The 144179-nt window shown below is 39.5% G+C and overlaps 2 protein-coding genes and 1 long non-coding RNA gene across 4 annotated transcripts; 2 read left to right on the top strand and 1 right to left on the bottom strand.

Annotated features, from left to right (window-relative positions):
• Positions 1 to 286: 286 nt before the first annotated feature.
• Positions 287 to 71565, bottom strand: HFM1 (helicase for meiosis 1). The gene is made up of 38 exons (XM_078391754.1): positions 71504 to 71565; positions 70791 to 70903; positions 69965 to 70064; positions 62464 to 62711; positions 60835 to 60882; positions 59592 to 59662; positions 57924 to 58056; positions 55460 to 55611; positions 54731 to 54808; positions 54491 to 54652; positions 48944 to 49144; positions 48763 to 48851; positions 44252 to 44295; positions 44061 to 44162; positions 41581 to 41726; positions 39002 to 39096; positions 37261 to 37394; positions 34741 to 34788; positions 33781 to 33861; positions 31903 to 31994; positions 30299 to 30405; positions 29238 to 29285; positions 28913 to 29010; positions 28684 to 28815; positions 27082 to 27167; positions 25187 to 25270; positions 24546 to 24703; positions 24361 to 24464; positions 21517 to 21675; positions 12926 to 13021; positions 10524 to 10642; positions 9539 to 9621; positions 9233 to 9336; positions 8200 to 8442; positions 7593 to 7719; positions 5991 to 6090; positions 2368 to 2519; positions 287 to 2126 (listed from the first exon to the last, which is right to left on the bottom strand). Exons 1-38 carry the CDS (start codon positions 71563 to 71565, stop codon positions 2066 to 2068), a joined length of 4260 nt encoding a protein of 1419 aa, XP_078247880.1. The 3' UTR covers positions 287 to 2065.
• LOC140706688 (uncharacterized) lies at positions 49108 to 54787 on the top strand. Its single transcript, XR_012086496.2, has 3 exons — positions 49108 to 49259; positions 52263 to 52375; positions 54517 to 54787. It is a non-coding gene; the product is annotated as an uncharacterized LOC140706688 (long non-coding RNA).
• Positions 71566 to 112826: 41261 nt separating the features above from the next.
• Positions 112827 to 137329, top strand: CDC7 (cell division cycle 7). 2 transcript variants are annotated; one of them, XM_072997925.2, is made up of 12 exons: positions 112827 to 112935; positions 114506 to 114598; positions 118964 to 119047; positions 121841 to 121976; positions 123064 to 123157; positions 123245 to 123387; positions 124961 to 125210; positions 126045 to 126140; positions 128176 to 128348; positions 131994 to 132076; positions 134345 to 134494; positions 135950 to 137329. In XM_072997925.2, the coding sequence occupies exons 2-12, from the start codon at positions 114517 to 114519 to the stop codon at positions 136318 to 136320; spliced, it is 1662 nt and encodes a 553-aa protein (XP_072854026.2). In that variant the 5' UTR covers positions 112827 to 112935; positions 114506 to 114516; the 3' UTR covers positions 136321 to 137329. The 2 variants fall into 2 exon arrangements, with proteins under 2 accessions (XP_072854026.2, XP_072854027.2); XM_072997926.2 differs by lacking the exon at positions 112827 to 112935 and adding an exon at positions 113115 to 113241.
• The last annotated feature ends 6850 nt before the right edge of the window (positions 137330 to 144179 follow it).

A 144179-nucleotide genomic window follows, 5' to 3' on the forward strand; every position in this document is an offset into this window, starting at 1 on the left:
TTTGCTGCAAGTGACATCTTGGACACGATTCAGCAGATATGTTTTCTCTTCAGGGTGGGGAATGAACTTTCTGGTGGATTGTGCCCTTTGTTCATGGCTGACAATGGAAATTAAAGCCTCTTAAAAATCAAAAGAAAAGTAGAAGACATATTGCAAAAAGTACTGAAGCTATTCCCTAAAGTATGCAAGACAGATTATTGGTGAGGAGCATATGAAAAATGAAGGCAATATTGCACAAGGAGGAAATGTTATAAGAAACTTTGAATTTATCTTTTGAAAATTAATCTCTTTTAAGACTGAAATAAAAACATTAATAACTACTAATCCCCCTCCTTGGGCAGGATTTAATTTAAGAGTGAAAAGAAAGTAACTTGGAGAATAACTTATTTTCCATGATGTTATTGGCAATAAAACTACCCAAAGTACAGAGTATGGAAACTATAGCCTCCTGGTTTTATTTTGGAGCCCAAGCAGGTGTTATTGACAGTTGCAAAACCACACAATATAAGTAACAGGCCAGATCACTAGGTTGCTACCAATAGTCGCCTGAATCTGTTTTAACTTGGTTGATGGATCCTACAGTGGTCAGAGAAGCGCTAGTGTGCTGCAAACCATTTCAAGAGCCCCTCCCCAAAGACAAAGGCCACTGGCACCTTAAATAACTATAGAAGGAAAGAATCAGTGGCTGAAATTCTGTTGCTTAGTGTAGTAGGTTGCATCAGAGAAGACTCACTAGATCAGTGGCAATTTGATAAGTCAACCCCTCTGTACATTCCATTTATTCAAACGGGCAGACTTTAGGAGTGACTTATATTAGCATAGTAAGTCACAACTAGAGTAGCTAATTTGAATCAATGGAACTTGCAGAGGAGTTGATTCATCAAACTGCCACTGATTCAATGGGCCTGCTCTAATGTGAGCAACAGGATCGCAGCCCGGAAGTTATAACTCCCATCCATTAGGGATAAGGAATGAGCACTTACATTTAATATATATATTGTTAAACAGACAAATACGAAAGAAAATATTGTTGCTGTTCCATGGCTATACAGTCATTTGAGATATTTTAATGGGAACTTTACAATTTCAGAATTTTATTTTCATTCTTTATTTTTCAAACAGATCTGTTTGTAGTCTTCAGGATCTTGTAAGTCTGAAGAACTGACTATGGAATATTTATTAATATCACTTTAGTCATGTCAGGACACAAATGGAAGTTTTCACCAACCGTTTAAATTAGTCCACTTTTAAAACTAGCTCTGAATAGTTTCTACAGCTTTATGCAATATTTTAGAAATAAATGCTGTTGATTGTGATAGATGTTTATGGGTTAAGGTTGTATTTAGTCAAGACAAAAATGTATTAGACTGGATTCAAATGTTTTGTTTCATTCATCGAATGAGAGTTTAGAAGAAGAGTTTGAAGACTTTTGCTGCATTCGGAAGAGTGCTTCCCATTTACAAAACAGAGCCGACTATGGATGGGGTTGAATAATACAGATTTTGATTACAGCACTTTAAAAACTGCAAGCTAACTTTATTCCTTTTTATTCTAAAATCTCATTGTTTCCCAAAATGTATAGGCATCATAAAACCAATTTAATGCAAATAACCGACAAATATGAAAATCTCACAAAGAAGATATTTTTTCCAGGGATAACTTAAGTGTTGTTCCCAAATGTGGTTACTGAGGAGATGCATACTGCTAAGATATTCTTATTTCCTGGAATAAAGATTGTATAATTTGAAACAAAACAGTTTGCGCTGAAAAGAATTTACTGTAATAGAAGGTTTCCAAACAGTCTTATCTTCTCCAGCATTACAAGCAACGATCTCATACAGAAAAATAACTTTAAATAACTATTAAACATATGCTGTATATTCAATAATACTACAAAGTAAACCACATAGCATTTGGATTATTCCCACATAACCCATGTAGCAAAAGTGACTATGGATGAATTGATATAAAACAAAAAGTAGAAAATCCAGGCTTGATAACTGAAGATATCATCCTATAATGAGGACATTTTCCCCCCACTGGTGATGTGCCTTATTTATTGGTCTTAGAAAATACCATCAAATATTCCAAGAAAAGGTTTAATATCATCATCAGAAAGCTGATACCTAAGAAAAAGAAAGCACAAGAGAAACATTGTTTGCTACATTAGACCTTATAAAATTAGATTATTTTATCCAGAGCACAATATATGGTTCCATTAAATCAAACTAGAGTACACTTACTAACATTGAAACCTAAAGACAGACGGCTGTGAGATTATAACCTTCCTGAAATACCTGTTGTAGATCCAATTATGCAAACAGAAGACCAAATTCTGGCAGTACCTCACAAATCTTTTTCATTTACCTGAGATCACCCTCTTTCATTATTCTTTTGTTACAGATAAAAAAGTCTTCCTTTCCAGTGATTTGGGAAGACTGCAAGATGGTTTCTGAGCATGCAGCTATCTGTGTACTTTTTAGCTCTTGTGAGGGACTATTTTTTCCTTGAAAGCCAATCTGTAACACAGAAGTCATAAGGGAAGCAAATTTCAAGCAACTGAAAACATCATCTCCCTCCTGTTTGTATTTTGCTTGATATAATAAAATACTTGTACAATTCATATCAAATTACACATCTTATGCAAAATACTGTACTAATTATACTAGAGACATTATGGCTGCCAAATCACTATTATGAGTTCTTCTGCATTTGAACTGCAACTGAATATACATTGTTTGAAATGTGATGTTGTCCTACCTCTGCAAAGGTCCATTCTGGTCTGTGATGAGGAAGACTTCTGGTAAAAAGTTAATCCCACCACAATCTAAGTACAACAAAGGACTGATGATGAAAAGAAGCCCCTGCATGCATGCCCCCTAGGCTCCTTCCAGTTTTTTACATAATAAATTACAGAAAAAAGTCAAGGAGGAGCAAGAGAAGGTAGAAGGAAAGAAGTGTGTCAAAACCGTAACATTTGTCAAGAAGTTACAAGAAAAGCTAATTAAGATAAAAGAATGAGTCAGCCATTACTCAGCTGAGTCTAGATGACCAGAATAGATCTTCATGGGGATAAGCCAACATTACACGCTCTGTCTGTGCGAAGGAGCCATCCAATAATGGGACCTACCCGGCACAGCTATAATAGACTTCTGACTGGGAAGAGGTGTCTATCTTCATAAGCTCAGAACACTTGCTGCAGTACCCTTCTGCTGAATGAGGCTGCAGATGAGGCATACTTGTCAAAGTGGAAATAAATGTGGTCTTACAACTGCATCACCACCTTAGAGACCGCCCTTAAAAGAGCATCTACAGAGAAGCAACTGATGCAGAAGCAGCCCTCATGGAAAAGGTATGTCTGTTTTAGTAAGATGCATGCCTTGAACCACTTAGCAATGACAGAGGACGAGACTTGCCTTGTGACATTGGTAGAAGGGAACAAAGAAGAACTGTTGTTGGAAGCGACAGCTCAATTAAATCTTCATGGCCCTTCTGACATCTAATGGTTTTGACCAGAAATGTGGTCAGATAGAGCTGGTAAGGTAAAGGTAAAGGTTCCCCTTGACAATTTGTCCGGTCATGTCCGACTCTAGGGCGCGGTGCTCATCTCCGTTTGCAACCCATAGAGCTAGCGTTTGTCCGAAGACAATCTTCCGTGGCCACGTGGCCAGCGCGACTAGACACGTAATGCTGTTACCTTCCCACCGTGGTGGTACCTATATCTACTCGCATTTTGCATGCTTTCGAACTGCTAGGTTGGCAGGAGCTGGGACAAGTGACGGGGGGCTCACTCCATCACGTGGATTTGATCTTAATGACTGCAGGTCTTCTGTCCTTGCAGCACAGAGGCTTCTGTGGTTTAACCGAGAGTGCCACCACGTCCCTTATCTGAAGCACCCATCATTTTTCCAAATGTGAGGCAGGAAGAATGTGAACATTGGTAATTTTTCCAAGATGCTGTAGGGGCGGAGGCCTGATTCTGCTTTTGGAACTGGAAGGTGGACTAGAATCTGAATTTTGACCAGCGTGGTCAAAAATTATGAAAATCTCAGGTCTGGAGATTTTCACCCATGCATTTTGCTCCTTTCCACAAAAGAAGCAAAATGCACGAGTGCTTTTCATTTATTATCTTTCTTGTATGCAATGGCCACAGTATCCCTTGAAGAGGGAGAAGAGAATGGTAGCCGGTCACATTAGATCTAGATTTGCATTCTAGTGTTTAAGCCACATATTTCCTGTCACCACTCCTGCAACAGAAGTCTTCCCAGCAGTAAAGGTAAGGGAATCCTGAATGACAGCAAGTATGTACTCACAGAGTGTGATAAGTGAACTTAGAAGTTTTCACAGCACTGATGGCCTGGCAATGAACCAGGCACTGGAAAAGGTACGAATAATTTGAGCTTAGAACTCGTAATTGTTGTGACTGCCAAATCAGAGCACTTTTATTTAGGGTCTTTGGGAGGAGTGTCTCCATCATTGAGAGCTGGGGTCCCCAATGAAGTAGTGTCATTGGTATACTGACTACAGGGACCTGGAGCTCCTTCACAGCCTTAGTGCAAAGGACATTTGGTTCCTCAGTGATTGTAGAATTTTTCTTACCCTGAAGCGGTGTATCCAATTCTACCTTCAGATTTAAAGGTAAGAAAATAATCAAAATTAAATAATCTCTCCCATGTAAAGTCTTTTTCTTGACCAATCAGATCATTTACTCTCCTCCTGGTCTGGCCAGTCAGCATGATGGGTAGCATGAGTGGAAGGCAGCTCAAGATCTATGTCTTTATTCCTTAGGACCCCAACAGAACAGTCAGCAGATGGTTCAAACGCTGGGGAGGGTCCTGTCTGTGATGCAGAGTGACTGGGAGGACCTGGGATTGATATTAGATGTGGCAGTTGAAAGCACAATATCACGTGTAGATTTGGCAGGTGGAGACTCTGAAATTAGTGTGTATGTGTGTGTGTGTGCATGCATGTGTGTGCGCATGTGCAGTGAGGTGAGGAAAAGGAAGTAAGTTTTGGAAATACAGAAAGTCAAAATGGTTGCTTTGGGAGTTAGTAATGACTCCATTGTCCAAAGAGATTTCAAAATCAGATGCCTTTTGCATTTCATCTGTCACGTAGGCAGGGCTCTTGCACAGGGATGAGAGTCTTCGCAGAGGAAGTAACGATAAGAGGAGAGGGAGCAGAATGCCACCTGCAATTGACTCCAAGTGGAGCCTGAAAGAAGGATGGATGAGTCATGGACCATACACATGTGGAGAGTCCTCAAAAGCTTTGCCATTTTAAGAGGCTTTCCCTACTGGAGCCATGCTGAGTTAAATAGAGAAAAAGCAGGAAAAAAGAGAAGGAAGAGAATTGCAGGCTTTCAAAAATGAAAAATAAGCAAAAGAGTATAGAGCTGACAAAAAGAAGGAAGAGTTATTGAGCCGAAGGAAAAGAAATGGAAACAATAAAAAACAAACAAACAATCTAAGGTAGAGGAATAATTATGAGGCAAATGTTGAGTGACATGAAAAAGAGCAAGTGAAAAGAGCCTGATCAGGGCAAGGCAGTGGAAAGAAACTGGGTTGAACTTAAGGGACAAATTGAGAGTTGTTGTCATCATCAGTCTCCTGCAGTGACAGAATTCAGCTTTTAGTGAATGACTTTTTCAACAGCATTGAAAACTGCCAAACATCAGGTCAGCATAATTCCACTGACATAAATCTAAGAGGGAAACTACCTCTCCTTTAGAAGTCGGGCTTTTGCCTTTGGTGTCATACACCACTCACATAACTTGCCACACAACAAATGCAAACACAAATTTCTTAATAAGCAGCAATTCACCTCTATACAGCTGGCTTCTAACCCTTGTCCCATAGATTGGATTCCCATGAAACAACTTTTCATAAGCAATTGGTAATAAAGGTATACAGTGATGTACATGCTTACATACACTGATACATGAGATTACTAGCCTCACATGATTATCAGATTAGTGTATTTTCACTTACTATACTTTTATGTCCATATTCTCCATTTGCTGGTGGAGTCAATGAAGGGGAGTTGGAGTTCCGCAGACAGACATCAGACTTCTCCTTAAATATGGGAAAGCTAGGAAGGAAGGAAGGAAAAAAATAACCAAATCAAAGCTAAATGCTTAGAAATAAGATAAGACAGTAAGGGTCGATATAGCTTGAAAGTGTAACAATTTCCAGCATAATTTCCATTCTAAGAATACAAAAAGCATATTTCATAATTGCAGGAAAGTTAAACATATCTGCAATGATCTGTCTCTACTTTTAGGACATTTTTGTAGAAATCTTATTTCCTAGCTGCATTAGTCACTGGGAACATTGTTTTCATGATCTGCAGCATGCATTGGTCTTTTGGCTTCTCTGTCTTGAGGTAACTCAAGTTTGGCGGTACTACATACCAATAAAACATTCATATCAGTGAACTCTATGCCCCAAATAGTTCTTTCGTCTCCAAACCCCTATGCTTAAATAACTAGATCTGATAGACCTTCCACCTGTTCAGATTTGGAAAAGCCGAGTTCCTAATGTGAGAGAAACATATATTTGAATGAGTATGTATGTGACACACAGCCAAAACACAACATCCCATAGCATGAATCTGGAAAATGTTCAGAAACATTTTTCTCAGCATTCAGGGCTTTCCTCTTTCCTGTCTTGTTAAATCTAATCTATAGCACGTTTACTAAGAGTTTATATATACAGTAGCAGGCATATATAAACCCTAACCCTAGTAGTTTCCATGGAGTTTAGAAAGTCCCACCCACTCTTTCCTTCTGCAGTAGCTTCAGAGAATATGCTGGACCTCAGGGTTTTGTTGCTGCAACTCCTTTAAAGACTTGGATTTTTCAGCTACAAGTGCCAGAATTCTAGCTGGGTGAACACCCAGTGAATTGTGGTAGTTGTAGTGAAAAACATCCCAACATCCCAATATCCCATGATCAATCATGACAAACATAGGATGCTACATGACATCCATTAGTTATCTATGCTTATCCAAGATCAATTTAATTTAAACTTTAAGGACAATGGCCTGAATACTTTAGAGTTGCCTCCCCAGTATGAATGTACAGTAGAACCCCTATGTCCACAGGATCGGCATCCATGGTTTCACTTATCGACAGTTTACCACAGCCCTATGTACAACATACAAGGGTGCCTCCTCGTGGCTTTTCTCCCACCCTCTTGTATGTTGTATATAGCATTTGCTATCATCCATATTGGTGCTTTAACTGAGAAATGTTTGTTTGTTTGTTTGTTTGTTTGTTCAACCCATTCACTCATTCATTCAATTTATATACTGCTCCCATTAGTGCCAAAGCACTACTTATGCGATCTGGATGTGTACGGTGGGATCTTATACAGGCTGTAAGCCATTTTGAATGTAAGTAATTACTGAAAGAAGGGATAAATATATAAAACTAAACTAAATAAGTAAATACATTTTAAGTGAATTAATTAAAAGTTCTAGTCATTGAAAAATTATTTAAGCAAGCTTGTTTAAATGGCAGACACATACTGATATACCGTAAATCTGAGAGTGTGTATCTATTACAATCATCACATTGCACCTATACTTACCTTTTAAATTTTGTACTAGCAGGTTTGCTTTCTATATTTTGGAAAACACATTTTGTTTTTCCTAAATCTAGAGGAACAGCTCCTGAGTTCTGGAGGCATGTGTTTAGAGATCCCAAGTGAGAAGATTCTAAAACATAAGAACAACCCAAAACACATTATAAGTGGAACGTAAACATATTTGAAACATGTTTTAACACAGCCATTAAGGTTCTAATACTCGAGGCAACAATAAATCAACAAGATGGTGATCCTGCTAGATGTACAAAGCTATTTCTATGGTGATTTATAAGAAATGAAACATGACCAAATTTTGTTTGTTTATATCCATATGCTCAAAATATTAAAAAGCATGGTATATCTACTAACCACAGTAGGCTTGATCATTACACTACAACCCGTGTTCTGATCTTCTGATAGCTTGGTAAATGGCAATGAGCAAACTATGTCACATTTTAGAACCTGTATTCTAAATGTAATGAAATATCTTCCGCAATCACTTCTTAATCTTTTCTGCATTATGATTCATTGGGGATTTCTGCAGATGCTGATTCTGCATGCACACTAAGAATAAATGACTTACATTAAATGTTCATGCTACATGCTTTACCTGAATGTTTAGTTTTCTCTGTATCAGCAATCAAAGTGCTTGCATATATTAAACTCCCATCATCAAAATCACCCCAAACTTCATTTCCTAACTCAAAGTTCACATTCAAAGGTTCTGAAAACAAAGCATTGCTTTTATCTGCATCTGTCAAGTTATTCATTAAAGATTCTTTGAGGTTGTTTGAAATCATTGTCCGATGGCTCTTTTCATTCAGAGCTGGAGGCTGCTTGCTAACAAAGAAACCTGTAATTGAGCATAATAAGAATGCAGGTGAAACAGCAACATAATTTCTTACACTGGTCTTAAAAATCATGAGGCTACTTGTTCACTTTCTAGAAGAATGCAAGAATACTTTTTAGCAAGGATAGACAAAGTGTAGCCATGGGACTGCACGTGGCTCCCAAAGCTATTTTTTAGCCTCCCCCCCCCCCCCCGGATCCCCTGACAGAAATTACTTCAATTGGAAAGGAAAGAAAGGTGAGTTGCTGGCCCTGAAAGCCTCAAGAAATAGTAAGCCAATTTTTAACTAGGACATGCCCCCTGCATTGTTTAACAAACCCAAATACCTATTTCCCCCCAAAAAAGATTCATTTGTTTGCTTTGATTATTTTTTCTCCCCCTCCCTTTACTTTCCCTTTTCTTCTTTGCATTTTTGATGGTCTGTGTAGGCCCTCAACGATTGGCCCTTGTACCTGCTGCTATGTTAACTGTTCAAGAGACTGAGCTGGAAGATAATTTTAGCATAGTCAACCTCTTATTTAGCTTGATGACAAAAATAGGCATGTTAGTACATCACAAACTAAACCAAACACCAATATTAGACAACATTTCTGGTATGTTGCCCCATGGCAAAGAAAAATCTACATGGAAATCTTGAACTATTTAAAGAAAAAACAGAGGTACATACTTTGATCTACTGATCAAGTCCCACTGATCTCAGCTGAAATTCTTTCTCCTCTTTTGAACCACAGTGCTTAAATTTCACAAAACTGAATCACTGGAGAATAAATCTCAGCCTTCATTAACAACTTACCACCCACTCTGCAGACTTCAGGTTCCTGTAGACAACTTTGAAAGACAGCAGTATCATTTGTCTCTTTAGGCTGAGTGACTCCTGAATGCTGCACACACCCCAGCCTTTATAAAAAGGAACAAAATCAAGAAAGCTGAAAATTAGAACTATATATATATATATATATATTCTGTATATATACTGTATATATACTGTATATATAGAGTATATATATAGTATATATAAAATAAAACTGTGATGATTGATCATTAAAAAAATAAGTAATCTGAATGGGAAGTGATTGTGATTATTATGATAGTAGAATACCCTGGCAATCCTGGAAGAGAAGATTTAGGAGCATAACAGAATTGTTTAAGATCCATCTTCTGAGATTTATTCAACATCTGCATCTAAAATAGATAGAGATTATTACAATGTTCATATATGATGGAATTGGTTTGGTTTATGCATGTACAAATAAAACAGGAAAATGAATATTTCTGGCACCTTGTCAGGAATGGAAAAATCACATACGAACAACATTATTTTTCCCCACTTCCTGAGAGGTGTTTCTCAATGGTTGAAAAGGTGTGTAACTTTTTAAAATATATATATAAATTAAATAAACAAATTTAGTTAGTGGCAGCTTGGAACGAGGAAAGCATTTCAGCAAGCCCAGGCTAGCTGTTATCTATGGTTTTTAACCACATTTCGTTCCCTGTTATCAGTTCTACAACCCATTCTCCACTGGAAAACAAATCTTGCTGGAAGACCATAGATTTAACTCTATGAAGAGGGAAGAAGGGATGATACCTTAACACTGTTAAATAAAATTAAGCAGACAACTGTTCAAAGGTTTAATTTCACTGAATTTTACTGAAAATACATAATGTAGATATATGATGTTCCCATCTTGATTTTGATGCAGTTATCAAATTTCTGTAATGAAATCACCCAGTATTAATAGAGGGAAAGTTATATATTGCCAACATCTGTGGCACCTGTATTGCAATACAACCTATTTCCTTGTGAATACTGATTTAAGCCTTATACCCTGATCCTGTATAAATTTATCTGAAAGTAAATTGTACTGGTGATAATAAAACTTCCCTCCCAGATACATTTGCTAAAATAATTACCACTGTCACCATGTCAGTTTCATCCCCTGACGACCCCCACCCCCATGATTGTATATAACTCTGCTTCTCTCCTCATTTTACAGGAAATGTTCAATTTGAATGGCTATATTTCACTCATGAAATGTGAAATACACAGACATTATGTTAGGAAGGCACAAGAACAAACAGTACACCTTTAGTCTTTTGACTGGGGGAACAGCAGACTCTGCATTCCGGTTTCTCAAATCAGTGAGATAGGAAGAAAACATTGAATCTTTTTTCGTGTTAGACTTCTCTGAAACTCCATTTTTACCTTTAAAAAAACACATACTTTTCATTTTTAGATCTTTATTCGGTTTTTTTAAAGCTAGGAACGTTAGGAATATACCATATTATATGACAGACATTTCAGAGAATCCTCTCTGTCTCGGAACAACCAAACCTAATACTTCCATTTCTAAAGCAAATATTACATGTAGCCATTATTTGTTTCATCCAGGATATGGCAGATGTAGTGGCTTATGCCACCAAGACTTGTCCTAATAAGCTTAGAATTGTGCTGTATATTATATATGAGGTAACCACTTGAACATCAGATTACTGTCATGTGCAGACTTCACACCCACTTTTACAATAATTATGTAAGCAAAATAATGAGGACCATTCATTTCTGCCTCAGTATTTTAAAAGATTCCATATACAGTATAAAATGTGAGATATTTTGTCAAGAAACCTTGTATTTAGTCATAAAGTATGATAAGAATGGATTTACAAATCACAGGAAGAGAAGCAATTAACACCACCACCTGTACACAACAGTCAGTTAAACTCCTATTAATGAGGGTGCCTTGTGGAACAGTAGTTAAACCGCAGTATTGCAGCCAAAACTCTGCTCACGACCCATGTTCAATCTCAGATAGCCAGCTGAAGGTTGACTCAGCCTTCCATCCCCTCGAGGTCTGTAAATTGAGTACCCAGCTTGCGGGGGGGGGGGAATTGAATAGTAAACCACTGAGAGAATGCTTTAAGCCCTATGGGGCAGTAATATAAGTAGCATGCTTTGCTCTTGCTTTAATAAGAAGCACGTAGGCTTCAGTTCCTCTTCCACCCTGATACCAGGCTTCAGCTCACCCATAAGCACTGCCTCTGTGACCTTTTACTTTTCAAGATTTGTTCAACTGGTAGCACAGAAAGCTTCATTGAAACTGCTTTTCCCACACGTTTCTTTCCCACATGAGGGGATCATGATCAAGCATGTGTTTTGCACTGCTAAATGTCAGCCAGATGTTCCATATATCTTATCAGCAGAGATCTTCCAATTTTATCAATATAAAAAAAATTACATTTCAAGCATTCAGTATTATATGTGGGCAAAATTAGAGGTGTTTGGGAGAGAATATGTGATTCTATATTGGCAGAACATCATTATTAATTATAGTTATTGCTATTTTTTCTAAAGCACCTGGAAGAAATATATAACATAAAATAATCAAGGGCAAAACACAGCATGCAGACTTACACTCTCAAAAGGCACGGTGAGGAAACAAGAGGATGAAAAAGACATACTAGAGCATGGTTCATATCACAGAAATCATGAATACTGGACTGTGCATGTAAGTAAGATGGGACTGTGACAAGTCTGGACCCAGCTCACTTACATTCACTGTCGTGTCCCTTCACATGAACAGTTGCTCTGTAAAGCATAACTGATATGCGTAAGGGGTCCTATGGACACAAGGACCATATAGGCAGCATAATTAATGTACCGTATTTTTTGCTCCATAAGACGCACCTTTCCATAAGACACACACATTTTTTAGAAGAAAACAGGAAAATATAATCTGTTTTCTTCGCTCCATAAGACGCACAGACTTTCCACCCCCCTGTCTTGTGGGAAAAAAGTGTGTCTTATGGTGCGAAAAATACGGTATGTAAGTAGATGACAGAAGGACTTGCTATTGTTAACTTTCATGTGCATTCTTTATATGCAGATTACATTGGCTACAACAGGACTGTACTTATGTTAAAATCTCAGGAAGTCAGAAAAGATCTGGGAAAATAATTATGTCTTGAGTAGCTTTTCAAATAGGTAAGAACCCAACTGCTCTTTAGTGCAGGAATTGGTGGTAGATGTTGATTTTGTGAATGTTTTTGCATGAATTTAATTACAGTGCTATAGCTGCAGTAACTAGAAACTTGATTAATCCCATTTATCAAGAAATCTTTAGTGTGTGGTGGTAATGAGGGGAATATGTAGTCTCCAAAGCATCTTAAAAAGACATTGAATTCTATATATTCATTTAATATATGCAATATACTTTTATATGTTTACCATATTGAATAACTGAGTCTTACACAATGCTATTCTCTGACTGTGGAAACTTAGAAGACAAGCCAGTCTCAAACTCCAACCTCCCCGCCTCCCCGTGTGTCCTGCTCCACATGTGAGAATCCCTTCAGCAGACTCATGCACACAAGCACATGCAATATGTGAACAGCTCCATACAAGCATTTTTATGTTCATAAACTTACGTTTTTCACTGCAAGCAAGCTATTTTTTAATGGTAAATGTGACAAAACCTTGAATGAAACTCACAGCAATCATGTCCACATATGTCTTTATTTTTGCAATGATGGTTGCACTTTCTATTCCCAAGCTTCCTAGTAAGATTATCTTGGCTACAAATGCTTCCTACAGATTAATGAAGATTTAAAGTTTGATTTTACTGATGCTAATTGTGAAAAGAACAGAACAAACAAACTTTTAGCATATTTCCGTACTTGACTCATTTGATACATGGAGCTCACTCCCAGATAAAAATACAGGATTGCAGTCTTTTTATTCCTTCCCCAAATTGTGAACTCACATGTTACCTTGCCCGTGTGATAATCATAGGCACAGTCTGAAACCCTGAATATGCAAAATCATCATTACATATTTATTGTAGGCAACTGGTTGTTAACTTGTTACTTAATTATCTAGCACAGGAGGCAAGCTGAGAGGTGTGAAACGTACTGCAGGTTTAACTTGATAGCTCACTTGATAACTCAGTGGTTTAGGTCTCTGGTTAGGACCCTGATTCCCCATTGTGCCTCATGCAAGTAGAGCCAGTCTGCACTTGGTCAAGTTGCACAGTCTCAGGATGCTCCCAGAAAAAGGGGATTATAAACCACTTTTTAGTACTCTCTACCTGGAAAACCCTGAAAAGGGTCACCACAGGTTAGAATTGACCTGATGGCACATAGGGGAAAAAGTGGTCTTTGCTCCTATATGCACTGAACAAAAGCTATAATGCTTAAATAGTCTAGTTTTTAAATATATACTGCCAAGGCAAGTCCTTTTGCAGTGAATAAAAGTATCCATGGAAAAATCATTTGAGCATACAGCATTTTCTTAAACCAAAGTGCTTGCAAGTGATTACCATTTAAACCAACAGGGTTCACTCCCAAATTGGCAACCCGCTTAAGTCTATTTTTTTAAAAAAAATATCCATTTCTTATCTATTTCTCTCTCTATATAAATATGAGGTAATCTTTAAATAATATAAGTATACAAGCTAGAATCGTACTGGAACATTACTCCTAAATAAGCAAAATTGTGTAAATTATGGCAGCAAATTGCAGCTAACTGCTGAGGTGCTATTTGTCTTCCCGTCATATGTTAATTAGAGATAATTTGCTGTCATGACCTGTAAGAGTCCATGTCATCTGGAATAAAATCCCAGTAAGATTCTTGCACAGCCCATCCAAAATATAAGGAGCAACAAACTACAACACAAAGCAAACTTGTGGGAGGTTCCCTGAAAGATCTAGAGTCAGACTGTCCCTTGAGCCTTTCACTCCATGCCTTGAAGGTGCTCTCTCCTGGATTAGCCTATCTCTGAAAGGTGACCACATTCCTTTCTGTGAAGAAAACCCACCAGAATCACCAATGGAGGTGATAAATGAGAAGACATTGGATGGGCCTGGCTCGGAAGAGTCTGAAAGCAGGGAACCACACAGAGAGGGAGAGAGTCAGGAAGAGCAGACAGTGTCCAAAGGTTCTAGAGAAAAAGAGGGAGGTATGAAAGATATACAATGGAGAGAGAGGAGAGAAAGGAGGAGCAGGGAAAAGAGGAAGAAGAACTGGAGGAACAAGAGGAAGGAGAAGAGACTGGGTAGACATGCCAGACTGGCTCCAACCAGGGCCATCCAAAGAAATGCAAAAGGTGTCTAGCTTCAACTGGCTCAGAGAAACTATCATACAGAGAAAACAACAGCCTCCGCCTATGAGGCTGGGACTAACAACCTCCCACTCCGAGCCACCCGAGGCATTGGAAAAGGCAAAGACAATTTAATTGCCATTGACAAGTAAAAATATGTGCCATATAAAAAGAGGTTGGTTACTTACTTACTTACTTACTTACTTACTTACTTACTTACTTATTTATTTATATCCCGCCTATCTGGTCGGGTCAGGACCACTCTGTAACCATAGTTCTTTGAGTGGTCCTCTGTGAATCCACACAATTGGGTTGTTCTGCGCTTGCGCTGAACGTCTCTGAGGTTTCTAGAGCTTTAAGACACACGATTTAGTGGGACGTCCCCCCATGAAGCGCATGCTCCGCCCATCCTGGATCCCCTCAGTTCCTGATAAGTATCTGCCGAGTAAAGGAGTTATTTAAGATAAAACATGATGGACAGATGGGAGGATGGGTGGGATCTGTGGATTCACAGAGGACCACTCAAAGAACTATGGTTACAGGCAGGTAGCCTCTTTTTCTTCTTAATGGCCTCTGTGAATGCACACAATTGGGTGACTAGCAAGTTCACTTACCAGATGGTGGGACGTCACAGTAGGAAAGATGCCAAGACAGCTCTGCCAAAACCAGCGTCACTCCGTGCTCTAACATTTAGACGATAATGTCTGACAAAGGTTGATGGGGTAGATATGTTGCTGCACGGCAGATGTGAGGTATTTCAATCCCACACTGGAAGGCAGTAGACGTTGACAGCACTCTAGTGGAGTGTGCTGTTAGATGATCAGGAGGTGATTTGCCTGATAACTCATAAGCCAGAGAGATGGTTTGGATGATCCATTTGGAGATAGATTGTGGGGAAGCTGGTGCTCCCTTGTGAGGACCATGAAAGCATGGAAAAGTCTATTTGTTTTCATAAAGGCCTTGGTCCTGTCAATATAGAAGGCAAGAGAGCGTCTTACGTCTAGTGAGTGGAGCATGTGCTCGAGAGGTGTCGATGGTGATGGAAACAGTTGGTAAGATGACTGGTTGATTGAAGTTGAAAACAGATACAATCTTGGGCAAGAAGGAGACATCAAAATACAATGTGACCTTATCCGGATGGAACTGGATGAAAGGTGGATCGGAGCGAAGGGAAGCAAGTTCACTAGCTCGTTTAGTGGATGTTATCGCCACTAGGAAGGAAGTCTCCAGAGATAATAATTTGAGATTAGAAGAAGCCATTGGTTCAAAGAGCTGATGCATATGAGCATTAAGGATAAGTTGCAAAGACCATTGAGGGATGATACGTTGGCGTGGTGGGTGAATATTATTAAGTCCCTTAAGAAACTTTTTTACAGTCAGGTGAGACAAAAGTTTAGCTGATTTGGAGTTAGCCGGCTGATGAGCAATGATGGGCAAAATACAGACCTTTAAGGTGGAATAGGATAGTCCAAAGTTAAACAAGTGAAGCAGAAAAGTGAGTAGAGTCTTCAAGGATACAGGTATTACAGGTAAGTTATTTGAGTCAGCAAAGGAGAGGAATGCTTTCCATTTATTTTTGTATAAGAGTTGCACTGAAGGCTTTCGAGCTCGATCGAGGACATGGTTTAAGGCGGGGATATCCTCCAGGCTGTCAGATTCAGTGATGGAATGTCCGGATGGTAGACCATCCCGCCTTCCTGTTAGAAGGTCAGGAATCAGTGGGAGTAGAAATAAGTCCGTTGACATCAACCTGAGGTGAGTGAGCCATGGCTGCCTCGGCCACCAGGGAGCTAGAAGAATCGCATTCGACTGGAAGTGTCGCATTCAAATGATTGTCCTTTCAATGAGTGGTATTGGTGGGAAAAGGTACAGATGCTCCTTGTCCCAATCTATCATGAGCGCGTCTCCAATGCAGTTCTCATTGGCTCCGGCTCGAGCGCAATAGATGCGTCACTTGGTGTTCGCTCTCGAAGCAAAGACATCGATGGTTGGTATGCCCCACCAACGGCAGAGACGATCGAAGATGGTATCGTTCAAAGACCATTCATGTGTTCTCAATGTCAGACAGCTGAGGTGATCTGCAATGTAGTTCTCGTCCATGGAGATATGTACTGCTGTCTCGTAGATGTGATGCTGATAACACCATTCCCATAGTTCGATGGTGAGGTATAGAAGGGGCAGAGAATGAGTGCCTCCTTGCTTGTTTATGTAGTATAGGGCAGTAGTATTGTCCGTGGTGAGCTGAACTACATGTTCTGAGATGAGTGGGAGGAAAGTGTGGAAAGCTCTGATAATCGCTAGAAGCTCGAGATGATTGATATGTCCATAGGCCATGAATCTTGTAATGAAGGCAGTGTGCTCCCCAGCTGGACGGGCTGGCATTGGTGGTAAATTGCACTGTTGGCTGGAAGAGCATAAAGGGTCATCCTACGAGTGGGTTCAGAAGAGATGTCCACCATGTGAGTTGTCAGGCTAATTCTGGTGTTACTATTAGTCTCATAGATGGATGGTCTGTCACAGGATTGAATAATGACAGGTACCACAACTGCAGCAATTTCATTTTGAGTCCAGCATGTTGAATAACCGAGATTGTTGATGCCATGAGCCCAAGAAGATTTTGGGTGTGATGGGCCGATATGGAAGCTAAAGGTTGGAAGGGCTGAATGGTATTTTTTAATTTGATGATTCTCTCTTTTGGAAGAAAGGCTCTGGCTTGTAGAGAGTCAAAAAGGGCTCCAATGCAGTCGCCTTTTGGGTAGGTTCGAAGTGTGATTTTGCAGAATTCACTTTGAGTCCAAGATCTCGAAGTGTGTTAGGTTGGTGGCTCTGACAGCATCATGATAGGATGTCGAGACTATCAGCCAGTCATCTATGTAGGGAAAAATGTTTATACTCTGAAGTCAAAGGTATGCAGCGACTGGTGCCATACACTTCGTGAAAGTCCTCGGCACTGTAGATAGACTGAATGGGACAGTGCAGAATTGGTATGTAATGCCGTCGAACCAGAACCAAAGAAATTTGGGGTGACATGGGTGAATTGAAATGTAGAAATAGGCGTCTTGGAGATCGATCACGACAAACCAGTCTCCCTGCAAAAGTAGAGTAATGATAGTGTCTGAAGTCAACATTCTGAACTGTCAAGGTTGAATAAATTTGTTGAGATGTCTGAGATCGAGGATGGGATGGAGTTTTCTGGGGTTTTGGGGGAACTGTAAAGTATCTTGAATAAAAACCGTTATGCAGATCAGATGAAGGGACTAAAGAAGCAGAGAGACTTCTTGAAGAACTGTAGAGTATGGGGTATTTTTAACTCTTCCATAAAGTAATCATATTAGATGATAAAGAGGACCTACTGGTTGTTAGTTATAGCTTGCCATGTAAAAAGAAATGGGTTTAGTCTAGTCTGGAATCAAGGTTTAAAATGGTAGAGCAGTAATTGGAGCTTATGTGTATTGCTTAACCCTTTTTCTGAGGCCGACAAAAGGGCTGGCGGCATTGTTGTTGTTGTGATTCTGAAAAGAGGATGATACTGGAGGTGAAGAGCCTTGAAATGTCTTGTCTGATTATTGTGGTTTATATTGTCATTAAGGTTGGAATCGTTGATATGACTGATGTTGAAAAGACTGTTGTCGGTACTGAGTACTTGAATGATTGCTGAGCAGAGTAAGATCGTGCCGTTTTTTGTATCTTGTGAAGATTTTCCATGACTTTGTCAGTTTTCTGATTAAACAGTCCGGTTCTGTCAAATGGGAGATCTATTCTTGATTTGGCATCATCAGAGAGGCCAGTGGACCTGAGCCATGCATGGCATCGTAGTGCAATGGAGATGACTAAGGATTTCGATGCCGCATCCACGATTCTTTGCTGCTTAGCCAATCAGGAGCTGATTCCAGTATAGGGAGTATCTTATTCCACAACTGTCGTTGATAAACTCCCATTGCCACTTGATAATTTGTGACTCTCAGCATGAATGACATGGGAGAGTAAATTTGTCTGCCTTGTATGTCAAGCTTTCAACCTTCCCTGTTGGTGGGAACAACGGAAGATTTGTTTTGACCTCTGGACTGATTGGATTCTACTATTATAGAGTTGGGTGTAGGGTGTTTTGTGAGAAAACCAGTGTCATCTCCATGTGTTTTGTAATGATTCTCCATCCATCTTGAGATTTGTAATGAAGATGGAGGCTTATCCCAAGATTCCTTAATCAGTTCCAGCATGGCTGAGATGAATGTGAGACTGAGTGGAGGCATTTATTCTTGACTGATATCAAAAATCAAGTCAGTTTTGGATGGTGGCAGTTCTTCAATGTCTAATTGAAGGGATTTGGCTATTCTCAAAATCAATTGAGAGTAGGAGGTAAAGTCTTCAGATGGAGATGGAGGGTTCATTAATGTCGGAGGTGGATGTTGGAAGACTAGATGGTGATTCTTGAGAGGAGTCCGATTCTAATTCTTGGATAGATGATAATGATGAAGATGGTGATCTTCATCATCGGTCTCAGTCTCGGTAGCGATGATCATGCAGGTGGAGGTTGAAGTTGAACGGGAGGATTTGTGAGGCATCTTTCTGTTTCAGCAGGAGGATGAGGACCTGTATATGTAGTGGTGACCTGTAGTGATGAGTGGTCTTTAGAGGAGTGTTTTGATCATTTGGAATGTGAACATTGGACAGTCGGCATTAAGCGTTTCAAGGTTGGTTTAACTGGAGTGGCAGGATAAGTGGGCATAGACTGTTGTGATCAGTGTTGATGCGGTGGTGGGGAGGGAGAGAGTGATGGTGAATACCGAGATTGGTATGGTAAAGTGTTCCTGACCCGTTTGGGTTTGTTGTAGTAAAGTTGTTCCTGAGGTTCTTCAAGTAAGCATGGGTCATAATGATGGTATCTCTCCATTCGTCAGAAGAATAATATCATGGAAACTGAGGGTAATAATAATATTCCCGGTATGGAGGCACGTACCGAGGAAGTGAGATATGTTTACGCTTCTCTCAGTGCTTCCTAGGTGAATAGTGAGATGACTCTGAGCCCGAGAGTTCTATTGCAATTGCCCGCCCTGATGAAGGGCTAGAATGGGCTAAGTCCTGGCTAGATTGCACATCAGCCAGAGAGAGGCTGGTATGAAGTGACAAGCTACCGGTCAAAACTGGAGCTTAGGCCGATGGTAAGGGGGCTCTTCCCTCTTGGATGTAGACTCTGGAGCATCTCTGGAAGACTCCTCCATGATAGGAGACGGCAAAGTTGGTTGTGGTGGGTCAATGTGAGTAGACTTGACCTTTTTTGCCTTTTTAGAAGTTGTCTTATCTTTCTTCTTTTTGGACGAATTGGAGATGCGAGCCGAGGTCTTCGACATTGATATCAACTTCAACCTCGATGCTGATTTTGTTTTGTCAGATTTCTCCTTGGAATGTGGAGAAGGAGACACAGAGCCAGGAGCAGCTGTGATGGAATTTGCTTCTCTACTGAAGGATCTGGGACCATGTGGTCTCCATCAAAGCTGAGGGAGGGTTGAGAGACTTATCCCAAAGGTAGAATCTAAATCTCTGGAGCCAAAGTTCGAGGGCCAGCTTCGTTAATCCCTTGCACACCACCCAGGCAAAACAGACAGCGGTCGTGTCCGTCTGTTAAAGGTGTTTGTTTGAACAAACGACGCACCGCTTAAACAGGCCTGGTGAGGCCATAAAGAGTGGGGAAAAAGAAAGGGAAAATGGCTAGAGAAAAAGGGGGGAAGGGAAGCAATAACACGGCTAGATAAAAAAGAATGAACTTACAGGGGAACATCAATTGAATGAATGGAAACAAATGGGGAAAATTTGAAATATGGATGATCTAGATTCTAGAATCTCAATGACAATTGCTCTATCACTCTATTCTTCTGAAGGACGTCTAAACGACACAGCGGAAAAAAGGAACTGAGGGGATATAGGATGGGCAGAGCATGCACTCCACAGGGGAATGTCCCACTAATTATGTGTCTTAAAGCTCTAGAAACTTCTGAGACATTCAGTGCAGGCACAGAACAACCCAATTGTGTGCATTCTGAGGCCACGAAGGACAGATTATTTTTCTTGAGGGAGAGATCAGGGACACAGGCAATTCAGAAGGCAACACACTAATGAGGAGAGGTTGAAATAACTATATCCCCACCCATTTTTTGACTGAAACACAGGTGGGGGTGGATTGTTTAACAGATTACATAGTTGTTGAAATCTGTGCTTATTTTATTCAGTAAAGCTGAAGTTGCAAAAGGATTCTGGAGCCTGACTCTTATGTCTGGCCTGGCAGACTCTTTTGGGACCTCCTCCCCATAAAGGATCTGGGGGTGACACACAAAACTAAACTAGGAATTTAGCAGAAGAACTTCATTTACAGCAAATTTGGACAAAAACAGAACAGTACCCAACAATGCACTGTTTGTTGAAAAAGTTGTATTTGCATGTCTATTCAAAGAGCATATTAATGCTTCTCACCTGCCAATGTATCCCAAAGACTCAAAGCTCAAATACCCTGTTCTTTTCTACCTGTTTAGACATCCTACAGTAAAAAAACCTTTTGGCAGAATCTGGACCATTAAGAGATTCATGCAGGAAGTGGTGCTCTCTGAGATTACTGTCCTCCATCATTTGTTTTTATTTCAATACCTCCAGATAAACCAGAGATTACCAGAAAAGAAAATGTCTTCCTGTCACACAGGAACTTTTCCACCTTCAGAAGCTGCAGATTAGATGATTTTGTTTCGTAATTGCTCACTGGAACTTGGGACTGGATTTTTTTGGTCTGATTTCTCAAATACCAAAACCACCTCAGGCACAGGTTTTCCAGCAGTAACACACTTTCAGCCCTAACTACAGGCTATTAATAATCTCTTTCTGCTTTCAGAGCCAATTTACACATTATGCAGCATCAAACCAGGACTTGCCTTGAAGTATATACTCAACTACAATCTATCCTGGTTCTCAAACTAATATTTAGTAGGGAACTACTACTTACCTTTATTGATTCTTGCTGCTGGTGATCTTGCTGAGGAAGTCTGACAGCTATCAGGAAAATGTTCACTTTCTAATTTTCTATGCTTGCTCAACTTTTGATTTCCAAATCCCTTTGGTCCTAAGTAGAAGACTTCAAATTTTTGCTGAATATCTAGTCCAACTGTTGCAAAGGGGGATGGAAGGTGTTAATTTAATTAACATTCAAATTAAGAATAAAAGAAGGTTTAGGATGAAAAAGAGCTGTGGCCCACAAATGCGGAGATACTTCCTAACTGAGAGGGTACCCAACTGAGAAATATGTCTAGCTGTCACTATGGCTGCTAAGACGACCACTTCAAGAGATAAGAGCCTTAGGGAAACAAACTGCAAATATTCAAAAGAGTATCTTTGTTGGGGCTTTGAGAACAGTATGCTGGACCTGAGATATGCTGGCTGCCTCTCTCTCTTTTTTTAATGTTTTAATTTTTTTATTATTATTTAAATGTTATTTTAAATTGCCTTGGGAACTTTGGTGGGCAAAAGGGGACAAGATTAATTCTACTATCATTTTGCCCCAAAGATGCTAGATCACGTACAGAACTACAGTGGTGCCTCGCTTAAAGTTTGCTTCGTATAACGAAAAATGCGGTTAACGGTTTTTTTCGGAGCGATCTTGCGCTTCGTTTAACGATTTTCCCTATGGGCGATTTTCGCTCAATGATTTCGGGATCATGCTTCGCTAACGTTTTTGGTTTTAGGTCCCCTTGTTTCGCTTAACTTTTTTTTGACAGCCCCGTTTTCGCTCTTTTTAAAATATTCTAAAATGTTTTAAAAATGTTTAAAATGCTTGGAATCGTTAGTGCACCTAATAAAACCTTTGTTAACTTAATTTGGCTTTGTTCTGAGTCTTTTTGAATTTTTTGTGAATTTTTTCCCCCCATTGAAATAGGCTTCAATGCATTTCAATGGAGGAACCGCGTTTCACTTAACGTTTTTTCCTATGGCGATTTTCGCTTAAGGACGGTAATCCGTTCCAATTGGAACGGATTATCTGGTTTTCAATGCATCTCTATGGGAAATGGTGTTTCGCTTAACGATGTTTTCACATAGTGATTTTTTTGGGAACCAATTAAAATCGTTAAGCGACACACCACTGTACCTCTTTTTTGGATGGAGGCTTTGATCTTGGAGATGAAATAAATCTTTCTTGGGAGAGTGACAGAGCTGTAGAGAGCTGCCCTCTTGCCTCACCTGAATGGCCCAACTGCCTGTCACAGATAATTCTCAGGCTGGGAAGAAATTACTTAATCCTCTTCCCATCAAGAGATCCATGAAATTAGAAGTGTTAGTTGCCAGGTGTGGCTTGACCACCAGAATATGATGAAGAGAAAGAGTCTGTCTCTTGCTTTGATCAGTAAATAAGAACGCAAACCATGCCAGTACAACAATTCTGAAATCCCTGGCTCATAGAAAACCAATGAAAGGATAATGGATATGTAGATCAGCAAAGAAACAGTGTGTGTAATGGATAAAGTGATAAACTTGGATTCTGGAGTCTGATCATCCTTAATAGATATAGAAAATGCAAGGATCAAGAGGCTGGTGAGGATTAAAAAAATGTTCTAAACCTTTAAGATAAAATTTGCTAGGTAGAAGAGAACCAAGAGAAATCTGTCTTGGATTAAAGCAGGGGCAAAAGGGGGGAAAGAACCAAGTGTGTGCATTAGATATGCAGATTTTCCCCTCCCCATAGTTAACCCCTGCTCAGAGCTTGGAAATTGAATTCATTACTTTTTTGCATCAACACAAGGGGAACAAAGCTCCCAAAAACTAACTTCCAGAGAACATCTAAATAGTAACACTAATGGGAGTTTCAGTCATTAAATAGATAGCTGGGGTATGTGTTCTCCAGAGAAGACAGTTGAATTCACAGTCACCCTTCTCAAAGGGAAAGAGAATACAGTACCTGCTTTGGCACTTTAAGTCCACTTGGGTTATAAATATATATATGTTAGCAAAAAAATAAGGAAGTGACAGAGAACTATTGCATACCAACTGGAAATTATAGATCCAAGAGAACCCTATCAAATGATGTCAAACATTCCTTCCTATCCTCTATTTAAAACTGTGATTAAATGCCAGCCTTGAAGAATCAATAACATACCAGTTTTCCCTCTCCCTTTCTGATTTGGTTAGTATGGTTCATCCTAATAAAAGAAGAGCCTGACTAGTTTCAAAATGTTGCATGCACCAACACAGATTCCTTTAATTATTTTTTAATTGACTTGAAAAGCTGTAATCCAAAATCAAAGTAGAATAGTACAGGTACTGGGTATGGACACAGCAATTGCTGACTCAATTTAGGAATCTGTTCAGAAGATCTGTGCTAAGACCAGATATTAAGATTTCAGAAATGTCTGGCAACAGATTTTCATTCTCTTCTATTATGATTAGATGTAATTATAAGGCTAGTGGAAATGCAAACTAACACTAATTATCATCATTATCTTAGAACTGCAGAGACGTACAGGTAACATGTAAGGAGGGAGGAGAAGAGAGACCAGTATGTAATTCTGGACAGATCTAGAATACTTCTACTGCAAAATGAATACTGTACATTTCACTCAACATTCCCTCTAATTTTCTGTCCCGCTGCATGGGAGCCTCACTCCGTGTGCATAGAGGTGGGTTGGGTCTAATTTGAAACAGGAAGTAAACGTACCAGCTGCCCCTGCGCATCCCCGATGGATCTCTGGGGGAGCACATGCATGCACAGTTTAGAGGGAACACTTATTTCACTTTAAATATAATATTTAATGTTTAATAATTAACAGAGTTGATTTTAAGATTAATGAGATTAACTCACCATATTCTGAACTAATTAGATTTATGCTAAGCTCATCAGATTTAACAGGTCTTCTCACTTCAACCTTTTTAATCCACTTCCCAACTTTCAGCAAAGCAGAATCCCTGCAAAGTATCAACACAGTGATCTTGAATAAACACGAACATACAATGATTAACATTTAAAAACCATCTGAGTATACTCACGTAATCTTTTGCTTTATAACCACCCGATTATCATTATCTCCTATTATTAAGGTGACATAGTGAGAATCTGGAGCAGTTCTCTTTGTCTGTAGCTGTTCAAAGTTGGTTAATATGACTGTCACTAGGATTTCAGCTACCGCTTCACTGTATTTTGCCAGCTAGAAAAGAAATAAAATTGAAAATAAAACTAGCCTTAAATATATTACATGGCATAGTGGTAAAAAAAATTCACTTTGTATATATTGGCCATGGTCTGATATAACACTGAACTACTGAGGACGATATTGAAACTTGGAGTCTACAATTACTGAACAGATTAATCTTAACTAAGGAAAATCTTGGTTTTTATCTTGGCTTGTTTTCTGGAAAAAGAATTAATACACCACTGCTTCATATTCAGCAAACAAGGTTAGTTGAACATGGACGTAAAATCTTGAGAAAGATCCTTGTTGGAAGAGAATAACGTGCTCTTGCTTAGATTCCTCTAGGCAAACTCAGAAATAGACCTGGATGATCTCTGCCTATTGAAGAGTTATTTGTATTTCACACTGACACCTACTTCATAAAATATTAGTAGATAACATTTATCACAAGAGAATGTGCTAAGCCCCAAAAATATCACAACTGGACCAAAGACTTACCTGTTCTATAGTAAGTTCATATTTTGGGAGGTACACTACTGATTCTTTAATCTGATTTCCGAAAGGAGGATGCCTATTCAAAATCTGAAAATTTGATTTCAGATAGTATTATTAATTTAAAACATCAATGCTTTGGCAAATACCTCAATATGATATTGGATCTGTTAGAAAAAGATAGAAGTCTTCCTGGTATTGTTATTGCTATTTCCCCTAAATCCATCCAAATAATAATTTGGGATAATTTAAATAACTGTCATCTTACTACCCCAATTACATGTCATAAAACACTCTGGCAGACATAACAGTTTCCACACCAACTATCCTGCATGAAAAGGGTGAAGTCCAATCAGTTCCAACTACAGTAAATCCAGTGAATCAATTAGACTTACAGTATTGTTGAATTTCCAACTCCCATTCATTCAGTGGGTTTACTCTACTTGGGTGTAACAACTGGAGTTTAGCCCCCCCCCCAAAAATTAAGCAATTGCCTGTCTTCTGTTCATGTAATCCTGTAAAACATATGTACACTGATGGTAAGAAGAATAATGTCTACTTCACTCTGTTTCTTCCAAGCTCATGTTAAGAGTGCTCATATTCAAACAGTTGCTTATCCTCCTTTCTCTCGTGTATTATTATTGCTTTCCTTTTCTGCAATCACTCTGCTTTCATCCACTGTTTCTATTTTACCATATAAAATAAGAACTGCAAAACAGTGTATACTGTACATTGAAAACATGCTATAGCTATCATGAGTAATCATGGTTTGTCCCAGTCCTTTTAATAGTTATAGATAGTCATTGTTTTCTCACAATCTAGGCAACCTCAGTACGTATGTATACCACTAAAGTATCTTCCATACAATATTATCATGGTCACAGAAGGGCATCCCTCATATCTTTCTTGTGGTATACCATGCTACTACATACATTTTATCTAGAAGTGTCACCCAGATGGGTGAATAAATCCAGCCACTCTAAATGATTCTGTATACAATTTTAAAGGCTATGATTTTTAATGTTTTAAAAGAAAAAAAGCAGGAGAAATCTATATATCTGACATTCCTTCAGCCATGCACGAACTAGAGATGAGAAGGCTTGTAGGGAGGGAACTCAGGAAGTGATTTTTTTTTCTGCGTTATTTCATAAAAGTTTCTATTTCTGAATGAATGAAATGCTTTTAAAAGGAAGATTTTATTCAAATGGCAGGAAATGCATAGTATGAAGTTTTATGTACGACAGCCTATAGAATTCAAGAAAAATTTCTGTGCACAGTGTGGGCATGAAAAAACACTAATCCAAGATGCATGCCTGCAGTTAGCAGATGCTTCCACCTTCATGAAAGAAGCATATGAGGCTGCTGGCTGCCATTAGTGTCTGTGGATTGTAACTTGCTTTCATCTGCTGACCTTCCAGTTTTGTGGAGATGATCACAGTAGAAGCAAGACTGTTCTTGTCCAAACAGTATAATCTGTTTTGTTATTAAAATTGTGGCTTCTGTTTTTATTTTCTTCCAGCTTCTCAGATGGTGAAAAAAAGATATAAGTGTTTAGGGATAGCATAGTGTGTAGCAGTTTCTGTGTAGGACAGCCAGAATCTCAGTCAAGCAAAACTGGTTTTTTTCTGTTTTCTAATTTCATAATTTTATATGTGAACTTATTTAAGTGAAAGATTTTTGTGGCTAAAGCAGAAAATAAATTTAGGTTTGATATTGAAAATAAGTACTGTATATATTTCGATTTCTCCCCTCATTTCCTTTTTTTATGTGAAACAACTTTTTTTCATGGTTTTAGAATTTTATGAAAATGTCTATCTCTAGCACAAAACAATGCATAAACAGATGTTGTAGATCACTATATTTGATACAACTGAAAATTATGTAAGTTAGAAAATAAATACCAGTTCAAGTTCCCTTGCATTTTTATTTTCTATCTTTTTAAAGGATGTCAGACCTGCATTTACCATTGCATTTGACAGTGTTAAACCTGCAGAAAATTGAAATGTGTTAATTGATTTTTTAACCAATTGCATTTCCCAATAAAGTGAATCTTTTTTCAGTAATAGCAAGTAAATATGAAAAGGAAGCATAGCGGGAACTACCCTAAAGCTCTTCACAAAACTTTGCCACAGTTCTCTATTAAATTACATTTTCTAAATGAACAGATAAACGTTCACAAGTGTCATTTAAAAACAAAGGCATATTATAGTTATATTTATCTGCTAAGTTATGGTCAACAAAGAATTTGACTGATTGAATACAAAGGCATTATCACAATGATATATATTATAGGTGAAAACCAGTGATTAGATTATGAAAACATTGAGATAGATTGGTGTGTTGTGGCTTGCACAACTTTAGTATGGATTTGTTGTTTAGGGCAGCAATCCCCAACCTTTGGGGGCGGGCGGGCGGACAGCTGTCTTCACAGCCCAGTTCCAGCAAGCCCACGGACTGGGCCGTGGACCGGGAGGTTGGGGACCCCTGGTTTAGGGCACAACTAAGGGGAAGGGGTAATTTGGAGTGATCTGGGTGATGTTCAATGTTTTTTTTTAACCTTCACTGCTATCTATTTTATGGCATCCTTAAGACAGCCTTCCATTCACAAAATAAATGATTCTTCTCCATGAGAAGGAGCCAGACAACACTTCAGATCACTCCAATTTCTCCCTCTTTTGATTACTGATGTTCCCTCCCCTTCTTCATTTGTCGCTGCTGTCATTCCACAAGGTGCAGCAACGTCTACCCTTTTTGTTTAATTTAATAAAGGGCATAGTGCTACAGAAATATATAGTGCTACAGCAATACGGATACAAGGGAGTATCCTAGCATGGATACTTCCTTATATCTAAAATAGTGCTGCATCACTTAGATTTTTTAAAAATAATGAGAAGAGGAAAATAGAGGAAGGGGTTTCTTCACTATTCTTTCTACTGTCACAACCCACTGCATGCATCACAGGGTTATCACCAAGGTGAATGCCACCCATAGCTCTATTTGGGAGGAATTAAGCAACCACACAGACTGCAGAACAGGATAATGAAGAGCACTCCCAATCACACCAACTTAAACTATGCCAAAAAGGAGCAGAACAGCTTGCAAAAGGGGTGGGATGGATCGCTTTTACTGTACTTAAAACACACACTGTTGCTTGAAAATCGGGCAAACCAAATCACACCAAAAGCAAACCATTAGAGAGCTATTTGCTCATTTGATTGATCCCTTAATTACTGGCATGCTGTTATTTTTTGCCAATTTGATGCTGCTCTCCTATTTTAAAATCTTGTGTGGCTGTGGGTCTCCCCCTAAGAAACTATTGCCCCATTTCTCTACTACATGTATTAATTAGAATAACTAACAAATTTGGGCGAGTCGGAGAGCTGTAGTGATATTACCCTGATGATGTCTGTTTTGCTGGATTTCATTGAATGTGTAGCAAAATATTCAGATTGAATTCAAGTACAAATATAACTTACACTTACAAGAGTGACTATGATACAAACCTATTTTTTCAAGTTGTTTTGCTACATATACTGAGTTTTCCCAAAGTCTACATTTAAAGCATTTTGCCAAAATCAATGAGTTTAGTAACACAAGAAAGTTGTCTTGACGGGAAGCCAGAAATTCAGACAACCCTGAAGAAGAAAAATAAAAAAGTATAAGAATAAACCCACACTTAGAATGCAAACTTTTATTAAGCAGTTTAAAAGCAAAATTTAGATTTTACCATACATTTTGTAACTCTTATGCCATTCCTGAATATCTTGCCTATATCTTGTGTCAAGGTGAAATCTTGTATGGGAATACATCCTAGCTGTGCCTGAATAAGACTGGAAGAAAACCCCAAATGCTGAATTCTTCAAAGTATTCAAAAAGCACCATATATACATAAACTCAGGAGCACTACTGAGAGCAAAATAAATAAATAAATCAACTTCAGAATCCAAACTAGTAAATATGGAATACTGAGAAAATATCTTGTAAGAAGTAATTTACTAGGAATCTTACTTTGATCCATATTTTAATTTTAAAAGAACATATAGTACAAAATGCTTACCAATTCACTTTCATTTCTCTCGTTTTTATCTTTCCTTCCATTGGGTATCTAAAATAAAATAAACTGCACTTGATTCTATTCATCTGAGCTGGAACTCTATAGCTACACATGCTCTGAAAGTCCCAATGAAAAACCAAGAAACTTATAGCACAACTATACATTGTTCTTTCTTGATCTCTACCTGACAATATGTGCTGTTAGACTATGAGTCTGTCTAGGAGGGAGAATCTGGAGTGGTCTGGTTTGCACTTAAAATGTTCTTATCTTCCGTGCAATCTAATCTCATTTGAGCAATCCTTCTGTTCACAGTGGAGACGTTTATTCTCCTATGAGAAGGGTCCACACAGATCTTTGGCTTGCTGCTTTACTCATGAGCAAGGTTTACCACATTTATTTGCATTTAGGTTTACTTGGTTGACTCATGAATAAGCAACAGCAGTCAAGGACAGTGGTGCAAGGGGAAAACATTAGGGTGAAGCCAGGGGAGACAGAAGGCAGATAACCTTCCCTTTTGCCTGCCTTTTTCACAGCTATGGCTTTGCTGGGGCTGTGTTGCCTTGTGAGAGCGGAGCCCATGGTGTCAACATAGCCCCCTTCCTCCTCTTTTCTTATGGACATCTTTCAGCAAGCCACAGTGACTCTCCTTCTCTCTCTTTTGGTTAAATAAAGTTAAGTGGTGTATCAAAACAGGGATGCATCTACCTAGCATGGCATTAGAACTGAGCTGTGTCAATTAAAGATATACTGTATTAAAAAAGAAGATGAAAAGCATATCAAACACCAATAATTTCTGTGGGGCTTCAAGAAAGTATTCTCACTCTGCTGCTGAACAAGAGTAAGAGAGATGGAATTGAGGTGATTATAGTAATTGTAGAAGAGAAAGTTGTTACAATCAGCCAAAGGTTTTTAAACACAGACTTTTTTAACATCTCTTGTGTGAATATACTACAGTTTATGCCAATAGCATTATATGGCCATGTAACTGCATGCAAGAGAACACAAATTCTCTTTTATTCAAATTACACATCCATTTGGAATAATCTGATAATTCATTTTTGTACCTTATGGTTATCTTATTCTTGTCCTTATTCAAAGTATTCAGTATTCTTTTCTCATTTGTTCTTAACTTGATGTCTGAAAATTCATTGCAGCTGGATATCAAAGTAACCTAGAACAGTTATACCTATTAATTTCAAAGTCTTATACTTCCTGTAATTTTTAAAATACTATTTTAAACACTTGTTTTAGAGTTATCTGCTCAGAAAGGGTCAAGCCAGACATTAAGATAAATGTATGGCTCCCTCATTGCTATTCCTACCTTACATTTTTCTCTAATACAAGTGCTTTGGCAATCAGGTCTACAAATTAAACCTGTTCATATTCAGAGAATAATCACAAGAAAACCACAACCCACACTGCAATACAAAACTAGGGGGTGAAAAGGTTTGTGCTAGGAGAAACAAGTGTCTTTTTCCACTTAAGAAATGAAAAATTCTACATACATCTACATTGTACTTCAATGTTTTGTCTCGAATATCTACAAGCTAAATATCTTCTAGTCAAACCCTTATATGCTCCTAAAAAATAATAGCTGGAATCCTATTAGTTACACCCACTTGCATAACACCAGCAGCATAACTATCAGCTGAGAATTGTAACAAGTGAAGAAGTCACCAGGGGCATTTCCTATAGAATACCAACTGTAGAACTCAGTACGTAATAGGGAGAGAGTGGGAGAAGGGGCGATTAGGTGGGCAAGGGGCGAGCAAGCAAGAGGGTGAGTAGATGGGCGAAGGGGTGAGTAGGTAGGCACCAGGATTTTCAGCAAGCCTGGTGCTTTTATTTATTTATTTTTAAATTTCTGCTATCTGGAACCAGGAATTTTTGAAAAGTGGATGGGGTATTCATATATGCAGAATCAATTCCAACGAATCAATTCCATGTCCACCCCAAAATAAACAGACCTCTGGCAGGGGAACAGGAAAACTCACTCTCCTGGCACAGTGTTCTGCACATGCATGCACCTTGTGCATATGCTAAAATTTAATTTTTTTTTTTTTAAAAAAGAAGAACTTAGTATAACAGCAGGGTTTTTTTTGTCAGAGGGATGAAGCCCAAATTGGTTCCATCGGTGCCAGCATCCCTCGGGGTAAGTTTGAATGGCTGAACAGGAATTTGAATCCAGGTTTCTTCAGTCCTAATCTGTCATTTTATCCTCTACACTTCACTTGCTACCACAACTTTACTATTTATAGTGTATACCAACGGGAAATGAATGATAAGTGTCTAGGTCAGAGCCATATACGGTAAATGCCTCAAGAAGGGAAGTGTGGGGAGAGAGAACCAGACAGATGAGAGATTACAGCCACAATCACAGAAAATTATAACTATAATTGGTATCTAATTGGTATCTAATTTTAGAAGTTATCGATTTTTTCAAGGCCTTTGCATGCTACACTAACGTTTAACTCAACTCCATGATAGAATAGCACCGTACTGCTCTTCCACTAGCATGCAAAACAATTCGCATAACAGTACAGTCGAACCCCCATTCCGCTGCAACAGTATCCACTGATTCATTCAACCGCGGTCAACTGAGTGAGATTTTTCATTCTGCTAAAACTTGTACATGTATATTAATTCCTCATTTGAATAATTAAATTACCAGTTCAGATAAAGTCTCAGTTCCATTAATCATGAAACACTTTTTCATGGTGTCAAAGGCAATATAATACCAAGCCATCAGTCGTCCAGTTTCTGTAGAATATACATATATATATTAGCAGTTAGCTGTATTTAATAAAGGAGGCACTGCATTCAATTTTCCCTACATAGTTTATCTACCATGTTTCCCTGAAAATAAGACAGGGTCCTATATTAAAAACATATTAGGGCTTATTTTCAGGGAATTTTTTTTTCATGTACAACAATCTACATTTATTCAAATACATTCATGTCATCTTCTTTTGGTTGCTGCACAATGGTAGAGGGCAGAGTTTCACTTAACTTGAGCTTATTTTTGGGGTAGGGCTTATATTACGAGCATCCTGAAAAATTATACTACGGCTTATTTTCAGGTAGGTCTTATTTTCAGGGAAACAGGGTATTATAATCCAAAGGTTAATGGAAACAACACAACATTAAGCAGATTGAACAATAAAACCACCAAGGTTTACTTTTTTAGCTGGAGTGCTAATAACATAATTAACAGTATTAATTTCAAAGGAAAATTCTCATTTGCTGTCAAGCATCAGGTGAAAGGGAAAGGGGAGATTAACAACAGCAGCAACAACAATAATGTGCCATCAAGTCAAATCCGACTTCTGGTGATCTCTTTCAGGATTTTCTACATATAGAGCACTCCATATAGAGTACTGAGTAATGGTTTTCCCTTCCTTTCTTCTCATAGTGCTCTGGAACTGTGTAGCTTGACCATGGCTATATTGGCTCACTCATGTCTTACAAAGCATAGAAGAGAACTGAATTCCTGAGGTGCTGTCTAGTTCCACCAGCGACAGAGGAGTGAGACCCAAGAAAATAACCAAAATATGGCAACTTGAATGGAATGGGATAAAAATGATCACTGTTTTATTAGGCACACTAGAAAAGCCTTAAGATTCAATGAGACAAGGACCCAGGCATCAGATAAACTGTCTGCTGCTCAGTTTGCCATGTTCAGGCTACTTGCTGGGCAAACCTCAATGATAACTACATGGGAAAACAGTCAGGGGGTGGATCGGTGCAACCTAAGGAGGTTATAATTGTGCAGCTGCCAAGCTGAGCTTCAAAGGAGTCTGGAACTATGTCTCAGCATTTGTGCAATTATCTTCTCTCAAGGCAGACCACTGGGAAAACCTCCTTCCTCCAATCCCTGCTACAAAGCCTGCTCCTGGCTTTTGCCAATCTGCCAATCCCTGGGAAGAGAGGGGCCAGGGGAACTTGTGCACATCCTGTGGCTCCTGGAACGCAACTGGCAGCCTGCATTGCTTACTCCCTCCCTCTTCTATCTGCAAACTTCAGACCTACAACTATATCTCTACATGTTCATGGATGCTGAATTTAGCATAATGTGGCAGATAGAATCTGTTTCAAACACTATATTTCTGATGTAACCTTATAATCATGTTTTTTCCTCAGATCCAGTATGGATACGACATGCCTTTCAAGAATTGTACACTTGTCCAGTGTCTGTGGCTGAACTCTATAATTGTCAGAATTGCTGTGACTATCAGTAAAACACTTCCAAAATGAATGAATTTGGCAATCTAGCTTTTAGGCATGTAGCTACTGGAACCAGTCTTAATGGCTCACATTGCTGATCTGACATTAAAGTACAGTATTTTTTACTCTTTCTAGTTCCTGTTTGCAATTTGGATATATTATGAAGAGATTGATTCTGACTTACTGAAATAAGATATGAGAAAGAAACCTCAAAGCTATTCAGAGCCACAGTTATTATGGTGACAGTGTCCTGTCCAGAAATCATTTAAAACATAAAAAATAAAAATAAAAACATCTAGCGTGCAAATGTAGTAAGCATTACCTGTTGGCTTGAAATAGAGTGTATCATCCATCCTGATCAAATCAAATGATGATAAATCATTCAGGTTCTTCAAACATAGTTCTACTCAGTTTCCAATGATAATTACAAGAAAAGAAAAGAAAAAAAGATTGATGACAGTGATAACAGGGAAAAAACAATTTACTAATGGCATGGTTGAAGGTGAAATAAGGCACTTTTAGTTCTACTGAATTTGACAAGAGAAATTCGAGCATATGCATTCATTTTTCTGAAATTTGTGGAAGTTTAAATGTAGCTGGTATTGGTTGGATGGGTGATGGCCTTAATTTACAGTTTATGCAGATGACAAATGAACTACAGCTCAGATAACACTGTAAAGTCTAGCAACATGGTAAACTTTTTTCTTGGTTACTGCTTCAGCCTCTTTAAAGCCTATGTTTCCATGTTATACATTTTGCTGTAAGGCAACTGATAGATCTGAAATGGAGCCTAGGTTAATGAATCCAGTATGTGCAAAATTATTTTTAATCTAATTCAAAGATGAAGCCTCTATCATGCAGAGGAGAAGCACTTTTGGATGTTATTGCAAACCAGTTCAACTATTGATATTGAACTGGATACCCACTGGATACCCAATGTGGTGTAATGGATAGAGTGATAGACTAGGACTCAGGAGACCTGTGTTCAAATCCCTGGTCAGCCACAGAAGCTCATAGGGGGAGTGGAACTGGTAGAGCCACTCCTTAAATATCTCACTTGCCTTGAAAGCCCAGTTAGGGTTGCTGTGAGTTAATTCCAACTTGATAGCATCTAACAGCATATTGAACTTAAGGCAAATGATACCCTTCTCATGTTAGAAAAGTACTGAGGGCTGAGGCAAAGCATGAAGCAGAATGAACACACAAATTTAACAGAGGAGTCTGAAGCCGATTTAAAACACAGTGATCTCTTTATTTTCAAGATAGGTAGAAAACACCGCACCTTGCAATTTTTCTTCAATTCCAGTTCTGTCCAATCCAGCTGAAAACCCTTCATTAAAAGGAAGAAAAAAACAAACAAACCTACATTTGGCCATAGGTTGAATGTGCACCAAAGCAGTCTGCAGGTCTTCCAAGCAAATTAAGACAAAAATGGCAATCATAAGATTGGTATAATAAAGATATATGGACAGCTATTTTTTAAAAGAAAATTTAAAAGTCAGTACTTAATTACACAATTTAATTTTTGATTTAATATAATCCTATATTCCTGGGAATCTCTTAACTAAAAATAATATGTTGTCCTTTTAATTCCTGTTGTGGGACCAAGGATATTGCTGCCCCCATGCCCTGCATTTTCTCCAATACTATTCTCCGTGAAGGTGCACCTCAACTGTGTGAAGTCTTGCTCCATAGACCTTCATATAATGTATTTGATCCTAATGCACAAGACGGATCTGTTCTGATGATTGGATTGATGGATATTTCCATCACAATAGGCCCAGCTCAGATAGATCAAAGAGATCCTGCAAGAGAGGTGAACCACTTATAATAGAATTAATGGGGAATAGAAATAATGTTCTCTCAATAGCAAAACTTTGTAATGTCATATTGCTAGGCAGCCAGTAGCCCAGATCTGCCTGAAGAGTGGCCAGCTACATCTATCATCCCCAGCCCTGAGCGCCAACATATTTGTTTCTTGCCCCTCACATCTGGTGTTACAACAGTCTCCCTTGGTGCCTAAAATTAGGGAGAACAAAGCTGGATGGGTCTCATCTCAGGAAAGAGAATGGCACATATAGCCCTTATTTCTAGTTTTTCTATTTTAGACTGTCTTTAGCATTTGCCATTTCCCCATATTTCCTACTTTCCAACAATTCCTTTTCTACTAAATGAATAAGCTAGAAGAAAGCAAGTTTAAACATTAATACTGACATCAATGTTTTCCTTGCTTATTCTACAGTATTACCTATAAGAAACACATACCTGCCTTTTGAGGGCTATGTTCGTATTTCCTTAAACTACTGTTGCTGTTTTCAGAACCAAGCTTCAAAAGAACTGAATACCAAACACTGGTTTTAAATTATTATGAGGTATGAAATGAAACCAAACACCACTGTCCCTTTATTTTATGCTCGGACATAAATGTTTTACCATGTAGTCTCTGTATTCTGATTCTTATGTCTGATGAAGTGGACATGTTCCATGAAAGCTTACATTAAAATATAGCAGTTAGTCTTTAACCGCCACATCTTTTTTCCTTGCTTTTATTTTGTTTTATGACTCTTGTTGATATGTTAATTTTGTAAATATTTCTCCATTTATTAATACAATGGCTTGAATGTACCTCAAAAGAATCAAAGTCACCCTGAAAATAGTTGTAGAGAAAGGTGTTAAATGTCCTAACTGTTATCATTTAAGGGCATTTCAAGAAAGCAACTATGACATTTACCACTTCTTTCCTCTTTCTTTCTTTCGCAGCTCTGAAAAGCAGCTGTTCCTTGTACAGAGAGATCCTACTGTGCCAAACACCCCAGAAAGTCTTATGTTGTAGTGTTGACAGCAAGCAGGATCAACTCTGCCTTCAGGGGAAAATAGATCTGTTTTCATTTGATATGAAATGCTTTTCTGAATGTTAATATCCTCTAGGAAAAAAAAGTCTATTTCTCAGAAACCTGTAGAAAATACCATGCAACATTCAATAGAAAAACATTTCCAACAAAACCAGCTGTACAACTTAATACTGAGAAGGCAAAATACTATGAGTACTCCCTCATAATGTGATTCTGAGGTTCCGTAATAGGGAGATACTATACACACAATAATGGTGCCAGTAATGAAGAAAAAGCAATACATCTCTAAAATAGGCACACTTATGTTTTAAATTAGTCCCTGCCAGGGTCATGTAATAATGAAGCAAGGCGAATAAGAGCTCCAGTATATTCCAAAGAGGGAGTTATTTTTATTACTAACTTCTTTTGTTATATGTCCATAAGCCTGGATAATTTTTAGCTATTCACATTCTCTGGTGTAATCTTGATTTTTAACTTGAAATACAACACACCAATCAAATACTGTGACCTTTCATGTGCTTGATATATATATCAAGCACATGAAAGGTCACAGTATTTGATCGGTGTGTTGTATTTCAAGTTAATATATATCAGGCACTTAGCAGGCTGCAACATAAAGATATCAAAGGGAAGTTTCAACTCCATGCACTGCTACAAAACAGGATCCGGTATTACAAGATAGTTTGTGTAACTTGGAGAAGGCACAGTCATAGTGATGTTCATGCACATGAGATAAAGCAAGGACAGTAAGAGTTTATCACATTCCATGTAGGAAGTTTTAAGTATTTTCATTGTCTAAACCTCTGTTTGAAAGAACCCACATACGGCAAATGAAAATGCCATTCACATTGTTTGTAACTGCTTAGTACTTCCAGATTATTTTCTAAAATCTGGCTACTTTATTGCAACAGACTTTATTAGAACCAAATTGGACTGAAAGATTAACCAACCATAGTGAGCTGGATTCTTCAAAGCTCTGACGTAAAGGAAGGTTGATCGTATCCATTCTAAAGCTATGTTCACATCAGTGATGGTGTGTAGCACTATTTCTGCATTTAAGTGTTCAATAAGATGCATGTGCAAACTATGAAAACCAAAAAGGACATGATTATACATAAACAAAATATGCTTAAGGTCTACAAGCAGCATCTTATTCTCAAAACAGATCAGCCACAGACAGTGAAGTTCTGGGAGAGGGCAAATTCACTCTCTCTCGCCTTCCACTTGGTCATGAGCACAACCCCTCCCAAGGCCCACACCCCACTGTTATGAGCAGCCATTGCAGAAGGGCTCTTTCAACTGCCCTCCCTGTTATAATGTGAACAACAGCAGAGCCTTTGCCTACCCTTATCCAATTCAGCTTTACGTGCTCATGACAAAGGAAGAAGAGCAGCTAAGGTGAATAATGGGATAACTCAGCACAAACACAACAGTATTAAAAGTAATTCAGAATTGGTCAATAGGTAGAGCAAATTTTGCTGGCATTGTAGCTCCTGTTAACTTTTACTGTGGCATATTTTAGAATTTTTTGGCAAAATTTTTGCAGCTTATAATAGGCAAACATAAGCATACAGTGGTGCCTCGCAAGACGAAAGTCATTTGTTCCACGAGTAGCATTGTATTGTGAAACTTTCATCTTGCAAAAGCACGGTTTCCCATAGGAATACATTGCAATGCATTCCTATGGGAAACCTCGCAAGACAAATGAATTATTTTCATCTTGCGAGGCATTGCTCTTGCGGGGGGGGGAAGCGTCTTGCGAAGCACGGCCACAGAAAAAGCCACCTTGCGAGTAACCACAACAATCACAAAACGTTTTCATCTTGCAAATTTTTCATCCGCCGAGGCATTCGTCTTGTGAGGCACCACTGTATTAGGAACCACTCTATCCACAATAGAAAGATTTATGACTAGATCTCCCAGTGCCTTCACTTTTACATTTCCTCCACCTGAGTCATGTTTTGTTACACAATCTGCACAGAACTAAATATACAATGTCAGCAAGATAGCCCTATTCACAGAGGTTAAACACTAAAATTCACAATTGTGGCCAAGAAATCCGAGATGTGTACATGAAATCCTAACCATAGTCCTATAGCTTACTCCCAGTGTACTGTGATTTTCACTGGAGTCAGAGAACGTAACACAACTAATTGAAAGCAATTTGTTATTGTTTTGTAGCCTAGAGCAGAAGAATTAATTTAAAACAACCATGGGAAACTCTGAATTGCATTAGAACATCAATGCTAGAGGAGGAAGAGGAGGAACTTAGTCTTTCTCCCTAATCTAAATTGTTCTGTCATCAGATCCTGTGAAGGCTCCCTGTTCCACTTGAGGAAAAAAATGCAGGGATTATTCTACATTCTTTTCCTTTTAATTCATTCTTTCAAATAATTCACTGTAGTACGGTACACACAGAACCTAGAGGCATGTAGCTATATGAAGGATTGCAAAGCAGACCTACTTGTGTTCTACTCAAATGGTTAGAGGAAACATTCCAGGGAAATACTGATCTGGGTTATTGCTTGTCTTCAAGATTACTCTTCTCCTACATGCGGAGATAATAAAAATTTCCAACCTTCTCTTTCCCCACAGACCCATCTCCATGAAACAGAAATAACTTTCTTCTCAATAAAAAGACATATTACAGGCAGTATTTCCAACAACATAAAGAAAAATGGCTTAGGTTACCTGCTTTCGATTGTATCAGAACCATTTAACATCTGAACATACTTATCTCTTGTACTTAGCCTTGTCATGATGACTGCTGTGGCTGTTGAATCAAACTAAACAAACAAACAAACAAATAAAAGGAAGTGGCTAAAGGGGGAGGGTGATTAGCTAAAGACTACTATCCCTACTTGCTTTTCCAATACTTTTTAATATAGCACAAAAAGCAGTAACCCTATGATCAAATATTACAATTAAGTGATTCAGATAAACAGCAAAGAGTATGGGCCAAACATATATTTAGATTATACTGGATGAAAGGAGCCTTGTGGTGCAGGTTAAACTGCTGTACTGCAGCCAAACTCTGCTCATGACCCAGGCTTCAATCCCAGGTACCTGGCTCAAGGTTGACTCAGCCTTCCATTCTTCCAAGGTCGGTAAACTGAGTACCCAGCTTGCTGGGGTAGTGGCGCAATGTGTAGCCCCACCACATTGCTCCACCACCCCAGAGTCCTTTTAGCGCTGAGGGGCAGTATATAGGCAGCACGCTGTGCTTTGTTTTTGAAGTTAGTGTGACCTTATAGACAACAAGGATGATTTCCTTGGACAGCAATAGAAACTTGATCTAAATCTAATCTAATTTAATCTAATCTAATCTATCCTATCTCGCCATGTCAAGTGCTGGCACTCCCTAGGGGGCTTTTTTGCCCTGGGGAAGCATTTGGGAGCCTTAGGACCGCAGGCAGGGCTGGAAGTTTTCATCGCCAAAAATCACTGCCACCAGTGATAGAGCAGCGATTTTCTGATATTAAAGCCCCCTGCCCCGATTCTGATTCTCCCAAAGACTTCCCAGGGCAAAATGGATTCCCAGGGAGCCTCAGAGCCTGAAAGGGGGGAGGGGATAGGAAATTTTAACTAACATAAATTAAATAAAGAATTCCATTGCCAGCTGATGACATCATTCTCACTTTGCAGCATAAAGTTACACAACAGAATTTCAGCTACAGTACCAGGCATTCACCAGTAAGCTTTCTGAAGGAAATTGTAAACTTTTTGTTTCCTGATTCTGGGTATAGTTAAATTTCAGACTGAATTTCATACTGACTTTCCTGCATCTCCCCAAACGTGTTTATTTCTAAGTGGAACTCTATAGTATTTTGTTTTAAGTATACATATTTTTATAGATAAAATATTTGATAAGGAACAATTTAAAAAAGAACGTGAGATGAATAATATAAATGTTGACCTGTTAGTGAAGAAAATCATAAGATGAATGCAAGTTTGGAACAGAGAGGGGAAAGAACAAGAGATTAAAAGCAAGAGATGCTCAGTATATTTTATCAGACTGCTATAGTTAAAATATCACTTTTACTGATGTTCATAGTAGTGGTTTATGTGGAACAGAATGGCTACAGAAGAAAGATTTATTCCAAAGTCCACTGAGGGAACTCCACAACCTGCTCTGCACATTTAGAAGGGACAACATTACCACCCATGAAAATAGTTAATGATATCAATGATTTCACTGGTTATCAGTGAACAATTTGAAAATGAAGATGCCTGTCTAGTTTACCATTAATTTTGTCTTATCAAGTAACATGACTTTCCTTGCTCATTCCATTTTCGTATTTGGCCAATCTTCTGGTAAAAGGGGGCACAGAACAGTATTTAGGTAGATATAAAATCTGTTTGCAACAGATGGACATTCAGTATACAAAAATAAGACAAGAATGCTTTACGGAAGATGCAAACTGGACTTATGGTTTCAAATATGGCAGATCTAGATAATTCAGCAGTACTGGGAATCAGATTAGGAACATTTACACGAGAACCTTCTTATTTTCCCCTCACAAATATTTCATAAACAGTGCTTTAAAAAAAAACAAGCTAACCCAGGCCGTGGTTACACCAATAAAATGTTTTCCAGTTCTCTCCCTTTGATTTTGTAATTTAAATTTGCAGTCACATGAAACATGGCCAATTGTTTACCTGGCAAGCATGCTAACTGTGGATTATTTTTTGCTCAGCTAGAGGCTTCGACTTGTTTTGTTGCTGATCTTTTTAAAAAAAAACAAAGTTGCATGTGTGAATGATATTTTTGCAACTTTTTGAATTACGGTTAACGTGCATGTCCTTTAAAAATATACAGTATATATTTTCAATTTTTCTGCAGCGTTTGTGTTGATGCATCAGTGAACGTCTGTTAAACGGTCTCAGCAAGAAGCTCTAGGTGCTTATTGAATTGGAAGGAAGTGACTCAGTAATCCAAACACACACTGGGATGCATACCTTGGAATAAATGCCCCATGACCTCAGAGCATGATGGGAATGCAATTAAAAGTTGCGTAACCACAGGGGGACATTTCGCTGGTATGATCACAGCCCGAGATTCAGATTAAAGACAATAGCATCAGCCCATAAGCTTTCTACTAAATAAGGCTTTATTAATTATTCAGAAATAAGTTTACTGTGCAAAATACAAACTTTATGGAAAAACAAGACTACAAAACTTTCACTGAATATTTTTGGATTATTGTCACTGTCTGTCATATACTTTGATTACTCCCATTTTAATGTATTTAAAAACAGTTTCTACTTACTTGAGGTCTTCCAGCTCTTCCAATCATTTGCAAAATATCAGTTTCACTATATTCTTGAAACATTCCTCCAACATAATGCATTGTTGATTTTATAATTACTAGATGTGCTGGTAAATTTACCCCCATAGCAAGGGTACTAGTAGTAACTGAAAGCATTTAAAAACAGACCAATCACAAGACATTTTTGCAAAGAAACATATCAAGTATACTAAACAATCTTTCCATATAATAAAAAGGATCCAATATCTGGCTATCATGTTTCCAACAGTTCCCATTATGTCATTATCATTTTAATTTAATTTTGTTTTTGGCAGATAATGTAATGTTTAGAGCACGCCCACACAATGAATGTTATGTATAGTTCTAACTAATGTTGCCACACCTCAAAATAAATACTGTAGAATTGAATGGTGTGCAGAAAAGGAAACCAAAATAATCAGGAGGCAGGTGTAACTTTTTATAAGAGAAGGTTACAATGATAGGGTATTTTATTTTACTAAGGGCCTGTCCAGACAGGGGAACTAGTGGTTTGGTTCACGCTTAAAAGGTTCTTATCTTCAGTGCAATCTATTTTATCTCTCACTTGTGTGATCCTTCCATTCACACTGGAGATATTTCTCTTCCCATGAGAAGGGTCCACACAGGTTTTGAATTGTCCCTTTACTCACAAGAAAGGTTTACCCAGTGTACTAGTATATAAATTGACCCAGTTTATTCACATGTAAGTTTACCTGGTTCATTCATAGGTATAAACAGCAGCAGCTGCTGAGGATAGCAAAAATGGAAAACACTGGGGTGAAGTTTGGGATATGAAAGGCAGGTAACCCCTCCTTCATTCCCTTGTCTTTCTCCTCATCTGGGGCTCTGCTGGGGCTGCACTGTCTTGTGGGGCTAGAGCCCATGAAATCAACATAGCCCCCTTCCCTGCATTGTCTTGAGACCATTATTCAGCAGGCCACAGTGACTTTTTTTCTTTGTTAAATAAAGTAAACATCAATGCATCAACCTAGCACTGTATTAGAATTGTGCTTTGCTAGTTAGGGAAATATTTTGAAAAAGAAGACAAAAATAGAGGAAGGGATTTCTCTGCCCTCCCTTTTAATGTTACTACCCACCTAATGTGTCGCAGGGAGATCAGCTCAAATAACACTGCTCCATTTAGGTGCAAAATAACCATCCACACAAGCTACACAATGGAATATTTATGACTGCATTGGATTGTACAAAAAAAAACAACAACAAACAAATCCAGAACCTCCTAGTGCCCTGCCAGAAAGGAGTGGGACAACTCTTAATAGGACAAGATGGATCAATCTAAGTAGAAACATGTGTAGATGCTGGAATTTGATTTGAACTGAACCAATAAACAGTGATCTATACATCTGTCTGGACAGGCTCTTGGAAGGTTCCATTAGAAATAATTAACAGAGGTTTATACAATTATGCATGGCATGGAGAAAATGGCTAAAGATAAGCTTTCTCCCCATCCAATAACAATGGGATCTATAGCCATCCAATGAAGCTTGATGGTCAGAGACAGGGGACAACAACAGAATTAGCTGTCACCAGATAGGATGGTGGCTGCTAGTTCAGCCTTTGAAAAAGATAGCTTCCCAGTAGATGAGGCTACCGTTCATGACTGCTGTGTGCTGCACCCCACCACCAGATCACAGGCAACCAGTTTCTGAATACTAAGTGCTGGGGCATATAAACTGGAAGCTAGTATTGCTCTCATGTTCTGCTTTCGGGTCTCCCACGATGGTAAGGAAGATGCTGGACTAGACAGACCTTTAGACAGTTAGACTGACCAGTTCTTTTTCTGTGTTCTCATATCAAGCAATATGCACAAACTCAAAATGACAATTGAGAACAATGTGACTCAAATTTAAATAATAGGAGAAGAACTAGCAGTAAAGTTTCAGATACACATCAAATCACTCTGACCATACAGAAATGCTGTCTGCAACAAATCTTCAGACTATAATTTGAAAACACAAGCATGCTTATAAACCAGGTATTTGTTCTAGGATAACTGATATGAACTTTTAAAAAAATATGTAACTTATTCATCAGATTTGTAGTTCCCTAAGGCAGCATACATGGGGGTATCCTATTTAATCCTAGGAACAATTTGGAGTGATAGATTAATACTGGCCAATGCCGGGGGTTATATACAGTAATTTGATTTACAACATGAAAAGGATAAGAGTGCAGGTCATCTTGTCCCTAGCTAATTTTTTTGTTAACCATTCCACATAGCTATGCATTCTGATTGTCTCTTGTAATGTTTGTAATTTTTAATTTAAACTAAAATATTAAATGAAACTATTCACTTTCGTCAGTTAACATTTTTCAAACTAGCATTACCATGGGGGGAGCACACGGGAATTGCTTCATGCTGTTTTTTTGTAAATCAAAACTACTTTTCAAAGAAACAATATGTCGTCAACATTTCTGAATGTGAAAAATGTTGTACTCACAAAGAACTGGGATGTCTCCCATGTTAAAAGCTGCTTCAATGATTTTTCTATCTGACAACTCTATTCCAGCATGATGATAAGCTACTCCATAGATCAAGATATCTATAAATGCAATTCAAATCCAAAGCATTTATTAAATTGTCTTATTAAACATTCAGGACCAAAATTTTCTTTAATTACATCCTACTTACCCCTCAGCCTGGTGTCTTTTACTAAACTTGCAGACTTTTGTAATCTTCCAAAGAAAGAGAGAGACTGCGTTGTTACAATGAATAAGACATCAAACATATTGCAAGAAGTCCAGTGAATGTCATGATTTGACTTCATTGTAACCATACACTTGTATTGGATGAGTAGTAAAAACACTAAAACTTTTGGCTACAGCTCCAAAAAGAAAGTTCGACTGCAACTTTCTGTCCCTCTTGTTTGGCAGAAACATACACCATAGAGTGCTCATAATTAATGAGCTATAAAATTAATAGCCGGAATCCTAATGGGATTTTATTCTGAAATAAGTGAAATAACATAAGTAATGGGGGGCAGAGGGAGGGAAAGAACTGAAGCTGATTTTTAACAAAGCTCTGGTCAGATGTCCCTGGTTCTGTGATCAGCAAGCAATCAGGCATACAACCAGCTATATTGTTAATTAGCTGTAATTTGCTGCCGTGACTTACATGATATTACACTAAAATAAAATCCCAATTGGATGCTGGCTAATAATTCTGTGCTAATGTTTTCACTATAAATATGATAATCTTAAGAATATGTGACTTCTCCCTAGGAAATTTCATATATTGAGGATGCTAACAACTGAGGGAACACAACTTTCATAGCCTAATTAACAGTATTATAGAGACTTCCATTCACATCACTTTCACAAACAGAAGTCATTTTCACAGCAAGAATGGGTTAGAAAAAGCTAGGATTATAATCTGTCTAATTTTTTTTTATAATGCCCTACATCTTTTCCTACCCAAATATACCTTTCTATATGTACCTTGGCACCAAGGCTCTCCCTTCAGTTATGTCAACCGCTGCATACAAGGAACAGGGTGTGTCAGAGGGGAGGCTGAGTCGGGATGTGTCAATCATAAAGGTCCACTCAAAGAACTACAATTACAGGTAGATAAACTGTTGTTCTTCTTCATAGCCTTTGTGAATCACACTCTGGGTGACTAGCAAGCTGTCTTACCCGGAGGAGGGTGTCACGCCAAGGTAGATGACAACACAGTGTACCCAAAAGCAGGATCAGATTTCTGCCAAATGTCCACTATGTAGTGGTTGATGAACATGGATGGCTGTGACCAGGTGGCAGAGGAGCAGACGTCCTGTAGGGAAATGCCTCTAAAAAACACCCTGGTAGAATGAGGGCGGATACTCTGTGGCACTAGGAACTCCAGAAAGCTGATAAGCCAGCTGAATGGTGGAGGTAATGCACTTGGATATCCTTTGTGAGGTAACCTGGAGGCCTTTAGCAGGAAGATGACAGCTAAAAAAGAGTCAAGCTGAGCGCCTGAAAGGTTGAGTAAGGGCTATATAAAAGGCAAGAGACCTTCAGCACATTAAAAGTGTGGAGGATCTTTTCTTGTGAAGTAAATAGAGATGGAAAAAAGAATGGAAGAACCAACAGTTGGGAGAGGTGGAACTGGAAGACAACTCTGGGTAGAAAGGAAGTATCTACAAATAGTCTGACCTTATCTGGGTAGAACTGGATATAAGAGTAGCCAGACCGCAAGGCTGCCAGTTCGCTAGCATGTCGTGATGAAGTAATAGCTACGGGGAACGCTGTTTTGAAAGTAAGGAGTCTGAAGGTCGGTCGATGTAAGGGGCTCAAACGGAGCCTTTGTAAAGTTGTTGCAGGACCAGCGTTAGCGACCACTGCAGTGGTGGTGGATACACATCTGGATATATATGTGACAGTCCTTTAAGGAAACGCTTTAGAGTAGGATGTCTGAAGAATCCAGGTGCAGGGGAAGCTGGTGGCTGATAAGCAACAATTGCGGAAAGATAAACCTTGAGAGATGAAAGAGAGAGACGTTTGATTTTCAGATGTAATAGAAAACAAAGGACTGTAGGAAGAGAAGGATTGATGGACGGAACCGAGGCTGTAGCAGTAAATGACTAAAACTTTTTCCGTTTATACAAATATGGCTATCTTGTTGAAGGTTTCTTTGCCTGCTGAATGACATTCATTATGGAGGCAGAATCCTCCACGCTGCCAGGTGAAGGGTTGGAAGATCTGGGTGAAGGATTTGATTGTTGTTTTTTGTTAACAGGTGTGGCAGACAGGACAAGTGATATATGTCAGACGACAGGTGATGAAAAACCGGGAACCATGGCTGCTGTGGACTATGAGGATAGTGTTGGGCTGGTCCTGCTGAAGACGGACCACCACTTTGTGTAGGAACAGGAACAATGGAAACAGGTAATTGAGTGACTTGGGCCAACAGCCTTCGAATGCATCTCCACAGAAGTTTTTTCCTACTCCTGCGCGGGAATGATAACGTTTGCACTTCCGGTTGTTCCTGAAAGCAAAGACGTCTATTCTGGGTGTGCCCCAACATTTGCACAGCGAGAGAAAGACTGATTGGTCAAATTCCCACTCATGGGCTTGGGCCTCCTTGCAACTGAGCAAGTCCGCGAGGTCGTTGTCCTGACCTGTTATATGTATTGCCATGAGGCACATATGGTGGGCTAGGCACCACTCCCAGAGGTCCACAGCCAGACAGGGGAGGCTTGGAGAATGGGTGCCTCTTTGTTTTAGAATATAGTACATTGTAGTTGTATTGTCCGTGGCTATCTGAACCATTTTGCCAGTAAGGTGATTTTTGAAGGCTTTGCAAGTTTTTATTACTGCTAGCAACTCCAGCTCATTGATGCGGAGCAACACTTCTCTTTGTGACCATTGTGCATGAATCTGTAAGGATTTGCAGTGAGCACCCCAGCCGGTGAGGATGACATCTGTGGTAACTTGGATTTGTGGCCGTGGCTGTTGAAAAGGCTGTCCCATCATTAAATTTTGGGCAGAGTGCCACTAAGTCAGCTGGGAAGCAAGTTCTGGAGTGATTCACAACAATGTATATGGTGTTGAATGAAGCCAGAAACCATGCTTGAAGTGACCTCATTTTGAGGCAAACATGTTGGACTACTGAGGTCATGGATGCCATAGTGTCCAAGACACATTGGACTATTAGTGCAGTTACAAGCGTGTGGGGAGTAAAATCACTAAGTTCAGTAAGTTGGTATGCTTGTCCACTGAAAGGAAAGCCCGAGCGTGTCTTGTATCCAGAACTGCTCCTATGTAGTGAGCTACAGTAGCCTTGTGGGTTGTAATTTGGATTTCTGCAGGTTTACATGATGAATGACAATGTGGTCATCCACTTCAGAAAGATTCTGCAGCGCAGGATGAAACAGACAAAACTGGACAGATTTTTCACCAGGATGGAGCTTGCAGCCAAGAAACAGCAACAGGGTACCCCTAGAGAAGATGACCCAGAGGAGGGGACCTCTACCTCACAGTAATGACCATTTCACCATACTCCAGCCAGAAGTCACCGTGATGTCCTCCAGAAGACACCAAAAGCTAAGTGACCTCTCTTTTGTTTTAAAAGGTGTTGGTGGGTGGGTTTAAAAGTTGCTTGTTTCATGTTAAAATGCGTTTTGTTTAAAAGTTGCTTGGTTTAAAAATGTTGTTGTTAAAATGTGTGGGTTAAAATGTGTTTTAGCCTCCAAACTCTCGCCCGCCACTGTCTTCTCTCTCTTTGTCTTCTGTGTGTGTAAAAACACAAACCTTTGTCTGAGGGGTCTGTGTGCCCCAGTGATTACCTTCTTTCTTTATTTCCTCTTTTCCCCATTGTTCCCTCCCCCCTCCCTCCTTTCCTGCCCTTTTTTTACTTAAAAGGTGCTTGGTTTGGCTTGGCTTGGCTTGGTTGAAAAGGTGTTCTGTTGTTTTAAAGGTTTTCTGTTTGGAAGGTGTTCCCTCCCTCCCTTTTTTAAACCGAAAAGGTGTTCGTTTTGGTTTCAAAGGTGTTCTGTTTAAAAGGTGTTGCCCCCTCCTTTCCTGCCCTTTTTTTTTTACCTAAATTCATCTGAGGTCAAAAAGAAGAAAGAAGAAAAAAAATCTCCCCCTAGTGGTAGAGTATGGATTAACTGGCTTTGCATTAGTTCTTATGGGAACTAATGACTCTACTTGCGAACAGCGCCTCTAGATAAGAACGAAAAAGAGCCAGAATGGATTAAATGGTTTTCAGTGCATTCCTATGGGAAATTTTGCTTCAACTTACAAACGCTTCGACTTACGAACACCGTTCCAATACGGATTAAGTTCATAAGTCGAGGTTCCACTGTAGTTAACATCTGGTCACTGTCCATATCCAAATCACAGAGGAAAGACTTAATTCTAAATACCCATGGGGCAAACATAGGTTAATCACATATTAAGGACAAGCACTAACATTGTTAATTCATTTTCCAAATAATCACATTAAAAACAAATATGAGAATCATCCTTGGCATAATCACTGTAATAAACATAATTACTATAGGGACATCATTGTCTATGCAGCCCAAGAGCTGATAAGCTACAAAAACTATTGATTTTATTACAAGCTCTTGAAAATTTATCAGAACCTATGATTTTTGCACCTGTGTCACTGGAAATAGATAACAAACATCAGGGGAAAGTTCACATTATAAAAGGTACCTTTTTTGCTGTTCTGCATTCATAATGAATCTAGCATCTTTTGCCAGTACAGAAGCCGCCTGCTGTACTCCTTTCCGGGTGGCACAGAACTATGAATAACAATAAAATAAGCTGTTTTACTAATAAAGCTAGGAGGTGTACAACGTCATTATATTCACAATAGGAAAGCCACAATATGTACCACAAGAGTTGGCCTTTGTTCAGAATATGTTTGAATAACACTAGCTACTTTGTAATTAAGTGTCAAGTCAAATTTGAATTCCGTTTGGTTGCTACTGCAGGGAAATCCAAGCACTACTTTGCGAAGCTTCACTGGTCGGTGTCTTTCATCTATTTTCAGACATACAGCAGGCCTCTTGCCATCTGAAAGCCATTCTGCAATCTTTAAAGAGAAAAGAAGGCATGTTAAAATTGAAGCTGGGAAGAGTGCCCTGGGCTGAAGTCCTTGCTCATATTGAGCTACAGTGATGTCACTGGAACTCCACAAATACTTTTAGGTATAATGTACAGTATCAGTTATCAGTATCAGTTATTTAACCTACTCATCTCCACTACAAATATAAAATGTGTAGCTGCTATTTTACTGTGGTTTATTTCAGATAATATAAGACAAAAGAGTGCCTATACAATAAATATTTCCCACTGCTATGATCTCAGGAGATATGTTATTTACACACAAAAAGGTGTACTTTCTCTTTAATATTCAGTTGTTACAATATAGTAAAATGACAGAAGAAATGATTACAAGCTAAGGGACATAAATTATAAATACTGTATAAGTAAATGTTAAAATATTCCTTATTAGAACTGAAGTGCAGCTTCAGTTCTCAGTAGCATCGAAACAGTCTGGCTTTCAGTGCAAACTCAGAAATTATCTATATGAACACATAAAGTCACCGCATGCTGAACTGGCACATATGACTTAGTATTTCCTGGTCCTCAACTGAAACAATAGAAGGAAATACATTTCATGAAGAATGTTCCCTTCCTTGTAAAACAGCTACACAAACTACTTTTCAGTCAACTTCTTATACATCTTTGCAAAAGATGGTAATATTATTCACAAGGTAGGTGGTATAAAAAGGAGAAGGTCACCAGATGAGGAAGCAGAATATCCTCTTACTTTTCTGGCCTGCTACAGCCTTCCTCTCACCTCAAACTCATAAAACCGCTAAGTAAAAATCTACTTAATGTTTTACACTGGAGAAAAAGTGAAAAATCCTGCATGTATCCACATCAAAGAACCAAATCTTAATACTTATGGAAAACAAAGATTTCCACCAGTGTATAAACACAAAAGAAACACAAGTGGGCCAAGAGTGAAAAGGCCTGTGGTACAGGTTTATAATTAAAAAGAAACATTTAATTTATGTAAGAAAATCTAAGTTTAAATCATAGTTTGAAATAAGAACTAGGAACGTCTCAGAAATATCCACAAAGCATGACATCATAAAACACAAGTTGTCATGCATTCCCTACTGATGGGTAGCCAGATTCAGTTCCATTTTACACTTCTCTTTAACTGATTTAATAGATAAAAAAAATCTCTAATGGAAAAACAATGGCCAAATCCATCCAAGTCTTTGGCCAGCCTGGGAAATCAACTGGATACAAAGGATGCAGCTACACTGGGAAATTAATTCTGTTTGATTCAGTGTTTTCTACAACACCTTTGTGCCGTCCTTCACTGTTGACACTGCTTTAATTGTTCACATGGAAAACAGTAATTATCCAGGGGAAGTGCATTGCAAGAGTGCAAACAGTAGCAGAGATCTTGTGGGCACCCACCCACCTCCGAACAGTACCAGCAGGATGTTGCAGCAATCCCACTGAGGCAGGATAAGTACATGAGTATAGGCATCCTTCAGTCTCGAGAGACTATGGTAACATGCTCTGAATCGAGGAGTGTCCTCTCCAGAGCATGAAGCCCGGGTAAGGTAAAATGGATGATAGGCTGTTACCCAAGCAGCAGATTCCCCCTCTCCACATTGCTGAAATGGTCCAATGGAAAGGCAAGAGCCAATACAACTGGTTCCAGCAATGTCGCAGGAGTTGGCAGAACGACACATGCTGCCTTCGGGACTCCAGCTCCGGATTTTGCCTCGAGGTTAACTCCTGAGACCTTTTCCATGAGTGGATATAGCCACAAGGCAGTGGAGGTTTGAAATCGGAGTTTTCCTTCTCCTAGATGGGCTGCCTTCCATGGCTGACGAGCCCCACCTACCCGGCCTGTACATGAGTAGCGCCCATTGAAGCAGGAGAAATACATGGGAGGGGGCACGCAGATGGCCTTTGACTGTCCTCTGTTTTAAGAGATGGGCCATAAATTCCAAACTGCTAGCTGTGGAGAAGCTTGAAATCAACATGCATGCTATTTCCATCTAAGAAGCTAAGATGGCCTCTATACAATCAGCCGTGGGAATTTGGGACATTAGTAACAGCACATGAGTTTGGAACTATCCATCAGAAGACTTGAAGAAGATGATTTATTATTGAAAGCTTGCTGTTGTTTTTATAGGTATATATTCTTAATGGTTGATTAAAAGTATCACCTGCTCCTGTTTTTCTACCCCATTTGTAACCTCTGTTCTTGGGGAGCAGCGGTGTGATCTCTTGCAAAGGGTAGAGCAAAATGACCACTTTACTCCTCTGCCACTTTCTCTGGTGGCTTTTTTCCTGTTGTTGGAGTAAGGGGAGAGGTTACATTCTCTATTTATTTTTTCCTGAGGTGAGATAGTGCTTATTGGAATTAGTGCAAACTTTGAAGACCATTTAAAAAAGAAAGAAACACTGCTTGGAGACAACAGATGTTCAGTCAGTTGAAGGAAACTGACACCTCTGCAGCTGCTCTTTGCATGGGTTCAGATGATCAGAGGGAAGAAAGCACAGAAAAGTGATGTCAGTTGAATGAGAGCAAAATAAAAACACCTCCACCAGCTAAACTAAGAAAGACAATTCCCCACCAAGCTTCTCCATGCTTAGCTTTATGTCACATAGTTACCAGTTTTTAATTTGATTTCATCTGTGCCAAATCTGACACAAATTGCAGAGTGAAGGGCCAATATAATTGTCCCTTCGTGACTGTTGGACAGTACACACTGAAATACTGGATTAACATCAATTTATGATGCAATACTTTGAGACTCAGAATGATTTCCTGACTACATTTCCCCCTTTGTGAAGGAATCATATCCACATTTTTTCTAAGAAAATAAAAAGAAGCTTGTGTTTGTTAGAGACATGCACTTGGAATAGGAAAGGTGATAAAAGGACTTCTAGCAAACTAAGGTGGAGATGTTAGCAACCATGGCTGCCAATTCCATCTCCGGAGAACAAAGACAAGATGTCTTCCCCTTGCAGGCATAAGAGAGAGGTGTGAGAAGGACATGATATCAGCAATCTCAGGAATAGGAATCTAAGGTCAAAGGAAGATTAGAGGAGCTAAAGGATAGTCTAAGAAACTTGAGGAAGTCTTCTCTCTCTCCTCTTTCCATGCAAAGGTATGTGCATCTTCTTGAATATCAACTGAGTTGCATCCAGCCACTTCCAACAGTGACAACCAGAAGGCAGAAAGGAAAGCATCCCTCTTGAAATAATTGCAAATAAGACTTGGGTAAGCCCAGTTCTTCTTACACCACCACTGTCCCCTTTGCTCTTATCTTGCTACAACACCAAAGCCTATAGGAAAGCAAAGATAGGGCCTAGGGATGTAAAAAATGGTTTGAGGATCTTTGGCCTGGGATTTTCTCAGCAAGGACTACGTTGATGTTCTACTGGGGATTTTGAGACTGACAGTCCTAGTCCTCATCCCAGCACTGGGGGGGGGGAGCACACCTTGGTTTTGGGACAGTGACTGTGAACAAATATGAAATCCTTTTCTCACAACAGTGATTTTCACACTTAGGCATATTCTGTCAAGAGAAGATTCAGTTATAGTGGAGAAGGTGGCAGCCTTTTTGAACCAGGCAGTGAGGATCTGCAGACTGAGACATAATAAATTTGCATTTGTTGTTTAATCATTAAGTCATGTCCGACTCTTCGTGACCCCATGGACCAGAGCACGCCAGGCCCTCCTGTCTTCCACTACCTCTCGGAGTTGGGTTAAATTCATGTTGGTAGCTTTGATGACACTGTTCCACCATCTCATCCTCTGTCGTCCCCTTCTTCTCTTGCCTTCACACTTCCCCAACATCAGGGTCTTTTCCAGGGAATCTTCTCTTCTCATGAGATGGCCAAAGTATTGGAGCCTCAGCTTCAGGATCTGTCCTTCCAGTGAGCACTCAGGGTTGATTTCCTTCAAAATGGATAGTTTTGTTCTCTTTGCAGTCCAGGGGACTCTCAAGAGTCTCCTCCAGCACCACAGTTCAAAAGCATCAATTTTTCAGCGGGCAGTCTTCTTTATGGTCCAGCTCTCATTTCCTTACATCATTACTGGAAAAACCATAGCTTTGACTATATGGACCTTTGTCGGCAAGGTGATGTCTCTGCTTTTTAAGATGCTGTCTAGGTTTGTCATCGCTTTCCTCCCAAGAAACAGGCATCTTTGAATTTCGTGGCTGGTGTCACCATCTGCAGTGATCATGGAGCCCAAAAAAGTAAAATCTGTCACTGTCTCCATATCTTCCCCTTCTATTTGCCAGAAGGTGATGGGACCAGTGACCATGATCTTAGTTTTTTGATGTTGAGCTTCAGACCGTTTTTTTGGACTCTCCTCTTTCACCCTCATTACAAGATCCCTTAATTCCTCCTCACTTTCTGCCATCAGAGTGGTATCATCTGCATATATGAGGTTACTGCTATTTCTTCTGGCAATCTTAATTCCAGCTTGGGATTCATCCAGTCCTGCCTTTCGCATGATGTATTCTGCATATAAGTTAAATAAGCATGGGGACAATATACAGCTTTGTTGTACTCCTTTCCCAATTTTGAACCAATCAGTTGTTCCGTATCCAGTTCTAATTGTTGCTTCCTGTCCCACATATAGACTTATCAGGAGATAGATAAGGTGGTCAGGCACTCCCATTTCTTTTAAGGAATTGCCATCGTTTGTTGTGGTCCACACAGTCAAAGGCTTTGGCGTAGTCAATGAAGCAGAAGTAGATGTTTTTCTGGAACTCACTGACTTTCTCCATAATCCAGCGCATGTTACAAATAAATTTGTAGATCCAGATAATTAATAGTCTGATATCTTGTATATGTGATTTTTTCTGTATGCCAATAAAAGCTCTGACTGACTGAAACTAAAAATCAAACCTTCACAAAACTTCAAGTAAATGCCAGTATTGATCTCTCTCTTAGTATTATTCTCTCTTTAAGGTTTCAGGAAGGTCTTTTCTAGCCCTAGGTTCCTAATTCCCTTTTCCTATGGTGCTAGAACTGTAAGTGGGGTCTGCAACAATCAAGGCATGTGCTCTAACACAGAGCTGTGTGACCCATCAATATATTCTAGAATAAACTAATTAAGTTGCCAGTGCTGCAGGTTCTATCTGTATTCATTAAGTGGAAATTAATAAAAAGGAGAGACCTATGTTTGCCTATCAAATATTGACTTTTTAATTCAAACTGTCACAACAAGGAAATCAATGGATAAATGTCAACATCTTTCTCATTTTGTCTATAACTCTGTGTGTGTGAAGGGAGGGAGGAAAAAATCAAAGGGGAAAATATTTTTTTTAAAGTACAAGTAAAATTCTATTATGTTAATTGTTAATTCTATTAACATTCTTACATCATCTGCATTTGGGATTGTTGCAGAAACGGCCACAAATCTCATGGGAAGGATTGAGTCAGGATCGTCAGAACTACATAAAAGAGATGACTGAACAGTCTTCATTCGGCTGACCACAACCTCAAGGGTAGCACCTCGGCTCTCATCTTTTACAACATGAACCTACAGAATAAAATGTATACACATGAAATAACTTGCCGTGTTTTCAATCATACTTTAAATAATTTATTATTACTTTACCTCATCAATGAGAATCAGTCTCACTAGTTGAACTATAGAGTTATCTCGCCACTTTCTAGTCATGCTATCCCACTTTTCCTTGGGAAAGACAAAAAATGCCATTATAGTGATACAATCCGTTACTACCATTTCTTCACTAATTTTAATAGATTTTTTTGAAAGTATTGTTTTGTGATTATGATTATCTATAACTATTATTAAAATACCTCTACTGATCAAGATAATTTAAACACATACAGCTGTGACGAGAAGACAGAGAGGGTCAATGAGCATATACAGAGTATAACTCAAGGGTGAAACATGGGCACAGCACCGTATTGACTAGAGCCGTGGTCCCCAACCTTGGGCCTCCAGATGTTCCTGGACTTCAACTCCCAGAAACCCTGGCCAGCAGAGGTGGTGGTGAAGGCTTCTGGGAGTTGAAGTCCAAGAACATCTGGAGGCCCAAGGTTGGGGACCACTGGACTAGAGCATACATGGTTAACTATGTAATGGGGAAAGGATTTAGCCACAGGTCAGTCTGTCTTTTGGTCAGAATGCAACCAAATCTTGCTGAAGCATAATAGGACATGTTGATATAGAAGGGCTCACCAAGAATGCCCTAACCACGTGGGCCACCCCGTCATCTGAATTTAACACAGATTTGACAGTACTATCCCAGCCAAGCTGACATTTGTTAGCACTTCATCTCCATGAAAGCAGAGATACCAGTTGTATTATGAAACCTACTGGTGTAGTCAAGATAATATGGGCATGCTGTATTTCAAATAAATCATCCATCGCTGTATCTCCTGTTAGTTCCTTACATATGAGTCCAACGGGTTCAAATTTTTCTTTCCAGTCATCAAAACGCTGGCTGCAGAGAGCTTTTATTGGAGCCACTAAAAACAATACAGAGTAGTAGGGGAAAACAAGTCATGTTTAAATAGGTTTCCAAACCTGTTGCTTAGAATGACTGGGTTTTTATGTAAAACTAACTCTAACTCCTTTCTTGCATGTGAAGATCTCCTTTCCTGTATTTATCTGAGACTTATCTTGGAAAAAGGTTCAACAACTATTTCAGTAGCTATCTGAATTATTGCCCCATGGAGGCCTTAATAGTGCACTCTACATAATTATGAACATCACTCTCAGCATTCGGCTTTTTTATATTAGGCAAAATCTTTATCTATGGCTCTTATTAATTTTGCAATTATTCAAAATTTAAGAGACAACCTTAAATTTCTTAGAAGGGTGGCTGATGTTGCCACCTTCTCTGATGCCACATCTTTTCCACCAGCAGGCCTAAGAGGTATCTTATTAGAGGTATAGGGTGGGTGGGAATTGGAGAAAGACTTATTGGATCCAAAGCCCTCCTGACAAAGAGCAAGAAATGATTTTAAAAAAGCCTTAGAGATGGCATATTTCTCCCCCCACACACACACTGAAACCAATGGAAGGGCAGGTTTTTAAAAGGAATGGCCAGCACCCTTTAATTGCAGACTGGGATTCTATTACCTAGGACAGGAAAAAATGCAAGAAAATGAAAGTGCTCTCCACATCCTTTGACCTAGTTAGCAGAAAGAGATGGCTAATCCACAACTAATAGAGCAATGCCTTAAATGTGATTGTGGCAATTCTCCCCTCCTGTAATTTGCAAATTAGCTTCCTTTGTTTTGTGACTGGCCTTTAGGCTATAAACTTGCTGCCTTTGTAAATCTGACTTCACTGAGATTAAAATACTGTCTCAATTGCATCTCATGAACACTGTCATAATTTCAGGTCTAATGACAGGTTATGTGTAATATAAAGTGTGTCTCTTATAGGTGGCTCATTAGTCTAAACAACTGGCACCAAGTGTAGCAGTAGTAGCAGATTTCTGGTGCCTTTCCTCACCTTACTTCAGCCCTTTGGTTCTCCACTGGATTCTGATTGTGGCTCTGCCTTTGACCTCACAGATTGTGATCTGCCTTCCTGATATATAGTCTGGTTGCATTAAGAAGCTGCCCCTTAAGACCCTGACTGCTCACTCCAGTCTGTCTGAATCACATCCCTATCTTTGACACCTAAACATAAGGAAACTGCAGCCAATCTTAGTAAGAGGGCACTGGAAAGTGATTAGCAGTTAAGAACTGATAGACAGGGCATACTCAATTTTTCTTGCGCTTCTTAGTCATTCACTGAAAAATTAAGCTGTTTTTCCCCATCCTTTTTGCTTATAATTCATGTTCTCTTTATCTAATTCCAACTGGGTTAAAAGTAAAAGTGAAGAATGCAGAAAAGGACATTAGAATTATGTATCTCCTTTGTGCATGCAAATGCTCTTCTTCAATAGATTTATGATGGCATGGGTGTGTGTGTTGGAAACCTTGCATTATCTTCTGACATGCAGCCCTGCCTGAGAGACATGGAGAAAAAGGGAGTTGTGCTGCAAAACACACACAAAACAAAAACAATGGCTGTATAGAACTAGAAATGGAAACTATATCCATAGAGCAAGACTACGATAATCTCAAGGAGATCTGAAACTGAGAGTACTGAAGAACTGAGTGACTCCACCTCCTCCTACAGGTGCTCACACAGCTGTAGCACCCTGGGCTTCACTGCCCCATCCTCTCCTCCTTCCCAGGGAAAGAGGTAGGGCAGGGAATCCAGGGCACCTATGCAACACCTATGGGCCCAATCCACCAAACCATGCTGAAATATCAAAGTGCAGATTGTGCCCATTTCTATTGAAGAATGATTGAGAACAACATCAGTGATGTAAAGCAAATTAAAAATGCAGAGCAAGTCATGAACATACATTTGCTGCTTACGATAAGTCGACACTGGCTGAAATCTTGTCGCTTAAAGTAGTAAGTTGCACTAGAGCAGGCCCATTGAATCAGTGGAAATTTGATGAGTCAACTGCTCTGTAAGTTCCACTGAATCAAATGGGCCTACTTCAGTTGTATCTTACTGCACTGAAGTAAGTCATAATTAGAATAGGCCCATTTGATTCAATGAAACCAACAGAGGAGTTGACTTACCAAATCCCAACTGATTCAATGGGCCTACTCTAGTGAAACTTACCATACTAAGCAAAGGATTTCAGCCACAAAAGTCTAACTCATGTACACCAAGAAGGAAATGAAGTTTTTTTTCTTGACTATGAATAATCATTTACCTTCTGAGCACAAATGACCACTAACCTTTTAACATATGGCATACTTACTATAAACAATTTTAATATTTAACCAAGGCATTGGCACCTTGATTAATAACCTGGTAATTGCAAGCTCAAATATTACTGTTTTCCCAGAACCAGTTGGTGCACAGATCACAAAATTTCTGTCTGTATAAAGGAGCTGGAAAAGAACAACAAATTGTAAATGTAGCTCAAGAGTCAGGTGTATCTATCTTGATTAATGTGCTTGCCAAAATGTAGCCACAGTAATTTATTGTTTATATACATCCACATACAGTACTACCAATTCATAGTTAACACAGTCCTGCTCATTTTTTAAAACTGCACTCCTATGGATCAATGTGAAAGTTTTACTTTGCACAAGGGCAAAAAAGGTAAAACTGAAGCATAACTTTTCCTTGCTATCTGCTACTAGGCAATTACATAGAACACATGGGACAGGTAACACCATTATGTAGCAAAGCTTGTAGACACATTGCTAATAAAAAAACAAAAAGTGAAAAATACACATAGAAGACGATAGCACTGTCAGTAGCCTACCACTAAAAATACATAGTGAGGTTTGTTGTCCTGTAACATTTTTAAATTAAATTCTAAATTTTATCCATATATTATAAGCTAAGTTTGGTAGCAATGTCTTAGGTTTCACACATTAACATTACTTTCATTACTTTCATGTTCCACAGAAGAAAAATCAAACTTGGGACTTGGTGACACAGCTAATTTACATGGATTCCAGTCCTGACTTTTTAAAATCGCTGTAAAGTTACATGGTATGTAATCTGGTAGGTACTTTCACACTGCTTAAATTGCTTCAACTCATTTTTGCTCTGTTTACAGAGCAATCTTTTGGTTTAATTTTTGTAAGTAAGCAAGTAAGACATCACTAAACTGAGTGTCTCCCAGTGATGCTTCTGGCACAATGCACTCGTTCTGTGGGTGCGGAGCATGCACAGAGTGTCTCCAGTGTCCTGGCATGTTAGTTTTCAGAGAATTAGATGCCACAGCTTGCTTCTACTCCTTTTTAACATGAAAATAATTCAGTGCTAACACATTAAATCTGATTTCCAACTCCTATCAGCATGGCTAATGATCTGGGATTTTGAAAGTTATAATCCAACAAGATCTGATAGGCCACAGGTACCGCAAACCTGGTTTAAAGTAATCCTATGCTAATTAATTATAGACTTGTTATATTAATTAGAAGACTACAGAAATTAGAAGACTACAGAAAATATTCCAGTGAGTTAATCTAGTCATAACACTTTGAACAAACAGCAGTTTATAATAGTTTTTGGTGCAATGTTTCACACACTTTCCTTATGCAAAATGATTCAGAAATGGCTCTCAATTGTGTTCAGCAAAGCTTATTCACAGGTAACTTTGGATAGCCTTGCAGTCATGAATTCATATTAATTTTTTCTAGAATATTTAGTGAAACAAACTCCTAATCCCATATTCCTTCATTCTGTAACCTCCAGCAAGCAGCAAGAACTGGAGATTTCTTCAGACTATAGCAGACGGCTATCTGGTGCTGAAGTCCATTTAGCATGGCTTTGTAGACTGATTTGTGGGAATGAGACATCAATGGGCTAATTTAATGAAAGTGGCAACAAAATACTACTGCTTTATATGTTACCTTAAATGTAAAAATAAAAATATAAAACCAGAATGCTGAAATCAAGCCATACTTACATCATTCAGAGCCTTGGACTGAATATAATTAAAATAAGGGAACTCCTTGAAAATACTTCTAAACTGGGTAGCTTAAAGTCATATTAAGGAGTTGAAATTTTTCTTTTGAAATGGCTTTAACTCTTATATTCAAACACCTATCTGGAATCTAGATTCTAGATTTAACCAATAATCCTCTTCTTTGATACATTTGTCTGAAAACTAACTGAATGAAGAGTTTGTAGCTTGTGGACATGTACAGGAATATATTCAAATATTGGAAGCTGTAAAAAAAAGCCAAAACACAAACAAACACACACAAAAATTTTTCTCTCTGTCATATAGATTGAGTTACTAGAGTATGGTTTTAGTGGCTACCTACAAAGGAGAAAACAGACATCTTGGGGAAACAGAAATAAAGCAATAAAACAAATAAAACTATATGCAAAAATACTGATTAATATATCAAATATTAATCAATATTTGGGCAGAGGAATCTAATAATTTTCCTTTGTTGATAGCCACTAAAGCCATACTTTAGTAATCCAATCTATATGGAAGAAATAGGGGGGAAATTGTGGATATAATTCTAATTTGGGAAGGGTGTCATGGCTGCTTTCTAGCAGCAACCAGGGTTAAGGAGATAGTGCAAAACCAAAGAAAGGTTGATAGACCCAGGTCTTACTAATCTGGACATTTTTTCCACCAGACATGGAAAGCCCACTTCAATTTTATGGATGCCTCCTGAGAAGTAAGCCCTAATCAATACACACAGTCAAATCAATACAGTACACAGCCTCCAAGGCTGCAAACCTCAGTAATGGCCTCATGCAACATCACCACAGAATGTGAAGCAGAGTTTCTGTTCCATGCAAAACATTTAAGTCTGTAAAATATTCTGTGCAAATCCTTCCATGTTGCAAACTCTGATCTCCCTGCAAAATCTTAACAGGTATTAGAAGTCATTTTAGCTCTTATCATCAGGACAGAAGAAACTTACAGGTCTGATAGAAAACTTCGATAATATGGCTACAGGCCAGAGGTTCCCCATCACTGCCATTACAGAATATGGATGTGCTCACCTTTCATCCTCTGGATCACAGATATATATAGAAATGCATTTGTTCCATTTGCTCTCCTATTATAGGAATTCTACAGCCACATGATTAATTTGTCAATTTTAAAAGCATATTGAAAAGCATTACAGCTTACAATTATATATTAGCAATATATATACAGTATATATAGGCACATGAAAGGATACGGATTTCAGTCACAGGCCTTAAAACCTTCAAGTCTTTTTCAGTTGTTCCTATCAAATGAATGAATGTTTGCTTTGTCTACCACTCATTAACAGTATTAATAAAAATACATATTCAAAGATAATGGTTTGGATTCATATTTAACCAAGCCTCCTTGAGTTCCATTATTTGGAAAAGGGTGGCATATAGAAATAAATCAATAAAATGCTTACACTGGACCTGCTAAAATCAACGAGACAAGTTAGTAGTGACTAAAATAAGCACCTTACATTTAATGACTTTAGACTGTAACATGGCTAACTATAGATGCAAGCCAGTATCTTTACAGCTATGAAAGAGGCAACAGATTTGGGTAACCAATACTGATTTCTGTAAAACTATCTTTTGCATTATAGATCTTGGGAGCCAACGGATATGCTAAGGACCGGATATAAAATTACCAGTCAAGATGTTATTCTCATACTGCAGGTAGATAAATCATTTCACATGAGAACTGGAGTGGAAGACTTATCTTAAGGTGCGATCTGATGGGGAAATAGCTCACATTTTAGACCACTTGTGGCACAGTCTTCTGCGAGCTACTTCCCAGAAGTCACATGATACATAGGTAATTACAGACCAGTCCAATCCTTGTCCATGCCCAAGCTGGGCTTTTTTGGGGGCCAGGCTGGAGCAATGCCTGCATGGCCAGAAGGATTGCTCCCAGCAAAGCAACACTTTATGGAGCATCAGATGCAGTCCCTTCTTGCTCTCTACTCATACCCTTAGTAGAAAAATGTCCTGAATCAATTTGAAGACTCTAAATTAAAATGTCTGCATGTTGTTTTTTACAATGGCCAGTCTATGCACCTTACAGTAAACATATCCACAAGATATGCAATGGAGGAAGGAAAGTCATGAACCACATTCATGCCAATACATAGGAAATCTGTGGCAGAGAACAGAATAAAACCCAGTTAATTGCTTCTGGAAAAATTCCATGCCAATCTATCTCACAGGAAAGAGCTTATTCCATCACAGAAAGGTGTGCTAGTTCTGTCCTGTGGCTCCTCCTTTGCAAACTGCATCTCACCTTCAAACTGCATAGTCAGCTAGAATGCTTTTCCCCCCAGAAAGGATATTAAATAAATAAATACATAAATAAAGAGCTCTGTTTACTAACAGAATGGAAATCTGATGGAAGAATTGCTTTTGAAATGCTGGATTTTTATTTTCTGCAATTTAGCTGGATTTAATTTGATAGAGGAAGTAAAGGAAAGAGGGACGATGTGATGAGACAATGCATAGTTTTCTTTTCATCAATTTCCCTGGCTGACCTCCAAACAGCAGAGCGTTAAGCTCTCCGAGATATGCATTTAATTCCACCCAATTATAATTACTTCAGTCTTCTTTGGCTTAGGTGTACCTTTCTGTAATTCACATCTCTCTTTTTTCTAATTTGCTTCTGACCTTCTACATGAATACTACTGTTCTTCTTACTTTATATTACTTGAGCAGATTTAACTGTTGTGTATTTCTTGACTCCATCGACAGTTCTGTTCATGAATATACATTATTCATAGTTATGGCATGAAGCCTATGTTGTAAATACCTTTTGTAGGGAAAAATTACAAAGAAAATGTGTAATTTACCTTCTGCACAAGAAGTCTTTGAAACACAAGGAAATGAGAATGCGTTTTCAATTCCATTTGCAGAAGCAGAAATAACATCATTTACACTAAAATCTGAATATTGAGCTATCTGCATATTATTTCTCCACTGGCCTTCTACGTTCATCTTTTTGTTGTTAGTTACATCACATGTGTCAATTCCTCTCTTGGTATTGGCACTCTCCATGTTGCCTGTATTTCCATATGTATACTTAGCTGGTTTAAATAAACTGTAAGAAAGGAAAAGCATATTTTCATATTATATGAAAAAATACACTGCTTCTCCGAAAATAAGAGAGGGTCTTATATTAATTTTTGCTTCAAAAACACATTAGGGATTATTTTCAGGGGATGTTTTATTTTACAGTCATGTCATCTTTTTCTGGTTGCTACACAATGGTGGAGGGCGGGGTTTCACTTAACTAGGGCTTATTTTCGGGGTAGGGCTTATATAACAAGCATCCTGAAAAATTCTACTAGGACTTATTTTCAGGTTAGATCTTATTTTCCTGGAAACAGGGTATATTATATGAAATGATTGTAATGTAGTCGAAATCTTGTTGCATAGTACTCCCAGCACACCTGGAAATACATTTATTGGCAGCATCACATTGTTGCTGATTAAAGGCTGCCGTTCGTGATTTCAGAGCGCACACACTTTATACACAGTGCAATTAAATTGCGTGCACTCTGAAATTCCAGAAGGAAGCCTTTAATTAGCAACAATCTGACACCGACAGTGATGTCATTCCCATAGTGCAAGCAGACACCAATCAACAAGACTCAACAGGAAGTAGGTATGTAGATGTATACAACAACAACAATAATAACAATAATAATAATATGCTGTCAAATCAATTCCAACTTATAATTACCCTTTCCAGGGTTTTCCATGTATAGGGTAGTTAGAAGTGGTTCACCATTCCTTTTCTTCTGGGGTGCCCTGGGCCTATGTATGTAGGCATCCTTCAGTCTCAAGAGACTATGGCAACGTGCTCTGAATAGAGGTCTTGGAACAGTGTCTAGTGTGGCTGAGAAGGCCAAAACAACAGTGATAATCCCTTCCACGATGAAGACAAATACAATCTGTCCCCTGTCCAGCTCTCTGATTTTGCTGGTTTTGGGACTGCCTCTTTGCCTCGGCCTGCTGGACAAGTGTTTCTTCAAATTGGGAGAGGCCATGCTGCACCGCCTGTCTCCAGGCTGAACACTCAGATGTCAAGGTTTCCCATCTGTTGAGGTCCATGTACAGTGGTGCCTTGCTTGATGAGGATAATTCACTCCGTTCAAATCCCTGATAAGTGAAATCCTCGTCAAGTGAAACGAAAAAGCCCATTGAAATGCATTGAAAACCAGTTCAATGCATACCAATGGGCTAAATACCTCATTGTAAAGCGAAGATCCTCCATAGGGCGGCCATTTTCCAGTGCCTGTATAGCGAGGAATCCGTCCTAAAGCACAGCGGGGAGCCATTTTGCACACCGGGTGGCCATTTTAGAGCCGCCGATCAGCTGTTTTAAAATTGTTGTCTAGCAAAAAATCAGTTCCCAAAGCAGGGAACCGATCATCGTGAGCAAATTTTTCCTATTAGAACATCATTTGCGATCGCAAAAGTGATCACAAAAAGCTCATCAAGCAGTTTCATCGTTTAATGAGGTAATCGTTAAGCGAGGCACCACTGTATCTTGCAAAAAGCTACACGGGCTAGCTCTTCTTCCAAGAGGCATGATGGGAATTCGGACTGCCATACGTAACTCACTGATTTATTCTGCCATCACACATGCAAATTATGTGGTAATGATATATCACTGCTTACACTACTTTGTTTCTAACACCTGACAAAAACCACTTAACATCTATGGGTTTCCATAACTTTTCCCCAACCAAACTAAATTGATCAGTCTACCAGTTGCTTCTCTCTCTCTCTCTCTCTCTCTCTCTCTCTCGGATTATCACTCTTCTTTTGGCCTTCTCAGCCACACTAGACAGTGTTCCAATTTCCCTCCCCTCCCTCTCACACACACACAAACAGACACACACACACACACACACACACACAGAGAGAGAGAGAGAGAGAGAGAGAGAGAGAGAACGAGAATGAGAACAAAACAAGAGATTAATTCAGCCCTGGATGGGACAACATGAAAGGCTAATTGGACACATTTAGTTTAACACAGTAGTGCCTCTACTTATGAACGCCCCTACATACGGACATTTCGACTTACTAACAGCTCCGTTTGCAAAATTTTGCTTCCACTTACGAACACAAAAAGGCAGGAGAAAAGGGCGGGAAATTCAAATTGCTAACTGTAGGTGGCCACAAGGCTGCTTCTTTGTAGCTTTTTCAGCCGGGTAGTTAGCAAGTATGCGATCCGAAGAGGCTGCCTGCTAAGGTAAGGTGCTGCTTTATACTTTTAAAAAAACTGTTCTGGGTATTTTTGGAGTGTGGTTTTTGGCTAGCGGGGTTATGTTTCTGTGCTGTGATGGGTGTTGGGGGGGTTGTTTGGTTTTTGGCTTCCCCCATTTCTGATGGGGGATTGTTTGCTTTTTGGAGTTTCCCCCATTTCTGATGGGTCTTGGGGGTTTTTTGGGGGGGTTCCCCCGTTTCTGATGGGTCTTGGGGGTTTGGTTGCTTTTCAGAGGGGTTCCTCATTTTCGATGTGTCTTGCATGCTTTTTGCTTTGTTCTCTTTGCATTTCTGACCTGCTGCATTTGTTTTTGCAATAATTCCTGCATGCTTCCCTTGCTTGTCCCTTTGTTCTCTGTGCATTTCTGATCTGCTCCATTTGTTTTCTGTGCATTTGCAATGGTTCCTCCATGCTTTCCTTGCAGCTTGGATTTGGGCTGGGGGGTTATGTTTCTGTGCTCTGATGGCTCTTGCAGACCCTTTCTGCAAGGGTCTGTGCTGGTTGGTTTGCTCTAAAATGGAGTTTAGACTCAAGTCTCTCTCCCCTCCCCCATTGTCTTCTCTCTCTCTCTCTCTCTCTCTCTCTCTCTCTCTCTGCTCCCCAGGTGCTTGGTTTAGTTTAAAATTTGTTTTGTTTAAAAGGTGCTTGGTTTGGGTTAAAATTTGTTTTGTTTAAAAGGTGCTTGGTTTGGTTTAAAATTTGTTTTGTTTAAAAGGTGCTTAGTTTGGTTTAAAAGGTGTTTGGTTTAAAATGTGTTGGTGTAAAATTGTTCCCCATTGTGCCCTCCCTCCTTTCCTGCTCTTTTTTTTAACCTACATCATCTTAGGTTAAAAAAAAATCTTCCCCTAGTGGTAGAGACGGATTAATCAGTTTTGCATTAGTTCCTATGGGAACTAATGCTTTGACTTACAAAAGGCGCCTTTACATACAAACAAAAAACAGCTCAAATGGATTAATCAGGTTTCAATCCATTCCTATGGGAAATGCTGATTCAACTTATGAACGTTTTGACTTAAGAACATCTTCTGGGACAGATTAAGTTCATAAGTAGTGGCACCGCTATAAGTGGTACATATCTGGGTCTAGAACTACAAGACAATTATTGTATTCCAGGGGTGAAAACAGCTAAATATAGATTTTAAAAAACAAGGAAGAGAAGAAAAACATATGACACTGAATGATAAATTTCTCAGGTAACATCCAAAATAGACTATTTGACATCCATACCCACAGAGACTGTAAAATTATTTTTAAAAAGTAATTAGTTGCTGTTAAAGTTCCTTCATGGATTGCTGCCTTGTCGTAGCGAAGGGGCTTCAGTAATTCAGGGAAGCTATGGGCTATGCCGTGTAGGAGCACCCAAGACGGACAGGTCATAGTGGAGAGTTCCGACTAAACGCAATCCACCTGGAGTAGGAATTGGCAATGCCACCCCAATATCTTTGCGAAGAATGGCCCATGATCAGAAACAAAAGGCTAAAAGATACAACGCTGGAAGATGAGCCCCTCAGGTCGGAAGGTGTCCAACATACTACTGAGGAAGAGTGGAGGACAAGTAGAAGTAGCTGCAGAGCTAATGAAGTGATTGGGCCAAAGCCGAAAGGACGCTCAGCTGTGGACGCGCCTGGAAGTGAAAGGAAAGTCCGATGCTGCAAAGAAAAATACTGCATAGGAACCTGGAATGTAAGATCCATGAACCTTTGGAAGCTTGATGTGGTCAAACAGGAGATGGCAAGAATAAACATTGACATCTTGGGCATCAGTGAACTAAAATGGACAGGAATGGGCGGATTCAATTCAGATGATTATCATATCTACTATTCTGGGCAAGAATCCCGCAGAAGGAATGGAGTAGCCCTCATAGTCAACAAAAGAGTGGGAAAAGCTGTAATGGGATAAAATCTCAAAAATGATAGAATGATTTCAATACGAATCCAAAGCAGATGTTTCAAAACCACAGTCATTCAAATTTATGCACAACCACCGATGCTGAAGAGGCTGAAATTGAACAATTTTATGAAGATATAAAACACCTTCTAGAACTGACACCAAAGAAAGAAGTTCTTCTCATTCTAGGGGATTGGAATGCTAAGTTAGGGAGTCAAGAGATAAAAGGAACAACAGGGAAGTTTGGCCTTGGAGTTCAAAATGAAGCAGGGCAAGGGCTAATAGAGTTTTGTCAAGAGAACAAGCTGGTCATCACAAACACTCTTTTCCAACAACAAAAGAGGCGACTCTACACATGGACATCACCAGATGGGCAATACTGAAATCAGATTGATTATATTCTTTGCAACCACAGATGGAGAAGCTCTATATAGTCAGCAAATACAAGACCTGGAGCTGATTGCGGCTCTGATCATCAGCTTCTTATAGAAAAACTCAAGCTTAAACTGAAGAAAGTAGGAAAAACCACTGGGTTAGTCAGGTATAATTAATCTAAACCAAATCCCTTATGAATATACTGTACAGTGGAAGTGAAGAACAGATTTAAGAAACTAGATTTGGAGGACAGAGTGCCTGAAGAACTATGGATGGAGGCCTGTAACACTGTACAAGAGGCAGCAACAAAAACCATCCCAAAGAAAAGGAAAGGAATGCAAAAAGCAAAAAGGCTGTCCGATGAGGCCTTACAAAGGGAAGGGAAACAAAATGCAAGGGAGATAGGAAAAGCTACAGAAAATTGAATGCAGACTTCCAAAGAATAGCAAGGAGAGACAAGAGGGCCTTCTTAAATGAACAGTGCAAAGAAATAGAGGAAAATAATAGAAAGGGAAAAAACCAAAGATCTGTTCAAGAAAATTGGAGATGTTAAAGGAACCTTTTGTGCAAAGATGGACATGATAAAGGACAAAAATGGTAGGGACTTCACAGAAGCAGAAGACATCAAGAAGAGGTGGCAAGAATAACCCAGATAGTGTGGTTGCTGACCTTGAGCTAGACATCATGGAGAGTGAAGTCAAGTGGGCCTTAGAAAGCTTGGCTAACAACAAGGCCAGTAGAGGTGATGGTATTCCAGTGGAACTACTTAAAATCTTAAAAGATGACGCTGTTAAAGTGCTACATTCAATATGCCAGCAAGTCTGGAAAACTCAACAGTGGCCAGAGGACTGGAAAAGAACAGTCCACGTCCCAATCCCAAAGAAGGGCAGCGCCAAAGAATGCTCCAACTACCGTTCAATTGCACTCAAGCTGGAGTACAAGCTGGATTCCGAAGAGGCAGAGGAACTAGAGACCAAATTGCTAACATGCGCTGGATCATGGAGAAAGCCAGAGAGTTCCAAAAAAAATCTACTTATGCTTCATTGACTATGCAAAAGCCTTTGACTGTGTGGACCACAGCAAACTGTGGCAGGTCCTTAAAGAAATGGGAGTGCCTGAACACCTTATCTACCTCCTGAGAAACCTATACATGGGACAGGAAGCAACAGTTAGAACTGTATATGGAACAACTGATTGGTTCAAAATTGGGAAAGGAGTACGACAAGGCTTTATATTGTCCCCCTGCTCTGGTCCATGGGGTCATGAAGAGTTGGACATGACTTAATGACTAAACAACAACAACAATTTTATATTTCACTTGTGTTCACTTCTGTTCACACTGATCGACATTTTTCCTCCCACAAGAAAGGTCAAGACAGGTCTCTGGATCACCCCAACTTGTTCCCTTTTCAATTAATGACACTCCCTTTCCTGGCACCTTCCCCAGCACCATCATTCAGCGGGCCATGCCAACTTTCTTTTCTTTTTTAAAGTAAAATGACACAGCAAAAGAGTGATACATCTACCTAGAATGGTACATATAATACCACCAATGTATCTCATTTATTTAGAATAACACTGAATCAATAGGAAAATATATTTTAAAAAATTTAAATAGTAGAGTAAATGAAAGTAGAGCAGGCGTGGTGGTTCTCCATCATCCCTTTCAAGTGCCACAACCCACCAAATACATCACAGGGTTATAACTTCAGATAAGACTGCCCACAGCTATATTTTGCTGCAGACTAACCATCCACATAGGCTACAGAACAGGCTGATTAGGAGTGCTCCAAATCACACTCACAAACACACACACACACACACAAACCCCTGTAAGCCCTACCACTGTATCAGAAAGGAGTGGGATGGATTGCTCTAAGTCAAAACACACATGAATGCTCTAAACCAGACAGCACTAAAAGCAATCCAAATAGTGAGCTATTATGCCAGGGCAGACATGTCCTAAGTTTAAAACTTACTCTCCTACCACAAATGGAGTGATCACTTGCTAATCTATAATCAAAATATAATTTAGATGTATCTTCATTATCAGAAAATGGAATTAGTTACAAGTAACCAGTAGAATCAACTACAAATGACTGTCATAACTAGTTCAGAAGCTAACATTTTCTTTACATGAAGGCAAATTGAAAGTCAGTTAGATGCTATCAGTTAGCTCCTACACATCCCAGATAATTATATATATATATTGAAATAGCTGTATAGACATTTGGACTAGACTGAGCATCAGTGCTCATTATCGTCTAGTTGGCTTTCAGATCCACTCTACATAGCTTAACATCATGTGTTGACTTCCAAGACAAATTCCTGAAATGTACAGTGCTAGTATGCAATAGCACACTGGTTAAGACTGAAATTCATTTTCATTAAAGAAGTAAAAATGTTGTTTTTGGTTTAAAGCAGCTGGATTGCATACATGTGTTGTGTGACAATTTAATTGAATAAATTAATTTATCTGGAAGATGCCACAGGACTATGTCATTGTGTGGGATTTTAAGAGTGCATATGGTAAAAAGTCACCTCTTAACTAAAGTAATAAACTAAATCCTGTGTTTAAATTCTTGTTTAAAAAAGGGTTGTGCCTAGAGCAAATCTAATTACTGTATTAAAACATTGCCGAGAGGAAGTATCCCAGTTTTTCTTACATTCAAAAGAATATTAACGCAACTGCCGTGAGCCCTATTAAGCACTTTCATTTCAGAGATCAAAAACTCAGTCTTTGACAAATGTATCTAAAATAATATTGTTCTGATATTTTGATGAATTATTATAATTGGTAAAAAAAATCTTACCTTTTCCTGAATTTTGAGCAGGCGCTTTCATCACCATCTTCTCCTGGAAAATTAATTAATACTTTGTCTTCTGATGGGTTTCTACAAGGCAGTTGACAAGTTCTGCCGTCATATTAATCAAGGTCATGGAGCAACAATAGAAGTGATTCCAGGCAGCTGGCCTGAAAATTATTTTTATTTACCTGCCCGAATTGAACTCAAAATAGGCTTTGATTGTTAGAATTCATAGCAAAATACATGGGTTTATATGTATTTAGAATGTTATCCTTTAGTAATGCTTTTAAAGGATGACATGTCAATTCTCTTTGTGTGTGCTCTTTACAAAAACAAGAAAAATATGGTGCCTTCTAATGATCCATCAATTCAATAAAAGTTGTATAAAGGAAAATAAACTTCGTCATATTGTTCTAATTGTTTTCTTGTGTCTTCCAAGCCTGCTGCTGATGCCATCCATAAATATATCTCATTTGCTTTTGAGTCTCACTGCCTTATCATTGACAGAGGAGGAAACTTCTATATGTATTGAGTAACATGTCCCTGGACAGTTCTTGAACCTCAGGTGTCCTATAATAAATATTTTATTTACTGTGGACAACTGATTCCTTTCTTTTACAACATGCATATCTATCCAAAGAACTATCCAAAGAAACTGCACCAGAGCACAGAGAGAGTTCCGACTCCTGTCCTCTGAAGATGCTGGCCACAGAGACTGGCGAAACATTAGGAAGAACAACCTTCAGAACACGGCCGAAGAGCCCCAAAAAACCACAACAACCATCAGATCCCAGCTGAGAAAGCCTTCGAAAATAATTATGAAATATTCTACCTTTTTTGTTATTTTCCCCCAATTCCATTTGTAGTTCTTGAGTAGGTGAAATCTCGAACGCAGATGGAACAGGTGCAAGATACCAGTTTGTTGGCTCTTCATTTGCCAGATATCTGTTTCCAGTATATTAACATGAAACAAGAAACATCAAGTGCTTCCAACCAAATTAATGACAAACCACAAGAGAACATATTGACACTGTGTCACTTCTAAATTATCCCTCTTAACATTACACTTTAAAAATGTGTTACATTCAAAATGCAAGGCTTCTGTTAACCCAGTTTGATTAAATTTGAATCTGGCATGCAGTGGGATAATACCACTGTACCACTATAACTGCTAATACTCCGAAATGCTCTCCTCTGCACAATTAACATTGTGCGAATTTCTGGTGGTTACACACACACGCTTTCAAGAAAAAAAAACAAAGAAAATAATAAATCGTGTAATACACCCATTAACAAATTAAGAAATTACCATTGACCCAAATATCTGGGTTTGTGCCACTCTATTCAATGGAATGTGAAGAATAAAAATTAGAGATATCAATTATTTCTAAAATGACTATTCTAAGATACAGACACACTGTTATTGAAACTATGTAAAGGTAAAAATCATTTTTTTCTTTACTAAAACATGTATTCATTATAAAACAAAAAACACAAACCCCCTCAAAAATAAGTATTGTTCACCAAACCACTGGTCCAACTTACTTTTGTGTTCCATCGGGCCCTTCAAAAAATAAATTATCCAGAGAAAATGCAGGGTCTGCCATTGCATCAAAATGAGGTATGAATGCTCATTAAGCTGTAAGAGTCCATGAAATTCCACAGTATTTAATCGTTATTATATTTATATTCTATCTTTTCTCTAAGGAACAGAGGTGAGCGTACACTGTCTTTCCACCTCACTTTACCCCCACAGTAATATCTCCTCTCTGAAGTAAATTAGCCTGAGAGCAGGTGGCAGAGACAAGGTCACACAGAGAACATCGTGGTCAAATTGGTACTAGAACCTGTGGTTTTTTCTCAGTCCCACATTCTCTAATAATTCCACATCATACGTACATAAGCACTATCCTCACAAAAGAATGGAAGCCCTTTAAAACGAAAAAGTAATCAGGATAGCAGGAAAGCTGAATGTAGTTTTCCCTGCATGTATTTTCTTACTTAAATTTCACTACCACAGAAAGAAGCTTGAAGTTATTCCTGCAAGATTGCCCTAGTTACTTTCCTCCTCAGAGTTAGAGGAGAGCTGTGCCCAGCAGCCATTTTGGAATCAATATCAAATATGAACAAGTATATACGTTTGCTCGATTTTATGAACTTCCAGGGGAAAGTGGCAGCCCTTTCCTTTAGCACCTAAGACTTTGTGGTACATAACAATGTGCTACATCACATATTCAAAATAAAAGGAGCCCTAAATGAGCTTAGCTAGAAGGACTGTTCTACGGCGTGGTTTTCTAAGATACCTGTGGTTGGTTCCCGGTTTTGGAGCAATTCACCTTCCAACCCCCCAACCTCCCCACTTAAAAAAAAATGAAATCAAATGTTCTCTCAATACATTTTCCTGGCCTCTGTTGGCAATCTGAAATGGCAAAAGCTGAGGCGATAGGCCAGCCCAGCACTTTGAAATCCTGAAACAAAACATCTTTTTAAATTCGCATTTCCTTTCAAAACAAAATAGATCCTATCCCTCTACAAATGGATTAGCTGTTGCCCACAAGATAAAGATATGCTCTGTTACCACTAAAGTTAACTGAAGGGAACAATGACCTATTTTAAAGAACTTTCAAAAGGAAGGAAAGGAAGCGATCCCATCCACAATGACAGAGCATTGGGAAGGAATTCTGGGAGGTGTAGTTCCTTTTTGATAGCTGGGTTTTAGTGTCTCAAGTCTTACTGAAGAAATACTGAAGAGAGGAATGTTTGCCTTGTTCTTATTTGTGACTTGCTCCTGGAATTTAGTTTATTTTCTGTGTCAATGTGTAGTAAATAGCTTCAAAGTTATTGCTGACTCCTTAGCTATTCAAAATGGGAAGAGTAAAATGGAAAGGGGACATGGAGGGCACAATATGAACAGCTTTTGAATGCACACTTGAGAAGGACAGCAAGAAATAATCTGTTTTGCTGGGAAATATCCTCTGACTGGTGCATCAAATTTAAAATTGTATCCTTGGGGCATAAGAAAAGGCTCTGTTCTCTACTCTACTGAAGCATTTATGATAGTGAAACATCGAACTATAGGTGGTGATTGAACTTAACATAGAATAAATTCTTTAAAAATTGATTCCAAATTTAGCCAGAGCCATAGTCATGATGTTAAGGGATGACCCATACCTCATCCCTGCATCATACTCTTACAATTATGTTGCATGTATGCTTCCATCTGGGCTGGCCAAAGACATTTTGCTGCCTGGGACAGAGTAGAAAACAATTCTTCTTACCCACCCACCTGATATAAGTTCCAACTCTACCTGGAGCCAGCCAAGTTATTTTGCACAGTAGGCAGAAAATCCCCCAACGACTTCTTCCCACTTCTAGTAGTAAACAGACAACCCAAAGTAACCAAACAACAAATATTTTGTCATTCTTTAATAACAGCCCAAATCTGATGCCCAAGGAGACCAATTTTGCAATATTACCAATTTTGTACCAATTGACTTTCATCTGTTAAGTATTTCACATGTGACAGCAAAACCTGAGATAGTCATTTACTGTCACAATAAATAAGACCTGTTCAGGAACCTACAATCTTATTTCAGAAACACTGTTCGCCATGCCATCCACCCTCACCCCCAATGTCATCTGTTCCAGCTTCCCGCTTTGGTTGTTTGCACTGCCCATGTGGCGTCCATGAGCTGGGGCAGACCATAATACACAACACTGGGTCTGGTAAGCCCCAGTGGCTCCATTCATATATTCATCCAAGGCTTAATTGATACTTCTAAAGAGGACCAAATTGACAAGAATCAAACATTTCAAAACCGGTTTCCACAGAGAGTGAAGTGGAGAAAGCTGACTGGGATGAGGCTCCATAAAATATAGTCGTACCCATGTGATCACAATGGGTTCTGGCCATTTCATCTTTCCCTATGTTTAGTGGACTGAATATTGTATCAATTTACATGAAGCTGTAAATCAGTAGTTCCCAAATTTGGGCCCCCCAAATGTTCCTGGACTCCAATTCTCAAAAGCCCTAACCATGGGCTGTGCTGGCTAGAGGTTTTGAGAGGTTTGGTTACAGCAGCTCTACTGGCTGCTGATCAAGTTACCAGGCTCAATTCAAAGTGCTGGCTTTAACCTATAAAGCCCTAAATGGCCTGGGTCCAAGCTATCTCAAAGACTATCTCCCAATATTAGCTAGCTCAGATGTTAAGATAATCAAGAGAGGCCTTTCTCTCAATCCCACCACCTTCACAGTCGCATCTGACGGGGTCACAGAAGAGAGCCTTCTCTGTTGTTGCTGCCAGACTTTGGAACTCCCACCCACAGGAGGCCAGACTGGCCCCATCTTTGATGTCTTTCCACAAGCAGGCAAAGACCTTTCTCTTCAGGCAAGCCTTCCCTCAGTAATCTAGCTACCTGTATGTGATTTTTAGAAGGACTGTGTTTTCCATTTTTGGGTTTTCCGCCTCTCAGAGTTACATTTTTTTTTCTTTTTAATATCTGCTTACATATTGTTCCTAGCTTTAACTATTGCCTTTAAATGATGTAATATGCCTCCTTATATTCATTGTTCTTAGGTTTAAATATTGTTTTTCAATGTTGTATGCCACCCTAGGTCCTTTTAAAGAAGAAAGGTGGGTAAAAATATTTTAAATGAATAAAATAAATAGTTAAAAAAATCTGAGGTCCTAAGTATGGGAATCACATCTCTAAATCAATAGTTCCAAACCTGGGCTAACCCCCTTCAGCACAGCTGGTGGTGAAGGCTTCTGGGAATTGCAGTCCACAAAAACTGGGTTGCCCAAGGTTGGGAACCATTGCTCTAAAATTATCCTCTTCCAGTTGCCACAAATCATTTTTTGAGTAATCACTGTTCCCAATAGTGTGAGACTCCCCACCCCACCCCAGATCCCTCCTGGACCTACATGGGCAACCCACTAATTAGCTCAATCAGATAGAAAAACCACTACTTTCTCATTACTTTATGTTGCTTTGGTACAATTGTAGAAATACGTTCTCATACGTTCTCAGAAATACATTCTCCTTTCACTTTGAAGGAAACAAATGAAGATTTCTTGGCAAGGGAAAGGGGAAGAAATGGGGAACAATACTCAAATCAATAAAGTAAATTGGAGCTAATGCAATGTTCTGAATATTTCAGAAATAATAACAAAAAACATTAATTTCAATAAGATGCTTAATTAAGCAAGTTTATAAGAGTTAAAGATCTAGCCAAAGATTTCAATAGGATATTTGATCCAATTAAATATTTCAACAGGAGATTTCAGCCATTTGGAGTTTTAGTTGCAAATTGAGTGACTAGGAGGGATTTTTGTGATCTGGGGCAATGATCTATTTATCTAGTACTGACCAATTGTTCCTTCTACCCTTTGAATTCAGAGAGCCCGCCACTCTGCTGAGTGTTCCTCTCCTCTTTTTAAATCAGTTTGAGGCAGCTTTCTGTTTGCTTCTCTGTTTAGTTGGTTGCTAAACACATACACAAATCTGTAATCTCAAGTAACTGTAAGTAAAGATTTTTTATTCTTTCTCTTACAATTGTTTCAGAATAAGTTACTGAAACTTTAAGTGCCAGTTAATAAGAAAGAGGTGGACTCTGGGGAACTTGAAGTTTTTCTCCTCAGTGAGTATCTGGATGTCTACAGCATGGCAAAAGGAATTTTACCATAAATTCAAAATTCTGCAGCATAAGTATGCACTGAAAACACTGAGATGTAAACAAGCTTGATTGGATCAAATCTATCCATTGTTGTTTTAGAGACCACTTTCCTTTTGTTACCATTAGAAAGTGTGCTTTCCAATTCTTTTGGCCCAAGGCAAGTTTCCATCTTATTTTGCAACATCTGCTTTTAGCTGACCAGACTTTAAAGATTAAAGTGACTATACAAACTGTTCATTTTTCAGAACTTTTTTCCACTCGAGTCTCTTCCCAAGATGACATCCCCCTCTACGCGTACACATACACACATCACATAAAATATATAGCAAAGCAGCCTCTTAACAGCTCTGAGACAGTTTAATTTTTGATTTCCCCCAAGCTTAACATCTGATCAACCATATGTTTTGAGTCTTTTCGACTCAGTGAGATCACATAACAAGTCATAAACCTGTATGTTCTGGAGCAACGTGACTAGAAAAAAATCATGAACACCAGAAAGTCACAAGTCAATGATCCATGCCACAATACAGTAAGACATGTCCCATCTTAGTACAAATTTGTTTAAAGCATGAGAAGTTCATAGAAGTTTACCACTCAGTAAAGAAACACAAGCAATTTCCCACACCCAAAACATCAACACTGAATTATTATGACTATAGAAGAAATAGCACAGTGAAAAGAGGTGGGTGCCTCCCCCCCCTTTTGCGAAGACATGTCACCTCCCAGCATTTCAATTGGTGTCTTTAAAAAAAATCTACATATTGTAAAAATTATTTTGTTTATTTATTTATTTATTTATTTATTTATTTATTTATTTATTTATTTAATTCAATGTTTACCCCGCCCCTCTAGACAACGTCTACTCAGGGCGGCTTACAAAGATTAAAACACATTAAAACAACATAAAATACCGAGCACAGTGCAATTATTATAATTAATACTATCCAAGATGGCAAAATTAAGAACCAGAAGAAAAGGAAAGAAAAGAACTTAGGTGACTGGGGGGAAGGCCTGTCTGAATAACCAAGTTTTTAGTTGGTTTTTGAACACACCCAGTGAGGGTGCTAGCCGAATTTCAGTGGGAAGTGTGTTCCACAGCCGAGGGGCGACCGCCAAGAAGGCCCGGTTTCTTGTTTTCTCCTTCCGGGCCTCCCTCGGCGTCAGTCCCCTCAGCCGCCCCTGCTGGCTATGTCGGGTGATTCGGGTAGATCTGGGTATATATTAGGTAACCAAGATTATTAGTCTCTGGTGAAGGACTGGACAGCTTTTTTAGACAGTTTCCTTTTTAGAAAAACATGGGAAATAGTAAAGATTTTTTAATTCCCTGCAATTTTTTTCCAGCTCTCACAATAAATGAGGCAATATAGTTACTTTGCTTAGGTAACAATTTATGGAGGGTTCTTTGTATTTCCATTTTAAAAACAAAGGTTACTGACCCCAGTATGCAGCCTTTTGGTTGTTGTGTCCTGCAAACACTTACACACTTGAATGAGCTTACTCATGCAAATTGTTCTCCTGAAGTTAGTCAAGTGCATAAGTGTTTGCCAAATTGGGCCCTAAGAGAACTAAACACAGCTCCCCCTGGACCCTACCAGTGCTGTTTATGTGTCAGCCAGAGGGAATCTCCCAGGAGTGATGCAACCTTCTTCTCTCCAGAGGCCAAGCACACATTTTATGCAGCACTGCACTAACTTAGTGCTTGCTTGGTAAATTCAGGTCCTGAAGCCTGTATTCTAAACAGCAAAGTAGTTTTCAGTTAATCTTGTCTCTCCGTTTAAGAGTTTTCACTTCATTTTGTTTCATTTTCTCTAAGAATTGGTCACCATAACCTAAGCTCCAATCAGAGACAGGAGAAGTTATTTTTGGACTACAACTTCCAAAATCCTCCACATGTTACAACCAGTAGCCTAAGAGAGTTTGAGAGTATCCAGAAAAGTAACTTTTCTTGTCTCTGCCTCTAACTTGTAAGTCACTTCCTAACTGATGGTTTTCTGTGGCCAAATCCAACATTAGTCGCTGCATAGATAAACCCATGAAATGAATGGGAGTTGCCAAAATGAATTTAATCCCTAGATTGTATTGGTTTTATTCTAGCTGGGGCTAACATTTTAACCATTCCTTTGAATTGTGTGTAGTGTCAGGATGTTTCAAAGTATTTATTATTTTTTAAATTGATCTGAAAATGTCTTGTATTGTTTTTAAATTGGATTGGCCAGAATTCTACTGAGGTTCACACAGGATCTCATAACTTGTTGTGGCTTAGTACAGCCAATTTATGAGTTGCCAGTGTGTCTCAATCATGTGCCTTTTCACATGCCAGGTTACCTAACCAAGACGTCCCCTGGCACCTTGTCCATTAGCCACAATTAGCTGGAGCAAGTTACGAAAAACCCCAATAAGGTGCAATTTTTTTTGCAAGATGTGCATTGCAGTGCTAAGACCACATATAAATAAAAAACTGTTTTTTCCAAGTCCAAGTTATGTGTTAATAATGGTAATTTTAATCAGTCCAGAAATAATAGAGCAGTTCTAGATTCATTACTAGCCCATGTTGTTATTGTTTAGTCATTAGCCGCCCAGAGACCTCTGGGTAGTGTGGGCGGCATATAAATTGAATAAATAAATAAATAAATAAAGTCGTGTCTGACTCTTCATGACCCCATGGACCAGAGCACGCCAGGCCCTCCTGTCTTCCACTGCCTTCCAGAGTTGGGTCAAATTCATGTTGGTAGCTTTGATGACCCTGTCCAACCATCTCATCCTCTGTTTTCCCCTTCTCCTCTTGCCTTCACACTTTCCCAACATGAGGGTCTTTTCCAGGGAGTCTTCTCATAAGATGGCCAAAGTATTGGAGCCCAGCTTTTGGATCTGTCCTTCCAGTGAACACTAGCCCATACCATGACTTAATTCATTTAGATCCCACAATTTGGTGGTGGTAGAGCGGAATCAGGCCTCGCTTAGCTTCCAAAATCAGGTGAGGTCAGAGTGTTGAAGGTAGTATGGTTGGACCAAGAATGTCTCAGGGCACCAGACTAAATCTCAAGGAATTGCTGTTTCTGTTGGTCTCTTATTATCAATAGGGCCAAACGCAAACTAATTCTCAAGGGAAATGGTGTTGGAGTAGAAAAAAGCCTTATGTTCTTGTGTGAGGTAGCTTTAAACCCTGGACTGGGGAGAGAGCTGGTGGGTGCATGCTCTTGGACCCAGTGACCATAGCATAAAGGCCAGTACCAGCACTGCCAGCATGGGGGAGGGAACTCCCTGAGGTTGGTGGAAAGCCTTCTATAAGCCCCAGCAGTAGCACAGGACCTGAAAAAGCTCCCGGTGTGTCATGTGTAGCAATAGCCACAAATTGGTCTGTCAAATTAATCCATACCACAGATGATACTAATTAGATTTGAAACATAGTAAGTTAGACACAAGATACTAACGATGCTCAAACATTGACTTTGAAAATTAATTAATTAGTTAAACATTAGAAATCTGAGTTTATCACACTGCTGTTAAAAGGATTAGTTGATGTGTTCTCCGTGGACAGCATACTGTATGGCAATTCATTCTTCTTCTCTTCAAAACAAAATAGACATATACTGTACTTCTTTTTTCACATTGTTTTTAGATAGGGTGGGTAGCCCATCCTTGACCCTATCAATACAGTTGGATTATAACACCCAGAAATTTTAGCTAATATAGTTTTTATAATATCTTTTGTCTGTATATTCCTGTATAACGTGAATGAGAACACAGTTAAGAGTTCAATTAAATATTAAGGGCTTGTTTATGTTCATTTATCATTTCATCCACATTGTGTTTGTTTTATTCAGTTTGGCAGTCACCAGTGAAATGGTCCATATTAGTCGACTGGATCTTCAGTAATAGGCTGCATCTTCTCCAACAAAGAGAATAATTTTTAATAGGGAGGGAGGGGAGATCCATGCAAATTAATTAAGGTGTATCTGGAACAGGGGTTGCTGAGTTTTTGTTTTGCTCTATAGAACATTATTTTGCAAACATAGTCCTTGGCTGGTTATGAAATGTGTTTTTCTTCCAGTTGTTGGACAACTGTGTTAAATTAATTTGTTTTCAAAAGGCATTAGTCACCATGACATGAGTAGCTGCATTGGACAGTGGTACAACAAGGGTGGGAAACGGCAGTATATTTTCAAGTTTTGCTTCCAGGGATGTTGTTCAATGTTAGTTTTGAGATTAGTTTTGAAAGGGGCTTCTGTACTTCTGTGTTTTTTTCCACCTAGTGGTTGGTTTGGCTTGTATAGTTTCTGTGCAATTAAAGGCCTGATCTTGTGTTATATACTGTAAATACATTTTTAAATTGGAAGTGTATGTTTTGTGGTGAGGGTAAAAACCTTCCTTTGAAAAATGCATGTTCAGTTAATGTTACTCTTCCGATTACAGTGACTGAAGAGTAAGAAATGTAGCACACCTATCACAAACTCTTTTTAGATCACTGGCTGATTCCCTTTTCAGATCACTTCCCTGATCTTTCCCCTATTTTCTTGAGTGATCCCTGTGCTCCCCTCACTGAGGCGAAACTTACTGTTGCGTTACAACTTTGAATTCTCCTTACCCCATTCTCCGGATAATATGTATTACTTCTCATGATTTTGTACTTCCTCATTAATGTTGATTTTTGTCTATGTTCCCTGAGTTACTGCCTAATGCAGTATCGCGTAACAAACGTACTATTTGTATGCTTATGTTAATGTGTAACTTCCAAGCTCTGAATCAAACTAGAACATTTCAAAATCATAGCTGAGCATTCCTGAATTTTAAGATATTTTGGAGAGAACCGTCTCTCAGTACCAACATTTTCCTAGGTGTGTGCAGTGAGAATGCAAGAGAGGGCTTTTTTTGGTGACTTCTACCCCACAGATTGGAACTCCCTTCCATGGAAGGCTAGCTTAGCCCTCCTCCTTGTATCCCTTCACCAGCCCTAGCTGAATAAGCTGCAGAGAAAGGAGTTTTTCTGATGTGGTTCAAATCTCTTAAATTATTTTCAGTTAGTGGTCTTTTAAATATACAGTACTGTAATTACATATTTAATTGTGTTTTAATAGTTTAACATGTAGTGGGTTTAGTTGTATCTATTTGGCAAAATTAATTCCTCAATTGGGAGAAAGTTAGAATGTAGAGGACATTAATAAATCAAGAGAATTTTTAGGCAACAACATATAGGAAATGGCTATATACATCTGTTCTTTGGACACTAAAAAGTATGCGGCTGAAATCTTGTTCCTTTAACTCAAGGCTGATAAGGTCAGTGATTGTGGCTTTTTATTATTATTATTATTTTTGGAAATTAAAGACTCCACCCCTCTGTCCTGCAGCGCCCAATGGCTTCCCTATGACAGAAAGAATCCCAAAGAAGCCTCTGGACTTTGGTAGTGGTGGTGGGAATGGAAAGCTTCTAATAAAAAAAAAACAAACCTGTTACAGCTGATAACATTATCAGTTTTACATGGCATAAATTATGCCTCTGGATTTCAGCCAGTATGTGTTTTTACCATATTTACTAGGTTACACAGGCTGGCTCTGGGAGGCACAGTAGGGAATCAAACGGCCAACCTCTGACTCTGTAGCCAGAAATCTAGTGCATGTGAATAGTATTAACTTGTAGAAGACAAAGTTCTCCAGTCATGTATGTACGTTGTACATAATATGAGGGTACACCAGAAAGACTTTACGTATTATTATTATTATTATTATTATTATTATTATTATTATTATTATTATTATTATTATTATTATTACTACTACTACTACTACTACTACTACTACTACTACTACTACTACTGCTACTACTGCTACTACTGCTACTACTGTATTATTATTATTATTATTATTATCATCATCATCATCATCATCATCATCATTACCATTGTCGTCATCGTCATCATCATCATCATCATCATCATCTGGGGCAATAGGTCCTGATGTAGGTATATTCATCACAATGTTCATACACTGTATTTTTGAAGAATTAAAAAATTGGTGCAAAGACTTCTGGGCATACTTTCATATTTGTTTACAGAGTAGTGTAGTAAATCTAGATTGTCTTCTTCAAGTATGCTGTTTTTCACGCACATCTATTTTTCAAATGCAACACCACAAAGGCACACCCCTTGGTCTCAGATTTTGGAACTGAAATCCCAGAGAAGCTGCTGGTTCGACAACCCTACAGAAAATTGTGGTGTGGCTCAGTCTAAAAGAAAAATATGCTGAAGATACTTCACAACAACTGCCTTGGCATTAGCAAAGAACTCAAGAAAACAACATTGTAAAAGGAAGGAGAAACTCTTGTCATATTACATTTCTGATCACACACACACACGTACACACAAGAGGTTGCAAACACGGCAGAAGAATGAAGTACGTCGACACTACCAGAAGGAAACAGGAGCTTGGAAAGGAAACACTTTTATAACAAGATGACTGCTGACAACACTATAGAAAGTAGGCGACAGCATTTCAAAGTCAAGGCATGTTACGTACTTGTTGATGTGTTTACAAAGTAGATGAAAGTAGAGTCTTGAGATTTCACAGAGAAATGTCAGGTGACACCTTTGACGTTGACAAAGTTATTAAAAACATTTCTGTGGATAAAATCATCAAGGTAAACTTTATCATTTGCATATTCAATCTGGTGAAGTGGCTCATGATTTTTCTTTTACTTTTCTGTTACTGTATTATATACAGAATTCTTACACACATAGAAGCTAACACAGATCAAAATTACCTGTATTCGGATCCTTTTGCAGCCAAACTTCCATCATTTATGCACAAGAGGGACACAGTAATATGCCAATAGGAACCCTGAGGTAGAAAAAAAATATTGAGGAGGAAAATGGGGTAACAGAGCTTGGAAAAGTTATTCTTGAACTACAACTTCCAGAATCCAGAAGCCAGCATAGCCACTGGAGTGGGGGGGATGACAGACCCATGAGCATTCTCAGTGGTGATAGATTGCTTCATACATTTGAAAATGCACACTGCAACTTGTTACAGAATGTAGGCCCCACTGCTTTGAATCATCCTCAACAAGGATGTTAGTTCTAATATGTTAATAGCCTGACTCCTCACCATCACCAAATTAAATTCAGGGCATCACAATAGATCTATTCTTCATAGCAACTGTTTTTGTGGGTTTGTTTGTTTTGAAGAATTGAATTTATATACATTGTTTTTATGTTTCATATGTACAAAATACTTCAAAGTTGTTGAAAATATTCAACATTCTTACAGCTATGGAAAAACTGTGGACACAAATGCTTCAACAGAAATCCCTCCTTGCAACTTGTAAAAAAATGCAGGTGTGATTGCCATCCAAAATTCTTACATATATGAGCAGTTGCAAACAAAAGTACATACAAAAACAAAACTTAAATTGTAGACAGAATTTAAACTTAAACATTTTAACATTTTATGTGTACAAATTTTCACACTTTGACAAAGGACCCAATGCAAAAAGTGGGCATGGTCTCATTTTCTTGTGAACACCCATTCACACTGTGAAATCACATGATAAGTAAAATGCACATTTCCTGTTATTATAACATTTTCTCTCCAGGCATGCATTCCCTTCAGAGTTCATGACCAACCAGGCTTGCAAAGGGAGCCCATGTTTCTCGCCTGATAACTCATCACAAAACAAAAGCAAAATAATTTGCAACATGCAGTCTGACATGAGCATTTGTTAGGATAAATATACATCTTTTACTCCTTAAGAGATGCTTCTAATAATGTACTAACAGTATCATCTAGTTTCACTGTCACACATCCACACAACACATACTTGTTCTCACATGTAGCACAATGTATATGCATATTTACTTGTATACAGAGATCTCGGGTACTACAGAGAGGGAGAGGGAGAGAGTAATTAAGTTTGAAAAGAACTTCCTGATGGCTCAGATTGTGGAGGTCAGTTCACTATCAGTGATGTACTGTATGTACAGTGGTGCCTTACTTAACGAGCGCACCGTATAACGATGAAATCGCATAGCGATCTGTTTTTTCAAATCGCTAATGCGATCGCTCAACGTTTTTTAAATGGGGAAAAATTCACTTTGCGAAGACCGGTAAGCGTTTCGCTTACCGATCTTCGCAAAACGAACCCCGACGATCAGCTGTTCGGCGGCCAAAATGGCCGCCGGAAGCCAGGAAATGGCCTAAAATGGCCACGCGCAGCGTTTTCGCGCCCTCGTTAAGCGAGGCGAGGGCGCAAAAATGGCTGCCGGCCATCCTGAAGCTTCGCTGAACGGTGAGTATTTGGCCTATTTGGAACGCATTAAACGATGTTTAATGCGTTCCAATGGAAATCGCTGCCCCGTTCAGCGATGCTTCAGCATAGCTATGCGAGGCACCACTGTATTTGTAAAAGCTATATTGTATCACTGCTCTTTATCAAAATCTATTATGTTACCTCAGCAACATGTGAAGATTCACACAAACAAATACTGAAGATCAAAAATTCTTAAGACTTGTCACTTTAATGTTTGCAGCAAAGTAAATCACTTCATCTCTTTTCTTCCTCCTTTGCTATGATTTAAACAGATGCAAGGTAGCCCAAGTAGTATACCCTGCAGGGAGATTGTAGGACTTATTATGATGCACAATGATCTGAAAGTGCAAATGCAATAATTGTGCCACTTATACTGTAAGGGAAATAAATGCTGTCTTTGAAAATGACACATTCCAGATGCTTAAGTGTCTAGGTATATATTATTCAAATACTAGTGGTGACAACTAAGTGGATGGATACATGATTCATGTCACTTTTAATTATAGCTCCACTTGTAATGTAAGGTCACTGAAAAAAACATTCAAAACCTCAGAATATATATTTGGCATTGCTCTGCCCAACCCAAAACTGGTGTTTCCTGTTTGCTTGCAAAATGCTATTACTGTTTAAATTCTTCTCCAGAGAACTTGTGCAACTACATGTTTGCTTGATGGCCACAACACTTCACATGACTGTATTAGCTGAAGACTAATCATAAAATCATTTCATGGTGATAATAACAATGTTTACTCAATATGTTCACGCAGACCATCAATCCAATAAAATTCAGGTGAATTTATAGATGTAGTAAGTGAACTACACTGACCAAAAGCACACTAGATAATTTTACACAAATCAGATGATGCTCTGCTGGTAGGGACAGGGGTTTTAAAAACATTAAATCAATTTCTCATACAATAAATGTTGCCGTGTAATCCATGCACAGCAAACAAGATGGTTTTTATGGTCTAAAGAAAATAATCTGAGCAAGACCATGTTTGAAATTCTTTGGGATTCCAGTCATAAATATTCAATTATTTCAAGTTCCACGGTTATACCAATAAAAGCTGACTGGAGCTAAAAATTTCTATCCTAGCTATAGCAAAATCTGTTCCTTCAGACTCCCTGCCCTGAAGCCATTTATGAACACCACTGGTATCATTAAGTCAAATCCAAGCACCCTAAATATTATTAGACATTCCCTAGTATTATTGGAATAGATAAATGTGTTATTGTTGCCAGAAGTTCCTTTTTTAAATACTACAACACCCATAATCCTCCATCCAGCATACCCAGTGGTTGAGGGATTCTAGGAATTATGCTCCAGAATAGTTATGGCTCCCACCTCAACTGCCTATGTCTGAGCATGGAGGAGGTGATGTTACAGCGCTAGTTTATTTTTTATTATTAGTTTGTTTGCTTGTTCACGCTTTTTATAGTCTATCCTGTGATAGAGTTATTAGGATGCTTCATAGCAATAATAATAATAATAATAATAATAATAATAATAATAATAATAATAATAATAATAATAATAATAATAATGGGAACATCAGGTAGAGAAGGTGTCAGAAAATGGCAAAGTCAAGATCCTGTGGGATTTCCAGATCCAAATGGACAGACACTTTAAATATAACACACCAGACGTAGTAGTGATACAACAAAGAAATGTCTGGACTTTCCCTCTAATTTCCAGCCCTGGTGGGCAGGGCTCTGCCTTGCACACATGGAACTTTACCCCTTCCCCCCGTGCAGGGTTCCATCACAACCAGAACCAAAGGTGCTGAAAATGATCACGGTGGGTGCGCAGAGGAGGAAGAGGAGCTTTGTGCAGGGGGGGGGGCAAGTCACATACATGTGCACAGGTACACACCTTAGAGGGAACCTTGGTCTGGATCAAGATTTCCTCTAAGCTGCACTCCATCAGGGCTGCGCAGTGGCAGCCAGAGATGGTGTCTGTTTAGTTCCAGTTTTGGCTGGAACCCTGCCCCTGCGCACACGTGAGTTTAGGCTCCCATGCAGCAGGGCCATAAATTAGAGGGAATGTTGGCCTGGCTAATAGACATTGCAGTTCCAGGAGATGCCAGAGTTGAAGATACAGAACTGGAAAAACAAACAAAATGCGGAGACCTAGCAATTGAAATATCCCACTTGTGGATGAAGCACCCCACTTCATCACCATTGGGGCTTTGGGAACAATATCAAGAAACTTCACGCAGTATTATAAGCAGTTGCAGATTTCAGAAATAACATTAACAAAGCTACAAAGAGGCAGTATTAGGAACAGCATATATACTACATCAATATTTAACAGATACTTAGGGTTTTTATGTTGAAACTTGTATCTGTTATTTAATACCAGTCAATATTTTTATAATTTTGATTGACTGTGCCTGGTATTTTTGAATAATAATACCTGAAGCATAAATGCAAGGAGCAGGACAGAACCCAAACCAATAAATTATATAGCAAAAACAACTGAAAGCAAAAACAGATAAAAAGCATTGGGATAGAGAATATGAAAAAAAAAGTTGCCTTGTATAAAAAAAGATAATCCATTAGATGCTGGGCAATACAACAGATCATGCTACAATCCAGCATCCGGCCTGTAGAACTGCAACAGTTGCCTTTCTCACAACATATAGTCCATCCCTTAGACCAGTGGTCCCCAACCTTTTCTGAACCATGGCCCAGTTGTGGTGTGTGTGGCACACTCGCAGGTTTATAGGGTAGCACGCGTGCACATGCAGAGGTGAGTGGGGTGCATTCATAGGTGAACAGGGAGCACTTGCGCGCATGTGCGGTTGAGTGGTTGAGTGGGGCGCACTCATGGGTGGGCGTGGTGTGCTTGCAGGTGGGAGGGCTGTGCATGCATATGGATGTGCATGGGGGGTTCGTTCAGGGGGTGGGAGATCTGTCTCCGCGGCACACTCCTGCAAATGCCACGGACCGGCACCGGGCCGCAGACCAGGAGTTGGGACCCCTGCCTTAGACTGTTTGACGTGTTCAAGTAACCCCTACAGTGGAAAACAGTTTTTAAATAGAATAAGGGAAGGTCAATGGTGTTTTTTGTTGTTGTTGTTCAAAATTATACAATTCTTTAAAAAAACACTTTTCCATTTAAAGCTATTAAACTAAGTAACTGCTTTCATAAGTGAATGTTTTTAAAAATTCCTGAGAATCATTGGGCGTTCACCTAAGGAACACAGAACATTGTCTTTTAAATTGGTGGCAGCCCTTGCGAGTGATTTTGTGCTAACACAGTGCAAAGTTGAGCTCTTTGTAAATCTGTTTCGAATTGCTTAGATTTTAACCAAGAAAGTTCTAAAGGTGCCCTATAAATGGTTGATAAAATCCTTCCTTGGACACAGAGTTCCTCACATATAATCTATGGGCACTTTATATTTACACTTCCTCTCTCTTCTTTTTTTAAAAATTGTTTTCTATCAAACCCACAGGAATTCTAAGAGTTGTTGTTTGTCATCCTTTTTTTTCTTATTCAAGCTGTTACCTTTTACAATGCATAGATTCAGTTTCTGCATATTTTCATGGATTAGCATCTGACACTTTGCCTGCCACTATCAAATACAGTTCTGAATCTGCTCATATTATCCATGTTAATTCATGCATTGGACTCTGAGACTATTCACACAAATATGGCAAAGCAGGATTTGTCCTCTCGGTCACACTTTTGCAAAAGATGATAAGATGAGATGTTAGAAAATCTCAACTTATGACCTTAATATTTATGACATTGTTAGGACTGTACTGTAAAACTTTATATTATTTAATTTTCAACTCTGACATCAAAGCATCATTTCATTTATATGCAAATAAGAAGATACTCTGCTATTTCTTCACGGTCGAAGCTGTTTGAATTATTCACATCTTATTAATAAAGCTTCATAAATGCATTTTTTCACTCAATTGGTAATGGCCAAGAGAGAGAATCTATGTATCAAGCCTTTGTTATTATGAGAACTGTAACAAAATAGAAAGATTTAAGGAGTACATAATGGTAGGTTATAAAGTTGCAATGGAAACAAGGCATTATCTGGGTAAATTTTTTTTCATTACCTATCTCTTTCCCATTCTCCTTGGTATTTGGCAGAAATACCTTTGGAAAGAAAATTAGAGAGAATGAAGGTACCATCAAAAATTTTTACTTATTGGTTTATCCATCTTTTTTTGTAGTGTCCATGTTTTAAACCTGAAGTCGAAACCAGAATAAAGCTAAGAATAGCATGAAAGCACAGTAAAACTAACATGAGAAGATAACTTCTCTGTAGCAGAACTAAAGTATGAAGAAAGGAAGAAAAATAAAATAAAAAACATTTGATAAAATAAAAAGGGCTTCATTTAACACCTGTAGGACTGCAGTGGTATCACCAGAACAGCCCCTTTGCAGAGGGCATGACTGAACCATCTGCCATATTTCATTTAGTGGCACTTTCCAGAGAAGGTAATATTTTTTATGATTTGGCTAAGTATATGCGGGAAGAAATGATCCTTTTAGATAGCCTGGATCCAAGCAACCTTTAAGGCCTTTTAAGGTTAAGACCAGCACTTTAAACTGGGTTTGGAAACAGACTGCAAATCAGGCCAGATTGTGAACTTTTGTTTTAATACAATCACATTTTGTTAACAATCAAATCCGCCCTCTGATAATACCAGATATGGCCATCAAGGATGAAAATGTTGTGCATTCCTAGTTTGGGGGTGAAAAAATTGTTCTTTTAAATATAATAACAGTGCCCTTTTTATTCCAACAGCTGAAAATGTTTTTTGTTGGTGTTGCCACCATCCCTTTGTGTTTTGCTCTGACCTAGAAATCCCACCAAGTCCCTACACTGGGAAATGAGGAGGTGCTCCAATCCCACCCAGTGTAGAATGATGGTAGAAATACCTACTTAACAGAAAGGAACCAAGACAGTAACTAGCAATCTTCCATTGGAGTAGGCACTTTAAATAGTCAACAGCTCTTGTCAATTCTGTTCATTTATTTCTTGATAGACATTAGTGTGATAATTACTGCCATATCTAATGTAAATGGTGTTTAAGCATAGACTTAATTCTTTCCCAGTGAAATCTATGGGAGCTTAAAAGCTTAACTTTAGCTAGGTAGCAGTTTCTTACAAAGCCTCCTGGCATTTGATCTAACAAGCCCCATGGATGCAAGAAGGAGAAAATTAATGTTAGTAATTCACATCTACTTTCATTATCTTCTATCTAAGGTACTATTGTTGACATTGTCTGAAATCTGGTAGTATTCTTCAAATACTTGAAAGACTATCATACCGAGGAGGGCCAGGATATGTTCTCAATCATCCTAGAGTGCAGGACATGTAAGAATGGACTCATGTTACAGGAAGCTAGATTTAGGCTGAATCCCTGGGAAAATTTCCTAAGTGTTAGGGCAATACGACAATGGAACCAGTTACCTTGGGAGGTGACGAGCACTCCAATGCTGAAGGCATTCATGAGAAAATTAGAGACAACCATCCGTCAGACATACTTTGATTTGGATTCCTGCACTGAGGAGCTGGACGTAATGACCTTATAGGCCCCTTCCAGTTCCATTATTCTATGATCCAACAATTAATTTTACATGGTCAGGATATCTTCACAATAGGAAAGAGAGGAATTATCATATTGCTTTATCTGCTGGAATTCCAAACATCTTTCAAAATCCTCACAGAAGAAAATTAACTTCCATCTAAAATTACAATATAGCTGTTGTTTGTCACCTATGCACTTTTGTATATGTAATATAATACTATACTTTTTCAAATGTTTTTCTTTCTAATCTGAACTATTATTAATCCTTCTGTGAATATAAATTCCCTGCCGCTCTCCTCTCCCACCCACACCACTGGCTTTCTGTCATCTTTTGCTCCTACTTGCTTTTCCATTACTCTCTGAAATTCCTGTCCTCTAAATTCCACCCTCTCTTCTTTTATCTACCAGGTAACCTTCAGCCCATATTCTAAGGAGGTGCAGAGGCTCAGTAGTGTTCGGATCTTAAGACAGGCATGTCTCCTTGGGCAAGAGAAGTAGAGACAGCAGGAGAATTAAGGAAAACATGCTGTTAGAATAATTCCCTTCAGAGAAATCAGGATGGCAAAGCATTCCTTCCAGCTACAGTTCTCAAAGGAAGAATATTTATTCATTGGTAGATGAAGTTCAGCAGACAGTCCACATTAGAATTTGAATTTCAACCTTCCACTCAGGGTCCTGATTTTCCTGGGGGGAATAAAAGAGGAAAAATAAGTAAGAATCAAGTACTTAATCAAAAAGTTCAGGTCCTCTTAGAAATAGAGATGTGGAAGAATATAAAAATGAATTTTTTTGAAGAAAATAGCTGATTCATTAAATATCTGTCAATCCGTATTTGTCAAATATTAAGTCCCAACAAGTACAGATCGACAAATATTTTCCCATTTTTATTTGTCCTTCATAATTAAAAAACATTTTGCCTACCAGCTGCCAATCATCTGATCAGCGGACGAATAGGCAGCCACCCACCCCAAGAGCCAGCCACTCCCACAGCCTACCCCCATCCCTTCCTTTACCTACCTTAGACCCCCACCCCAATGACATCCCCTTACCGTAATCGCCACCGCCAAGATCTCCATCTGGCCTCTGCAGCCATGGCATGTAAAAAGGGAGACTAGCTGCCCTTTGCAAAGATGGTGGCTGTGGCTTCATTTAGAATAGGGAAGCTGCAGCTGCCATCTTTGCAAAGGGCAGCCTGGATTCCCTTAGCCTAGCTCGGCGGTGATGGCAATTATGGTAAGGGGGTGTCGTTGGGGTGGGGGGTGAGGGCGGGTGGCAGCATGGCGGTAGGGGGGTGGCAGCGGTAGTGGGGGTCGGGGTGTTTCTTTTTAATAACCCCCCACGAATCACTTCATGGGGGCAACTTCATGCTTTGTGAGTCATCAGCTTTTGACGAAGCAGGACGACTTGCCAAAATGGTGAGTTGTCCCCATCTCTACTTAGAAACATTTGTTACTGCAGCAGATCCCAAGCCTGTGCATTTCCCCCAAACATCTTTCTCTTTCCCAAACAATTTTTTACAGCTTTGGACACAGAAATTCTGACCTGACACGAACACAGGCCACATCCGCTATAAAGGTCTGCCAGGGTTTTTAGGATCATCAAGGGAGACCTTTCTCCCAGTCTCAGCACTCTCTCAGGTGCATTTGGTGAGCACATGAGAGAGGGCCTTCTCTGTTGCTGCTCCCAAATTATGGAACTCCTTCCCACAGGAGGCCAGGCTGGAGTCGGTGGATGGTTAAAGCAAAACTGAATGGAGTGTGGAAAAGGGCACTCATTGATACAGGCTGTAGCAAAACTCTTATAAGAGACTTGCAGGGAGACAAATTGCCCGAACAAATGTTTATCAAATGTGTACATGGAGACATCAAATCCTATGGAGTGGTGTTGGCCCAAATAGAGATAGGGGATCAGAAGAGAGAATTGGAAGTAGGGTTAGTTCCCGGGTTAGGGAGAGAAATGGGGAAGCGGAGGATTGTATGTTAGAAGAACAAATCTTAAACATGTATAGAGATCAACTGAGAAACTGGCAACAGGATGACATGAGATGAAGAAATTCAGCTCAAGGCGGTTCCAGAAGGAACCATAAAGGAGGGAGAAATAAACTTTAAATTGAGAGACAGAATACTGTACTGAGTGAGACAAACAGAACAGGGGGGAGGAAATGCAACTAGTGATACTTGAGAGACATAAAGAGCTGATATTAGAACTGGCCTATGATGTGCCACTAGCTGGACACTTGGCAGTAGAAAAAACTTTAGCCAGAGTACAACCAAGGTTCTTCTGGCCACTAATGGCTAAAGAAATAGAGGACTATTGTTGATCCTGTCCCGAATACGAGATCACTCAACCAAAACCCAGACTGGGGAGAGAGTTGATACCCATGCCCTTGGTGGACAGACTGTTTTGATCGGATTGCTTTGGACATTGTAGGGCCACTAGTGAAATCAGCGGGGGGCAGTTATACATTCTAGTAATAATTGAATATGCAACGTGGTATCCGGAAGCAATTCCCCTATGCACTCCTACATCAAATGTGCTAGCCAAAGTGTCACTGGGGGTGTTCTCCAGAATGGGATTCCCCAGGGAAGTCCTAACCGACCAAGGGTCAAATTTTAAACCTTTAAACAGATGTCAGAATTATTAGGGGTGAAACCGCTGAAAACATCCATCTACCACCCACAAGCAAACATCTTAGTGGAGAGGTTCAATAGGAACCTAAAGGGGATGCTCCGCACATTGGTCCAGGAAAAACCAAAACAATGGCACATATTTCTAGCCCTGATGATGTTTTCAGTAAAAGAAGCCCCTCAATCGTTAAGGGGTTTCTCCCCATTTGAGTTGCTATATGGGAGAAATCCTAGAAGCATTCTAGACCTACTCAGAGAGAAATGGGAAGAGGGAGAAAACCTCTCTAAACCTGTGTTGCAACAAATTATGGAAATAAGGGAGAGTTTTCAAACATCTTGGGACCTAAGGAAGCTCTGGGCAAGACTCAAGATAGCCAGAAGTATAGATAAGAAAAATGGGTGAAAGCCCGGGAGTTTGAGCCACTTCAGAAGGTCCTAGTTTTACTTCCTACGGAATCAACCAAATTGTTTGCAAAATAGCAAGGGCCATACAAGGTAGTTAGAAAGGTTAGTGAGGTGGACTATGAAATAAATATGGTAGACAGGAAAAAGAAACTACAGGTACTACATGTAAACTTACTGAAACATTGGGTGGACAGGGAATCTCTCTTTGGAGACTGTGAAGAGGAGGAACTGGGACCCGAGAGGAAGAATGATGAGGGAGAGAAAGAGACGCAGGTGGTCATTGACAACCGAGTAGAACCACATCAAGCAGAACAAATATGGTACAGTGGTGCCTCGCATTACGATTACTTCGTTTAATGACGCATTACGATGAACTTTTTGGGATCGCTTTTGTGATCGCAAAACGATGTTTCCTATGAGGGAATTTCGCTTTGCGACAATCGGTTCCCTGATTCGGGAACCGATTCTTCGCAAAATGACGATTTTCCAACAGCTGATCGGTGGTTTCAAAATGGCCACTGGGTAAATAAAATGGCTCCCCACTGTGTTTAGGGATGGATTCCTCGCAAGACAGGCAGCGAAAATGGCCGCCCTATGGAGGATCTTCACTGGATGGTGAGTTTTAAGCCCATCAGAATGCATTAAACAGGTTTTAATGCATTTCTATGGGCTTTTAAATTTCGCTTTATGATGTTTTCGTTCTACAGCGATTTCGCTGGAATGAATTGACATCGTAATGCAAGGCACCACTGTAATTGGAAAGGGAATTCCCAGATGTGTTCTCCAAAAGACCTGGGTGTATACACTGGGTTGAGCATAGCATTGAAACCAAACCTGGGGTAGTGATAAGGATGACAGGGAGATCTTGGCCCAGACAATTAACCCCTGTGATCGAACAAGAAGTGGTTGAGATGTTGAATTTAAGGGTTATAGAACTGGCCAAGGGACCTTGGCACAGTTATCCAGTAGTCATTCTGAAGCCCGACTGATCTGTACGATTCTGCATAGGTTACCATAAAGTCAATGTGATCTCCAAATTCGATGCGTACCCAATGCCAAAGGTCAGGGGCCTGTTAGAAAAACTAGGGGGCGCTAGATACCTATCAGTTTTAGATCTAATGAAGGGGTATTGGCAGATCCACTTAAGGGATCAAGATAAATTAAAAACAGCTTTTTCTACCCCTGGGGGTCTTTTCCAATTTATGAGAATGCCTTTTGCGCTGCACAAGGCAGCTGCCACTTTTCAATGCCTCATGGATCAGGTATTAGCTCCAGAGCAGGACTGTGCTGCTGTGTACATAGACTACATCATTATATATAGTTCAACTTGGGAGGAAAATCTAGAGCACTTATGTAGAGTCTTGAAGGAATTGAGAAGGGCAGGACTAACTGCTAACCCCAATAAGTGTAGGATAGCTCGACCCAAGGTAGAGTACCTAGGCTTCTCCATAGGCAGGGGTGAAATACAACCCCAGGAAGGGAAAGTCACTAAGATTACACAGTGCTATCGACCCCGTTCTAAGAAAGAAGTACAGCAGTTCCTAGGCCTCGTCGGGTATTACAGACAATTTATACCACAATTCTCAACTATAGCCGCTCCCCTGACCGATCTTACCAATAAGAGGGCTGGAAGATGGGTACAATGGGGGGAACCCCAAGAAAAAGCTTTCCAGATGCTCAAAGTGGTGTTGTATGAATTGCCAACCAGTTTTGCACCTGATTTCAACTTCCCATTTGTGTTATTCACAGATGCCTCAGACAAAGGGTCGGGTGCTATCTTAGCTCAGGTGCGCAAGGGGGTAGAATACCCAGTCCTTTACCTCAGTCAAAAACTAACCCTGAGGGAACAGAAATACGCTGTCATTGAAAAGGAGGCTCTGGCAATTTGATGGGCCACACACACCTGAAACATTATCTATTGGGAGCACCTTCTACTTTAATAACTGACCATGCACCCTTGCAGTGGTTGGTACAAATGAAAGATACTAACCCCAGACTCACACGGTGGTATCTAGCCCTTCAATCTTTTGCCTTCATGATTCAATATCAGAAGGGAAAAGATCATTCTAATGTGGATTATTTCTCCCGGCAGGGCCCATGGGCAAGAAGCGAGGAGGAATGGATGGCCTCGCAGATGGGGGGGTATGCGAGACAGGAGGCAAGAGTGGTATCCCTCTTGCCGAAGTGCTGTCTCTCATTTATACAGCAGAGAAGAAGGGTGGAGACAGAGATGGGGACAACTGATATAAAGAGGAAGGAAGAGCAGTTGCTGCCAGGTTGGGAGTGGGTCTGGATGGAGGATCCATGGACTGGAGCATGGGAAAGACTGAGAGTGCCTAAGGAGGAGGGTGACTATAGGAAAAGAAGGGGGATCCCACCATGACCATCTTATTGGGGAGAGGCACAGGCCAGAGAGTGGAGGAGAAAGTTGAGAGAAGAGAAGGAGAGAGTAGAGAAAGAGAGAAGAGAGAGGCTAGAATGGAGGGTGAACGAAATGAGGAGGAAGGGGTACAGGGAGGGCCCTGGAAGACCCTTACACCTGAAGGATGTCCCGTGTAGCTTGATGGCTGGGACGATGACAATGTGCCCGTGCTGGAAGGTGAAGCGGGACAGACCGTGAACCTGAACTTCTTGGCAGACTGGCTGGGTCCATGGAACTATGGTGAAAGGAACCCATTCCTGGACGACGAATGGAAGCCCCTTACCGACCCGTTGTCAGAAGGAAGAAGACACTGGAACAATTTCATTGACATTGGTTATTTGTTGAATACACCAATAAATATCACACCTGTTTCTAAACAACAAAAATCTCCTGATTTCTTTGCACAAAGGGAGGAGCCTAAAGTCGAACCCTGACACCTATCTGCTCTGAGTTCTGTTGCAATTCTTACAGTAGCTGGTCAAGGATTGAGCAGACTTTCACATCCACCAATGCAATGCTATAACCTGCTGCTGTTGTAATCCAACAGTATTTTGTGGTGGCCTAATTGAATTGGCAAAACCCAGTAGTATTAGAACCTGTCCCCAAAGGAGATGAAAACTGTAATCAACCATTACCAATATAAAAAAAACAGCGAGTTTATTTTTTTCACAGGCCCAGATTGTCTGTGACTGTCCTCTGTTTTAAGAGATGGTCCATAAATTCCAAACTGCTAGCTAAGGAGGAGCTTGAAAGCAGCATGCATGCTGAAGCTATTTCCATCTAAGAAGCTAATCTGGCCTCCACACCATCAACCATGTGAATCTGGGACATTAATAACAGCACATAAGTTTGGAACCACCCATGAGGACCTTGAAGAACAAGATTTGTCATTGAAAGCTTGCTGTTTTTTGTTTATTTCTTTAATATTCTTAGTGGTCAATTAAAGTTATCACCTGCTCCTGCATTTATATTGTTTCCATAACCCTGCAGCCTTTTTCTGATTTTTCCTGAACTGTAATTTACTCTACAGAATTTATCACCCAAACCAAAGGGTATGTCATACAAATTAGTTAATATGCTTTAATTATCTTTTAACAGATCATTAAAGCCTATGGATCTTGCTGGTGTTAGCTAGGCAAATATATTTTTAAATAATAGTTACCATCTTCTATTGACAATGTGGCACATCAGATAAAAAGGACAACTTGTGGCACAGCAGATAAAGCTGGACTGCAATTTTCATCACACCATTGACTGAGGCCCTGGCCACACGAGGGAAATGTTCCCTAACTCTTCCGATACTTTCCACACCTTTGTTGTACTGAATCAGGGTCATGTGGTATATATACTAGGGCAAACATCCCAAGAACATTTAGCAGTATACGTATATATTATTATTATGTTTGCGGTACATCATGGTACAAGTTATTTTCTGATTTATTTTTATCTATCTATCTATCTATCTATCTATCTATCTATCTATCTATCTATCTATCTATCTATCTATCTATCTATCTATCTATCTATCTATCTATCTATCTATCTATCTATCTATCTATCTATCTATCTATCTATCTATCTATCTATCTATCTATCTATCTGAATTGTCCCTTGAAGCAAATCAGAAAATAAACTTGTACCATGATGTAGCTCAACATAATAATTCAAAGAGGAGAAAATAAATTGTTACTGCTAAATGTTCTTGGGATGTTTGCCCTAGTATATATACCACATGACCCTGCGACAAAGGTGTGGAAAGTATCGGAAGAGTTAGAGAACATTTCCCTCGTGTGGCCAAGGCCTCAGTCAATGATGTGAGATGATAGAAATTGCAGTCCAGCTTTATCTGCTGCACCACAAGTTGTCAATAGAAGATGGTAACTATTATTTATATTTATTGATATGTCGATATATCAGGAAGGGGCTTCCGTTGGGGTTTCCACTGGCTGCTCCTGCAGAATTGCATTGGTCCAGCTTCTTCCCCCATCATCTCCTTTCAGCTTAATCTGATGTTTCCTCCCCGCCCCCGCAACCCTCCTTCATGACTGTCTCCTCTCAATGACTGGTGAAAACTGGCATGTTGAAATGTCTGACATACTTTTTACCAACATAGCAATGTACCACCATATACATTTTTAAAAAAGATGTGGCACAATAATGGTGGCCACTTTCCTGGCTTCAATTCTCAAAATAAAAAATAAAAAAAAAAGCAGGGCAGGTTGCGCACACTGGCAATTCTGGTAAGGAATGCACTGATATGACAGCAGTACAAAATAACTCAACCCTCCCAGAGAGTGGAAAATAAACCATGGTTACACTGCTGGCTGGGAATTTTTTTTTAAACTTGACTATGAGTTGTGTGATTGGGAAAAAAAGAGGAAATGATCTAACTGGGGGATAACTAGAAAACATTTACCTCGTGTGATAGTGTGGACTCTATGAACTAACAAGGATTCAGTCACAGGATGGATGGATGTCACATTGGAACAATTTTCTTTGAAGGAAACTATAAATATAAAATATTGCCCAACATTCAGGAGAATATTTATGCCTGCATAACACAGGTTTAAATACTCTATTCAATTCAATATTCAGCTGGATAACTCACTTTTCTTTTGCAGACCACCTTCTCTCAGTAATAATCTGAGCTCACATATCCTCAGGGGACTGAAGTAACAGGTGTTTCTTTCTGATGTATCTTTTCTTTCTATCTCAATTAGAGATGGGATTATTCGTATATGAATACCCCTGCACAGGTGGACATAACGAGGGTCCAACCCCCTGGGGGTCGGTCCGCCCACTCACCTTCTGCTGTTGCTGCGGGCTCCACGCTCCCTTCCTATCGCTCCAGAGCTCGCGGTCTGTGAACCACTCTTCTACCTTACAGGGAGGCTTGTCCTCCCGCCTCCTGCCAGGAGTGGCTTGCAGATCGTGAGCTCTGGAGTGATAGGAAGGGAGTGTGGAGCCTGTGACAACAGTGGAAGGTGAGTAGACAGTACAGCCCCAGGGGGCTGGACCCTCATTATGTCCACCTGTGCAGGGTATTCGTATATGAATGGGAATTCCCCCATCTCTAATCTCAATGGTTCCCAACCTTTGGTTCCCAGATGTTCTTGGACTAAAAGTCCCAGAAGCCTTCACCACTAGCTGGCCAAGATTTCTAGGAGTTGTAGTCCAAGAACATCTGGGGACCCAAGGTTGGGGAGCATTCTTCTGTCTCTTCTGCCTCCCTTTCCTAAGGGGCTGTTGGTGAGGAGACAGAACACTCTTGCCAGGGGGTCTGAACTGTACACTTGCTGGTGGCTTTTGAGCAGATGGGGTTTGAATTCTACATGAGATTAGGCAGAACTCTGCTCCACATTATTAAAATTAGCTTCCTGTCATAGCTGAGCTGTGGACAGCACTGTGAAGTAAATCAGGAACCAGAGGCTGTGGGGCAAACCAAAGAACCCTGCAATGTGTAGTTCAGCAGTGCACCACCCAGGGCACCAGGATGCAGCTCTGAAGGCTCCCAGTTAGAGCCATTGCATCTTCTGCAGCCATGGCTATTTCCGGCTGGATTCTGGAAAATTCCAAAATGTTGGGAAGGGCGAAGCAGGGAGCAAATCCAGACCACATTTTTAAAATATACTTCACATGTGACACTGACTGCATATATTTTACACAAATAAGTTTATTTTAGTACTTCAGACAGCAAACGCCACAAGTGCTTCTCTGTTCTCTCATACTAGGCTAACCAGCAAGAATGCAGGTCCACCACCTACAAAATATGCATAACAAAATACACATAGTGTTATTAGGTGTGGGTGAGACATGCTTGTATTAAAAGCTGATGATCAGAAGCAAGTATCACTTATGTTTGGCCAATCAGAGCCAGCCCTACCATATGGCAGAGTGCCACAGCCACCTCAGGCAGCAGATCTGGAGTATCACAAAAGAGAATATTAAGTTGTTTATTTTACTGTCAAGCATGAGGGAAGGTGTTTCTTGGACTTTCTACCTCAAGTAGCAAAATATCTTGGCTGGCTTTCGGTGGTACATTATACATCTTGACTTGTGTGACTGAGAGAATTCCATTGCTGTGCTGCCTCAGATAACAAAATGTTTTACATTGGTTTTTGATACTATTCATGCACATTTTGTAATGATGTACAAGAAAATCTTGGTCAGCTTCCCTGAGGAATTTATGGCAGAAGTTTTTGGTGGGAGGAGGAATTTAGGGCAGACTTTTTTTGGTGTGGGGAGAGCACGCTGCCTAGATCTTTATAGAGTAAAGCTATTTTTCCTTCTACATGAAAAAAATAGGTAGATAAAGAGAAAAGGCTAAATACGTAAAGAAAAAGAGAGAGACACTATTCCAACAGAAAGCTTGTAACTAGGAAAGCTGAAGGGGGCAAGCAATTGAAAGAACTAGTGGTATTCCAGGCTCACCACCAATTCTAGTTAAATAAAAACTAGCTATAAAACTCAAAATGTTTGTTTCAGAGACGAAAGCTTTATTTACTTCCAGCTGAACAGGCTCTCAGGGAGAATTGTTTCTCAGGGGGGCAGAAAGACAAGATTCCTCACGCAGCAGCTGCTTTGAAATTTCAGCTACATTTTGCATATTTTATTAAAATGTCATTTTAATAGAGATTTTTCTTGCAGTATTATTTATTGCAAAGGTAAATATAAGCATGTTTTCTAGCATGAAAACTATGATTTATGTATATAGATGTTATGCAGTGTATAATTGCAGAGAAATATTTGTTGTTTTTTTGAAATTTATATTAGACTATATTCTTAATTGGATCAAGAAGCATGCTCTGCATTTTGGGAAGGGTGGATATTGGGAACCAGTCCAAAACACTGAATGGATCTAGATTTGTAGGCATACTAAATCGTTATTACAGGCATTTGTGTAAAATCCGTGGATGCCCCATTCACATGTTGACAGCAGAAATGCATATTTTATACACATAGTGAACCATGTTATTTTGGCACATGATACAGAAAATGCCCCAAACAGTTCTCTTTTTCCTTGGCACTAGCTATTCAGTAAGAATAAATTAAATAACCAAAAATACACTTCACGGCACCCCGAATCTGCTGCCTGATGTGGCTTCTTAGTCTAGCCAGTGGAAAAGGTAGCTCTGCCCAGTGAGCAAAAATGGTCAGAGAGCCACGTCATCATCTTCTTCACAGGGATGGGGTGTCAAACTGAACAGAAAGTGTGTAGGAAGTCTCAGCTATTTAAAATGCATTTTTAACAAAAGGGTATGCATAGTACTAAAAGAAAGGGACTGAACATGATGTCCGGCTTTTCCTATCATGACTTCCACCATGCACATCTACTTACATTAGAGTGGGAGCTGTAGCTTAGCACATGGGAGGGTCACCATGCTGGCAAAAGGCTTAACTCTAGAGTGGATACAAAACTGAAAATAGGAATTGAACACAATGGTGCTTATTTTCCTTCAGTGCTTCCCCCAAAATGCCCCTGTAAGGGACACACACTTGCAGCTTCACTCCATTCACCCTAACTTTCTAAATGAGACCCCTTCAAAACAAGTATCAGTTAATACTATAGAGGGTATTTTTGCCCCCAGTGCTATCCAACTTTAAAACAATTGCTGGAATACCAGACTTCAAGGGAATAAAAAGAGGAATAGAAAGGGACCAAGAGCTTTCTCTGATTCTGCAGTCACAGAATCATTAGTACTTTTGAAGCAGGAGAGAACTAGGTATTATATAAAATAGCTTCAGGGAGCAGCTTCAGAACACTAAGAGACAGTCCACAGGCAATTTTCCAAAAAAGAGACCCATCCACACAGCTCTCCTCCTTTTTAATATTTTAAGCCAGATGCCCTGAGTGCTGTATGTATTACTTTTCCATTCAGTATTAAATTCCTGCCTTTGATGGGCTGCTTTTGTTCCAGGGCCCTAACGCTGTTGTCTGCTGTGGGCACCATAACAGAATGTTCTGCCTGCTGGGATTTCTACACACCTTTCTAAGGCTGTCGAAACCGGAGAGAGGTGGGAAGAAACATTGTAGTCTCCGTGTATGTTTCTTTGTTCTTTTGTACTGGGGCATGAAATAGTTTTCTTACGAACTGTGGGGCTTTGTTCTTTGTGGGTTGCTCTTTAGAGCTGAAATAATGGCAGATAAAGTGAGGAACTACCGACATGTGCCTTTGTTGCTCCCTGCCACGTCTGTCTAATCAAGGTACCGAGGGCCCGACTCTTCTTCCAGTTGCTGTGGTGTAAAAGAAAAGAAATGAAGGGGGAAAGGGAGCAACTCTGTTGACACCAATGGAGACAGGAAAGCTATCTGCATATGCAAGGAGTCTTGCTTAACAGATTAACAGAATATTCTGCAGTGGCGTGCACTTGTCTAAGATGGTTAGTTCATTTGAACACCTGTTTAGCACTTGGTAGAATTCAGCAGAACAGTATTCAGCCTTGCCTCCACCCCAACAGGTCTCCATCAAAATGTTTGGGTTGAGACACTTCAGCGCAGCATTAGCAGATGCTGTTAGACCATTAGCAAAATGAACTCTTGTGTTTTGCATTTAAAAAAGGAAGTAGACTTACCTTTTTGGAAAGCTGGTCAGTGCCTACTTATTTATTCACTAGGTGTTCTAAACTGTACCTGCCCTTATCCACAAGTTCTCTGAATGCCTCACCACCATGGGAATACAAAATAAAGCAATACAAGTAATTATAATTTATTTTATTTTTAGTCCATGATGTGATGTTGTAAGCAGCCCAGAGTAGTGGCCTGGTCACTAGATTGGTGGAACGAACGAACGAACCAACGAACGAACCAACGAACCAACCAACCAACCAACCAACCAACCAACCAACCAACCAACCAACCAGCCAACCAACCAACCAACCAACCAACCAACCAACCAACCAACAAATAAATAAATGCTAATGCCACAATAAAAACACACTTAAAATTAGAGGAACAGACTATGAAACTCAACGTATTTGAAAAGCCACTATGTAGAAAAAGCTCTTCTTCACTCGTATTGATAACACAGTGCAACTTTCCACCTGTCCACATTGCTTCAACCAACACATATCATTAATCAAAATAACTCTATTTGTAGATATACTGTATAACAATGTATTTATTGACATTAGAAAGCCAAGGGTAATAGCTATTTGAGTGAGATGCAAGGGCAGGTGTCCTAAGCATAGAACAAACTGCAAAATCCAAATGTCATAATATCTTTATTACACCAATAAGAAAAATACACAAAATTGTGTGCTTATACAATTTTCTTCGGATGCATGTTTTCAGAGGCTAAAGCAGACTCAAACTAAATATTTCATCCTCCAGATACAATAAAACTCTACTGGTCAAATTGGCTCAGGCTGATGAGAACTGTAGGTCAAAACATCAGGAGAGCCAAATGTTTCTCATCCTTGCCTTAATGCATCACTGTTAATTGTGCCATAGATTTAACAGCAGCAAGGTTACTGTTCTCAGCTGTTTTGAAGTAGGGATGTGCAAATTCTGAATCACATCAGGCCAATATGTACTGATCCAGGATGGTTTGGGTGAGCCCAAAATGAAACTGACTGATTGGGTGATCTGAACTTCCAACCACATTAAAATTAAAAGCCAGAAAGTGCTGGACTTTACAGTAATAACTCCTAACCCAGGCCAAGTATTTCACAAGCACTCTCAGTGACAAAACCTGAGGAAAAACTTTTCTTCCCCTTTTTGCATAGCAGTATTATGATAGTCCCTGACTATAATCTTTGTTCCATCACCTCAGCCATCATAGTGTCCAGCACCCTCAAATGGCTCTCTTTTCTTCTCTGCATCTTTGTATAAACAAAATACCTACAATATATCTGAGATGTTCTCTCTTATTTTCTCCAACCCCCAATGCAAATCACAGTGCATGTGATCACTGGAAACAAACCACAAGCAAGCTTTCTTGCTGTCAATGCTCTTTCCAGTTAGAAGTTCCAGTTAATTAAGAGAGCCACCTCAGGATATTGGCAGTGATTCTACTGCCAGCAGTTTCTCAACTGGCTCTTTTAAGGCAAGGCAAAGAAAAAATATATATATTTTAAAAAGGTAAGTGATGCAGTGCATTTTTATTGCCCAAAAAGAGTCTAATTTTTTTCACTTCCTCCACCATTCTGTCAAGGAGCACAGAAGTGTTTAATTTGCCGATAATCTCAAATGGCTCTCATATTAGGCCACTTAACAATATCAGAAATTCCCACTGGAAGAAGCCAGACGAGACAGGATTCCTTGAGCTTTGATATGTCATTTGGATGCAAGGATCACAATAAATGGCATCTTACACCTTTACCTGACCTCAAGTGGAGCCTGCACCAGCCTGCTATCAAAAAGCCGATGTTAGTAGTTCTTAACATGCATACAGTAATAAAAGCAAACAACAAATTACTGTAATTACAGTATCTGGAAAACCAATAAGTTTGTTTCAGTGTGTGCTTACATGACTTATAGTCCACTTTGAACGGTAATCCTGAAGTGGGTTGCAATCTATTAAAGCTCATAATGAAATGAATATGTTAGATGACACAAACCTTTTTTTAAAAAAATTTGTTTTGTAAAGCTTCTCATGATACATGAAATGGTTAAATAAATAAATATGCCAGGATTAAAAGCCAAGTTCAAACCAAGACTTCATGTTGTCATACAAATTCAGATTTATTTAAAACACTCACCTATAGTTCCTAGGCCACATATTAGAGAGAGTTGAGGAAACTGAATCATGACTTGTCAGCTCCCTCTTGTGATAGGAACAGTAAAGCTTGGTACATGCCAGTAATTCATATCCTGTCTTGCTAAATCAGGATTATTAATTGAATGTTATGTGTGATCTAGGTCATTGTAACTTCTCAATAACTTCTTGTTACTGAACTATCAAAATGGAAGTATATTTAAAAAATAAACACATACTGTAACTTTTGTAGGACACAGATTTCTGTTAATGAATACTTTTGCATTGGAGGGAATATATTGAAATAGATATTCCCTTAATTTTGTTAGTTTATCTCTCTGGAAGTAATACACCTGAAGATGTGTTAATCCTCAATTTGCTTGCTACTTGGTCTCAACATATAAAGGGCAAATATCTTCTGAATTGTTTTTCTAAAAATGTAGATTCCAGTTCAATTTCCAAACAATGTAGACTGTCTTGGCACAAACAGAAATGTATCAATCATTTTACTTTTGCCAAAGCCCTTGTGAATTTTGTGTCTGAGATCAGCATATACAGTATATGTTAATTTTTAAGTTACCATGCATAGTATAGCTGGCTGGATAGCTCAGTGGTTTAGGTATCTAGCTGCAGTGCCAGAGGTCAATTCCCCTATGGTGCCTCCAGGGAGAAGATCCAGCCTGTGTAGTCATGGGGGCAAGCTGCACAGTCCCAGAACAACCCCAGAAGAAGAGAATAGTAAACTACTTCTAAATACACTCTACTGAGAAAACCCTGGAAAGGGCCACCATAGACCGGAAGTGACTTGATGCCACACCATTACCATGCATAATGCTGAAACACATAAACTACAGGTAAAGGAAATGTACAGTATTTGGTAGAGATTAAGTACACCACTCTATGATTAAGGTTATTATATGCTCTAATTACTATTGTTTTATCCTTAGATACAATAAATCTACAAAACTTATTTTAAACCTCAATCAAATTGAGATTAAATTTGAAATAATCTACAAAAGAATAATTTGCACAGAAAGTATCAGGTATTTCATATGTTGGACAGCATTCTGTTCCATGCTTTCAGAAATAGTTTCACATCATGTACAAACTAAACGGCAAAGTTTAAGGTAGCTTGTGCTTGGTCTTTTAATATTTATGCTTGCAACCTTCAGTTTAAATGCAGTGGAAAGCTTGTATTTGACCAGCAGTCTTGCTACAAGGAGCTACCTTGTAAAGTTAACCTGCTCTGACAAGCCCCAGATGTTGTTCTTTTCTCCAGACCGATGACTTGTTGAAGCTCAAACAATGATCAAGGAACTGTGATTTCCACTTCTGGAGCTGTAATAGATGGGTATATTTGCACAGCAATAAAAAAAAATATAAGAGAATACATATCATGGTCTTACCTGCAGCTTCTCAATGGTTCCACAGAATTGGCCCTTGATTTCTAACACTGTATCGATGCAAGACAGAACTCTAATTGGAATTTTAATACTGTTTTTTCCTTGTTTTTCATTCTTTTCAAAAGCTGTTGAGTGGTTTTATTATTTGTTTGGTCGAATATGTTTTGCAATTAATTAACTGGCTGCTGATGAATTGCAAAGATAGTTAATAATTTTACTCTCTGAAATTATCTGTTAGAAAACAAACTATGCCATTAATTTGTGCAGTTTGTAGCACACCACAATAATAAAAAAACAGTTTACTACTCTGAAAAACAAAATGGTTGATCAAAATTTCTGAATACAGTATATGTATATATTTAATATATATAGAACCACTGACTTTATTTCAGTTTTAGGATTTGGACTGGACTGCATTTCGCTATAATGGCAAACTCACTTTGTCTATGCTAATGTGTCATCAAATCACATCAGACATACAGTGAGCCTAGTAGGGTTTTCAAAGTGAGATACTGTATTCAAGAAATGGTTTACCAGTGACATCCCTCCTCCTAAAGTTTTTGAGCAGGGATTCAAAGCCAGCCCGGCTGAGTATTAGTTCACCATTCTGTCCACTACTACAACACACGGGTACATTCACACTCAGATTAGTATGTTAATAGATGGGATGCTGTCATGCTTAGCATTATTTTCAAATTTCTGTTTTTTCCAGAGTTGGAGTTTGTTGGAATTTGTCTTGTCATCTAAACTAGTGGTCCCCAACTTTGGGCCTCCAGATGTTCTTGGACTTCCACTCCCAGAAATCCTAGCTAGCAGAGCTGGTGGTGAAGGCTTCTGGGAGTTGTAGTCCAAGAACATATGGAGGACCAAGGTTGGGGACCACTGATCTCTAAACCACCAATTCAATGCAATGGCTGCTGTTTTGGCACTGGATAGCCCATGGGCTACAAGCACTTCTTAATCTAGTTCTGAAATGATTCTGTCCCATTACTCCCCAAATCTGTATTGAGAAACTGGGCAAAAGCTTTTCCATGACCTCTGGGTAGAGGCATGGTCAGGGACAATGCAAGGGAAAGATCCCAGTGACTGGAAGGTTTTGATTATTTGGCTATCCTTTCTTCTGGGAAAAAAATGGTGGGCAAAAAAAACTGGAGGCACTTTGAAAAGGAAAACATGTAACCTGTTTCAGATAATGTCCTTTGGTGACAGCTCTACAGCGTGTCTGTATCATCACTGCTGACATACTCCTGGAAAAGGATATTATTCAATGGCCAAAATTCTCCTGGAAAGGGATATTAAATGACCAAAATATTGTTACTTAGTGTAGTAAACTGCATTACAGTGGGCATACTGAAGCAATAGGGATTTAGTGAATCAACACTTCTGTAAGTTCCATTGCTTCAGTGGGCCTACTCTAATGCAATTTACTATGGTAAGCAATAGGATTTGGCCATCATGTATTGAGTCAGCAATAATTCTCTCCCCATTTTTCTTAGCATCTGGAGTTTCTTGGACTTTTTTTTTGTTCTTATCATGTTCTTGTTGTAGGGATTGTATATTCTCTCTGTGCCTTCAAGAGCCTTCTAGTGACACATCAAGCAGTTGTACACTTCTCTTATGGCTTATGGGGATGCTCTATCATGTAATACAGCAAGACACAAATAAAAAGCTGCACTGGTACGGGTTAGTGACCTTTGTAAGTGCATACGTAGCTCTGTCTCTTGGTTGATCTGTTTGTTGCTGGACCTACCAGAATGTCAATTTTTTCTAACTATTTTTATTTCTACACTTTTATTACACCTTCAAGCCCAATGAAACTATAAAAGAAAAAAGCAAAGTTACTTTTATAATTTCATTTTTGTGCTTTTAACTAATGGAGCTGCTTCACAGAATTTCTGTAAACAGTTAAAAATAGAAGTATATAATAACACATTTGTCTACATGTTTTCTAGCATAAAATTGTGACTTTCTAGCAGAAATTCCAGGCCAGTGCTTCAATAACTAAACTATTTAACTTTTGGTTGTTTTTGTTCAATTCCCGCAGTAGTAACAATACCGTAGAAAGGCTGTATAGTGTACAATACTGTAGAAAACTAAAACATAAACTTAAAATCAGGTGATTCTACAATTATATCTCCCATTGTAAATATAAATTTATTTGCATAAACCACAAGGCAATAATAGCACATATATACATATATACATATTTGTGTTCTGTCTTGTACTAGCTCTACAAATATACCCTAAAATATGCAGCTAAACAGATAAAATTAACAAATTGTCCACTGAAATTTTTTATTCAAAGGGTGACTGGAAAAAGTCTGGAATCAAAGCACAATGTTGCCCATACAAATGTCAATTCAGATATTACTCTTCGGTTACATTAATTCATAATTGTGTAAAACTATACAGAACTACTTGTGAGTAAGCACCATTGAATACAGTGTGACATATTTTCAAGTCAATACACATATGATAGTGTGGAGAGAAAAACCAATTTCCCCTATACTGTCGTTGTTTCAAAAGGCAGTCTGTTCAATCCAAATAAATTATTTAAATTTCCTTATTTTAAAATAATGTCCTTTGTGATGTAATCACTTAGTCACTAGCATGTCAGCTGAGTCCATCAAATCATTGCATGAAATCTCCCTAGTAGCTATTACTAGTAATGTTCCCCAAATGTTGAGGAAACATGATGGGTCTGAAACATACATAGGATGAAAGGTAAAGGGATTTCTATTTCATGATGTACTTTCTGAGTGTTATCCAGGAACAAGAATGCTTTAACATGATTCTAAAACTCAATCTGACTTTTCCTCAGTAAATACTAAGTACTCCAGCAGAAGAAATGGAGGATGTAAGCAATGTCCTATAATATTAGTAAGATTTCTCCAAAATATATGGATCTGGTTGCTATCAAAATAATGGGCTAGAGCTAGACACACACTTTTCAAGTTCAACAGATTATTGCAAATAAAAGAAGCCTTCTTATAATGTGGCCCTCGGAGGTTTTGGGCCTACAACTCCCACCAGATTTGTGTGGCCATCTTAGCCAACGGAAAGTAATTATGGAAGTACTGTAGTACAAAACACCCAAAGTTGTGAACCCCTGCTTTAAACTCTTAATGTTTTTCTCCCTTAGCAGATCTTGCCAAATGGATAGCCGTGTTTGTTCAGCAAAAACTCCTAAAAGTCTTGCAGCGTTTAAAAAAAAAACTAAAAAGTTTTATCTGACAAAAGCTTACATTGGTGTAGTGTACGTCTTCATTTTATAACCTTTCAAAGACTATAGTATAGTTCTTAAGATGCCTATAGAAGTTGGCTGCAGTTCATGAAAGTTTAGGCTAAAAAAATAAGGGTTTTTTAGGTGTTCTAAGATTTATCTATTTTTACTTATCTCTGGAGGCAGAATGTTGAAACTGAGGCTGTCTTACTTTGGGCACATCATTAGAAGTTAGGATTATCTAGAAAAGACAATAATGCTGGGAAAGACCAAATATGAGATGGATTAATTTCCTAAAGGAACTTACAGGACTAAGTTTGCAAGAGCTGAGCAAGACTGTTGAGAACAGACCATTTGGCGGATCACCCATTCATGGAGTTGCCATAAGTTGGGGGCAACTTGACAGCATATAACGACAAAGATTTAATGTGTTTCAGTTGCTTTCTTTTGGGAGGTGCCGCTTACATTTTTGTATTCTTTGGCTACTACCGTGTTTCCCCGAAAATAAGACAGGGTCTTATATTAATTTTTACTCCAAAAAACGCATTACTGCTTGTTTTCAGGAGATGTTTTATTTTTTCATGTACAACAACCTACATTGATTCAAATACATTCATGTCATCTTCTTCTGGCTGCTGCACAGTGGTGGATGGCGGGGTTTCACTTAACTGGGGCTTATTTTGGGGGTAGGGCTTATATTATGAGCATTCTGAAAAATCATACTAGGGCTTATTTTCAGGTTAGGTCTTTTTTGGGGGGGGAAACAGGGTAGTTATTTCATTTTAGAGGAAAGAAGAAAGCCTCTTCCAGATTTCGCCGAAGTGTTTCCCCATTTATGTCTTATGACAATACAAAAGCCCTAAACCTTTAAAAGCTACTACAAAAAAAGCAGAGAGAAAGCAACACAGAATCAGTCTATTCCAAAAGCAGGAAACAGTACAAAAGAAAAATCAGCATCAGGCATTTGCAGGCACTAGTTTATATTATCACATTCAAAAGAACACTATGTGTTCAGCACCACACCCCTGCCCCAACAGAAAAAAGGCAAGAGAGCAACCAGCAGGCACTGTCTGTCTAGCAGAGACCCCCAATCACCAAAGCAACCGACAACAACACAGGACTAAGAACAACAATAAAAATGCTTCAAGCTGTGCACTAACCAACAGCAAGTACCCACACAGCCCAGTGGCACATTGTCACAAAGTCTATTCCTCTGGCCCACACAACCTCACAGAAGCAAATAAAATTGTTTCCAAAACCCCCATCAAAATATACACCTTAAACAGAATAGGTAAAGGTTCCCCTTGACATTTAGTCCAGTTGTGTCCAACTCTAGGGCGCGGTGCTCATCCCCGTTTCCAAGCCATAGAGCCAGCGTTTGTCCGAAGAGTTTCTGTGGTCATGTGGCCAGCATGACTAGACATGGAACGCCACTACCTTCCCACCGAAGTGGTACCTATTTATCTACTCGCATTTTTACATGCTTTCGAACTGATAGGTTGGTGGGAGCTGGGACACACGACGGGAGCTCACTCGGTCTCACAACTGCTGGTCTTCTGACCTTGCAGCACAGAGGCTTCTGTAAATCTAAAAGAGAAAGTACCTCCACATGTACACTGGATTTAAATAATAATAATAATAATTTTAAAAAATAATTTTAAAAGAATCCTTTCCAATAATAATTAAAAATAATCTAATCCAATAATAATTGAAACATAATCCATGAAAGGAAATGAGTGACAAAAGCCAAATTAGGATAACATTCCTAAAATAAACGGGGAGGAGATGCAAAAAACAGTCTCAAGGAGGCACCTTGACATAAGCGGGCTGCCTGGAAACAGCCAAAATAATCCTATACATATTCCCTCCAGAAAAAGCAAAGAAAGAAAGAAAGAAAGAAAGAAAGAAAGAAAGAAAGAAAGAAAGAAAGAAAGAAAGAAAGAAAGAAAGAAAGAAAGAAAGATAGATAGATAGATAGATAGATAGATAGATAGATAGATAGATAGATAGATAGATAGATAGATAGATAGATAGATAGATAGATAGATAGATAGATAGATAGATAGATAGATAGATAGATAGATAGATAGATAGATAGATAGATAGATAGATAGATAGATGGAGAACAGCAGGAGCTCAGCACCCATTAATTCCAGAAGGAATGATTGAGGCAAAGAGCTCTCCTCACTGTGTTCCAGGCCATTTTACAGATTCAAAATTCCCGCTCACCCCTAGATGTTTGGTTGCCTGCTGACAGCCTTCCTGATGCTATTGAATGAAAAATTTCTGTTTGACAGATAAAGGGTAAAAGGCTGCTGAAAAAGTCACATTAAACAGGGAACACAAAAGAAAGATGAAACGTTCATGTATCTCTTGTAAACATGAATCATACACTTTTAAGAGGCTCTCTTTTGGCAAACATAAATTACACACAAAAGAAAGCCTCCTTAGTGTTCCGGGTCATCCATTTAAGCATGAAAGGTCTATCCTTCATGTATGTATCACTCATTCCTCCCTGTTCTCCATTATAATATTTGAGGGAAGTGGGAATTATACACAGCTTCAGTAGTTCCTAGTCTCTGGCTAAATAAAATCAAAGCAGGGGCTGCTTGAGGCTTCCTAGAGCCTTCCCATAAGTTAAAATCTTAAAAAAAAATATTGCAAGTCTTTTAAAATTAGTACACAAAGAAATGATCAATCTAAGGACTAGGTGAGCTATGTACAGATAAGGAGAGAATGGTGTGAGAGATTATCTCGTGGTAATTATCTATATAGCTGAAGTACAGGTCCCTTTACACCCTGTTCACTGTAATTTGTTTTCAGATCAGAAAACAAGGGAACATCCTATTCAAGACACATGATCTGAATGCCTGGATGAAAGGATATGTGACTACAAGTAATTTTTTTTGTTATCTAAAGAAATCTTACACATTTGACATCCTTTTATTTTGGTCTGCTTTGGGGTGATTGTATAGCAATGGTTTTATCTGCTCCTGTTATTTCAATGTTGTTAAATTTTATTGTCTGCTACATTATTGTTTTAATAGCATGCACACTTACTATATTATTTTGCCAATTTTTTTGTAAACTGTCTGGGGAAGGGAACCCCTAAAGCTGAGATAAAAATCTATCAAGTAAGAAATACTTTTATTTTACCAAATGGTTGAAGATTATAGGAATCCTTTTTTTGTTTTAAAGCTATCTAAATAAACTATCATGTCTTGCCTCAGGAAGACATTGCAAAGCAGCACTTTTATTTCATTTCTGGTTGAAATATCCAACTACTATATAAAACATAGAGGAAAGATGTTAAGAAAAATTAATGTTACGGGTTCTTGTAGGCATCGGTTGCATGTTTGTTGGCATGCCTCAAGCAAAACCAGGAACTGATGGTCTCCTTGTGTTGAATCCAGCTCCTCCCCACTGTCCCTTGCAATTACAAAATTCTGCAGCAGGATCTTGACACCTTGGAGGTCTGGAAATAGAAGGGAGAACACACATTCCCAGTTCCACTAGTAAGGAATACTGTAATGAGGTACAATAATGGATTGTGGGCCATAATCCAAAAGGATTTACTGTGTTAAATGATGGGTAGCAACCTGTGCAATTTATCATTGAAAGAAATCCTACAATCCTGTGTCCTTTGAATATTAACGCATAACCACCTAAGGCTTAACCCTAACGAATATGGAAGATGTTACGTGTAAGGAGAAAGGGATTTTTTTGCCCCTTTTCCATATTCTCCTCAAAATATTACTGATGTTTGCCGTCCCTCAGAAGTGGTGGTGGGGCTTCTATTGGCAGGGAGAAATTGCAGTCATCTTCCTCCCACCAATTTTGCATCAGCGAAAGCATCCCTCACGTTGAAACTCATCGTGTAACTAAGAATAGAGAACAAGTTCACAATGGTCGACCCGCGACTAAGTCTGATCCCTATAAATTCGTATCAAAATAAGTATACACACATTAGCTTTTTTCCAGTAAATTCGAACAAGGCAAGTGTTCAATGAGGCCGCTATTTATTCTTGCCTATAAACTTTGATGGTACTTTAGACACAAACGCTCCTTCGACAAGCCACTCAGAAACATATTTGCCCTTCCAGAAAGCAAAAACTGCCTGAAAAGATGCATCAAGCGAAATCCAAAAGAAACGAGGGGGGAAAAAAAGACAAAAGCACATGGCACTTTTATATTTTAATGTAAGCTTTCGTGGACCCGTCTGAAAGGATTCCCTCAAAGAGAAGCCGAACGATGCTAGAACAGCAACTTTTCAGTAACTTTTGGTGTACTCAGACGCTTGCGCCCGCTTACAACGGGGCCAGGTAGAGAAAGAAAGTCATTTTCAGAATACTGTATTTCCAATACTGCAATTACGATGAAACGGACGCTTCGACCCTCTGGCAGGGTAACAATAAAACTCTCCCCCCCCCCCGCCCCACAACCCGAACTGGTAATAATGACGCCATTACGCTTCCACCCCTGCCACTCGAAGGACGACTTCAGTACTATCAAAACTCCTCCCCTCCCGCCCTCTTTCTTTCTCCCTCCCCGCCCACACACTGGAGGCTCCCTTCGCCTGCTGTCGTGTCACGTGTCCTCTCCGCTCAGACGACCTTTTCCGATTCCGCCCCCTTGCGCCTTCCGCCGCATATTCGCGCGTTTGGCGGTAGGTAGGAAAATGTATTTCGGGCGGGAAGAGGGGCTCGCCTCTTTCTTACTTGCGGGTGGGATGTGATGTGTGTGTGTGTGTGTGGGGGGGAGTTGCGTGGTTTCTTTGTACCCCGCTGCTTTTGAGAAAGCAAAAGCGCCTCAGGCGAGGCGGCTTCCTGCAAACGAAGTTCGGCAGGGACCCTGCGCTGCTCCGAAGTTCGGTTTTCCCGCCGAGCCGAGCGGGGACTTCGGGAGAGGGGCATTTAAAAAAAATTAAGCCAAACAGTAACAATAATATTAACATCCCTTACTCGCCAAACAAATAAGTAAAGGAGGGACACGGTCATCGCTCTCCCACCAAAAAATGTTTCTTCTTTTTTCTGGCGGGAGATGAGGCCAGTGTTTGGGACCCAGAGCTTCCTGGAAGTTCGCCGAGCTCCGGTTTGAACAAGGCACTTTTCTTTGAATCCTAGAGCAGTTCTAGTTCTGTGGGTCCCCGAAATCTGGAAGTATCGATACATAACTACTGTGTTCGGTAGTTCCACTCATGAAAGCAGTTCTCAACTTTGCGTTGCTATTGCTTCCCCCTTTGTGTTAGCGCGTGCAGTAATCTGCCTTATTTTGCCACATTCGTTTTTCCGATATTTTTCAGCCTCCTCGTGGAGACTAAAACTGCAGGTCCTGTGGCCACCATGAAATAAACTCTGCTAGATTCATGACAGTGGTTCTCAGACTGTAGATTTTTGCCAAGTCTTCTCCTTCTCCCCATCAGTCCTTTACCAACCCTCTTTGACAAGAAAAGCTTTGTTTAAAAAGAAACACAAACCCAGTAAATTACTAATTTAAGTATGAAACTTAAAAATAGGTTAGGCTAATAAAAGCATTTTTTAAAATCAAAAACTCACCTTGCATCTCGCGAGGTTTGTTCCAGCCTTTCTCCCTATTTGAGAACCTGCTATTTTTAGCCCTGCTCAGATTCTTAAAGATGCAAAATTGTGGCTTCCTCTGTTGGGTCAATCTACCTCATATTGGTCATCTTTTTTCCTACTGCATTCAACTCTTCTCAGCATTATTGCCTTTTCTAGTTTGTCTTGCCTTTCCATGGTATTCCTAAAGCATTCTTTCAGAGTATATTTATGCTATATTTGTCTGTTACATTATATTTATAATGTTTTTATGGAAACTGCCCACAGTGCCCAGCACTAATTGAGCGATATATAATTCTATGAAAATAAATTCACCAGGTTCAAAGAAATCTTGTTCTCTCCCTCGACACACACTGTATAAAGAACAGCAGTACAAGACAATATGGAGGACGAAATAAGAGTACAGTATCTGGGAAATGAAAGTACTGTGCAGTGACACACAAACGTTACTAACAAATGTGAGATGGTGTGTGCTATACAAGCTGACACCATGCACTGTGAAGTCCTTGTAAACCACTGGATTTTTTGCAAGTCACTAACTCGTAGTGTTATCACTTGGATGCAGTTTGGTGGCACATAAAAAGTTTGAAAGGCTTAATTAATTTAACCTTGAAAGATCTTAGTTGTTGCTGTTCCTACAACCTCACTGTTTGCTTTCAGACACTTCTGTGATGGAAGCAGCGTATCAGGATGAACATCCTCCCTTGCACTGTGAAGACTCGTTTAGGAAATACGATCACAAGAAGCTGTCAGGTACATATTTTGATACATCTTATTGTCCTCTTAAAATCTCCCTGTGAGTTCCTGACTTCTTGTTAGTGTTTCCTTTCTCTTCTCCTGAGGTTCTTCAGTACTTATATGTACAATGATAGTCTTAACACAAGGAACTAATATGCATCTTATTGAAGCCAAGAAGTTGTCTAGTTTTATGCCACAGCACAGAAGAACTTCTGACATAATGTTTTTCCAGATTTCCAAGTCAATGCCTGATTTCTAGAATTCCAACAACACTTACTGTTCTTACATAATTGCTCTTCAGCTTGGTGGTTACAGGTGGGAGATGAAAAAGACGACAGGTTGTAACAAATGCTGTGTTTCTGCCATGGAACAATTTTCTTTGCAACCTCCAGATCTGCACCAAAGGCTTATAGGATCATCTAGAGAAGATTTGAGGGTCTGGGTGTGGAAACACCAACTAATTGATCATTAGCTGGAAGGGTCATTTTTCCTTTATTCAAGTGGGAGGCAGCTATTAGGCTTGCTGTGCAGTGAAATGCCTGTCAAAGCCTCAGTGTACCTGCCATTTTCATTTTCTCAAATACTTCTGAGCTCACAAAAAGCCTTGACACCCATTGTTCACAGTGTGATTCAAACCCAGATTAGTCCGGTAACATTTCGGAGGGGGGCCAGATCATTGTATCTCAAGTAGGTACCTGGTAGTGCCATTACGATTAGGAGAACTAGGTTTATAGTTCTTTGCATCTTGGGTTCTAGCTTTAACTTCCAGTATTTGAGGATGCACATATGGACATGGCTTAAAGAAGCCCAATACAGTAGAGGATTACAACATAGAAGAAGAGAAGTATGAAAGTAGCTGCTGCTGTATAGCTCAAGTTCAAGCCAGCTAAGTAAGTTGTCAAAGAAAAGCCATGAGGAAGCGCCCTGTCCTCCAGCAAGTGATGGCTTTTAACATATCTGTTAAATTTAAAAGATGTTTGACCTCCTTTCAGGGGCACACAGACCTTACAAGGCAGCATACAAAATATGTGAAATATATACATTAAGATGTAAAATTGCAGCAGCTAAATATTTTCTTAGGTACTAAATACATACTGGAATAAATGTGTCATTGTGGCTAATTTGTATGTGTGCATGTGCAGACACACAACTGCAGTTAGGAAATGTTATGTATTTCTCTCAGATGTGTGAGGCAGTCACTGAGAAAGACTTGCCTCTGGTCTGGACATTGGTTCAGTGTTTCATTTGAGGTAGGTTAGGATTGCCAAGGTTTATGAAAAATACATATGTGGTGGCTCCACATCAACAACCCTTTGTAGAACGCCAGTATTAAAGCAGTCGTGTTAAGGAAGATTCGAGTTATGGTTTTGTATGTTTTGGAAGAATAATCATTAAAACATTATGGCCAGGATATTTTTGCTGATTTGTGCTTCCATAAGTGAAATGGTGTAAATTGCTGTAGCAGATGCTAGCTGATCAGTAAAGCACTGGTGGTGTTCCTGAATGTGTGCCTGATCGTTTGATTGGGTGCCAGTTGAAGAATGCAACCAGTACCTCATTAATTAGCAGCACTTTGCTGCCATAGCTACATCGCCAACTGAGTCCTGGTATTTGAATCATGTAAAAGAGAACAGCATTCCGTATAACTAGAATATCCCTTCCTCAGATTTGCAGAGAAAGACATTAAACAACCTTGCTGTGCCATCTAGTGACAAGAATATGAAAAGCAGCAACTTCTAAATTCCTGGAAAGTAGTTTTTTAATTCAACATTAGTAGAGAATATGACCTTGCTTACTGCTTTGCATAACTGCCTGTTTTTTGTCATATTATCCAGAAAACAATATCATTTACATAGCCTGGCCATTTGCATCTTTTGCATGCTTTTTGTTAAGCTACATAAAACTATAGAAATGTTGTTTGATATAGTCTGATCCATCCATATTTTTAAGGAATTTACAGCTTGTTTTCTTCTATATAGAAACGTCACTTCAAAACATAAGTAACTTACAAAATAGAAAAGAAGAGAAACAAAAACCAGCCGTTATAACACATGTACAGTGGGGTCTTGACTTAAGAACGGCTTGAGTTAAGAACATTTTGACTTAAGAACCACTCTCATAGGAAAATATTGACTTGACTTACATACTTAGATTTGAGTTAAGAACTGAAAAAAACCACGTGGGAGGCAGGGAAAGTGCAAAAAGTGAACTTTCAGTTCACTGTTGGCCAGTGAAAAGGGTGCCTGTCTGCTTCCTCACTCCTCCCAGCGTTTAGAGAGTGGATTGGGAGACAGTCTTCAGACTGCCTGGTACTGTACTGCCTGGACTGTATTTTCCCTGCCTTCCCTGAACCTTTCTTGACCTAAGAAAAAAAGAAACAAAATATCCCCCTCTAGTGGTCGAAGGCAGAATAGCAGCTTCCCATTAGTTTCTATGGACGGAAAAGAGCAGATACGGATCAAATGGTTTTCAATGCATTCCTATGGGAAATGCAGATTTGACTTGAGAACTTTTTGACTTGAGAACCGCCTTCCAATACAGATTAAGTTCTCAAGTCAAGACCCCACTGTATAACAATATAAAAGCAGTAGAAGGAAAAGTGATAATGCAGTGTCTGTCGTCCATCGCCCCCCCCCCCCGTTGACTTGAATATACTACCTTCAGTGCTCTGAAACAGTAATTGTGATTGTAAAACAGTATGCTGTACCTAAATGCAGTTCTGTATATTTGAAAAATATGAGCTAAACACAACAGTAGTTCTGGCTAGAATAGACCCACTGAAATTAATGAAATGTATTCATTGCAACTACAGTAATTTAAATTCCATTGGTAGGCTTACTCTAGGCTTATATTTAGCCTGATAAGCCAGGATATGAAGCAAGCTGAGTTGGTAGCCCAAGAAAAACACTTAAGTATTGAAATTTGAAATAATCAAAACATCAAAGATAGTTTTAAAAACAGAGAGGAAAACACTGTGTGTGAGAGAGAGAAAAATAGAAAGAATTGCACAAATTAGTAGCCACTGCTAAGAAGGTGCTGTTTCTAAAGCTTGCCAACTTGCTAATGGCAGGCAGGTGACATGGGCTGCTCCAGAAAAACTAATACATGTTTATATGTATGTAAGTTGTTCTTCAGGTGAGATTGTCCCAAACCATTTTGGGTTTTAAAGCTGAAAATGGCACTTTGAATTGAGATGAGAAGCAGGTAGGTGGCCAACACTGTTGGTGCTCGATAGGAGCAACACCTTGCCCCCCCCCCGCATCTGTACTTTCACATTTGGTAGTGGAAGAAACATCCAGACTGTCCTCTGAGACCACCTTCTTTATATTACATTACACAATCTAATTTAGATGTAGCCAGAGTGAAAAGCAAAGGTTGCTACAGGTAAGCCTGCTTCTGTTGTCCCAGGAAAACCACTTCTGCTCCTATAGGTGGCTTTGAATCCAAGAGGATTTCCCTCCAACCTTACTTTCAGAATTTTCACCCTTCTCATCCATATAAAATAGTCCCTACAACAAGGGGATGAGCAGCTTGCAGCCATCAAACAAAACACCAGGAAGGCCAGAGGTTCCTCACCCCACCTTAGACATCTGTACTGGACTTCTGCAACTTAGGTGTCTTCGGAATTAATAGATGGTAATGAGAACTGCTGCTGTGTGACATTAACTTACTGCTGACACACTCGCCCCAATCTCCAGATGATTACAGGCTTCATTTTGAGGTTACAATGCTTGGGGTAGGGTGTGAATAAAACAGAATCTTGTGGTGTCCTATAAGCTAAAGGCCACATGGCAGAACAGAAATGTCCTTGGATCACCGAGTGCATATTTTCAGGAGTGACTAAAAACAACTTAACTACAAACCACTACCATAACAGGGCAACCCCAGGAGTACAATGAGATCAGCGTTCATAAAGGCTGCCCAGGTATTCTGGAAGAAACAACATTTTCATATCCACGCAACCCACATCTAGTCCTCAGCATATGTCATGCACTAGAGCTGTGAGTGCTGTTTCTGCATCATGACCTGGCCAAAAGTCAGATTGGAGCGGGTTCAGATTAGTGTTGTCTGTATTTGTGTTGGGCTTTAGGTGTTGCTGTATTCTCCATGGACTTGACCAAGGATGGAAAATTAAATACTTGTTATTAGTTTATGTGAAATGAGTATTCAAATAGAATAAACATGGGCTAGAGTCTTGTAATAATTTTATTTTGTGTGAAATCTACATACACCTTGAAACCAGTAGGAAACTTTAATCAGTATGGATTATTTAGGACCAATGGAGCTTGTGCTAATATTTCAATTTCACTGTTGAAATATTTACTTTAAGTAAAATTGTTTGTGGGAAAATACTCATTTTTTAAAAACATTTCTTGTCAGGAGCAAGTACAGATATTGAGAAGCTCTATGAAGCAGTGCCGCAGCTTGCAAATGTATTCAAAATCAAGGGGAAAATCGGTGAAGGTAATTGTAAACTTACTTGCTTTGCTATTTCTTGAAATCTAAAGATTTCCTTATGGAAATAAAACTATCTGTTCATATTAGTGTGATCGTTTTTGCAGTCTTGTGTCTCTCGGTGTGAATGAAATTCATTTGAAGTTTCAGTTCTGAAAGTACACTATTTGCCACTTACATTTGTGAATCTTTTTGTTATATTTTAATGGGAGAAAGTGGCCAACTTACTAGAGGCCCCTTGAAGAAACCCTTCTAGAATTTGACATTATTTGCTGATTGCTTGTCTCCAACTGGATTTTCATCTCCTCTCTCCTTTGCAGGTTTTTAGGACCAAACTAGATACGATGTTAATTATGTAACTGACTGATTAATGTCCAATATCCTGTTGATACTCCCATCTAGAGTAGGTCCCATTGACTTGACTAAATCCAGGAACTGATTCAGTGAGTCTTAACTCTAGCTGAGACTAGCAATAGAATACTGGCCTATTTTAAAATTTGAACACTGAGAGTGGGGATGACCAGATATCCCCGAGAGATGGAGGGGATGATTAAATCCATTACTTCCTGCGGCATTCCCAGTGAAAATCCCCTTGCCTGATTTATGCTGTAGTTGTGTCAGTGCCAGTGGGGATCTTTTTTTCCCCCCTGGGATGAATGACGGCTCCAAAATGGGCAGTTGTCATTGGGGTCACAGCACGGAGAAAAGATTTGAACCCCCCCCTCCCCGCCCCCGTGTGTCACATCCCAATCCTGACTCCTCTGTGCCCCCTACCCCAGCTAGCAGCTGATGCTGAAATTTTAAAATAATCGCACAGTTGTCTTGCAAGCGTTGTTCTCAAACAACTGATAATATATTAGACCACTTTGGGTGAACAGTTGCAAATCACATGAGTGCTATCTTGCAGCGGATGTAGAACTAGCCAGCAAAAGATGTAACGTAAATTTATGCTACATCTAAAAAAGCAGGACAGTTAACTTGCACCTGGTCTAATTGTGTTTTTGACAGCAATTCTGACTGACTTCAATTTTCTGAAAATAATCAGCATACAGTACTGTATAGGTATATATTGGTTTGAGAGGTTTCTTCGGCTGTACAAGAATAGCACTCACAGATGGCTGTGGTGCTGAAAGGAATGGGAATTAGATTTACTAGTGCTGTCGACTCCCAGCTTGTACTAGTGAAGTAATAGGCAAACATTGTGATTGCTCTTTGCAGCTTGAAGTCATTAAGCCTGCCAGTGGAATGTCCCAGCAGGATTATGCTTATGTGCAGCTGGTCATTCTGCAAGGACTAGGCAAGTTTGTGCCCAAACACTGTTTTTGATGGCAACTCCCATAAGCCTCGGAGGGTATGGCCAAGGATCAGAAATTACAGGAGTTGTAGTCCAAAATAAATAACGGACACCAGCATGCCGACCTCTATATTAGGGTATTTGTTGCTTTGGGAGTGTAGTGGCATTACATGTTTTGAATACAGTGGTGCCCCGCATAGCGAGGTTAATCTGTTCCAGATTAACCGTCAGTATGGGGAAACATCACTATACGGAACAGAAAACGCCATAGAAACACATTAAACTTAGTTTAATGTGTTCCTATGGCTCTTAAACTCACCGTTCTGCGAAGTTTCTCCATAGCGCTGCCATTTTCGCTGCCCGGTAAGCGAGGGCAGGGCGCGAAAATGGTGCGGGCAGCCATCTTCTACACCCGGCGGCCATTTTGGAACCGCCGATCAGCTGTTCCCAAAACAGCCGGGTGCAGGAATGATCGCAGTGCGATGTTTAGCCTATCTAAACTTTGCAATGCGATTGCATTAGCAACCCCAAAAACCGGGTCACTATGCGGATTCGTCATTAAATGGTGCGCTCGTTAAGCAAGGCACCACTGGACATGGTTTTTAAAAAGCATGTACAGTATTGTCATAGCTGTTGAAATTTCTAAGCTGAAATTTCATAGCTGTTTACAACGTCTGGAATTTTCCTTGGGTCACTATATTAAAACTTGTATGAGCATCTAAATGCTACGGACGAAGCAAGGATGTTTAATGTTGATTATGTTTTGGGACGTGGTGGTGCTGCGAGCTAAACCGCAGAAGCCTGTGCTGCAGGGTCAAAAGACCAAGCAGTCGTAAGATCGAATCCACGTGACGGAGTGAGTGCCCGTCACTTGTCCCAGCTCCTGCCAACCTAATGGTTCGAAAGCATGCAAATGCGAGTAGATTAATAGGGACCACCTCGGTGGGAAGGTAACAGCGTTCCGTGTCTAAGTCGCACTGGCCATGTGACCACGGAAGATTGTCTTCGGACAAAACGCTGGCTCTACGGCTTGGAAACGGGGAAGAGCACCGCTCCCTAGAGTCGAACACGACTGGACAAAAAAAAAATTGTCAAGGGGAACCTTTACCTTACCTATGTTTTGGTAGGCAAACAAGGTTACTCCTTTTGAAGGTTTATGAAGCATTTGTCGTATCTGAGAATCACAGTCATGTTTAACACAGTTATATATATTTTTAAGAAAGATAGTCTAGCCTTTTAAATGCCTAGTCTGAATGAATGAAATGGATATATTCAAAATGCAAGTATTCAATTGAAACATGTATTCTCTTTTTGTTCCCATAAGAGTACAAAGTTCATGAAGTATCTCAAATTTTACTGTTCTCATGAGTATAGATCCCATTTATAACTCTATGAAACTGGAGCATTATTAGAACCACAGTAGAACTGTGTCAGAGCAATATGAAATGGATTATTTCTTGAAATAATGTTAAATGTGTTGTAAAGAAATCTGTTTTTTTTTCCTACAGGCACATTTAGTTCTGTTTATTTAGCCATAGCCCAGCGACAAGGAGGCCATGAAGAAAAAGTAGCTTTGAAGCACTTGATTCCTACTAGCCACCCTGTACGAATTGCTGCTGAACTTCAGTGCCTCATAGTAGCAGGGTAAGTTTTAAGAAAGATTTTGACTTTGCAGGCTATTTGGCAAGTTTTTTGGTATTCACATGGCTTTGCTTGATGTCTTTATCGCGTGCATTTTGTGTAGCCATTTCATTTTGATGAGAGCTCTCTGGTCCATCTCTGTTGTTAGGGCTTCTTCTCTTTAACATCTCATAAAGCATAGTGATTGGAATCACACAAAAATACATTGGAAAAATAATCAATGAAGTGGCAAGTTTTCAGTGAAGTGTGTGTTAATCGGGTAAACTAGTTGGTAGGCATGGTCTGTGCCCTAAAACAACAATACAGTAATAATATCTCACTAAAATAATCTGAATTAAGAGACTTAGGTTACAGATGCACAATATGGAGTTCTTCAGATGTTGCTGAACTGCAGCTTCCATCCATTCTAGGCAGCGTAGTCAGAGGTAAGAGTTGATGTGATGTGTGGTCCCGCAATACATGGAGGATCAGAAGTTGTGCAGTCTTAATTAAGCTTCTGTATCATGGGACCATAGAAAATTATTATTTGTGTAATTTAAATAATTCATAATTGCAGCTTTGCTTTACAGTACTTTCTTTGCCCTTTTGCTAGTCCTGACAAGGGAAAGGAACTTTCCTCTAACGCAAGAAAACATTTTTAGCCCGGTTTTAGCAGGCATTACTCATGTGCATTGTAAGCCAATTTTTGACACCCTAGCTTTATTCTAGATTTATATGGTGCTTCATGGTATTAACACATCTTCAAGGTTAGACATTTCCTGTTTTTAAAGGGGAGATGAACATTCACATTCTCCAAAAACTGAATTCTGAACCCAGTACTACGTTGTGTGTGTGTGATGCTATACACACAACCCTTTATACTGTTTAGTATCTAATAGTTGGGTTTAACTGTTGCTCATTAATTGTGTGCTCTCTGTTTGAGTAATAGGCTGCTTACTAGTATGCAGAGCTTTTCTCTTTTGGTATGAAGAGATTTTGCTCAGAGGAGAATGAAACACCTTAAAAGGAGTATGGAGATACAGTAATGTTCACAAATGTTGGCAGGTGGGTTTTGTGAGGAAACAAATACCAGCTTTTCTTTCTCTTGTAGAGGCCAGGATAATGTCATGGGAGTTAAATGCTGTTTTAGAAAAAATGACCATGTGGTTATCATTATGCCGTACCTGGAACATGAATCTTTTTTGGTAAGTTCCTTGTTTTCTTTTAAGAGAAGACCTAAAAACACATAATTAGAAGTTCTTGTACATTTATTTATTTCAACATTCTTCTAGGACATCTTGAATTCTCTCTCCTTTGAAGAAGTAAGAGATTATATGTTTAATCTTCTTAAAGCTTTGAAGCGTATTCATCACTTTGGTATTGTTCATCGTGATGTCAAGCCCAGCAACTTCCTGTATAATAGGCAGCTGAAAGAGTAAGTCTCCAGGTTTGACTGAGTTTGGATCATTTCTCAGACTTGGGTAGTACATCGTATTCTTCATAAACACAATGACTTCACTAGGTAGTCAGTGGCAAACACAGGGCACCTGAACTGCTGCAAGAAAAGGACAGTATTTCTGAAGGATTGAGGGAAGGATGTGTTGAGCCATTTTATTTGTTAGCCGTCTTACCCTAAGGCAAATTCCCAGTCATCTGTTTGCCACATATGTTGCTAAGGTATCAAGTTCGCTGCTCCAAAATATATTGGTGGCTTTCAGGGAGAATTGAATACATTGGTGGAGGTTACGTCCTACAATGACAACTAGTTGGGATGGCTAGATGCCACCTCCAGTACCAGAGGCAATAATCCTCTATATATCACCTGTTGAATATACAGTGGGGGATGCATACATATCAATGTTCTAAGACAGTGGTTCCCTACAGTTTTCAAGTTGTGATCCTCTTTTATAATAGCCAAGTAGCCTGCAAAACACACACACAAACACACACACACTCACACTGCTGTATTTGCATAAAAAGGCATTTTAATGGGGTAATCCCTTCTCAGAATGTAGAGAATTCTTTCTCCCCCAAAGAGCTTGTTTCTCATGCATACACATATACTCTAATATCCTGTTCCAAAGGGTCAAGGAAGAAATTATTTGATGAGCACTACAGCACATATAAGGTGACCTGTGACCCCCCTCAAAAAAAAAATAAGTAAAACACTTTGCAACACCCTGTTCTATTTTGGCAACTGATTGGCTGTTACATGAAAAGAATGTTGAGTTAGATGAGCCTTTCTTCTGATGAGATGTGGCTCTTCTAACATTCTTACATATATGGCAAAAGAAAGAGTGGAAGAGTTAGGCAAACCCTTTGCTGCTTGCTCCTTCTTAGCTGAAAATTCACCCCCTCAAATGCACAAATGTGTATTTTCTGTTTGCAGCTGTTTGGCATGGGAGCTCTTGGCCCAATGTCTGCTATCAAATCTGTAGTTTATCCCTAAATTATGTATTACTCACACCTCCAGCTTTGTTAGACAGGCTATATTTAGTTAATTTGTATTCCTATGCCTCAGCATGTGATGAGGCATAACCCATTCCTGGATTTATTTAGCATTTGTTTCCTAAAGAAAACAAGGTGTAGCAGTTATCCAGAAAAACTGGGAACTTCTTTATGAGGTACACTATCTCCTCTTGAAAATAATCTTTCCAATATGGCAATTAAAATGCCATATAACGAGTCCTTGCCTCACACTCCAAATAATATGTAGTTGAAAACAAGTTGCCTCATTGCAAAAGAAGCCACATCAAATGAAATTTACTTTTTGGCGTGGGCGGGGTTTTTTTTTGTTTTGTTTTGTTTTAAGGGTTGCCTTTTTTTAAATAGAAGGAATACAGACTACCCCTTTAATAGACTTCAGTAGAACAATCAAGCTTATCCATTGTTCACTGTCTTCAAAATGACAAAGACCAAGAAGGTTCTGATTTCTGATAGAACAAAACTGCAGTTGATACCTGTGTGTTAAATAATTGACTATGGTGTGTTTTTAAATTATGTTTTAGGTATGCCCTGGTCGACTTTGGTTTGGCACAAGGAACTCCTGATACAAAAATAGAACTTCTAAAGGTTATCCAGTCTGAAGCCCAGCAGGGAAGTGGCGCATACAATAAGCCCCAAATCACGTTGGGAAGCCAGGTTTCTGTCACTTCCACAGCACCCAAACAGCTCATTCATCCGTCAGCTACAAAAACTGCTAATAAAAGGCCTTGTTCCATTTCACAAACACAGATTAAACAAGGACACAAAAGAAAGGTTCTGTGCTGCTTCCATAACTTTGATGTGTGAACTTAATGATTTACTTCATCCAACAGGGGGAGATGTAGTACTAGGATAAAATGTCAATCTCTATTTCAAAACCTTTGTGTGTATGAAAAGCATTTGAAAAGCATTCATGAAAATCACACAACTCAGAAAAATGGAATTTGTTTTTCTTTAGTAATTTCGCTTATGTAACGTTTGTAGAAGGGTGTTGTCAGTTTATCTGGAAACTTCCATTTTAATTATTGCAGAGTAACTGAAACATTCGCTCTGCTTTCTCTCTCACAACATCTCTCCATACTTAGGCCCATTGCCCCATGCATTAGACTCAGAGTACATTGTTTAACCATATATCTATATCTATCTATCTATCTATCTATCTATCTATCTATCTATCTATCTATCTATCTATCTATCTATATATATATATATATATATATATATATATATATATATATATATATATATCTCTATATATATATATCTATCTATATACACACACACACACACACACACACACATTACACAGTTGCACTCATAACTGTATTCTTGCTGCATAGAAATAGTGGAAAGTTGGATGAAGAGATGTAAATGTGACATGAAACAAAATTCTTATTTATAGTTTCCTGAAATGGAAAGGATAGTACTTTCAATTAAGTGAAATACAAGTAGAATGTTATTCCTTAACATCTAAATGCCTGCCTTGTTCTCTTTTTAAAGAGTGAAGTGTCGTGTGCTATGTAAACCAAATGATACACATCTAAGAAGACAGGCTGTGGTTGACTGTTGAAAGATGCAATTATTATTTTCCTTTTTCTGATGCTTTAGGAGGGGCCTGAGTGCCTTTCTGTTCAGCGCTCAGTGTTTGGGGAGAGAAATTTCAATGTCCGAAGTTCTGCATTTCAAGACCGTTCCTCAGCGAAAGTAAGTATAAACAGATACATCAATTACATATTTGTAAGTGTGAAGGAATAAGGAATGTGAAATGTATTTGCTCAAAACTTACTATGTGTTATTAATTTTCAACGAGCAGTTTGAAGCCTGTTTCCCTGGTCGAACTTTTATATATTAATGTCCAAGTTGTTCTTTAAAGCACTCCATTAGTCTAATTCAGGGATTGGCAACTGTGATCCCCCAGATATTTTTGACATGACTAGCCAGTTGTGAAGGATTATGGGAGCTGCAATGCAGACAATATTTGGAGGGCCACAGTGCCCCCCGCCACAACTACAGTGGACCCTCAACTTACGGAATTAATCCGTATTGGAACGGTGGCCGCAGGACGAAAAGTCCGTAGGTCGAGGGTCCATTTCCCATAGTAATGCAGTGAAAACCATTTAATCTGTTCCAGCCAAAGAAAAAATCCCAGGCTTCCAAAGCTGCACCCTCTGCCTTCTGCCCCCGCTGCCCTCTTGCCTCCCATCCTCACGAGGACAGGAGGCAGAGGGCAGTGGATGCAGCTTTCGGAGCCCCGAAAGCTGGCAGCAGGCGCGGAGGTCAGGGCGGCCTTTGGCTTGCCGGGCTTCCAAAGCTGCCCCCGCTGTCCTCTGCCTCCTGTCCCCGTGGGACAGGAGGCAGAGGGCAGCAGGGACGGGAGGCAGAGGGCAGTGAGGGTGGCTTTGAATTTCCCGCCCTTTCCCCCTGTCTTTCATATGTTGAAGCTCTGGCCGCAAGTCGAACCAAAATTTTGCAGCCAGAGCTTTTCGTACCTCGAAATTTTCTTAACTAGGGACCTTCATAAGTCAAGGGTTCACTGTAGTTAGTTTAGACTTTGTGAAACTTTCTAATTGTTCTACACCAGTGGTTCCCAACCTTAGTTAACCCAGGTGTTCTTGAGCTGCAACTCTCAGAAACTCTGGCCAGTACAGCTGGTGGTGAAAGCCGCTGGAAATGGCAGTCCAATAACAGCTGGGTTACTTATGGTTGGGAACAATAATTCTAAAAATTTTGGTACGTATTGTTCACTTGATGTGACCGGGATTTAACATGGCAAATGTGCGACAAAATTGAATAAGGTGACTTGTCATTTACCTCTACACTAGAATAGTGCCAGAATGTGTGCATACATTGCTTTACAGGCATGTCTGCCTATATGATCTGATCTGTTATTCGCTGCTCCTTGCAGCACAAAAGGAGAATAATTATGTCCTTTTTAAAACTGTGCATGACTAGAAGTAATACACCATATTTTTTATCTAAATCAAGTAGCTCTCACTTAATGAGTAAAACTGCTCCCAGGCAAATAGATAGGAAAACTTTTGCAGGCCAGGAGAAAACTACTTCCAAGCACTGGGTCCTGTTATGGATAGATTTGATTACACTTAATACCCTTAGATATTAGTGATACAACTTTTTCCCAAAATAAGACTTGAACACATGGCTACTGTCCAAAATGGCAACCCTGGGTTTGGTTCCTCCTCCGTGTCATATATAGTTACAGAAACTCTTGACATGACATCATCAAGACATGCATTTCCTCATACCCAGTGGTAGCAATTTATATGTAACAGGGACAGAAGAATGTATGACATGATTACCCTAACTGTATAGTACTGTGCAAATCTGTAGCTTGAGCCCAGATTGCTGTTTTTGGCAACAACCCTGTTGAGCTTCATGTATATACCACTAAGTGAAGTCCCATAATTTCTAAAGCATGACTCAATATTTGTTTGGTTTAGGACCCTGGAGTTTACAAGCCCATTTTACGGATTTCATAATGCTAAAGGGCTTTGGATATTAATATAGTTAGTAAAATGTTTAATTTTTCTGAATCCCACTAAATCAGAATTCTTGAAATATCTTGCTATGTCTTAATACCCATTGGGATTTATTGCTAGCAAAACTTGTGAGTTTGGCATGCTGCCTTTCTAAATGCTACTTAATACAACTCTTAGTTCGAGTATAGCTAGAGTGAAAGTTATGTTTAAATATTTCTTCTTTTACAAATATTATATTGCAGCTCATAAAGCAGCCCATAGTGACAGACATTGCATCTAGAAAACTGTCTGCGAAGAAGAAGCCAGCTTCAACTGTGAATAATGGTTTAGCCAAGAAATCTGCCAGCAGTTGTCCCGTTAGCTTGACCTGTGGCTGTTATGCAAAAGATAGAGTCTGCAGTATTTGCCTATCACGGTAAATGGCTTTGATGCCGTCAAACCTATATTCTGGCTGTCAACAAAAGTTGGAAATAGGGATGAATAGGATGAATGATTTGGCAAGTGCAAGATAAAAGATCTGTGTGGTTGCAAGAGCAGGGAAATAATCTCAGTGGCTTGTTTTATGCAGTGTGTTCCACCCAGATGGTCTCAGTCAGTACTGGCATTCTTAACATTCATTGCCTCTATATTTCTAGAAAGTTTTAATTATAATATCTCCATGCATATTTTAATGTAAACTATAGAAAATTGGACACCCAGTGTGGTGCAGTCAGTAGAGTGATGGACCAGGACTTGGGAGCCCTGTGTTCAAATCCCCACTTAGCCATGGAAAATCATTGTGGATTATGGGACTGGTAAAACCATCCCTTAGATATCTCTCTTAACTCAAAAGCTCTGTTAGGGTCACTATAAGTCGGTCCCAACTTGATGGCACATAACAACAACACAGAAAATTATTTGACCCCCTCTTTAAGTTCCATATCTCTCCTGTAATTAAGTCTATACAATATCTCAGACCATATTGGATAAGATAAGGTAGCACTATAACAGTGTTGTGGTGTTGGAAAAACCCTGCACAGTTGTAGTTGTTAGAGTGCTCCCATAGGTTAGCACTCTGAACCTGTAAATTAACCCTGAATCTATAATACTATGGCTGACAGGTCCATTCATAACAAATCTAAAAGAAAGGGGGGTTGTTGTTGTTGCTTTGACTTATTTGCCGTCCTTTAGTGCCATAGCACTCTATATGGTTTACCATATAATTATTTAAATCACACTTTTTGCTGTGTTTTGTTGCATTTTTCATAAAATGTTCACTTATGTGACTATGTAAAACCCTATTAGCAATTACTTTTGTATCTTGAGTATGAGACATTCTGACAGTATTTAAATATACTGTCAGGGGCCAGGGATGGTATTGGGATCTTGCTGGGTTACCGTGCTCTCTGCGACCCAGCCATTTCCTTACCAGAGCTGGCGGACTTTGTCTCTGCAGCACTGTTGGAGTCCCCGAGGCTCTTGGTCTTGGGGGACTTCAACATCTACGCGGAGGCGGAGACTTCAGGTCCAGCTCTTGAGTTCTTGGAAACCATCGCTTCCTTGAACATGTCCCAACATGTTAATGGCCCCCCACACAGGTGGTCATATGCTAGACCTGTTTTTTTCCCCTGCCAATTGGAGCGAGTGTGGTCTGATGGTGACTGACTGTGTCGATACCATTGTCATGGACAGATCACCACCTAATAAAATGTAACCTCTCAATGGTTCTCCCTCCTCGCAGGGAGCATGGACCTATTTCTATGGTCTGCCCTCGAAGGCTACTGGATCCCATAGGAATCCCGGATGCCATGAGAGGCATTCCATCTGACCTGGCTGGGGCTCCTGTCATGGCCCTGGTTGACGGATGGTTTACTGCTTCCACCAGGGCTGTAGACACAATCGCTCCTAAACGCCCTCTCCAGTGCAGAGCTCGGTCTGCGTCCTGGTTTAACCAGGACCTGAGAGCGATGAAGCAAACTAGGAGAAGGCTAGAGTGCAAGTGGAGAAGAGACCTGATGGTTCAGTATCCAGTAGCTGTCAGGGTCGCGACTAAACTTCACCTTGCTAAGGTAAAGGCTGCTAGGTGAGCACACTTCGCTGACCGGATAAGCGAAGCTTCAAATCAGCAGTTGGAGCTTTTCCGCATGGTTTGCGACCTATCTGGAATTGGTCCAAGTGACAGGCCTCCCACTAGTATCTCACCAGACCAATTTACAGCATTTTTAAAATCTAAAGTGAAGGCCATCCGCCAGGAACCTTTCTCCTTTTTTGGGCACAGTGAGTCGAGCAGAGATGTCCAGCGCTCCGCCTTGCCCAGTGAGAATTGATCATTGTGACACCAGAGATTATGGACAAGGCACTTGATCGCTGTCATGCCACCACTTCCTCCTTTGACCCTTGTCCAGCCTGCCTAATAAAAGCAGCCAGGCCTATAACAACAGAATGGGCAGCAGCAATAATTAATGGGTCTTTCCGTGAGGGCAGGGTTCCCCTTGCCCTCAAGGAGACACTCATAGGCCCATAAGAAAGAAACTGAATTTGGCAGCGGACAAAATTGGCAATTACAGGCCCGTCGCCAATGTTTCTTTCATTAGTAAAGTGGTGGAGAGGGTGGTGACCGACCAGCTTCAGGTGCACTTGGATGAAACAAATGCCCTGGATCCATTCCAGTCGGGCTTCAGGCCGTGCCATGGTACAGAAACGACATTGGTCGTCCTGTATAATGACCTGTTGAGGGAGGCTGATAGGGGGAAAACCTCCCTGTTGGTGGTCCTCAACATCTCAGCTGCCTTTGATACCGTCGACCACAGTATCCTCCTGAGGAGGCTCTCCAAATTGGGAATCGGTGGCCTGGCGTTTGCTTGGCTCCAATCCTTCTTGGAGAACCACCCTCAGAGAGTACAGCTTGGGGAGAGGGCCTCGGCCCTGTGAAGCCTCAATTTTGGGGTCGATAATCTCCCCAGTGCTGTTTAATATCTATATGAGGCCGCTGGGAGGAGTCATCAGGGGATGTGGGGCGTCGTGTCATCAATACGCTGATGACACGCAGCTCTACATCTCCTTTTCATCAACTACAGTGGATGCCGTTCTGTCCCTTCAGCGCTGCTTGGAGACTGTTCTGCAATGGATGCAGGAAAATAGGTTGAGGCTGAACCCGGACAAGACGGAGGTACTGAGGGTGAGCGGCCCCACCATCAGCAGTTTGGGAAACTCCCTCTCTTTTGGGGAGGTGATTCACCACAAAGAGTGAAGTTCGTAGCTTGGGGATACATCTGGACCCAGCGCTCACCATGGAAACCCAGGTGGTGTCAGTGGTCCGATCCGCCCACTTCCACCTTTGGCGGATTGCCCAGCTGCGTCCCTATCTTGATGTTGGAGTGCTCACCACTTTAGTGCATGCGCTTCTAATCTCGAGATTAGACAACTGTAATGCAATCTACGTGAGGCTACCTTTGATACTGATGCGGAAGCTTCAAATGGTGCAGAATGTGGTGGCCAGACTTCTTACTGGGGTGAGGAAACCCCAGCATCTCTCTCCCACTCTGGCCACATTGCATTGGCTGCCCGTTCGCTTCTGCGTCGATTTAAAAGTTTTAATGATCACATATAAAGCCCTAAATGGTTTAGGACTTCGCTATCTGACGGAACGCCTCCTCCCGCCAAAATCTCCCTGTATCACTCGATCTAGCCAGGAGATGCGACTGAGGAGCCTAACGCCGAGAGAGGCCCGGAAGAAAAAAACAAGAAACAGGGCCTTCTCAGCAGTCACTCTTTGGTTATGGAATAATCTGCCTCCAGAGATCCGTATGGCCCCTTCGCTGGGTATTTTTAAAAGCCAATTAAAAACTTGGCTATTCAGGCAGGCCTTCCCTCCGGGCACTATTTGATCTATCTTCTTTAATTTTTTTCATCTAGAATTACTTCTTAATCTTGATAATGATGCTATTTTAATTGTTTATTTTGTATGTTGTACGCCGCCCAGAGTAGCCGAACAATTAGATGGGTGGGATATTAAATAAATAAATAAATAAATAAATAAATAAATAAATAAATATGCTTTTCCTGTTCTAACCCCACAAAGGCGTCAGCAAGTTGCCCCAAGGGCTGGTACACCTGGATTCAGAGCACCAGAGGTATTAACCAAGTGTCCTAATCAGTCTACAGGTAAAGTACAGCATAATGAAACTAAATACTTCTGTGGCATATGATACATACCTCTCTGATTTTCCAGATTGTCATTGGAATCCATTCTTTATATTAAATAAACTCCTGTAGCTTTTCATATCTTGAAAACGTTTTATTTTTACTGCAAGCTTTGAGTAAAAACAAGCTAGGCATATGCTTTTAAAAATTCAGGTATTTTCTGCGATACTGATAGTAGCTGGGGAAATGAAGGGACACCCCCCTTTTTTTCTCTCCTTCTTTAAATAGACCTCAGATAACCTTGTTTCACATTTGTTGGTCTGAAGGACTTATTTCTAAGGCCAGGGATTCTCTTCTTCTTGCAGGTCAGCTGGGAGAATAACTATCATCCTAGACTAAAAAGTAGCTTGATGGGTTCCTGAGAGGGATATCTATATGCCAATAATATGAATGCTTTTCACCTAACATCTGCAGATTTCCATCTACTTAGAATGTTTAAATATTGTATGTCAGCTTTTTCCTGAAATCTTACTAAAAATCTGCCTGCAAGCATATTACATTAATTATGCTTGCTATAATAGAGTATGTCGACAGATAACATCTCTGAGTCTCTGAGCTATAAACAGTGAAGCCATTTTAACATTCTTAAGCTTACATAAAGCTGAAAGCACTAACTTACCAGCACCTGTTATATCTACTGCTTCACTTACAGTCTGATGGAACTCAGAACAAGCATATTGAGAAGAGTTAGGTTTTTTTTGGTGGGGGGAGCCAAAAGGTACTCTGGCAAATATCACATCACCTCATGGTTGTTTAGAAGAGTTTGCTAATCTAGCAAGAATGGGAAATGTGCAAGTATAATTTGGACCCGAAGATTTGAACTTAGGTCTCCACTTTTATTTCAGTATTTTGCCCACCTTAAAAATGCTACATAAATATATATTTTTTCACCAGTTCCCTTTACATTGTAGTGAAGAGTGGTAACTACTGATCTAGATGCCATATTTCACTCTTGCCTGGTCCTTCCTGCTTATATTTTCTCTTGCTAAACTTACGTAGGGTGTGACCCAATGGAAACATGACACAGTTGAATCCAAAATTGACCTTATTTACTTTTTGTTGACCCGTATCCTCTTGCAGAGCTCCTCAGGTGCCATTGGGAGTGATGTCATTAGCAGTAGCACATTGTTTTTCATAGAACAGTTTTTTAAAAAAGAAATTGGTATGTGTGCAGCTTTGCCTCCTAGCACGTGAATCAGATACACCAAAAAATAGAAAAAGGAACTCATTTATTAGCAGCAGTTTACCACTGCCCGTGAAGCCAGTCCTGCTTCACTGATGGAGCTTAGCGAGCAGATAGTGGCCGCTGATTTAATAACAATTGGAATGTTAAGCATGTGATTATATTTTTTTCAAGCATTCAGAAAATTGTTAATTTAAAAGTTACCAGGGATAGAGTTCTACACCTCTCCCCCCACGTGTTAGTACAAGAATAAGGAGAGTTTGATGAAGTGGGGTTGTCACACATAGTAATTTGATTTTTCGGGGTCTCCGTTAGCATGGAGAGGCTTCCATCTTCAGACAGCCCTCCGCCCATTAGAGCCAGGAACAGACAGGGAAATAGGGCTAGAACACTTTCCTTGCTTATGCTTTGGAAGTGCCTAACTTTGTCAAGAGTATGTCCATAAGCTTTGGTATGATTATTTTCCTTGCATATCCATATTTGGACTCCGGAAACTAAGAGTGCTCTAGTTTTGGTGCATTTACAGAGTGCTCTTCTAAGTGGCTCCCTATTTACTACTGCACTGATTAATTCTTGATTATTCACAACTGCCATGTCCATTGAAAGGAATGAGTAGACATGGTCTAGAGGGGCGGGGTAAAAATCTAATAAATAAATAAATAGCACAGTCCCCACGTGCAAGATCTTGCCACATCAGGGCATTTAGAGTTTTGAATTGAGTCATATCTCTAAAATTTGTGCTAGATGCTTTTGACAAGCATATTTCAGCAATACCTAATTCCAGATACGAAGCAGAGTGATATATTCATATTATTATGCTGTTGGATGTCTTAGTGGTACATGTGTAACTTTACTTACATTGGCAGTCCCTTCTTGGAAGTAGAGCAGCCTTACTCTGCAAAACACAATAGTCTCAAACAATATTAGATATAACTGAGAAAATGTGACCCAAAATGAGCTTTTGATTGTTGTTCCTTGATCTTTTAAACACAGAGACAAACCTGAAATCATAAGTCTTCATTACTAAAGTTTATTTTTAATTGCAGCAATTGACATGTGGTCTGCAGGAATCATATTTCTTTCTCTGCTGAGTGGCCGGTATCCATTTTATAAAGCAAGTGATGATTTAACAGCTTTGGCACAGATTATGACTATTCGTGGATCCAAGGAAACAATTCAAGCTGCTAGAACATTTGGTATGCAGATTTTGTACTTTTGTCATACAGCTTACGCTCAGTCTGTTTGTAGCTGTATTTTGCTATCCTTTTCAATAGATAATTTTGGCTTTTATTGATAGAGATTTGTGTAATTGAAGTTAGACCTGGAAATCATTGGGTTGGATTCCAGGTTTGGAGCACTTCAGATCTGTATGATTCTGAATAATCCCAATGGCAGTAAAGTTCTGTAGAAATACAGTCAAATTGGAGGTCTCAGCCAAAGTTGTGGCTGATTATTTCCTTGGTCATGCCCATTGTTCCTTTTTGTTTCCATTCTCTTTTCTTCAAATCTTCCCTCCAGGCATCTGTTCCATTTCTTTATACCACTTCCTCTTCCATCCCTTGTTCCTAAGCTCCCCTTCTTTCGTGAGCCAGCTTGCCTTCTCAGGCCTCTGCTGCTTTCTTTTTGAACTCCCTACTGCTACATTTCCATCATTTCTGAGGCTTTTTTTGTTCAACCCGTTTCGTTTAGCAGGACCCAAACCTAACAATAAACAACAACTCGCAAAAAGAAAAGAGCAAACTCAACCTAAATCCTTCTTGCTTAGCCTTGCGGCAACCTTATGGGGCCACAGCAGCTTGACTTAAATATAGTTCAGGTTATCTTGGGACTGAGCGTGGTCTTCTCATTAGCTTTGATGCCTCACAGTAGGCTCTCTTTTCCAAAGGAAAGTAGCAGCACACACACACACACACACATATACATTCATCCAGATTAGCTTTTGATCAAAATAATAAAACCTCATAAGATTTAGATTACCTTTGTCACACCTAGCACACAAATCTAGATGCAGAGTGTGCCCTGTGTGCCCTTTAGTTTGGAGGCACATGTCATGATTTAGTGTCACCCTTCCAGAATAATACAATTTATTCATCCTCCTTGGATGCCTACTACGGTTCCTTCTGTCTCCCCACTTTAGGATAGTATCTTCCCTTTTGCCAGCAGGGAACTATTTAACTATTAATTCTATGGTTTCTGCAAAGGGCTGTCCCAATTTGGTGTCATGCCCTGTGGCACTGCCAGCAATGGCAGTCTTGCCCCCAGGGAGTCTTATCCTTTTATCACTCGGTGCCATAGGGTGTAAGGCCTCAACTGGACAGTAATTGTGGTGGTGGTGGGGCCTGGTGCAGCCAAGAACAATGCACTTCTGGCTGGAGTCCCAGTGGTGATGTAGCCGCAGGAAGCAGGATGGTAGGTTGACTCTGGCTTCATCACATAAGCAGGTGAATTTCTAAAACTACCTCTCTTTGGCTGGGGTGCTGAGCTGTATTTCTTTACTGTTATGTGATGAGCCATCTGAACTATTTGACAGTCTGGTAGTGCGCTGTAAATGTACTGTGTCTGTACCTATAGAACTGTGGTGTTAGAATGTCTTCTGTAAACTTCCATGTGTACTGAATGACATGGTTTTAATAACCGTACTTGTCACGCAGGGAAATCAATACTGTGTAGCAAAGAAATCCCAGCGCAGGACTTAAGGAAGCTCTGTGAAAGGCTAAGAGGGAAGAGTCCCTGCTTTGACAGTGCGACAGGAGCTGTACAGGACACAACCGAAGTCAGCCCTACTTCAGAGATTGCACTTCAGATGTCCAAAGGACACATACAGTACCAGAGGCAAAGTGGTCACGAAGGAGATGGAGTTGATCTCAGGACAACCGAAAAGGCAGCTGATGGGAAAGGATGGGACAAAGTTCCTGATGAGGCCTATGATCTTCTTGACAAACTGCTGGACTTGAATCCTGCTACAAGAATCACTGCAAAGGATGCCTTGTTGCATCCCTTTTTCAAAAATATGAAGCAGTGAAGAGAGAGATGTGGCTTCCCATAGAAGAAGCAGTAGAATTTCCCCATATGCACATCTTTAAATGAAATCAAAATCCTCAAAGGGACATTGCTTCCACTTACTGAGCTTCAGAGCAGCAGCTTCCATGTTGCTGTGACTCATGTATTAAAAATCTGTGGAACAGGAATGTTACTCCCCTTGATCTATTGGACCAGTTCTAACTCCTTTGATTCTGTTGCACCATTGAGGGGTATATCGCTGTTTAACTGCCCCACCAATATGGTTCTTTCTGTACCCTAAAATGGCATCCGTGCAGCCATTGCACATGGTCAGAAGCAATATCTATACAAGGAACTTTTCTACCATTGTCTCGACTTCCAGCAGTGCAGCAGGTTGTTAAATCTCAGCTCCTTATACTGAGTCCACATGTGCTTTATATGGTTATCATGATGCAGTCTATAGGATACCAGTATGGGCTTATGACTAGGAGGTTTGTGTCCATCCCCCCCCCCGGTCTCATAGACATCAAGGACTGATTAGTATGATCCTGTCCTGTTCACTGAATGTTAAGTTTAAGTGCCTATTTACATAGTCTCTTTTCATTAAAGGCAGTTGAGACTTCTAAAGGCTTGTTAGACCAGAAATGTGTGTTTTAAAGGCAAAGAGTGTCAAAGTACATTGTTTCCCATCTGCTCATTCATTTAGCTTTCAGGATTGATAGTAATTTTCATGGCCATTGAAATATAATAAGGTATAAATAAGGGCATCTCAGGAAGATTTGGTTCTTATACATCTTTGGAGTGAGGGGAAAAATACTGACAATGTTTTCTTTCCTTACAATGTGACACCACCTGCTTTATAAACCTCTGGGATGAATAGAGTTGTTCAACTATGTGTACTGTTAATATTGTCTTACATAAAAGTAACTGTTATTGGTGTTTTTCAACCACTAGTTTACTGACTTATATGTGTAACATTTAAACTTCTCAGAACTGTGCTTATAAATGATGTTTTATTATATTGATCAAAATAATTTTGTATGTTTTTGCAAATATAAAATAGTAATACATAAAAAAGGCAAATATTGGTACATTTGACATGTGAGTATATAACATAGGCAAATATTAATGGGAAGCACAAAACACTTTTAGGTAGCCGCCTCCAGTCTGATGAAAGAATGGCTTTTACATTAAAGTTAGAAAAGTGTTACAAGCAAATAAAGTAGTTCAGGCTGTAGCACAGGTAAATTGATCTCACTGGCATGCATGTGAGCATCCTTGCATCTGGCTAGTTTGCATCTTCAGTACTTGACCTTACTCAGACAGCCAATGCATCTTTATAAACATTCATAGAGAAGAAATCATGTATGATCTGAGCTGTCCTGAATACCAGCCTGAAACAGCAGGATAATGAGCATTTTGAGTTCATGTGAATGTGGCACAGCCTGAGCCAGCTATTATTCACACTATACTGTACTGTGAAATAAAATGAAAAGCCTATCCATTTTTTTCTGCAAAAGTTGGCTACTTTTAAAAACTATTAGGTTAAAAGTTTTTTTAATCTACTTGTGAAAGTTTTTTTTCCTTATATACAAAAAGGGTCACTCCAGAACATTGGTTCCCAACCTTTTTCAAGTCACAGCCCCCTTTTATAATAGCCAGGTAACCTACGACACCACCACCACATTTGCTTAAAAAGTCATTTTTAATAGGGTCAAGTCATCCCTTCTCAGAACATAGAGGCTTCTTTGTTCCCCATAGGGCCTGTCATACAAACACACACACACTAGCTGTAATATCTGGCTCTGAAAGATAAAGGAATTAATTATTTAACAAGGCTGCAACACATATAAGGCACACCGTGACTCCCCAGAAAACCCTTTGCAACCCACAGGTTGGGAAGCACTGCTCAGTAATGATTTTTTAACTATAGAATTATTCACGGTTTCTTAAATTATTTCTTTATGAGTTAAGTGCATGGTAAGGCAATTATTACATCGCTGGATTATCCACCAAAGGAATTTTTGTACAGGACAGTATACACATCAATATATTATTATTATTATTATTATTATTATTATTATTATTATTATTATTATTATTATTATTATTATTATTATTATTATTATTATTATTTATTTATTTATTTATTTATTTATTATTATTTATTATCATTTATCATTTATCATTTATTATTATTTATTATTTATTATTTCTTTGTTTATTATTTCTTTGTTTATTTCCTTATTTCTTTATTTGATTTATATCCTGCCCATCTGGTCTGGTCATATATCTCTTCCTGTTGTCATTTCTACTAGATAGGTCAATCAAACTATTGTCTTGTACTGCCTTAGTGATATCTCCTAAAATTAGTGGTGAGTTACAGTATATTCCTATAGTTACCTATAGTTACCTGTTAATTAAATTCAGTGGGACTTCTGAATAGATGTGTAGGATAGATTGCTTAATCTCGTATATAAATACCTCCTCCCATAATCCTAATACTTGTAACAAAAACCTTTTTCTGCAAGGTTCAGTTACAGAATAAATAATTGCAAATAGCTGCAGATCAAAATCAGTTTTTAATAGAATAATACTTGGCTTAAATATTCTGGAAGAGTGTAGTTATGGCAATTGTTTTTTATTGCTTTTGGCATCAGCTGCTAGAAGTACATGTTTGCAGATGTCAGAATATTGATTGCAGAATATCTTGAAACCCACAAATCCCTGGGGTCTCGGTCTTAGTAATTTCTGCTATTTATGTAACTTCAGCAGAGCACATCACTGAAAAGATATTTATCCAAAAGAGCTAGCCAAATTGGGCAGGCAGAGCCTTTTGTTGGTGCTTATAGATGCATTGTTTCCCCTGATGTTCTCACATGCTGCCTTTGGGTTTACTGGAATACTAGTTAACAATGAGTGAAAACGCCTACTTTTGTAGGGTAGACAAGCCAAACCAAGAGAGGTTTTGTTCTGATGGGTGGTTTTCACTGTTCAGCTACATTAAAATGTGCTATCAATTGAATTGAATATCTAGAAAATAGGTGTTTAATAATGTATACAAATACATTTGAGATAATTCAAGCATCAGCATAACTTTACTGGGAGGGAAAGTCCCTTTCTGCCCATTTGAGAATCTTAAAGAGCAAAATTTGTGACGCTAAGACCTGAGCTGGGAAAAGACTTAGAGAAATTGACTTTTTATCGTCCTTTGTTCCCAGAGAGAAGGGCAGAGAATGCAGTAGCTACCTAGCCATTTCCACGTATGGTTGAGCTGCCCCAATGCCCATATTTTTCCTGAAGGAATAATTGCTTGATTCCTGTAGCAATAGTTACTTTTCCTAGTTAAGAGTTGTTGCTGTAATAAACAAGTTACAAACTGAGATTAGGTTTGGCTTTTGTGCAGCTAAAGCCCCATTTCTTGAATGTTTGGAAAAAAATAAGCATAGCTGGAGTACAGTAGAGCCCCATATCCATGGGAGATAGGTTCCAAGCCCCTCCTGCAGATACTGAAAACCACAGATACTAGTGTTCTCTATGCCTAGCTCCCTCTAGTGGCCACATCTGGTAATTATATCATGGATATACCATATTTTTCTGTGTATAAGACACAATCATGTATAAGACGCCCCCCACTTTTTGAATCCAAAATTAAGAAATCTAAGTGAGGCTTAGCAAGTGTAGGGGGAAAGGGATCAAAGTGCTGCAGGATCATTTTGATCCCTTTCCCCCTTATACATCTAAGGGGTTGCTTTGATCCTTTTCCCCCTCCTTTTGCTAAGCCCCATGGGACTTAGCAAGTAGATGGGAAAGCAGGGATCAAAGCGATCCTGCAGATCCCTTTCCTTATGCTAAGGCTTAGCAAGTGGAGGGGAAAGCAGGGATTTGAGCCCTGTAGGATCACCTTGATCCCTGCTTTCCCCTCCACTTGTTTTTGTACTCTGCTCAGCTTGCTTCCATGCATAAGACGACCCTCAATTTTTAGTCTAAACTTTAAGATTTTAGACAAAAGTATAGTCTTATACACTGAAAAATACGGTATGTATTTGTGGGTTTTTTTTTTCTTTTAATATTTCAGACCGCAGATAAGTGAATCTATTACGACCAACCCCACAGATGCAGGGATCCCACTGTAGGTGCTTAAGTCCCAGTCTTGCACTGGCTGCTGACAGAAGACAAAATGCATTCTTTTTTTCAAAATTTGTTTTGCTTTCTCCTTCATTAAGAGGTGAATGTGTGAATCTGCCCCCAGTTAGGCTGCACTGGTTTAAAATGAAACACATCACATTAAATGAACAAAAGAGACTGCAATAAGCGAGCAAAGGCTTCCAGCTGTAGATTGGAAATATGTGTTACATCTTTTATGGATATCAGTAGTTTTAAACAGGTTCAGCAGATGGATTTTTCATCTTTCAGGACAAACTGCATAATCTAGATCCCCAACACTTTTACTCTGTTATAAGTGGGAGAAATAATCAAATCTCCATCTCCAAGGTGGGAGATGCAAATTTAAGCAGTTTTTGAAGAGGAGGAATTTCACACTGATTTCTATCTATATCACTACTTCTCCAGGTCGCCATTATTTCCACAGACATGACTTGGTAGCTTTCTATATGGAAAAATATTCATTTATTAACTCCTGATTCTCTCCCCTGTTCGTGAAACTAATAAAAGGTAAAGGTAAAGGTTCCCCTTGACAATTTTTGTTCAGTCGTGTTCGACTCTAGGGGGCGGTGCTCATCCCCGTTTCCAAGCCATAGAGCCAGCGTTTTGTCCAAAGACAATCTTCCGTGATCACATGGCCAGTGCGACTTAGACATGGAACGCTGTTACCTTCCCACCGAAGTGGTCCCTATTTATCTACTTGCATTTGCATGCTTTCGAACCGCCAGGTTGGCAGGAGCTGGGACAAGCGACGGGCGCTCACTCCGTCACGTGGATTCGATCTTACGACTGCTTGGTCTTCTGACCCTACAGCACCACCACGTCCCTTTACTAATAAACTAATAAAGACAATGGCTAATCTCAACAAGAGTAGATCCATCAAAATGTTTGCTGAAAAAAATTATACTAAATCCAATTGATTTAGTATCAGTTGGATTTAGATCCTTATTAATTATCTCACTTGCATTTTTATTCCCTCAGATGTGAAGCCTTTTGCTTCTGCTTGGAAGGAGGTGGAAAAATCATTTGTGATTGATAACTGATTTGTATATTAAGTACTTGGCCTTATGTTACCTTTTATAGTTTTTAGGAAACTAGGAAAAGTGAAGCAGATGAGGACAGCCAGTTACATGGACAAATATGGACAGATAAACGAAGAGCAAGAGCAGCATGAGAGATGACAGACAAAATGGAAACCAGTAGTTAGACATGAGCTGTAGATAGTGGACCTTGGGATGGAATCCCTTTGGCTGTAGGATGATGTGGATGTTCCTGTCAACCTCTAGAAACATGGGTTTTCAAGTGGAAAGGAATCTTTCCTGGTATGTGTCTTACTGGTGGAAAAACTTTACTACTACTCCACTGGTGCTCAAAAGCAGGACCACGGTGGATCTATGGAAGCTTTAGATATATCAGGCTTCAAAGTCCTCTTTTTGCCCTAACCACACCCAGAACAAGAGGGAAGATATGCCACCCCTGGAGCTGGTGTATTCATTTTAAGAAAGCAAGCTACTTTATGTGAAACACCAGTCAGATGGTATTTGTTTGTTTCTCCAGCATGCATTTTACCTCTGGATTGCTCACTCCTCAAAAAATAGTTGCTGTTTTTCTGAACACCTCATTTTACAACCAAACAACGGTGGGGTTCTTGCACCATCCTTTGAAATAACTGTTTACTATCACTATCTGAAGCCACGTAGATAGTTTCCGTTTCAAAACTTCCCGTATTAAACTGCCTTGGGAGAAAACTTTGGAACATTTCCAAACCACAGTTCTTAAAGTCAAGAATAGCTCTGGTTGACCCAGCTTCAGGAAGCCTCAGTATAGTAAGTGTGGCCCTGTACTACACAAGGGAGAAGCAGGTTTCGTGGGTCAACAATGCCCCTTCCTGTCATGTGAAGCCCAATAAAAACATCAGAATATCTTCGATATTGAGGGACATGGGATATGGGTTTTCATATCTGAACTTGTGAAGCCAAGGCAAGGCCAATTAAGCAGCTCCTGAAAGAATCCCATGCATGTCATGAAAAGGCAGAAAACAGTAATTACAGTGGTGCCTCGCTAGACAGTTACCCCGCATGACAGTTTTTTCACTAGACATTGACTTTTTGTGATCCGCAAAACAGTGATTCCTATGGGGGAATTTCGCTGGACAATGTTTGGTCCCTGCTTCGCATACCGATTTTCGCTAGACAATGATTTTGACAGCTCACTCCGCGCTTGCAAAACAGGTGTTTTTGGGACCTAAGCTTTGCAAGACAGCTATTTAAACAGCTGATCGGCGGTTTGCAAAGCGACTTTCCTATGGCCGATCTTCACTACACAAGGATGATTCTTCCCCATTGGAACGCATTAAACAGGTTTCAATGCATTCCAATGGAGAAATGCTTTTTGCTAGACAATGATTTCGCTAAACAGCGATTTCAGTGGAACGGATTATCATAGTCTAGCGAGGCACCACTGTATTGCTGCAATTTTACTTTTAGTGAGGGAGATACCTGTGACATTTTCTGTTTCAAATGCAAAAAAAATATGGACAGGTGTTGGGTCTTTTGTTGTTCCTGCTCCTTGATTTGATTAGGAGTAGGCTCCATTGGCTGCTTTGGCAGTATGTTTGAGTCCTCCCCTGATTTCAGGTAGTTCTTCATTCTGCTTTGTTGGGTCTCAATTTGGCTGAAATCCAGCCAAACAGAAGCCAAAGAACAGACACACAGAAGTTCATTCCCGCACATGTGTATCTTTTTTTTCTCCTTAAAATCTGGTTCACAGTCAAAACATGTACACTTTATACTATGTGCTATGAAAAACATGATAGTAATGAAATGAATAGAAACCAGGTAAGGGAATCGGAGACCATCTAAGGCTGAGGAAATCTACAGTACGGCACATGATTTTGGTACTTTTGAAACTAACCAGCTGCATGCTTGAGAAAAGATAGCTGGGACAAGGATGTTTAGAACAGTTGTTCCCAACCTTGAGTAACCCAAGTGTTCCCAGTCTGTGCTGCCCAGAATCCCTGGGCAGCACAGCAGATGGTGAAGCCTTCTGGGAATTGCAGTCCACAAACATCTGGGTTACCCAAGGTTGGGAATCATTGGCTTAGAATATAGTGAGCATTGCAATTCCCTTGCAGCTTATCCAGCCCATTATTTCACAGAGCATAAGTAGTTCCTCTAACAGTGGTCACAACCACCAGTTGTTGGTCATCCCTCTGGTGAAGAGCCATTGTGTACTTGGCTAGGTTAGCCTTTTAGGCACCAGGCGCATAGTCTGCTTCCAGGGTTGTTCATGAAGCCTTCTCGCCCTGGTAAAACCTACCAGAACCCATCTATTGCTGACATTGCTTTTGAGAATCCAAGGTCATCTCCATGCCATGAAGAAGCCACCAATGAGGCTATTGTTAATCAGGGACATGGGCCTAAGTCGCAGGACTTGTTGCCAAGTCAGACTTAAGTTGCACCAGTGACTCAACTCGGACTTGACTTGGGGGGAGGGGTTCAGTGACAACTTGGAACCATCCCACCTCTCCCCTTTTTTTCTGGTGGAAATGAGCTTGGTTTTAACAGGGACTAGGACTTGGGACTTACTATGAAAGATTCAGACTCAAAGACTTGCCAACATCCCTGTTGTTAAGTATACATTTTTCTAAAATCCTAACATGATTTATAAAGGAATTCAACAACAACAACAAAAATTACCTTTCCCTGTTAGCTTGCT

The sequence above is a fragment of the Pogona vitticeps genome, chromosome 4 (genome assembly GCF_051106095.1).
Source record: "Pogona vitticeps strain Pit_001003342236 chromosome 4, PviZW2.1, whole genome shotgun sequence".
Lineage (NCBI taxonomy): Eukaryota > Metazoa > Chordata > Lepidosauria > Squamata > Agamidae > Pogona > Pogona vitticeps.

Excerpts from the sequence above, each read along its gene's own strand:
- HFM1 (XM_078391754.1), bottom strand. The coding sequence starts at position 71,565 with ATGGCAGACCCTGCATTTTCTCTGGATAATTTATTTTTTGAAGGGCCC. Across the intron at positions 39,097-41,580 it reads GAAGAGCTGGAAGACCTCAA|TTTGATTCAACAGCCACAGC; the intron begins GTAAGTAGAAAC and ends TTGTTTGTTTAG. Across the intron at positions 30,406-31,902 it reads CTGAGACTTTATCTGAACTG|GTTACTTTGATATCCAGCTG; the intron begins GTAATTTAATTA and ends TAACTGTTCTAG.
- CDC7 (XM_072997925.2), top strand. The coding sequence starts at position 114,517 with ATGGAAGCAGCGTATCAGGATGAACATCCTCCCTTGCACTGTGAAGAC. Across the intron at positions 121,977-123,063 it reads CAGTGCCTCATAGTAGCAGG|AGGCCAGGATAATGTCATGG; the intron begins GTAAGTTTTAAG and ends TTTCTCTTGTAG. Across the intron at positions 123,158-123,244 it reads TGGAACATGAATCTTTTTTG|GACATCTTGAATTCTCTCTC; the intron begins GTAAGTTCCTTG and ends ACATTCTTCTAG.